Source organism: Plectropomus leopardus, chromosome 12 (genome assembly GCF_008729295.1).
Source record: "Plectropomus leopardus isolate mb chromosome 12, YSFRI_Pleo_2.0, whole genome shotgun sequence".
Taxonomy (NCBI): domain Eukaryota; kingdom Metazoa; phylum Chordata; class Actinopteri; order Perciformes; family Serranidae; genus Plectropomus; species Plectropomus leopardus.
This window is the reverse complement of record NC_056474.1, coordinates 16,014,637-16,132,333: the sequence shown is the minus strand read 5'-3', so window position 1 is coordinate 16,132,333 and position 117,697 is coordinate 16,014,637. Positions and strand designations below refer to the sequence as shown.

The window sequence follows — 117,697 nt, the reverse complement described above, 5'->3', positions numbered from 1 at the left end:
GTTTCAATCATTTTTTTGTCCAACGTACCCCCACACAATGACAGAAACTGGACATTTCAACCATTTCTCCATTCCATTTGTTGGATTTGCTTGTTAGTTTTCACATAATTTTGACCACATAACATTGCTATGAAGGATTTAACCAAATTGTTCGATGGGAAACCTACTAAACTAACTAACCTACAGAAGAGGGACAAAGTGTGCGCACATCGAGGCAAAAATAATAATTAACTGCAAGGCACAAATACTACACATGGCTGGGCTCCAATTGAATAGTTTGTTCTCCTTTTCTCTAGAAATTAACTACTTAATTGAAGCCCAACAGGTAGATAGATAAGTATTTATTAGTCTGTGTGGAAATTCATCGTGTACCATACAGCAATTACCAGATAAATTAAGACCTATATAGCAGTGACAGCACAACAACAGCACCAAAAACAAAGATAAAAATCAGGCTGCCTTGCATTATCATATACTGCTTCTCAACATATCATTACAGTGCCCTACATATCATACATACATCATATTAAAATGCTCATATACACTAAATAGGGGATGTGAAAGCCCTCCAGTACTCGCCTAATGGGAATTGTATGATAAGTTTAAAGAAAAGGCTGGCAGTAGTCTATAAACATATTTTGTTATTGTCAACAAATCCAAGGAAAACACTAAACCAAACAATGTGTTCATCCGCTTTTCAATACTTCCTGACTTCCTGTTTGTGGATCTCAGCCTCAAGCCCATTGTTTCCTGCTGAAGACGTTAATCTTTAAAGGGAAACTCTCCACTCAGGAGTCACAGGTCATTGTCGTCATATTCTGCAATCTCACTGGACAAACTGACAGAAGTGGGGCATGTCCGAATTTAAGTCAAGAATAGCAAGTCCAGGGTCAAGTCCAAGTTTTAAACTTTGAGTTTCAAGTGTGAAACAAGTCATTAAGTGCTCTTTAAGAAATGTAGTGCCATTTTAACAACAGAGTAATAATTGATTCAGTATATTATGTTTACAAGTATCATAAATTCATTATAAAATGTATCTGTTAAAAAAGGTTTGTTAAAAAACAATAGTGACAGAACTTAACCATATTAAGTCTTTCATAGCATTTATCACCGTTAACCAGTATCACAACAGAATTATTATTTTTTTTTCTATGTTGTATCAAGTATTTCCAAGTCAAAAGGCTCAAGTCCTAGTGAAGTCACAAGTCACAGGTGTTAAAGGCCAAGTTGAGCTGCAAGTCATTTTTGATTTGGTCAAATCGTGGCTAAAGTCATCAAATTGTTTGACTTAAATCCTCACCTCTGCACATTGACATTCATTTATTTATCTTATGCAGTGAAAAATACTAGTCAGTGGAACAAAAAGTTAAAATGGTCTCCACAAAGGAGCAATAGAAGAGGACTAATATGTCTGTCTACTCTGAATTGTCTAAGTTTGCACATAAAATACAGAAAACAGTGTGCAAACTCACATACAGTGCCTGTAGTTAGGTCTCTGTGACAGTGAATAAATATACTTAAGATCACAGCCACTAATCCTATTTTCTCCTAAACACAAAAATGTGGATATATCTTTATTTTTTTTTAATCAAAACACAATTTCAACATCATTCATATTAGCTAAGTACCCTGGGGTAACTGCAGAGCAACCCCCTAAGGTGCACGTACCCTGTCTGAGAAGCATTAATTTATTACGTCAGCAGATTTGTGAAATTGGGTGAAACTATCAGGTGGAAGAAAAGGTGAAGAATACTGTACTACACTGTTTGCCAACAGTGTCACTCAGGAAATTGTGTGAGATGACCCGACCCCTCCCCCTTCCACCTCCGGTAGACAAACATGCACAGCACTGATAACTCAATTCATTTCCTCATAATCTCACGACGAAATGTTCCTGGAAACTACGCCACAGACTCGTTTTTTACGTTTGGAAGAACATGTACAGTTTCAGGACTCATCTGTAAAAAGCTATGTGTCCTGACAACAATGCTTCAACACTGATCCTTATATGACTCTGAAATGCACTTCACTCTAATAACAGAAGCGCAACAAAGCGTCATCAGTGTAACCGACCACATTCCCATCAGAGGGATTATTGACTGTCCTGATAACATCAGCACTGCACTGAATGAACACATAGTGCTATCGATCATGTTGTTGTTGTGGATGCCGTGTGTGTGTGTGTGTGTGTATGTGACTGTCTGCAGTCATGGACAATTACACTTTTCACAGTAATGGGTAGCCCTGGAAGGCCGGAACCGGACAGACATATTTGGGCAAATATTGACTGGTATCAGTGCTGCTCCGCCACACCTCTCTCCCTGACACAGTGTGGCTGTCAACATGTGACTGCTAAAGTAATTCATTCAAGTCCTGCCACCGGTGGTGCTACAGCATCCAGAAATTCCACAAAATATTCTTGAATCGAAATATGTTGAGACATTTTTGGACAATAGGTGTAAAGGATGATAATGGTGTTATTTTATCTTTTTAATCGTGATCAAAAAATACACTAAAAGAATTCAAAAAAGGATTCATCCTGATAACAAATATAAAACAAGTATATAACAAGTATGCTCCATTGTTGTCCACTATTAAAAAACACTATTGCAGTCTTAGGCACGACGCAGAGTGAAGTGCCTGGATACGTCCAGTTCCTGACTGATTGAGCTGCAATTGAAGCCATCGTAAAATACTACTCCTAACACACAGCTGTGACAATATTACTGTGTCAATTAACCGTTGTTTCAAAATGGCAGGTTTTGTTGTGGATTTTGAGTTCCTAAGCGCTGTTTCAAAATCCATAGCCAGACTGTTCTCTGCGCACCAGGTCTGAAAACAGCAAACAGACAACACAGTTTGTTTATTGGTCCCACTTTTATTTCATTGAGTCAACTTTCTAGGGTATCCTCTTCCTCTATCCTGTCCATCCCTTTCACCCTCTTCTTAGCCCACCCAGTAAATCAAAATTCACAAGAAAATCTGATGGTTGATTGACAAAGTAATTCTTTTGTAATGTGGCCACAGCATGAAATTGATATCAAACTCTAAAAATCCAAAAACGCTTTGGCTATGTTTTAGTTGGATATAGTACAACTAAAAAAAATTTCAATAAATTGTGAACGACAATAATTCAAAGATAAAAAGAAATGGATGTATCCTTTAAATTCTAATGTAAGACATCTGACTGGAACATCTACAACAGCTCTCTGATGAGACGACTTAAGTTCAATCATCATTTGGCAAATTCCAGGGTCAGAGGTTAGTTGACTGAGCGGCGGAGCTGTAGATGTACCCTTCGTGGCTCTGTGTCCTGACCTAGCAGATGGGCTGGGATTGCAGGCCATGCTGGGGTCAACACAAACATGTTGTAGATGCCTCCCCAGTGAAAAGTATGTAACCACACAGAAAGACTGGATGGAAAAACAAGCATGACAGACATATACACATCTGTGTACGAAACAAACAAAACGCTAAAGCAGACAACAGTAACTGTTAAGTGCCACTGCACTGTTATCTCCCACATACACTAACGCACAGCTCGCAGCAACACTCAGCTCGAGGTTCAAATTGAGCATGTGCAGTGAGGACAAAGAGCTTTGATCTGATTCCACTTTGGCCCCGTCCTGAGTGGACGTCCATTAATATTCCTCCTCCAGTTACATAAGCCAGCCATACAGTATAATATGCCATTATGCTGCCCCAAGGGAGATGGAAAGATATACAGTGCTGTTGAAAGCAGCCGTAGCTTTCAGTGATTTTTCTTAGTGCTCTACATCTAATGCAGATTGGTTTCCACTGACAAGGATAACTGGTGATTCCCTCCATTCTATCTATGGCAGTCAGTAGCAACTGGATTAAGAAATACACCACTCAGAAAATGATCATTCGTATATCAATTACTCACCCACTGTTACGTTAAATCCATGAGGAAAACGTTGTTTTCCTCGCATGTCTTGTCTATAAAATGTAGATACATTTTGGCAATTTATGTCTTCGTGGGTGGGTTAACAACTTAATCTTAGAGTCAGATATTTGTCTTCGTTGCCAGGCAGTAATGCTGATTTTATACTATAAATTACTGTGCTTAACCATAAAAAAGGTGTTGACGTCTGCTATATATATTTTAGCCTATTGAACTGTGCACCAGTAAACAGCTTTCATAGAAAATGATGAGGGCCTGCCTTCAAATCTGTATCCGGTTTTCTTCTTTATACATCCATGCTCATGGCAAATGGGATAGCTGAGCTAGTGTAACCACCTGACCATTTGAGGTATTGGCCATGTGAACGATTCATATATTAATAGAATATCATTGAACTGTGTTATATAAAGTTGAAGGTATGTTTGGAATGACAGGAACCTTAAATGTGGTTTTCAAAATAATATATGAATATAGTAATTTTATTTTAATATATACGCACAATGGATGTTAATTCAGTCGTATTTTGATAAGAGGTTGCCTTCCTACCAAACAGCAACTTCAGGGACTGAAAAATGAAGCCACCACAGCAGTGCCAAAAACTGCAATTCCTCTAATGGCCACTTGAAGCTGTCTCCAAAACAGACTCAATCCCCCTAGACCCCCCATATTAACATCAGAAATAAACATAGCCATTTTTTAACATTCATGATAACTATACAGGGGGTGAATGTTTTTAGAATTCGCTCATTTACATTTTATTAAAGCTCAAAGTTACGCAGAATTAAGGTCGGGCCACTTTGAGTGACAGACTGTCTGCCAATAGATTCTTCAGCTTCTCAGCCAGACCCACCCCTCTCTCCTCCACAGTGCCAGCCTGTCACCCAAATATGGTCACTTATGGTGATGGCTGTAATGCCAAACTCAAGGCTTCAAAACAGGAGTCCACAAACTAACAGGTGATGTCATGATGTCCATAATTTTCTTTGCTCACTTATAATTTTAGCATTTGCCTTTGTTTCACCCTCTAAATAAGCTAATACACTGTTTTTATTACCGACAGGACAAAACTACAAAAACAGGACCTTGGTTGTAATAAACCAGAATGTCCCTTTAAGAATCTCTGCTGACTTGTTGAGTGTAGCTGCAGTAAAAGCAGACAGTTCAATGGGGTACAAACAGGCAGCAATGCTGTGTCGTGATTCAATTTTAAACACAAAGACACATACAATGTGGCAGATAAAACCCAGAGATGTTTGGTTAAAGCATGCAGTAGACCTTTTGAATTGTATGAGCCCTCACATAACACCCACACACCAAAGCACTCAGGGCCAATTGATGTAGACAGAGAGGGCAGGATGGTGGTGAGAAGAGTGACTGAGAGTGAAAGAGAGACAAAAAGACACAGAGAAAGGCATTGAGCATGCAGTAGATTAGTGTTGTTGCTGCCCTTGGGCAACAGAGCATGGAGGACAATTAGCGGCAGGAGAGAAATTCTGGCTCCACTACATCTCACATAAATACACAGTGCTCTATATTAAATCATTGCCACAGACACCTGGATGACTCAGGTGATCAGCTGAAGAGACAAAAAAACTGCACATGAGACAAAAAGGTTTGAAAATGATGACTAAACCTCTCCTGCGTGAGGCCTGCGCCCTGTTCTGCGGTTATATAACTTAAGTCCAGGCAAGTTAAATCTCATTGTCACTGGGGTCTCAGGCATTGCAAATCAGTCAGTCTGACCGAGGGAGCTGTAAACCGAATTTACCAAAAATTTGTCGTCTGAGTTTCAGTGTATTTATATATTGACAGTGCAGAAATTGAAAACTTAACTAAGTGTAACTGAGGAAAAAGGGGGTAAACTGCATCATGGTTTGTGGGAAAGTAGAGCAAAACTCTCTCGGTGTGCCCAACCTCCACCCATCCTCACTGAGTGTTGAATCCATCAAATGTTTTTATGTCCCAGTGCTGCAGCCGAGCTGCTCTGCACCCCCTAAGCTTCTATTGTCAATATCAAACCTACTGCCACTTACATAAGCACCCTCCTGTCATCCATCCTGCCATGCCAAATAGGTGCCAGGCTGTTCAGGTAGTCAGGGCATTGCACCCAATTGTCACCATGGAAACCAGATAATAGCCAATGAGGTTTACCCAGAGACAATGCAAGGGTCTGCAGGGGGGAAGATACAGAGTGGGTGAGATTGAGGCCATCACTGTCTGATACTGATACATTTCAATATGTGCAACTGTGTGTGTGTGTGTGTGTGTGTGTGTGTATTTCTGAGTGTTAGTATATATAACAGGAGAATATCTGAAAGCAGTAGTTTATCATATCAAAGCAACAGTTACTGTGGTAATGTCAAAACATTTTTTAGTTCTTGTTCAGTATGAAAAACACTCAGAGATGAACATTTGATTTTATTTTTTATGCTTCAGTGCACAACAAATTGAGATTAAAGTTTTATTTTGGAAACACTTCCTTATAAAAACAATCTCACCACAAAACTACATACTTGATGTGCTCAGGGCCCTGACACACTGAGCCAACGGTCATTCATTGGTCGATGTCAGGATGTCAGTAGGCGTCTGTCAACTTTGTTTTGGCAGTGTGTCCCACACCATTGGCCCCCATCAGCCATCGGTGGCTTTTTTTTTTTTCCTTGGGAGATTCAACATGTTAATTTGGAGACAGCGAAGCCCATTTGTGAATGAAATACCTCTGACTGGCAGTTAAGCTCAGCATACAAGAAGAGCTGTTGGAAACACAGTAATGATTTGCTAAAAACAATCAGCACTGTTTGTTGGTCTCGAACGGTGGTCTGCAGCTCTGCAGGCATCTAGTCTAGGAGACATGCCATGTTCGGATCGACCCCTTGCTCCTCCCCAGGTCCAACTTCTCATCCAATTGCGGTCACCTCAGGTCCCATCTAATTCAAGAAAACCAAGATTGCTGCGGCCAAAATGCCAAACTTTAGGCTTCAAAGCAGGAGTCCATAAACCAATGTGTGATTGCTAAGGGAGACTGTGTGACACGATCAAAAGCTACAGCACTTACTAAGTAGATCTTGTGGTCTAGCTAAAGAAAAGTGAAACAAACTACAACGTTACTCCGGCAGAAAATCGTAGAAGGAAAGATGAGCCATCTGAAAAATCACACACCTTTTTTTCCAAGTCTTAAAAATAGGCTGTAATTAGATCTCAGTGGAGAATTAAAAATAAATGATTTCTACTTTATCAATGTGGTCCCCCCTCCAGTCACCAGCCTCGCTGCCTGTCTGCATGCCTGGCTCGCTCTCTCGCTCTCCTTCAAGTCTAAATTTAAGCAGCAGAGAGCTCAGGACCAGAATCGTCTCATGTTTCCTCTACAAATAACACGCAGGGGTGGGCTTCTTCTATGTATGTGCATGTGCCCACACCGCGTTCTTGACAGGTGTGTAACACACTGCATATCTCCATTAGCAGCTTTTGTCTGGAATCTAAAGCAGACATGGGACGGACGCAGACAACCCCAACAGAAGTGGAGACTCTGACTGACATATTAATAGACTTTAACACCGACTTTACATGCAGGCCGGTGCTGCCGTTATGTACCGTGTCTAGACATGCCAGTTTGTCTTGCAAATTGCGTAACACTGGCAGTCTTGTGCTGCACCACAGAGCCAGAGGCTGTTGAATCTTTCTGATTTACAGGCAGACAGAACAGTTAAGGACACTGGGATGTGAAATTGGTTTATAAAAGATAAAAGTTTCCATTATGAACTGTGCTGGAACAGAAGCTGATAGTAGCAGCTTTGGAGAATTATGACAGACAGAAACATGAGTCATGGTTAACATGACAATAGATCATCCCATAGCAAATCACAATTAAACTGACTGTATAAACAATAAAAACATAAGAATATACAGAAATCAATGTTTATGTTGTTTATGTTTATGTAAGGGTAACCTGATTGACAACAGGGACACTATAAAAGAGGAGACTTCAAGCAAAAGATTGATTGATGGTGCCCTGTATTTTGGAGGTTAGCTTTTCTGTATCTGTTGTGACATGAAGAGATAAGTGGCGGGGAACGGGCCAAGGTCAGTTTGGGTAGTCTATGCATTTTCATACACGTAGATGACTAGTTGTCAGAAACACTGGGCTTATAGGATGGTTCCACAACCTGGTTTTCAACTCCTAAACTGCCAGCAATTGATCAGTAGATCTTGACAACAGATACTTTGGGCAGAGCAATCCTTGAGCAGCAGTATTAGACGCAGGCAGCAGCATTTTTGATACTCTGAGCCACTACTGTGGTATTTAGGAGCTAGAAAGTACACATATAGTGAGTGGGAGGGGAAACTGGATGGGTCAAACAAACTCCGGACTTTCACCTGAGAGACTACTGTTTAAGTCAGGTGTAAAACCAAAAGTAAGCTGAATTATTTTGTTAAAAACACAGTGTGCTAGTATGTGATGCATAGTATTCTAGTGATGCATTATGTTACAAACATACTTATTTTAATTCAAACCATGATGTTTTTGTCTAAACCCTTACACTCAACATGTGCCAGAATCTACATTCCCTTTGAAAATATTAGTTTATTTTTTTTAATTTAATAGCTTTTGTTTCATTGGTAATTTCTTTTATGTGGCCAGTTCTCCCCATGATTAGACAACGTTTTTGCCTATTTAAATGTTGTAAAAAGTCTGTACAAGTGAATACGTACAGACAAAAATTGGTTGCCAATTTCTGAAAATGGTTGGCAATTTCATCCTGGCAACTATTACTGCCAAGCTGTGTTCTTATTTGAATTTACAGGATATTTAACCCGATATAAATCGCCTTTCATGACAGAGAATGATATCTGGGTTTCTGCAGATCTTTAGAAATTCTTACAAGGCATTATTTTCTTAATATAAAGTAAGGCCAAAATTGGTATAAAGTCTTAAATGAATATTTGAAAAGTCTTAAAAATGAAAAGATATGGAGAGTAGGGTTCTATGAATTGTTGTTTTCTGACAGAAAACTCCATGGCCTGAAACAGGTACAAGGCAAAGCGTATGAGGCACGCTGTAATTTATGAAAAAGTTTTTCAAACTTGGCACGATGGGAATCAAGGCAGTGAAAACCAACATGCAGAGTGACCCAATCCCCAGTTAACGGCATGTATTTCCCCTGATTTGTTCTCACCTTGTCTCAGGCGGGAGACAGAGTTTTATGTTATGATAAACATTTGGGTAAAGGTGGTGCCAAACTTAAGTAATTGATAATGGTTCATGTTTGGCATTAAATTTAATTCTGAGTGGCATTTAAAAAGTCTCAAAACTTAAATTTTGCTGTAGAAAACCTGTGATATAGATCATGATAAAAAAGTACATAGTGGTTTATTCTAACAAATTAAAAGTTATAACAGTAAAAAGTAATTTGGAGCAATAGAGTTTTTAAAGTTTAAAAGTTTTTGTTTGTATGTTAGGGTGGAAAAGTTCAAATTTCGGAGGTCATTATCTCAGTATAAAACTAACTTATAAATGTCAGAGTTAATATATTCCTAAGAATTCCTTGAATTCTTAGAAATATAATGTATAATATACGTTATATTAACGTATTATATTACGTTAATATAAGACAGGAAGTCTTCTTTTATATCATCCTCATCTTGTGTTGTGGCGACCTCGGTGGCTGGTGATTTTGTGTCTTCCAGTACCTCTTTCTCCAGAGCTGCATCCTCTGGGCTAAGCTCTTCTCCTTTGGTCATTACAAGCACAAAATACTCAAAGCCTTCTCCATAACTGTAATTTTTGATGGACCAGTTGTACTCAGTGCGAGCATAGAGGCGTTTCCTGAAGAAGGGTTGGGCGAAGGTCACAGAGACAAACCGTCCTCCAGGCTTCAGGCAGCGGCTAATCTGGGAGAAGAATAAAGAAAGAGGAGAGGAAGAGTGTTAGAAGATGTTACCGCCAATATTGACCCACTGTAATTCCCACCATGAACACCAGCAAACAAGGAAACTAAAAAAATGAAAGGTCATGAGTCAGTGACAGCGCTCCAGGAGCCAGACTTCGGTGTAAATTCTACTGCAGTCAATGGGGCCAGCACAGCAAATAACACTATAACCCATCATATTTTAGTTGTTTTAAATTTGATGGAATTATCCTTCCACCAGATTAAAAGACACATTATGTTATGCTTATTTATGCTGTCCATGTAAATATGCATGTTCATTTTATTGGTCTCCAAACAGATCATGGTCCTGTCCAGCAGCTGCCTTTCAAGCCCCTGTTTGGTCCAACATAGTGTTAAATCAAAAGGCAGGATAACGAACACCCACATAGGCATGGGTGCAGTGGAGAAGTCGTAGTTGGTGAGGTGGGTGTACTACTATTTAGATGGGTAGGTTACTAAGGAGGAAGTTATATACTCTCTTTGTATTGCAATGGTTTTTTGGCTGATAGGTGGGTATACTGTAAATACCAGAAAAAGAGGTCGGTATACTTTATATACCTGCGTATACCCTCCACTACACCACTGCTTGGGCGGTATAACGGTAAAACAAGTGTATTTAGAAATCCCGAAGGTATGTTTTTTATACATACAGGTGCTCCTCTTTCTATCAAACACAGCACGCACCACCAAAGCTCCAAAAGTCTCACCAAAAGTCAGCACCAAAAGCTCTACTGGTGGAACAAGCTGCTAAGCTGAAAGACACCGCGACATGCAGTGGTGGAGGGATACGTTGCAGGACTGTAAACAACCAGTGGCCATCAACAGCAGAAAGAGACCACACCTAACTTGGTGAAATAAAAATTTAATTTGGACCAAACTGGAGCTGGTAATTGTTGGAACTGTGGACTTACTATTTAGATTACTAGCAAGAGTAACCAAACTGGTTTGGCTGAATTTTATTATGTTTCTGTCAAGTTTGAATGAAATTTGTTTTATGATGAGTTAACAAGGAAATTAAGCCTTGTCAGTCCTCTGTGATCAAGAGAAAGTTGAACTCAAAAGGTTTTCATTTGGATCTCTCTGTTTAATAAGGAAAATAGGTGTAACAAAATTACTTTTCTTATGATTTTGTGGGTTTCTTTTGTGTATTTGTTAGTCTAAAAAAAGCTAAATGTAAGGCGCAAGTATATACAGTCATATACAGAATATCTCAGTGAAATTTCAGGAAGGTATAGAGGTATAATATATCACATACTGCCCAAGCCTACACATATTAACATGAAAAATGTCAGTAAGCATCACATAATGTGTGTTTTTTGATCTGGTGAAAGGACTTTTTTGTCAAAGTAGAAACAACCAAGATATGATGGGTTATACTATGATTTGCCATGCTGGCCCCATTGACTCCAATAGAACTGACACCAAAGCCTGGCTCCTGGGAGGCTGTCACTGACTCATCACCTTTCCTTTCCTTATTTCCTTATTTATTATTATTTATATGCTTCATAACTGAATATAAAAAGCAAACGATGCATCAGCAGTAAAGGTTTTAGGCATTTTAGGCAAGGCAGTGCTGCAGGAGAATCAGTCACTTTAAGTTATATCAAAATCGGAGTCACAGAAAACCCTGTGACTACTTGTTGTTTGATGGATAAATGAACACTTCTGTCAGTTACCAAATTCCCCAAAATCGGCATCCTTCCAGTCAGGCACATGACATTGCATCGCTGTGAGCCAAAGCAAATGTTAAGCACCAAGCTTTTCAGTCCACAGAGCCTGGCTGCTAAGCCATGCAGTCTGATAACGCAGTGTGACAGCATGAAAACTGTGAGGGTCCCTCCATATGAATAATTGTTGTTCTGGGTCCATCAACACTCCAGTGTGTTGATCCTTCGTGTGAGCTGCATGTGTGCATCAGGACACAATAAGCTTCAGAGGACTGCAGAGCTCGGGCAAACGAGTACACACACGTGTGCCCACACACACACACACACACACACACACACACAAACACAAACACAGAGTGTAAAAACTGATACAAACACAAACACACAGAGACACTTTTAGTTTGGCTAAGGCAGGGAGTTTCTCCAGAGACAGAAGTGTGTGTGGGAGTGAAGGGACAGAATCTGCAGAGCAGTGAGTAGAAAACTTTTTGTATTTCATACATCAAATACATAAACTGGGTCAACATATTGTCCTGATGATGCATTGCTTGAGAATAAATGCAGACATACAGCAGATTTCATTTCCAGGCAGTGCGCATTAGCAGACAGACAGAAGATGACACCTCAGATTATCACGTTCAGATGAAATGACTACACCGTGGTATGACTAACCGCGGATGGCAATGCAATGACTTCCAACATTTCAGGAGAGGTGAGTTAACGCTAACGAAGCTCCTAGCATTGGCAAATATTCGGCACCTGTTCACTTCAATGCAAGCTAAGAGGCGAATAAAATATTTGCTTCTGGTGGCAAAGTCAATTTGAATCCTCAAATCACATGGAGGTCAACTTTGAAGAAATGTGACCCATGAAGTCACAGCCGTAACCAATAGCAAAACAGTAAGAGTGGAGGAGACATTTACCGTTGCTTTGTCCTACCAGCCAACAGTGTACGATACTGGCCATGAAAAAAACAACCTGCCCCTGATGCAAGATGCTGCGTGGCTGGCAGTAAGGTAGGAGACGTGTGTGGAACATAAGACAATGAAAAAAAGGATGTCGGCCAGCAATTAACGCGATTAAAAAAAGTAATGCATTATTTATGCACCTTAATCACATTGCGATAAACGTGTTAACCCTGATAGCCCCAAATAAAATCATTCAAAACAATGTATCCTGTTGTTAAATTGATCCAGTTCATTCATTCAGTGCTGTTAGCCTACACTGCATAAATAACTGCATCATCACTGGCAAAAGTCAATATGCACACAGTGACGCTTGCAGGAGCTTAACGCCACTAAAATGGATTCTGTGTAGCACATAAAACCCCCTTACACACGATGCGTTTTTTTTCATGCCTCATTTATTTCGGCCATCACTTCAGACTTGCAAAACACTGAATTTGTCCCACTTTTTCTAGTTCTTGTATAATTATGGAACATTTAAAACCATTTAAAATGGCATAAGTTAAACTCGCTTACAACTGCACTTTCTCCATGACAACCGAGCAAACTCCATGCACTGATGAAGACATGTATGATACTGTTGAAAGCTCTACAAATAGCTTGTCGGTGAATCTTAAGTTTGGACGTTTCTGTGTAAATTAAAATATTATATGAGCCATCAACACTGTGTTCCAAGGGATCAGTCAACTAAATATAAACATGTAAAAACTGCTCTACAGCCATCATTTATGAAATATCCATGAAGCTTTAATGCCATACAATGGAGGTACAGTATATGAATGTATAGTGAGAACCTCTGTATGGTCTCTGTGGATGGCTCGGCTTTGAAGGCAGAGGAACCGGCGTTGTGCTCACGTGTGGCTGTCATGAAACCTGGGATGGTAATGTCATGCAGCCAGGACAGAGTAGTTGTGGTCTGTACATTAAAGCTGTGGAGGAGCACAGTGGCTCCCCCTCTTTATGCTGTCCTGGGGTCTCTGGAGAGAGAAGTCGCTCTGAGACGAGCACGTGTATCCTGCTCTTCTCACATGATTCATCTCCACCAGCAGGCAGCCTGAACATGAATTATTCACACTCTCCACTGTGACATGGAGGAAAAGCGAGAGGGAGGGTGGAAGGGTCGTTGAATATGGGATGAAATTAATAATATAATACACAGCAATGGGAGGAAAAAGGGTCGGGTGATCTAGATTAGGGTGGACTTGACAAAAACAAGGCAGAGAGAGTCAAAAGAATATAGAATTGAAGCAATGACAGCCACAAAAAATGTAGTGGATTACTTTTTTTTGTAAACTTTGATTGTACTTTTCAAGCTGGTCCAGATCTCTGAAGTGCTCCAAGGACATCGCATAGACTTCTAAACATGCTTATGCCCATATGGGCTGAATCAAACGTGAAAAGCGGGATATTTTGCAACAAAAATGTGGGAGTTTACACTGAACACTGTTAGTCAGTCCACATCACTGGAAGTCTCTCCAAAGAAACTATGAAAAAGGTGAGCATATCTTTCTCTTTTCTCTTAAAACAATATTTCAGGCAACCTCTAGCAACCTGTGCGCCCCGCATAGGCAGAGTCCTTGTCATTGGCCCAGGTTCAAATCCAACCTGTGGCCCTTTGCTACATGGTGTCCCTACTCTCTCCCTCTTTCCTGTAAGCTTTCCAATTGGCCTTCATCGACCCTCGTCAGCTTTCTGTTTTGGCATAATGAAGCGGCGGCAGCAACGGCCGAGCCCGTCGGTGAATGAAGTCACTCATATTGGCAGTTCAGCTCAGCACACAAGAAGTGAAATGGAAGTGAGGAATGTAAAAAAAAGGGCTAAATTGAAGAGCGCATGAGATCAAAATAATCTTGTTATATGAAGTAAAGTAAGGTCTTTAGCCATTGAGCCCTTTAGCACAAACATTTCCAGGTGGTTTGTGTTTTTGCCCACTGGCGCACATTAAATATGCTTTGTTATTTCATCATTGGATTGTGTTGTTAATGTGCTAACTGACTAACTAGTGTCAAGACGGTCTTGCAGTTTCCCTATTTGAATGACGATTACAGACGACTGCCGTCTGCTTTTATGGAAAGGTATTTCCTCTCCCGCAGGCGCAGAATTTAAGTGCTGGTCAACTGCTGGTTTGGTGTGTTTATATGCCAATTTTTAGCCAAGACGTGGCAACATGAGGCAACGCAGCAGGGTCCACTAGTTCTACGATCTGGGTTTGGTGTGTCTTTGACTTTGAGCTGCACAGTCATTAAAGGTCAAAAAAAAAGGTCAAAAAATAGTCTTGAGTTAAAACAGTCGTATATCGAAGTGTGTTACACAGTGAGGTTTTAGCAATACAATATAGCACTGAGCATGGGACACGATCAATGAGACTTGAGTTATACTGCACAAGTTGTGTGAGAGTTTGTAAACAGATGTTTTGATATAGTTTTACTATTGTTGAGCACAGCCCCCATCTACTTTCATTCATTATTCATTCATCATTCTGTTTTTGGATTCTTCGATTACTGTGGAGCCATGCATTTTCTTCACAAATTCAACATAGCACTAGGTGAGTGATTGATATACTTTTTTTTTGTTGAAGTTTCCTTTATAAATACACAGTTTCCTCAGAAGGCCACCTTTTATGTCAGATTGCTTGAACTATATAAAAACAAGGTCAAAGTACAGAACAGGTTATACCCTCAGGAGGTTTTGCTGATTGAGTAAACCAGAGCGGATGTTAACAGAGTGCATCATCCTGACGTCACCCCTTCAGCCATTATTCATGACACTGAGATGTATGGGTGCAGGCTGTGTACCTGTGCAGTGTAACTCCAGAGCCTTATGTCACTGATGACTGGAAGCCTGACACTGCAACCCCAGACAACACTGAACTACTGAACTATAGCAAACAGCTCGGCCATAACCGTGACTGCTTGTACGTAAGGTCGGCAGTCGATTATGATGTGTTTTAGACCATTTTAGACAAACTGACACACATCATATTATTCCCATTCCACATTGTGTGATTGCAGGCTACATTACTGACCGAAATTCTCACACTCAGCATGGGCACGCATGTATGCATTTAACAGGAAATCCTTATGAAAAGGAGGATGATTCATTGAGTGTGGTGAGTCATATTTATACACACTCTGTATGTATATCAGCACGCGCAGTACAACAGCAGCTCTGGCACTATGTAAATCATCCACCCACACATCAGAGTGGTGGAATTACTATGATAAAGGATCAACATTGGCAGGTCTGTTTAGATGTGATGTTTTGCTCTGAATGCTACAAATAAACAACCACTTACAGAAAAGATAAGAGGTCATTTTTTTCAGGATGTGCAGATAAACTGTAATTCATATGATGTAAATGAAAAAGCACAGTGTCTAACGTAGAGTCTGAATCAACAGCTGGAGGAGGGCTCACTCACTGTTACACCCAAACAATGGAGTAAGGAAATAGCATCCCAAAACACTGAGTCAGTTTTTCAACATCCACTCTCGACATCTGTAAGCTGATCCTATGTGGGCCACAGGGCTTCTCCAAGACAGAGGAAACCACTCTGTTAGCACCATCCTCACACACTCACAGTCTACTGAAACCATTCCTCAAATCACACACTCCACGAGCACACAAGATTCTCTCACACACACACACAGCATCGTGGCCTCTGCTCAATTATTCAGTGTGTTGGCGGAGGCTTGTGTCTAAGTGACCTGACCTGTCTTGAGTGTATGGCAACAAGCAGGTAATATGAGATCTGGAGTTCAGATCCCATCTGCCATTTTAAGTTGTTTAACATTATTGTAATATCAATCATTCTATTGTGCATGAATCACACTGATACTACTGATCCCAGCTTAGCCCTGTCACCAAAAATAACTGCATTGTAAATGTCTGTGGATGAAGGATATGTTGCATTTGTACATTTCAAGAACATATCTGAAGTGACATAGTTCTGTTGTGACAACTGTTTCAGACCAGTGATTTATTCAACCATCTTTTGCCAACAAAAGCGGGTATTTTTTTATGACATGTCGGGCATTTCCAACTGTGTTTGTGGCAACCAGACCTGGTTTATTCAACTAAACACTGGGATATTTCAAGCCATATTTCTGGCAACCAAACCAGGTATTTTTCAACTGGAAGTCCAGATATTTCCAACCGAGTTGTGGTGACAAAGTCTGGTATCTTCGTTGGTTTCAAGACGTTAGGACAATCAAACTTTGTTTGTTGCAACCAAACCAGGTATTTTAAGCCAAAATATGATGTTTTCCAAACACTAACCAAGCTGTTTTTTTGCATAAACCTAACCACATGTTAAAAAAGTGCTGTCACAACATAAAATTAACAACATAACTGCTATATCTGAAGTGTACAAATGTAACTTATCCTTGGTTTACAGAAACGTACAATGCAAACATTTATTCTGCCGATTGGGTTGTCTAGCTGATATATCTTGTCTCTTTTTCTATATGTTTCTCCAGGTGGCAATCAACTCTTTAGTGTTCTATCAAAACATTGTCTATGTTTTTCACAACCACGCTATTAAGAATTAGCTTGGCAGACATAACCAAGACAGTCTTCGCATTGAGAGAAACCAATAAACTTCACTAAACCTTTGAAATATTAACTTTGTATATGTCAGTCCTAGTCTCAGCCTGACCTTTAGGAATTAGTCCACGAGAAGACAAGTTGTCGATCCAAGGAGAGTGACATTTCTTCTACTCTGTAGGCTCTCTTTCTCCCGGTGTGTGTCCTCAGTTTCTCCTATTCATTGCTTAGTCTTCCTGTCCTCAGTGGGCCGCAATAATACTCATCCTCTTTTATCTCTATTCTCACCTCAGTGAGTTCAGTTTCGCCCAAAGATACTGTACATGAGATAACTGATAAATCTGATGGTGATCAGATGAGGACAGGGTGGCAGGTGGTCACATCTTATTTTTGATATCACTCTGCAGGACCTTCAGGTTATGTAATCTGGGTTCATCTGAGATTGAAAAAGGATGTTTGTGGGTCCTGAGGCAATAAGTGCACACAGTGTCATTCTCTTTGATTCTCCTGCATCATATGGTAAAGATAATATGTGAGAAAAATGACTGAAAGTATTAGATGGCTCATTTATATATTTTTTTGTTGATTTTTGTGCTCTGAATTGACTTTTGCGTCACTATTTAAAAAAAAAATCTGATCTCAAACCCTATTTTAATCTTTTAAAGGGTATACTCTGAAGGATTTTCATTAAAAAAAACAATGAATAGACTCATGTGTGAAGGTTAATGTACCTGCCGAGACCATTTGTCCTGTATTTTCTTCTTTTTTTACTATGTCATGGACAGTGCGCAGGTGAGGTCGCGACATTATTAGAATATAGTGACCAGGCAGGCGGCACGCATCCAAGAGGAAGCTACAAAAATTGTAGACACAGCGTAAAAAAATAAAAAAATATAGCAAGGTGAATTGCCAAGCAGACAAAGATGGAGTTGACTTTTACTTTCGCTGGCGGTACTGTTTACAAACACTAGCTGGCAATTCCTGCATTACACCTTTAACTGGCAGTAAACAAAAGGTTACAAAAAACACAAATACGCAGTAAACTTTACAAAAAATTAAAACAAAACTATTGCATAAAATAAAACCTTCTACCAGGATCAGACTGCAAGATATAAGCACAATAATCGCCTAAATCCTTTGGACATCTCAGAATGCCTTGACATTTTCTTCTTCATACTTTGATCCATACAGTACAGGTGAGGACAACAGTCTTATGTGCACAACTGTAAACATGACAAAGTAAAAAAGGGATGATGTTATTGGTGACAGGGTTCTCACTCATTTTCACTGATAATATTTCCAAACTTTTCCATGACATTACAGGGACTCATAATATTTTATTTTCTGAGCCCACTTGCCTGGCATTTTTCAAACATATCAGATTCAAACTTTATTCAACATAATTCCAGCTAGCTGGCATACAGGATGGGAGAGAAGAACCCAGAGAGAAAATGATGAAATATACGCAATGGTAAACAAAACGCCGAACATTGAGGCATATTAGAGCTACAATATATTGAGAGAAACAGAAAACTAATGATTATTTAATTAATTATTTAATTTTACATTAGGTTGAAGGTTATCCACCGAAAATTATTGTGACAATTTCTTTACATGTAACAAAATTCAATGACTTTTCCAAAACTTTAAATTATTTCGACTAATTCCATAACTTTGACAGCCCTGGAAAATGTGACTTTGAAATTCCATGAATGTGATGTTAACAAGTGGGACACTGTCGTTGGTCCAAGTCAACCCCTTTTCCGATTGCCAAGCCATGAAGGACAGCAAGCTATGACTGCTCAGGGTCCAACATGTAGTCTGCTATGCTTCTCAATCACATCACAATAAGTTTGTAACTTTATGATCACCTAATATGACAAGGTGAACATCTAAAAAGACAAAATCTTATCCGGCATTAAAATTCCTTCATCCAAAACATGGAAGAATCCAAAACACTGTTGCTTGCCTACTGAAAAGTTATTATTGTTTTGTTATTGTTTGTCGATTTTGAACCGATGATGGAGGCTGCAGTGTGGGAGATGATTAGTGAGAGGCATGAAGAGGTGGATCCTCCGTGTACATTTATGTGTGAGTGTGTGTGTGTGTATGTGCACCCACTTAACTGTGGGTGAGGCAGAGCTGATCAGTAGGTAGAGACAACAACAGCGTGCTATCTCCGGTCAGCAGACTTGCACGGACCACAGCCTACTGTCTCCTTTAGAGATACTGTACACCCCCGCACACAAAACAGAAGCACACAAATGCATGCACACACACATCTACACACTTGTGCATGGCCATGCAGCACTTAAACGTGCACAAAGGAACACATACTTGAACTGGGGCAGAGAGAAAAGGGAGGAGGAGGTGTACTTTTTTATTTAGGTCATATTTTAATATCATATTTTGTCATTTGCCTCCCATTTTCTCTGTGGTTGTTTACTGGTCTCATGTAGCTCCGCAGACCCCCTCACTGCAGGCCCCCCTCCCCTCCCTGTAGGAATGTGCATTTGAAATCAACCGCTTCGCTTCCTTTCCATTTCACCTCACCCGTAGCCCGCAGCCAGGCATGTGGATGGCAAAAACGTGTAAACGTCTTGAGGAAACAGAAAGAACGAAGAGGGAGTGGGTGAGAGGCGAATAAAGGAGGGGTGGTGAGAGAATAAAGATGGGAGGGAGATGGAGGGGTGAGAGAATGAGGTCTCAACACTGGTCTCTCCTGACAAAGCAGATCTGCTCTTCTGCTCTCCCCTCCAGGGGTGCAACAGCCTGCTTTGCTTCCTTCATCCCTCCGTCCCTTGTTTTATCCCTCCCTTTCTCTTCTTCTTTCTCAGAGCTCCTGCCTTTAAGAGCCAAATGTGCAAACACTATAATCTGCCCATCTGCCCTAAAGACGCAAGTAGAAATGTGCTTGTGTGTGTGTAACATGTTTTAAGAGGGACTGAAATAAACATAAAAAAAAGAACACTGAAATGTATCATTTATTGTTAATAGCAGTTGTCTCTTAGACTTGGTGTTCCATATGCACCAGAGCAAAACGTGCATAATTGTGATCACACATATTCATTTATGCAGACACATAATCCCACGTGAAGAATTACAGTTCTTGGCACAGTGATGGATAACAGGGAAAATGTGCTGGAATCCCTTTCTCCACCCTTCAACTCCCTTCCTCCTGCCTTCTGCCCACCCACCTTTCCTCCCCCGAATTTCCTCTCTGCTACCCTCCTGTCCTCCCCTCTCCTCACCCAGCTCACACCCCATCACATCCACCCACCCACTGCACAGATAAATTATACATCAGAGACCTCCTCTCCTTTTCTCTCCTCAACATCTATCCACCCTTGCCTCGCTAGGACAGAATGGCTTCTTGTGCACGAGTGAACATTATAAAAAAAGATTTCCAGGCTTCTTGAATATCTGTTCTGATATAAATCAGGTTGTGTGGGCTTGTGGAGGCTTAGGCAACTGTAGGAAGACAACAACATCCTGCCTTTCAAGTAGGCACATCCCTCCCTCTCTCACACCTCCCGTTGTCATGGAGACAAAAGTTTAGCGCTGGTCACGGTAACGTATGTAGGTCAGGACGGGACACCTCTCAAAACAAAAACACCAGGCAGCAGCACAGTGGAGCTTGTGCCTTCGTTAGATGGGAAAGAGTGCCAGAAAGTTTGGATAACGAGCAGCACTGATATGAGAAAAACAGCTCAAAACAACACAAAACTACGCTGAATGTTTTTCCAGTGGAAATAAACATCAACATTTCACTGGGATTTTGTTTTCAGTCTGCAGACAATTGTGTGTCAGAAAAGCCTTTCTCTGCAGCCTAATTAGTAGGTTAACTTTAGGTGAAAGCAGCAGCTCAGTGAAGACGAGGAATTACTATTTTTTGACATTAAATGCAGCTCTGAACTGGGTCACTGCTGATCTGTTTACAAAGCACTTCTTTAAACATGAGGAAAGCTTTGGTCATTTCCTTTCAAATGAGGGAAACTCTTGTCTTCAGGCAAATTTTGAGCCGCATGCTGTGAGATGTAATGTTTGTGTGTGTGTCGTGTGTCCCTGCCAGTGCGCAGACCCCGTCTAAACGATCAGCGTCTTTCGCATTCAGCTACCACACTCTCCCCTCATGGCAATCCGGCACACCGAGCTAAAATTAAAACCTCCCTTTCTTCCCTTTACATCAAAAATAACCGTCTCTGGCTTTTATCTCTGCTTTCTTCTTTATCTCTCCCACTCCCTCTCACAGCCTCCTCACCCTTTCTGCCTTCCCATTCCATTGGGGACCAGAGAGGAGGTTTGCTTTAATTACTGAACTACTTTTCACACCGGCGGAGAAAGACAGACACACACTTCAGACACCCACACCCGCCCACTGTCATGCTCCCATGCTCCCAGCATCCTGGCACTGCTTTGAATGCCTCCCAAGCCTCTCTGTTTGTGCGTGTGTGTGCGTGCATGTGTGTGCGCGCGCATGTGTGCGTGCGCGCATGTGTGTGTGCATTCTGCTGTGGTGTGTTGTATTTTGTAAAAAAACTTTCCATGGTCACTACTTTACAGCAGTCACAGATACAAAGCATTTCACTGCGAATAAATATGCTAAATTAATTAAGCAATGTTTGCTATTCCTGGCGCAGTATGATGAAAAAATGATGCAGACTTGGTGAAAAACTTTGTGCTAGATGGGAAGGCACAGAGTCAGCGAATGTGTAATTAATAAACTCATCTGCCTTTCAGAACAGTTCAAAACATAGTAAAAACTCAGAGGAATATGAGCCGCAGAGAAAGTGGAGCAAAACGTGAGCGGCTGGTACAGTGACACGTTTGGCTTCGAAGCAGGAAGAGCAAAAGGAGGGAGGGTGTTCCCCTCTCTTTGGCTCGCTCCCTTTTGCCCACTCTGTGCCTGCGTTTCCTCAGTCTCTAAATCTGATGCCACCTTTTTAAGCCCAGGACACTTATTGCACTTATCAAGCCCTCGCTTGCACTTATATGTAATTATCCATTAAGTTCTTGTGGGTAGATTTGCATCAGCAGCGGCTGGGCTATTAGTTTCTTGTAGCCATACTCTTTGCAGCTCACAACTTACACCGCAGTGAATGCTTTGCTATTTTGTATGATGACTTTTGAGCCACAAACTGCCACCGCATATTTAACTCCCTGGACAGTAATGTACAAGTCAATCTACACAGACAGACATTGTGGACAGATCAAGGGCCAAAAGAGAAACAACTAGTTCAATAAAGTCGTAGCATGGCGAGCCAGAGATAAAGTGTTTGGCAGCAGCTGAAGACGGAGGAAGACACAGTAAGAGAAGCAGAGAAGGAGGGCGGCAGAAGCAAAATGGGCCAGTGTGTCTGGCTGCTGAAGGGGTCTCCCACGGGACGGGGAAGGGGGGACAGGACAGCCCGATGGAGGTTCCAGCAGCACACTAACACAGTCCAGTCCATTCAGTAGGCCAGTAGCACGGGGAAGCCACTAAAACTGAAACCAACGAAACTGACACCTGAACCACCTCAAGACTTTGAAAGCAGCTCTCAGGAGGATATTTGGGAATGTTAGCTCAGTTACTGTCACTTAAACTCTCTTTTTCAGCTACGTCACATGTCTATAAATACTGCAAGAAACACCAGAACTCACTTTTTATTCTAAAACTCACCCCTATGTGAGCAAAGTATTTGATCTGTAATCATCTGTCTAAACTACAAGTTATATGTGTATAAGCCCAACAGGCTGCTGGCTTTGTACTTCATTCCTTAAAGGGACAGTTCACCCAAAAATTGAAATACATATTGTTCCTCTTACCTCTATTGCTATTTATCGTCTAGATTGTTTAGGGTGGGTTGCTGGGTGTTGGAGATGTCTTGCTGCCTTCTCTCCAATATAATGGAACAGATGGCACTCGGCTTGTGGTGCTCAAAGCACCAAAAATAGATATAAAAAACAGCAATGTTGTCGAGAAATCATGACCTGGTTTCTCAAGACAATCCACAGACCTTGTTGCAAGCAGTTTCATGTAGGAATCCCTGCACAGACACAAGCTTGGATCTACTGCTAGCTCATCTAGCACCACTGGGCTAGATAATTTTACAGCTCAGCCGAGGAGGATGGCATTAATGTTTGACCATCACAGTGTGACGAGCGGGAGCCTCTGGTCCATGAGTAGGTGCTGCCTTCCTTTTGCGAGGTGATATGCTTGGCGGCTGTAGTTCAGTAGAAATAAAATAGTTCCTAATTAAACTGCTCACAACAAGCCGAGAGCCGTCTAGTTCCATTATATTGGAGAGAAGGCAGACATTTACGGCCGATATTTCAAACACCCAAAAACTCACACCAAAACCATCAAGATTGATAAATAGCACTGCAGATAAGAGGTACAATATGTTTTGTTATTTTTGGGTTGAACTGTCCCTTTAAATGACTGAATTGTGCCTGAGAATCATTACAGATGTACTAAGGAAGAAAGAAGCTGTTTACGCTCCAGGATGCCGTTACTGTAATGTCAAAAAAATGCACATGCGGTGGGATGAAGCAGCACGGTCCCCATGTTTACACAACATCGCAGACTGTCACGATTGTTGGGATTGGGCACCAAAGTCACGGATAGTTACGTTTAGGCAAAAGAGGCACATGGTAGGGTGTAGGAAACACAAACACACACATTCAAACAGGAAGCAAACTCCAAACTCCTGCAAAAAAGAGGTTGTTTTGGGGAACCATCCACCTGAAGGGGCGCTCTTGCGCTCCCTATATCACATGGTTACTAGCAGTGTTATTACCTGACACTGTCCTTTAGCATTTCAGGCGCATGCAACCAGTGTCATCCTGCAGCATTGTCAATACTGTCCGTGTATGTTGCATGTGTTGCATGGTGCTATTAAGCTGTCTGCTTCTGTCCGACCGTGTTATCACGTGTCTTGCTGGCGTCACACACTCATATGCCCAATGCACTGAAAGAGCGGCAATATTTGACGAGTTTGGAATGAGAATGGGTTGGAAAGCACTATCGACAGAGCCGAGACTATCTGGCAACAGGAACTGGCTCCTGGGCCTCTGGAAGTTCATGTGTTGAAAGCGGGCTACATGATGATTAAGACTCCTCGAGTGTTGCATTAAAAATATGTGCTCTAGTGACCCGTCTGTATTAGCCAATTATATGTTACGTGGTTTAAAAAAAAAAAGTATCAGCCATTGTTCCTGGCCTTGAAACCTAGAGAGACTCTTACCCCACAGGTCTCAACCCACTGGAAATCTCTCAGTGACTCATCCTACAATAAAGCAAAAGTGGGTCTCCTTTGCTTTCTCTCGCTGGCTGGGCTCCTCAAAAAGAAAAAAAAAAATCTAGCATGCTATCATTATGGAGAGGCACATTTACTCCCTAGTGCAGCAAGTAAATTGTCTTTACCTTTCTCAGTTTCTCTCTGCGGAGAGGAGAGGAGGAGCAAAGGTTCACTCTGGCCCGCTGAGGGAAACCAATTCATTTGAGGTGGTGCTTGTCAGAGAAATAACAGTAACAGGTCAATTTATCATGACCAGCCAGAGGACACAGGTACATTTACTCTGTCCTTGACTGGTTCACATACAGTACTGGTTTCTTTTCAAGCTCCACAGAGCTCAATATGAATGGAAAAAAAATGTTTTTCCACTATCAGTGTGTTTGCTGTATGCAAGTTGTGCTGAATAACAGTAACTAATTTATTGAGTGGCTGATGAAAGAATGAGAGGTAGAAAACAGTTCTGTTCAGCACAGGACTGCTCTAATCGTAAGCGGGCCAGTTTAGATAACAACATGAATATATCTATATCTATATATCTAATCCACCTATGTCTTGTAGCAATAGCCCATTTGCCATCAGGTTGCCATGGTTCCCCAGCACCTGACACAGATGTTATTGACCCAGGCACCATCCGAGCTGGCATGACTGTTGTATGCATGTTATCTTGCATGCCTGAGGTCAGCGAGTATCATGAGGGGCCTTGCTCAAGGGCCCTTACTGGATATTTCAACACCCTGACCGAGATTCAAACCTCAGCCTCCCGTACCAAAGTCAGTTTTGTTGCCACTGAGCACAAGAGCAATAGAGTCCGGGGTTTACTACACCAGGCAGGACCCCAAGTCCAGGCTGTGCAAAGACGCCCCTGAGACAGTCCAGCACATAACGCGGGGTGTAAGATGCAGGCAGGCAAGCATACATTAAGCCTAATAACCAAGTGGCTGGCATCATGTACAGAAACACCTGTGCTGAGTATGGGCTAGAAGTCTAAGCTCCAACTGGAAGACACCTCCAAAGGTGGTGGAGAATGAAAGGGCCAAGATGCTGTGGGACTTCCAGATCCAGACTGACAAAGTGGTGATGGCTAACCAACCAGACATTGCAGTGGTTGATAAAGAGCAGAAGAAAGCACTAGTGATTTATGTAGCAATCCAGAGCGATAGCAACATCAGAAAGAGGAAGATTGCAGTCCCTAGGAACAGCTAAGATACTGCACAGGACCCTAACATTCCCAGTAGAGGACCTGTGCTTGAAGGAAGAAACTGCCCAAAGGGCTTCATCTAATTTATTCTTGAATTTTGGTTGCAAGAAAGCAAGTCGACTCATCTATTTGTGTGGTATTGATTTACACAACATATAACTGCAGCTTAGTTGATTGTTCCTAAGTCGAAACTTGATGCTTCACCACACCTCTTCCATGTTCTCACAACTTCTGTCCCCAGATTTAGCTGCAGAGTGAGTACTCCCCCTTCTCACGTTGCTCTTCACTACAGGCAGCTGCGCTCATGAAGGAAACCGCATGGAGAAGGAGAGGCTTTGCCTGGTCAGGCTCCAATATAATATTATCTTCAGCCTTAGAAGAGGTGAATTTACAGCCCACAGTAAGTTCAGACAATACAGTCTCTGGCTTCTGTTTGATATATAGAGTCGGCAAAAACGTTGAACAATTCCGATCGTTAACGTAATAAGCTTTACTATGTTATGTGGATGTTACCCCAAACTTCCAAACTTGCAATCTCCAATCAGAAAAGGGGGACATATAGTATAGTTGAATATTCCTATTGAACCCAAATCAGATTCGACTGACGTAATTTTGAGTTGGGTTCGTTCCTGTACACCCTTGACTAAATTTTCAGTTGTTGCAACCTTCGGTCATGTGGACAACTTGTGTATGTTATTCCTCAAACCCACACTGTTTGGTGCAAGTTTTTGCCCCTTCATCTTGGTGTACAGTCACCTTAAACTGGACTATTATAAGACTGGGAGATGTTAAAAACAGGATTAAGGACTCTTTGACTACTGAATGCACTTGTCTGGCTACTGGATTCAAACAATTTTAGTTGTTCGGTGCAAATTGTTTGATTAATTTAAATATTCTGTTTTTTGTTTGTAAAAATCTTTATGCTGTTTGTTTTTAACTTATTGTTGCTGTGTTCTTAGTCTGTTTGTTCTTATGTGAAATTCGTCATGCTATGTCTTGGCCAGAACTCTGTTGAAAAGGAGATTTTAAATCTCAGTGGGACTATTCCTGCATAAACAGAGATTTTATTGATAAAAATTAAAACTTGCCAACATCAGATTTGTTTATGAGCCCAGTTATGCCATCAGGCTAATTTCTTAGAGCTTGAGTCTTAAGAAAAGTCCCATATATTAGAGATGGGGTTTCTCGAGGCCATCAGCTGTGTATATTGGCATAACATGACAGAAGGAGCAAATTAGTGTCAAAGGCTGTGAGCTTTCTATTGGTCAGCATGGAGTCCTTTTTGCATTTCCGTTTTTCACAGGTTTAAAAGTTTCTGCTGAGTTTACTCAAAATTTGACTAACCTTTTGATAAAAAATAATACAGACGGATTTCACAGCTCATGAGTGTGAACTGATTTTAATGTTGCATTCAACTGAATAGAGAGCAGTGATTGTCTCGAACGAGGGAGGAACTAGACCTAAAACCTTACTATAATACAGTCGCACTGATGTGAAGTACACATGGTTTGTATCAAATGTGCTGACCAGAGTCTAGGTCTCTCAGTCCAAGAAATGTGAATTCAGCTGCTGAAATACAGTCACATGAGAGAGTATGTACCTGAGCTCCCAGCCTGTATATACAGTGAGCCTTTTGCCCCCTCTCTGGGCATCACCGCAATTATCGTCCAACTCTGTGCTGATCTGTGCAATAAGAGAGCACTCTTTTTCTTTCCAGTTACACTGCCAAAATTATAAACCAACTCTTGCTCTTTACACAAAACCAGGCCGAGACTCATTAAATACTACATCATAAAACTGTTCTTTAACTGTGCTTCTACTGTCTCATTATACAGTGAGTGTTCGAGCCTTCGCAGTCAGAGCTGCAGACTCAGGGGAACGAGTGATGGGTTCGAGCCCAGTGTAGTGTGACTGTACTGTATGTGAGCGAGGGAGAGGAGGAACTGGATCCACATTAAAGCAGAGGTAGTAAAGCAGAAAATGCTAGCTGAGAGTGCAGACTAGAAGATATAGAGCAAGTGTAAATGCTGGGCTTGACTGACAGTGATTCTGTTGCACTGTTTAGAGCAGTACAGCTTATTAAATCATCATTATTATTATTGGCGCACAGTTATGTGTAATTCTCAAGAGACCCCCATCCAACCAGAGTAATTAAAGACACCTGTGTGATAGTGCAAGGGCATTTAACATTATATATTAAGTATTTACTTCTAGCTTGTCCAAATGAAGGATGTGGATATCTACACCATATCAGGCCAAAACACACTGACTTACAAGCCATTGAAAGTAGCCATAAAAAAAAGCACTTCCAATGCAACAGCCAACAAAACCATTTAATAAATAAAACAATTAAAAGGTGCTCTCCGTCAACAAAGCTGTTGCAGCGAGATGTACTGGACCAGGCATCTGGCCAATGAGGGAGAGTTCGCTCCGAGGCAAATAACATTTTAGTGGAAGGTGGAAGGCTCCTAAGGAGACTTGGCTCCATTCAGACACCTCACACTGATGGCTCTGCCAAACCAACTGTACAGTAGTCTGTACAGCTGCTGTTCAACCACACCTTGATGTCATTAAAGATGCCTGATTGTTATCAATATCATGCCAAAATGAGTAGACGGATGGATGACATTGGTGAGGCACTGAGCAGGGCGAAGTGGGATGCCCACACTGATTGACTGGCTGGCTGTTGGAGTTCTGAGGTGTTTTCCTTCCACCTGGTCAGACTGGACTCCCACAGTGAGTATAGAGTAGCAGTCATCGAGGAGTTGACGTTGAAGTGACTGGAGTGGGACTGAGTCACCAGCAATGAAGCTTTAATCCAAATTTAACAGCCAGAGGAATTCCCTGACTGTTGTACTTTAGCATACAGACTGACACTGCATGATGACAAAGAACTAATAATTAAAGCTGCGAGCAGGGATGAACGAAACCTCACACATACCCGCATGCTGAGGACCGGCGGTGGAATGCCAGTCAACATGGCTGTGCATTTCTATGACCATTGGACACAGCACACACATGACTTTGACATTCTTTCCAGTGAGGTGCTGGATATGCAAACATTGCACCACTTCCTGTGTCCACTACATGGCGCTAGAGAGTACTGGCTAAACATGCATCATAACGCTACACATTACGTCGAATGAAGTTTGTTATACAAGGTCTACTTTCTGTAGTCAGTAGGGTGGTGAAAGACTTTCACAGTAAAATAACTGTCCCAGAAAATATCACGGGTGTCACAGTATCACGGTATGCTGGTATTTCAGAATTATCATCATTTACAATGACCCTTTAAAAGTTGAAAAAAAGTCACAAAACGCCACACTATAGCATGTGGAAAAAATGGTCGAAAAATTCATAGTTCCAAATGTAAAAAAAAAAAAGTCGGGTGTGCACCCCATATGCCTAAGGCTGTTGCAGTGGCCCAGGTTCGAGTCCCGCTTGCGTGCTTTGCTGTATGTCATATCCCCTTCTTTCCTCCTACTTTCCTGTCTCTCTATTTAACTACACTATAAATAAAAGGGAAATGCCCTAAAAAATAATCTTAAAAAAAAAACGTTTTGAAAAAGTCATCATTCCAATGAAACTTATGGTACAGCATTTTGAAGAAGTTTATAGTGTAGAATTTCAAAATAACGTTCCAAAAAGTCAACATTTAAAAGGAGTTAACCATTTCAAACCTAGGCAAAGTGGCTTGATTTCTTAAAAAAAAAAACATAAGAAGATGGCAATAAGCAATATAAGAATAAATGCCCCAGAAATTAAGAAAGTAATTATTTAAAAATAACTGTAACTATATAATTATAAGGACTATGAATATATCTTCCTTCCAAGCTTTTTTTTAAAACTCTAAATCTAGTAAATGTTTGCAGTTTCTGGGACAGTTCCTGTCTAGTTAGTCATTTCCTCATGTTTTTGGAAGAAATCAGACCAATTTGCTTCAGGTTCAAGGGGTTAACGCAGAAGGATTTATTTAGATCAACAAAAGTTTTATTACTATAATTAAAACCATGTTTTTAAAAACAACAGTATGTGTAAAAAAAATAACTAAATAAGGGTAAGATTCTCTGTCCAGTCACACTTTTCTAAATACATTAGATAAGCAAATGCACATAGTATAACTATCAATTTTCATACCAAAGTATAGCTTGAAACCAGCATACCTCTGCAACCCTGTACAGGCATAAATACACTATATTACCAAAAGTATTCGCTCACCCATTCAAATGATCAGAATCAGGTGTCCTAATCACTTGGCCTGGCCACAGGTGTATAAAATCAAGCACTCAGGCATGCAGACTGTGAAACAAGACATTTGTGAAAGAATGGGCCGCTCTCAGGAGCTCAGTGAATTCCAGCGTGGAACTGTCATAGGATGCCACCTGTGCAACAAATCCAGTCGTGAAATTTCCTCGCTCCTAAATATTCCACAGTCAACTGTCAGCTCTATTATAACAAAATGGAAGCGTTTGGGAACAACAGCAACTCAGCCACGAAGTGGTAGGCCATGTAAAGTGACGGAGAGGGGTCAGCGGATGCTGAAGCGCATAGTGCAAAGAGGTCGCCGACTTTCTGCACAGTCAATTGCTACAGAGCTACAAACTTCATGTGACCTTCAGATTAGCCCAAGTACAGTACGCAGAGAGCTTCATGGAATGGGTTTCCATGGCCGAGCAGCTGCAGCCAAGCCACACATCACCAAGTGCAATGCAAAGCGTCGGATGCAATGGTGTAAAGCACGCCGCCACTGGCCTCTAGAGCAGTGGAGACACGTTCTCTGGAGTGATGAATCACGCTTTTCCATCTGGCAATCTGATGGACGAGTCTGGGTTTGGAGGTTGCCAGGAGAACGGTACATTTCAGACTGCATTGTGCCGACTGTGAAATTTGGTGGAGGAGGAATTATGGTGTGGGGTTGTTTTTCAGGAGCTGGGCTTGGCCCTTTAGTTCCAGTGAAAGGAACTTTGAATGCTTCAGGATACCAAAACATTTTGGACAATTCCATGCTCCCAACCTTGTGGGAACAGTTTGGAGCGGGCCCCTTCCTCTTTCAACATGACTGTGAACCAGTGCACAAAGCAAGGTCCATAAAGACATGGATGACAGAGTCTGGTGTGGATGAACTTGACTGGCCTGCACAGAGTCCTGACCTGAACCCGATAGAACACCTTTGGGATGAATTAGAGCGGAGACTGAGAGCCAGGCCTTCTCGACCAACATCAGTGTGTGACCTCACCAATGCGCTTTTGGAAGAATGGTCAAAAATTCCTATAAACACTCTCCTCAACCTTGTGGACAGTCTTCCCAGAAGAGTTGAAGCTGTAATAGCTGCAAAAGGTGGACCGACATCATATTGAACTCTATGGGTTAGGAATGGGATGGCACTTCAGTTCATAGTATGAGTAAAGGCAGGTGAGCGAATACTTTTGGTAATATAGTGTATATCTCAGCATTCCCTATGTTGTTTAGAGATCAAAAACAAGAACCCACTGACCTAAATTGCCTTAACTTTATATTCAGCATCAGTTTAGATTGTAATGTGTCTGCTTATTATCAATCAGGCATGAATCGGGTTCATCAACAGTGTTGTGGGTAAACCTGAAAGGCACTTGACACTGAAGCTGTATCGGAGGCCTAAACGCACATTTGGATTTGTTTGCATCACTGTGACAATTTGTTTGTTGTTGGATTTTAAAAACTTTTTTCTGTGCTTTCTCTCCACAGCTGTGCTATTGTTACAGACAGATCAGAATTCCAGCTATATTACTAACTTTTACAAAGTTGTAACTTTGTAAAATCTCAGTCCTCCCGAGAAAAATAAGAATTAACTGTGATATGCCTCAAGCAACTGGAGACTTTTCCTTCAGTCACTTCCCTTTACTTGTGAAGAGCATCTCTGTACTTCAGGAGATCAATATGATCATGTGTGGCATGCTAAAATCATAATTAACTATAACATCTAATGGTTAGTTGCAATGCATTCATTATAGTTAATAGCCTGAAAACATAAAAAGGCAACAGTTTATTGAATGGAATTTAAAGGAGCACTGTGTAGGATTTAGTGGCAACTAGCTGTAAGGATTGCAGAATGCATCCAGCTGAAACTTCTCCAATGGGCCAAACATGAAGTCTCGCTTAGATTGCTTTCGGTGTTCATTGTTCAGGGTTTTCACCAGGAGCAAAATTACCCGTAGAGGTCTCCTTCTCTCCAAAACAAACAAACCCTGTCAAAAAACTGAATATAGTAGTTTCATGTTGAAAGAAAAAATCTGTGTTTCTATGATGCTATTCAGCTTTTCACGGAGGGGCTGCTAGTCCAGCACCTGCCAATGTGCACCCATCATTTTTCTCTGATCTGTTCAGGAGGTTTTTGCAAGGAACTGACATGTTAGTAGATGTCTCTCCAAAAACAAACAGACCCAGTTATTTAAACCCTATAAAACAATAAATCAAGCAGTTTCATGTTAAAAACCTCTGTTCTTCAGAGACAGAGGGGCTGCTAACTATGGTGGCAAATGCAAAAAAGGAATGTCCCTATCCAGGACCACTGTTTAGTTTGTCCATTCTGGGCTACTGTAGAAACATGGTGGTACAACATGGCAATTTCTGTATATAAACAGCTTCTTCTAAGGTAATAAAAACGCAGTGCTTGTTATTTTCAGGTGATTATACACTAGAATAAACATACTTTATACTGTATTTCATTTCTGACAATATATCCACCTAAATGCTACACACTGGAGCATTAAAATCAGATTCTGATGCATGTTGTCAGATATGCCTTTAGTATAGTTGACTATATATTTTCACTGTTGCATGTTAGCCTGATTTCTATGGACAGTAATGACAAACAACATCAAGCGTGCTTTTCCCAGAGCTAATCCCAAAGGGGACTGAACAAATCCCTTTGCATCTTGTCACCGGCATCAAAGCTTGAGAGAGTAACACTGCACATCAAAGCCTGGAACAACTCGGAAAAAAGAAAAAAAAAAAAAATCATCAACAGTCGACAAACTGAGTGCTTAAAAATGCCTCGAAAAATAAAGTAAATCTCATTCCTCTTTTTACCATTTCTGGCCCATCTAGTGAATAACCACAACAAACAATTTAATGCTCACTGCTGTGAGCTGCTTTCTCCAACCTTAAAATGTCACAACCACTTCAACAGACACTCAGTAGTGCCCTTACTTGCAATAAGTACTGGTGAACTGTTGCTATTATTCTGGAGCTATTTTTGTGGCAGCAGTCGATCCCTCAGGCAGAATATGCAGCTTGTAGACTGCTACAGCAGCAAACTTATCACGTGCCCCAAACCAGGTCGGCTGGAGCAAGAGTGGGGTGGGCTGAAGCTCGCCCACATAGGTCCCCTCATATCCTTTAGTGCTGCAAAAGAAAATGAAACTTTTCATCCAATGCAATCTTCAGTGCATGGTTCTAATACAATCTGAATAACATTTTATAGAATTTCGTGCCGATGACTCATTTGACATGCATCATTTTACATGATAGTGCATTAAAACATTTTGGTAGTAGCAGGAGCTGATACCACCTCAGCAGCAGGCATAACACGGTCGCTCCATCACTCTCTCGCACCTTCTGTTTGTTTGTGCTCTGCTTATCTGTCACTTTTTTTTCTGCAGTCCCTCTGTCAGTCTCTCCATCTCCCTCCATCTGATCGAGGACCGGATGAGCAACTTGGATTCAAGAAGCTGTGATTGTTTTGTGAAAATTCAACGTGGCCCTGGGCTGTTGTTTTTCATAATTAAGTACTGGAGCAACAATCTGGCTACAAGCAAAACCCACAACAGACAGGCACCCTCATACTGTTCCAGAAACATTCCTCATGTACATATCCATACTGTACTGGTCAGAGCAAACTGACCACATACAGACGTCCCAAAGTGGAGTCACTATAGAGCATCATAACCGCTCTGTATATGTAAGACAGCACAACAACCCCCCCCCAACACAACCCGCTCTCTCTCCCCTTACACGTGAGCAGCTCTGCCGTTATCTCTTTCTTCCCGTCTATTTCTAAATTTGAAGCGACATAAAAGCCAAGTCCATTTTTTGCTGTTTCTGTATAATTGCATCATTTGGCAAGTGGTACAGTTATTTCAAGCCTTTGGATATCTCTGTACACAACGGAGAGGCACAGAGGGACATCAAATTGAAGATTTCATAGGATGGGAGTGAGGAGGGGGGGCATATCACAGATTACAGATGGATCTATGGTCTGAAAGTAGGTCAGCATATAAATTATATATTTTTTTTGGGCAAATGTCAGGTGAACACAATGCTTTATATTCTAACACAATTAATAGAGATTTAGGAACATTAAAAGTTCAGTTGTCAGGATTCACTCATCTTTTGAATAGAGGGAGGCTGATAGGATTTGAATGTTTAAAATACTCTGTCAAAGTAAATTCAAGTTGCATGAGCGTACACATCGGTTAATAACACAATAAGAATTTCTCAGTGAATTTAAAAATGCATATTTAAAAGGTTGAAATCAAACCCACAGTTTCATCTCAATTTCGGTAAACAGCAGGCGTACTAAACAAACTTTCCCTTTCCCGAACACCTTTCGCCTGGCGATAGCACGATGGGATGCACTGCACTGTCACCTAGTTTCCATGGTAACCTGTTGCTATGGAAACAGGCCCTGGAACAGACTCGGGAGTCGGGTGGTGGAGATTTTGTTGCCGGAGAGTCAGAGGGAGGTGAGGATACAGAATAAGAGGGAGAGGAGAGAGAAAACAAAATGGATAGAAAGTAAAGTGAAGGAGCTCAAATACAAGTACTAACGCAACTTGCTAGTCTCACGAACTTCAGTTCACTTTATACTACATCTTCAGACCAGGGTTGGCTGATTTATTACTGTATTAAGTTTGGGATTTTTTGGGATTCGAGTGTTTGGTAGTAAACATGATCCCACATTGGAGAATAGGAGGCAGCAGCTTCATTGACATTCATCTCACTCGTCTGTTGGCCTTGTACAGCAAACATTATATAACCCCTGTGATGGCTGGCACTACAGCAAACACGCAGTTACACTCTTTCTCTTCCTGTTTTACTGTTCTTAGTGTTGTGAGGAACAATTTGAATTTTAGACATTCAAATGGGAGGACATTTTAAACCCTCCCTGTTTGTTGTGAAAGACATACAAGGCTGAGGGAGACTTTCAGGTATTAGTATTAAGTGTTTGTGTTATGCATGTAGTGCTGATGATTTAAAGGGAAACTTCTGTATATTTCAACCTGGACCCTATTTTCCCATGATTTTGTATCTAAATGACTGACGGGAACAACAGTTTTTAAATCTGGTCCACTATTGAGTGCTGCAGTCGGCAGTGTCAAATTTGGTTGCAATGTCATCACTAGGGGCATTCGTGCACCCTCAATTTACATCCATCAATCACTAAACCGACCAGACTAATGTATACAGTAATTTTATCATCACAAAACACACTGAATTCAAAGCTTAAAGAAAAAACACAAAACTCATTAAAGCCATCTGAGTTTATCTTCCCACTCTTTCAACAGTCACTAAGTTTGGTTTGGATGAAACCCTTAATTCAATCAGTTAGATTCGAAAATATTTTGGCCGTAAACGCAATAAAATAACTGTTTGTTTATATTGAATCTGGTGGGTTTGTTGATGGTGATTTTGGGGCTGTCTCTTGATAAACAAAAAGGATCTTAGTCTTTGACAAAAAGGTCTATCTCTGTGGAGATCCTTTCCATAAAGTTGTCAAACACTTAAACTTTTAGTGGATATACACTGACGTTGCCAAATGACCCTCGCTGTTACAGTGCCGCCTGTCCTGCATACTGGATCAATGTCCAAAACTGCTGTCTCCATTTAGTCACTTTGACTTAAAAACATGGAAAAACAGCATCCAAGGTAAAAAAACAAAAAAAAACAAAAAAAAAAAAAAGTTACCCCTTAGGATCAACAGAAGAAATAAAAATGACAGTCTGTGTGCATGTACTTGAGTGCATGTTTTGATGTGTGTGAATCAAGTGTCAATTCACTGCAGGAAGTTATATGAATCACCTTTACAAGATAACAGCCGATGGCCATGTAGCAAACACACTCAATCTCAAATAATATGAGTAAAGAGAGGGAAGTGGCAAACAGCTTAATTTGTTTGCCACTGAGAAAATAACAAGGATGCAGCGCTGGCTGCCGGCAGGTAAATCCAAGACAAACAAACTCATTTGCAGATGTCCTCATGAAAGGCAGTTTCCCAGAAATTACAGACCGACCAGTGTTTGGACTACATTCGATTTCCCGTAACGTCTTCTTGCGCACTCCCCACCCCCTCCTCATCTCCATCTAGCTCTCTAATCTCTCCCTGGCTGAAGTTGGACTGCAGCCTGCTGGGTTAGTCTATTTAACTGCTGTCACATAGAGAGCCTTGGAGCATGTTGTGTACTACAGTCAGTGACAGACAATATGGGCAGCAACTGGCAGGGAGCACCATAGGACAGATGGATACACACACACACACACACACACACACACACACACACACACACACACAATCTCAGATGCACTCATTCACACAGTGTGAGGCTTATTCACTCAATCGCTCTGACAAACCGCACCAGAGACTTCAGTCCGACCTTCCACATTATGGCTGTTACACAAACACAAGTGTGTGGACTATAAACAAAGCTGATAGCAAAGATGTGCAAACAGGAAGTGAGTTTGTGAGTGAACTTAATACACACCAAAAAAAAGGATGCAAATCCCCCTTGGCCTTTTTCGGGGTTTCCCACACATTCATGTATTTGCAGTGGGTCGCCACAAATAGATTTTCGAGCACTACTGAAATATATTGTGCGGTTAATCATTGCAGCAGAACACCAGGTGCAGTGAAAGTGAAATTTAACTGTTCATTGAGCTGGGTCTAAACGTTTGCAAAATGTCCATCTTTTCCTTTAAAGTAACTGCTAGATTTTACTAATTTTAATAACTTTGCTAACCTCATTTGTCACAGATTACTCCCCATACTGGAGGTCTTGAGTTTTAACCAATAAACTGATGATCTTAACATACTAATGCAGCTCAAAAGTTTACTTGTGTATTGAGTATTGCACAGCCAAGCCTATCTCACATTGTACCAGCTCAGAGGAAAAGTCTGACAGATCGTAATTCTGCACTAATGGACTACACAATCTGTGCTGTTTCTATTACATCAAACTAATCACAATCTTTTTGGTGCCAAGCCCAAGATGTATTAAGTGTGCCCTTGTGAGACAGTGGAACTCGTTTTAGTGAAGAGATGAGAGTTAGTAAGTCCCTGAAAAATAAAACGCCAAGTAAAATAATAAAAGCCACTGTGTATGTTGCTACCTCATACGTTGTTGTTTCACACAGCAGAAAAACTAAGTGTGGAGATAGGTTACAATTTCAAGTAGTAAGAGGGACTTTGAAAGAGATTGGTGGCCAATAACAGATTTCATACCCAAACCCTTAATCTTCTGAGCCAGACTACAGCAGACATATTCATATGTGATGCTAGAGAGCAGGAAGTATCAGTTAAAAATGAGAAGAAAGCTAGCATTACCAGAATGTTTTCTATATTTTTCTTACAATAACAACAATAACAATAACAAAAAAGGTTTAATGGTGAATTTGTTAACATCAGAGCTTAGTAAAACAGAAAATTTCACTGTATGGAAATCAAATGCCCCTCAGATAAAAACATTTTTAAGATTAGTTCTTGTATCTGTTACTTTACTTTACAATGACATGTTTCCTCACACCTCTTAATTAAGATACACATTTCAGACTGGAGATACATGTTTTGTATCACAACATCCAAAGATAAACGCTGACCGGAGCAAAAGAACCAACAGTCACAGTTGCTTCAGGTATTCCTGTTTTCTGTGGATGACTGGATCAAACGTTTGCAATGACTTCAGTCTGACGGAGCTGAAGGAGGCGATTTAATTAACTGACTGGAGTATTACTCAACTCCACTTCTGTCCAATGATGGAACAAAACCATAACAACCCCCTGAAACAGCATCCAGAAGCTCAATATTAAACATCTTTAGGATCTGTTGTAAGAAAAATGACGTCTATGCAACTATATATCTTGTCTATATGTAAGCTTATGCTGATGATCTATATTTGTGATGGCAGCATGATTTCACATTTGTATCTGCATCTTAAGTCTGGCAATTATTTTGAAGGAAAAGATTATCTTCATTAACTTGTGAGGAGGTCATAAAGGTGATGTTATTTTATGAGGTCCAAATGTAAGTCAGCCATCTGTAAGATCAGAACATGCAGTAACTTTTAGAGTTAATGAGGCCTTGAAATAGAATAAAGCGTGCAATTTAACACTTAATATCCAAGTTCATTTAATGGCAAATACAGTTACATCAGTTTCTCTTGCTAAGATTTGTTAAAGCTATTTATACCAGAGTAATGGCATTAGACATTAGGACATTTCCTGGACTTGATTTAAATATTTCTTCATTGCTTCAGTCTTGGCACACAGCAACCATGATGACATTTTTTCACATATACACAATATTGTGTGTGTGTGTGTGTGTGTGTGTGTGTGTGTGTGTGTGTGAAGTGCAGTGTCTGCCAAAAAGCCTGCTGACAGCTGCTGGCAGTCACTGTGTTGTGGATGCATAAGTCACTGTCACAGCATCACGCTTCTACCAGCATGAGAGGTGTCACTTAAATAAATGTATAATTATCTGGAGGTTGTTGAAAAGCAGTTTAGTGCGACGCCTGACTCAAAGAGAATTTCGACAGAGACTTTTCAGCATAAAAGAAACTCTGTCTACACATCTGGAGCTGTTACACTGGAGGGCAAAGAGTTACATCTCTGTTGTGTGTGTGCCCAAAACATGCATTTTTTTATGCGTGTCCATGCCAGCGTGTGTATGCATCTGTGTGCATGTATTAAGCACTAGCGGCCAGATGTTCAGCAGCGGGATCCCTGCACATCTGGCAGCATGCACTGGCCTGGAGTGGAGAGGGTATCTAGCATGCAGAAATGATGGGAGGGATGGGAGAAAAAGATGGAAAAGGGGGAGTTAAGATTAAAGACAAAGGGTGGGGGCAGACAGCTTGAGAAGATGAAAATATGATGGATTTAGCTTAAAAAAATAGATGAAAATATAGTGGAAAAGGTTGCATGCGCACAAATATCCTAAAAAAATCCTATTTTGATGCAAAGAAGCAAAATGAACATGCAGGTGTTCTACTTTTTCATATTTTAAAGTGATTAACAACATGTTGGTGCTGGTTAATCAGAGTATTCACGTCTGCATGTAAATGGGACTGCTGGTGGAATATTCATTTTCATTTGGCACATAAACAGCTTAGTAGGAATATTATAAAATATAAAAAATTGACTATTTGGTGCCATAAACAGACTCACTGAGAGTTTGTGGGAGGTGAGTAAAGAAGTTGAAAACAATAATACTCCTCTGCTCAAGTCGCAGGCCTCCTGAAGTCTTGTAATTTTCCTTTTATTCCAATAAAGAGAAACAACCTTGAAAATGTAGTCAATAAAGTAGCTATGTAGATGCGCAAAAGACCTATAAGCTCTCAAAGCACCTGTTTTTCAGGACGTGATGGCTGCATCCCGTAGTAAACAATGTTCAACTTTTGGAAGGCAGCAATGTATCTCGCACACCACATGTGCACAGCTTTACATCTGCCCCACAGATGACATTTTTGACCTAATACACACTTAAACACATAAACAACGTCTAGTTGAACATTAGCGCTGAACTCTAGTTATTAGGCTTTTATACGTTGCTGGTTATGGTCCCTTTCACAACTTCAGGGACAACATGTCTCCACGCCCCTGCAAAATTGGTAAAGAGAGACACATACTCTCTCCTTGTATACACACTAATACAAAAGAACAATACATAAACAGCTTCCTGTTTGGTCAAGATACAGCAAAAGTAAAAATAACATCTTGCATACGATTCGGCCTTGTCTTTTACTCTACCAGTTCTGTCACATTATTGTCCAGCAGATAAAATTTTGAAATCAACGGTATTTGCATATTCATAGAGTCTTAATTTTGAGATGAAACATTATAAACCGAAAGCCTGTTTAAAAGATGTAGGCATTTACCAAGCAAGATGCCATCACTTTGCATTATGGGAAGTGTAGAATTCAGATGTTTTGGACCCTTATTAGGAATTAAAAATCAGGATCACTTGGCCTCTGCTGCTTCACTTTTGACCACTGTTTATCTTCCTCTTTATCCTTTTCTCTTTTTTCTCATTCACTTCATGCTATCACTAATAATTTGTTTAAGTATCCCTTTACATATCAAAAAAGTCTATACTGAACAAAATGAAAGAGATCCTGGAACCTTGAAGCTAAATCTTAATCAAAATGAACTCCACCTCCTCAATCACACAAAAGGCTACAGGAAATGTCAAGAAAAACAACTTACTTGTAAAACTGATAATATGTAATACAAGGAAAACTACAGACTACTTTAAAATCTGTACAAAGTCATATGTAGCTGGTGTAACATCTAACAACTTAGAGCTCAGACTCTGCGGGAGCTCTCGCCAAGGTTTCTTCAAAGCGGCACCAAAAGGACTTCACAGCTGACAATTGGTGAGTGACACGATCTGTTTGTACCTGCAGCAAATGGGTCTATTTCTGGCCAGAGGGTCAAGACACAAGAGTCCAAATCAGCAATCTCCTCCTGCTTCAACCATTCCTGTAAGCAGCGAATAGCCGCTACCTTAGCCGTCTGCTCTGAGGAGGTCATTTTGGTCACTTGAGATAGAACCAACATTACGTTTTGTGGATCTCTGCCAGCAGAGAAAAATCTGTTTCTTTCGCGTCTTCTGTGTGTGTATCTGCTGTGGGACTGGAGTGTGGGCAGATAGAAGATCATAAGGATGAGCCATCGACCCAGGCCGAGTTTCGGTGGACAGAGAAAGGTTCAGCAGAGAGGAGAGAGGGAAGACAGAGTGCAGCAGAGGAGAGAAAGGGACCCAAATGCAGGCTTGATAGACTTGCTGTGTGGAAGAAGGACGTTTTCACAGTTGGTTAGGTTCCATCTACCCAGAAACACCTCACACTCACATGCATGAACACATGCCAATGCACAGAAGCACCAACCCATGGATGATTTCTCCTACATGCACAACCATTGCATATTGGATTCCCCAGATATGTAAACATAGATATAATGTGCTGGGAAAAAAATTGTGCCGGTTGCACAAAACACCTTAAAGAAGTATTTCACTGTGGGAATGTTTTTTTTTTCTTTTCATGAAACTAGGCTGTCTATGTAATACAAAAAAGCAAATGCTTTTGAAACTGGCACTTTTGAGAAAAAAGGGCTGTGGCATTTTCTTTTGCTCAACAGGTAGAAAATCTACAACTACCAGAATGTACTGCATCAGACCAATAAACACTCCCACTGGTATGTGGCATGTAAAGTTTTTTTTTTTTTTTTTTTTTTTTAAACACAGCCCAACCAATAGGCCATTGCTAGTGGAGCAGAGCTGTGTACACTGCTCTACAGCAGACGAGAATGCCTTTCAGTTGTTTTTTTTTTTTTTTTTACTGGTGTGTAACATTCAACATCATGGCAACACCAGAAAAATCTGTTAGTAGACATAAGAAAACAGCATGGAGGCCAGTGAAAATGTTACTGTGGTTTCTTCTTTTTTTATATCTCTTACCTATTCAGTCTCTCTACTAGGTGCAGACAAATTTGGAACAATGTTTAAGTGCTGCATAGGCGAAGGTGGACTGTGTTTTGTGTCAGCACGTCATTGCATCTCACTGGTAAAGGCGATAAAATTAGCGCAATTATCCAGGTGTTTTATTTCCATCACAGCTGATCAGCGCCCTTGCCAATAAATACCAGTCATTTGACACTGGCGTAAGTCAATTTTTACCTTTTCCATGAAATACAAAATCCAAAAGTAAGTGGCTGTTTATGGGATTTTCGCACAAAGGGAAAGGGGCTTTGAGGTATTTTGTACAACCAGCCACAGACTCATGGTTGACCCCATTATGTGAGAGCAATGTTTTGTTCCATGCTGGATGAGATAGTTTTCTCTGACTTCCCCCGATGCTGTCCATATCCACTCTGGAGTTATAGCACTCTCACGAGCATAAGCCTGCATATTTGCACGATTCGTTTATCTTTTAATATGCAATGCCTGACAGAATACATACTCCATAACGTGTAGTTAGAGACAAACATGACTATGACGGGGGTGTCGACTGGAATAAATGCAAAACAGACCCAACCTCCTAAATCTCGTCAACTGGAATGATCACTTTCAACAGGAAAACTAAAACAGTAAACGCAAAGCACTGAGCCTCCTTTTCCTCCATCCCTCCCTCCTCTCTGACTTTGAAAAGCCTTAATGAGAGAACAGTGTCTGTATCGATTCTCCTGCATTCTAACGCTCTGTGATCGAAGAACAAAAGAGAGGAAAGATACGGACGGAGGCAGAGAGGGAGAGGGAGAGTGCATCCTATCCAAGAAGCTTCCAGACTCTGCAGCCAACTGAGGAAGAGTGCACCCTGTATAAATAATACAAAGTGTTTCTCTCACTGCCTGGCTGTAAAGTATAAGCATATGTATGTACAGTAAATAGAAATGTCTAAGGCATTCTGTCATTGCACTCATTTGTACATGTTTACAGTATGTGTGTCACTGTTTCTAAAATGCATTAAACTCAAGAATTATAATGAAGGAATACTGTGGAAGGGCAAAACAAACAACAGAAATGCAACACCAAAAGTAATCCTAGTACCTGCACTTATTTGCCCCATTTCTGTCAGTATTAGCAGTCTACAAAACTAAAGGGAACAGCATCAAAAATGTGCTGGACCGCAGGAAGACAGCAACTGCATTAATCGGAACAGCATACGATCTACTGTCGTAGCACTACAATAATTAGCACCCTTGGGAAGCATAAAATGTTAAAGTTCAACATTTTAGGAAATATGCTTATTTGCTCTATGGGAGCATTAGATGAGAGGTCAATACATCTCAAGAATAATAAGACTAAAGCCGGTTAGTTTGGCTAAGCATAAAGACTGAAAACAGGTGGAAACAGCTAGCCTGAATATCTCCAAGGGAAACAAAATTTAAGTTCCAGCACCTCTAAAGCTCACTAATTGATGGAAAGCTGATGTAGATGAAGAAGAGTTCGAGGACATCAAAAAATCTCTCAACACTGGCATTTAGGGCCTGTTAAAAAGGTTGACTAGATCAAATGGGACATGACAACATCTGCCTCCATGTTCTGATGTTTTATTTTTGGAGCTGGACCCTTCATTAGGAGCGCAACTGGAATATACAATTTGGTTATTCATTGCACTACTTTCTTAGGGCGCAGAGAGTACTCTGGGCACAGACGGAGCAGCAGGAACAGTGGTAGTGAAACTTAACTGTTGAGTTGGGTCTAAAAGTTTGCATTCATTTGCTTCTGCAGCAGCTGCACCTATCATCCATTGATGACAGATTGATCATTCACCCCGAGACTCAAACTGCTGCAGAGGGAATAAAAGAACTTATGACGAAATCTGCCCACAGTGTGTTCACGGACCCACAAAAACCCTCAGAATTTAGAGATGGGATACAGAATAATACAAGGCGACAAACACGTACAAAAAAATATGGTTTGGTATAGTGAGAATGCAACTTGAGCAAAGCTACCGAACAAACAGAAAAAAAAGAGACAGAGCTTTAACAACATTGACTGTCGAATCAGGTTGTAACACTATCTACTGTCATATACATAAGTGTCAAATAACTTCCAGTTTAATATCAAAAAATACATTTAGGGCATGGCATGTTGATGAGGGGATACTTAAACTCATGACTGTGGAGGTACGTCGAACAAAAAAGACAGAGAACCACTGCAGTATACAGACTGACTAACAATGATAAAGTTAAAAAAAAGCTGAGAAATATAAAAACATCCCAGCTCACACAGTCACACTTACAGAGACTCCTGGGAGATTTTTCTGGTCTACTAACCTTCTTCAAGGGGTGTACTCCACTTTACTTCACTGTAGCATAAATTGAGTTTACACAATATGGATTTTCCCCCTTTTTACTCCCTACTAGGTTGTGCTTGTCCTTTCTTACTTGTACAAACAAAAAAAGCACTGTAAATGATCAAAAACTGACAAGATAAATTGACAGCGTAAAGCCACTAATACAGCCTCGTTTTTTACCAAGTGTAAGGGTCTGTCTTTTCAGGGACCACACCTCCGCTGAGCTACACTTTCTCTCCTCATTATCCTCCCCTCTATCTCTTTTCCTGTCCCTTGTCTCTAGTCTTCCTCATCTCTCTCTCCTATATTATCTTATTCCAATTAATGATCTTCCTCCTTTAGGCATCCGTTGTTTCCATAGGAACTGTGCTCTGTAGTCGATACCAGTCGTCAAGGCAACGATGACCTGGGAAGGACACTGTGTGTCTGTGTGTGTGCGTGTGAATGCGCATACACGTTTACTTGATTTGGGCTGGCCCCTTGCAGTAGTGCAGGTATGTTTAGTGTGATTATAACTCTGACAGACATATTCAAAGTTTTCTATACTTCATGTTTTGTTTCAGTTTATGTCGTAGGAAAAAAAACTTTTGTTTCATTTAAAAACATATTGGAAAAGCCTGTGCAGCTACTAACCTTACTGTCCCCTTCATATCCACTACTGCATCTATTAGGGGTGTAACAATCCACCTTTTTCAATTGATGTATCACTGATCAATTATACAATTTGATCAATGCAAAGCAAAAAACATCCATCTATCTTTAGGATACTGCTTTATTTTGAAATTCTGTGTCACTGTCAAGCAGCAGGAGGCAGATAATGGAAAGCAGCATATAGGATAAGGATAATGTTATTTGCGATTCGATACGATGCGATACGACACGACACAACACAGCACGGCATGACACCACATGAGACAACTTAACTGTCAGTTTACACAAAAGTTAGACATACAATTAAAGTAGACATACAATTACACAAGCAGTGCATACCATAGAAGCACAAGAAACAGTCATGACCATGGAACACATCAAAAAATATCCCCAAATTCAGATCTTAATTAGAGGCACACTGATTTGGGTTTAGCAACAGGATAAACCGAACAAACTTTTCAGCCTGTTCGGTTTAAATGGAGGGGCTATGAATCTGCTGTTGGAGGGCAGAACTTGATATTTACTCAAGCATAAATTGGCAGTGTAGAAATATTTTATACAAATAAGGGTCAATATTCAGAGCACATGCCTTACATAAACAATGATGTTTCAAAATAAAAGACAACGCTCCTGCTTGGCCGGGCATCTCATGTCGCTAACTTCTCGCAGCAACATTGGCTTCTCTGTTTTAACAATGTAAAGCTGAACAACATGCATACATCCAAAATGTGCTGTGCCATTCTGTCAAGAAAAGTAGTGACTTAAACAGTCACTACTACAGTCATGGCGAGTGAGAAAAAGTATAAATAACATGTTATTTGTTAAGCTATAAGTAGAGGCTAATTTTTAACTTATAATAAATGACTAGCAAAAATCTACTTTTTTGTCTGTGAACATTGACAGATAATACTAAACTTAACTTTATGCTCATGTTAAATGCTGTTGTTAATCCATGTCCAATGGCTCTGGGGAGAAGTTAGCCAGTTAGCCCTGAAGTTCTGGCAAAAAGATCATGGCCTAAGCACTACAGGTAAGAGGGAAACGTGCATTTTTGATGTTGGGTTGAACTGTCCTCTAAAATGAAAACATTTCTTCCAGAAAGGGCTCTCTGACAGACAGCCCTGAAAACTAACTTATTCTGTTTGCTGTTTGATGCATGTTAGTAGAGTCAATTTAAAGTAAACTTTACTGCACTTAACCGGTTACAACCATTACCACTATTTATGTAATGTTTTTATCTTTTATGGCCAAAAGCAAATATGAAAAGGGGTGGCTTCTTCTTCTGTACTAAATTATGTTAAATGATCAGATGATATCATCTCATATCAATTGCAGGCCCCTGAATCAAATCAAATTGAAAATCGTAGCAGATTTTCAGAAACCAGCAGATATCATTGTCAGAGGAATCAATATAATATTGTATTGAGATGATCTACATCCCCCAGTGTGTATTATGCTCTCCGTCTTCTCTCGTCTTTACACATTCCCCCTCAGTATTGTACACATACACGTACCATCACATCCTAAATCTCCCTCTGCGTTTTGCCTGCTCACACACATACAAATACACACTGAAGGCAGTCCATATAGATTATAATCTCTGTCCTGAGTACAGATTTTATTGTGCATTGTGAATAGAGGGGGAAAAAAATCACAGTGTTTCCCACAGTAATACTGCAATCAGCAGCATCGTACCAATAACAACCCAAACTGCGTGTGTTCAAAGTGTGTGCACGAGATCATGAGTATTAATGCATGAGATGTGTGCATTAAAGCATGCAGTCAGATTTAGTCATGACTCATGTTTTACACAGTTGCATCTGCCAACCCATGTCAGCACATTACAGGACACGTTATATCCGTGCGGACAGTCCTGTAAACTTGAAACAGCCTTTGTGTGTGAGGTTGAGTGAGCGAGGGGGAGGGAGAGTGTCGGTGTGTGTGTGTGTGTGTGTGTGTGTGTGTATGTGTGTGTGTGTGTGTGTGTGTCAAAGGGAACAGAGGGATTGCGTCTGGCTCCGGGGGCTTCCCTATTCACAGCTGGGACAAACCTTAACGTTGGATTAACAAAAGAATCCGCAGATAGAGAAAGCAAGCAGGAGGTGAAAAGTGCAGAGAGGGCATCGGATTAAACTGGAACAGAAGACAAGAGGGAAGATGTAGAAAACACGTTTAGAGGGGAGGAAGTATTGACTGTGAGGGCTTGCAACAAATACATCTAATGATCCTCAGACCACACTGTAGCTGTGTTTGACTCTCTAATTTATTTTACCCTTTAAAAAATTCTTCTTTAAAAAGAGGGAAAAGAAATTTTCTAATTTACAAATGCCCCAAATATAAAAAAGCAGCAAACTGTATGAAGCTAATGAATTTAATTTTTTGGTCCTACTGGAAGAAAACCAACATACAATGATGATAAAAGTAAAAACTGATTATGGCATTAAAAAAAAATACCATATAATGCACGCATGTGTTGTGTTGATGGTGGTGTTGTAGTGTGTTTGTGTGTGTGTGGGAGAGACCATCTGTCAATGGCCAGTGGTGAGTGTATGTATGACTGAGCACGTGTAGAGAATCATGCCTGAGCCGTGTGAAAATCTCTGGAGAGCCAGGGGGGTCTCGGCATCAGTGCATCCCCTGACACACACATACACAAAAAACACATGTAAGGACACAGGTAGATGCAGGTATGTGCTTATACATGCACACATGCACACACAGATATTTTTGCAATCCCACACTCAATTGTGTGGACAGCCAAGCACCACAAGAAGCAAACATGCACTTGGGAAATAAATAAATATAAATATGCTCTGCAAGCAAACACAACTGCACTCGCACGCCCGTCTTTGATCCCATCCTCACATCTCTACACATGCGCAAGCAGAACTGCAATCACCCACGCTCCCTCTCCCTCACGTGTGCTCCACTGCTCTACTTTCCTTCTGCTGGAGCCGGAGAGGACAGGGCTCATTGGGCCAGCACACACGCATACACTCACACACACACACACAAACCATGGGAGGTATGCACAAAAAATGATGCAGAAATACTAAAAAAAAAAAAAAAAAAGCGTGCATGTACCGCAGTAAGCACATATGCAAACATAAACCTGCAAAGCAACCTGCAGGTATGCAAACCCAAGCACACAAACACATATATTCATTTGGGGATGCACAGGCATAAAAAATACAACACGTATATGTACATATGTGCAAAAAAGACAAAGGAGGAAAGGGCTCGTAAGGCTTGTAGATAAACACAAACAACCACTCATGAGTGGTGATGTAAAGAATAAGTGTCAGCTGCTATCAACATTAATCAGGACTTTACTGACAAACTCACTCCATAAATTAGGCTGCTAGGACTTATTGCTTCTTCTTTGTTTAAGTATTATAAACCTACAGAATCCAAACTGAGAGGCATAGGAGAGTTGAAGGGGAATGCAGATGATAAACATCACTTGAGGTCAAGATACTGTGTGAGCTTTAAGGCACTTAAGGTACTTTAAAAGCCTTGGCATCTGACTGCTGCAGTTTGCACCAAAATTTGCTCTCCTTAGAGTCATAACTCACATCTATTAATATAATGACATATTTACCTGGATAAACATCCATAACTCCACTACTTATATCTTCAGAACAGAAACTTATGACATGTTAAGTTTTCTTCAGTATCAAAATATTCAGGTGATAGCTGTCTGTACATCCATGGGCATGATGCAAAAAGCAACTGCTAATAGTCCAGCAAACTTTTAATGGTGCCAAACTGCGTGTCGGACCATCCCTGCACCATTGTTACTTTAAACTGGCTGATACAGCAGTGAGGCTGTTAACAGTCAATTTTAGCTTATCACAGATACACCAATCAGCCAAAACTGAAAAACAACTGACAGATGAAGCGGTTAACTTTTATCATCTATTAACAACGCAGTGTTCTGGGAAATTTTGGGTCCTCGAATTCACGTGAATTCCACTTGACAAGCACCGCCTACCCAAACATTACTGCAGACCATGTAACGCCCCCTCATGGCAACAGCAATCCCAGATGGTAATAGTGCCCCCCACCAAACCACATATATGTATATGATATGTATGTTGTTATGTAGCAGATAGGTTAAAGCTTTACATTCCAACAAAGCTTTCACTCCACTTCTCTGGCTGGAAACACAGCAATGTCTCAGTGAAAACCAATTGCCTTTAATTGCACTATTCCAGCAGGAATGCAGTGATGTCTTGGTAAAAAAAAAAAAAAAAAAAAAACATATTTGTGGACTTATCCTGTGGCAACAAAGCACTGGGTCCCTTTAAAAACAGACACATTTGGTGGCTATAAAGCCGATGGAAATGCAACTTGACTCTCTAAAACACAATCAGTTATGTTATTTGTTGGTCTGGAACAGTATGCTCTAAAGTGGATCTCATGTCATCCTCCATGCCCTCCACATCACTGTGACAAAGTCAGCTCTCATACTACATCACAGTATAAACACTGATTTGATGCATATGAAATGTAAAGATGTAATGTATTCATAGTTTGCAGAAACACATAATGCCAACTGGGCTGTCAGACCTTTATGTCCATGCTTTGTAAGTATAAAAGTCCCACAGGAAAAGGACTCAGAGTCCAATTTTAAATTATGAATTTGGCTTTCTGCCTAAATCCAGACTGAACTGAATCTATGTTAATAATGTCAGGTTTTAAGTTAAGCCTACAAATTGTCTCTTTTTAAGCTTCACCTTTTACAAGAACAAGGAATGGGGTGAGGCAGAAAAGGGAGAGTGTGAAAAACGAGAGGAGAGAGACAATAAAGTGGATTGGTGTAATCCACTTTATCCTGGCACAAAAGGTTCCAACAGCAATGAAAACCTACAGGCATCAAGACAGATAGAAAGACGGACACACACACACACACACACACACACACTTAGTGTTATTTGGACATTACAAGAATATTTTTCAAGAACTCAGAAAAAAGACGAGAGCTTATATGTGTGCTTGACTGTTATGATGTTAGCTATTTGTGTGTGTCCTAATATGAATGTTCCCCTGGGGTCGTCTTCCCGGCAGGCGTCCAAGCTTCCCGGTAATGGAGCAGAGGAGAACTCTCCACAGCAGGAGCCAGGGACAACCAATCAATGTCAATGAACGTCTCTCACTCCCTGCATTAAGCCAGCTCAGGATGATGTCATGACATGAGCCTTCCTGCCATGATGGGTGGGTAGGTACACAGTGTTTTCCGATACATTAGCCCAGTGGAGGTGGGGATTCCTCTGGATTGTGGGGTTGTATGATTCTATCTCAAACCTCTCGCACACTTAAACGATGCTGCAGTGAAAAAGCACTTTGGCTAAAATGTGCCCGAAGTGAGCACAACAATCTTAGGAATTAGCTAAACTGAGAACTAATCTAACATTTCATTCTGAGAGAAAGACAAGTCATATACAATTTAAAGAATCAGAAAGACAGTAATCTAATCACTAAATATCTCATTTTGTAAATTCTTCCCCTTTTTACTGTTTTTTACTGTCTTAAAAACACACTCAAAAAGATCTATTCTTAGTTTTCAAAAAGTTAACATTTCTGAGAAAAACGACAAGTGGTCTGCACAAACATCATGAACTATATTTACTGACACTTTGCAGAATTACCAAACTTGTAAACTTGGCTAAAATTTGCGACCTTGCATTATCAACAATCTCCACTTCAATGTCCTTCAGAAAAAAAATGAACAGACACCAGGGACACTGTTCTTCAGCTGACTCTGCACTTTGACCATCCATCAGTGAGGGAAGAAAAAATACAAAAACACCACGAAAAAATCAACAGAGTATCATGTAATAGGGTAAGTTTGGCATTTTTCAATCTGAATCCTACTTTCCCATCTTTTTGTATCTAAGTGACCATGAAATCAACAATTTTGAAACTGGTCCAGTAATACCAGGAAAGCCCTGGAAATGTTATTGTCAGATGCAGATTTCCTTTAAATATAAAGTAATTCCAGCATATATAGAGACAGAATATTTCCACATCTAATTGGGTGAATTAAAGGTTTATTGCCACTAAATCAAAGCTAGTGATTGAGTGAGAGCAGCAGCGGCGAAACAGGCGGCAATGTAACTACTCAGGGCAATATGCACTGACAATTTGAGATCACTGTTTTTTCCCCAATGTTCCAATAATAACCGACTCTGGTTTGGTAGAAATTAACCCTTAATTCACCTAGTTAAATGTCAAACATATGCTGGCTTTAAACGTGTTAAAATTCCTTTTTTTTAAAAAAATGGGGTTAGGGTCTGGTGGGTTTCGTGATGGTGATTTCAGGGTGATTTCAGATTAAACTTAAAAGATCTTAAGCTACTCTTTAACAAAAAGGTCTTTTTCTGTCAGATCTTTTACATAATTTTGTCAGAGATTTAGAATAACAATCTGAGCCTGTGAGTGGCAAAAATAAGCACTTTCAGTGTAAGTAAAAAGCAGTGCAAACATGCTCTGAGTGGTTACATTGCAGCCTGTCTCACTTAAGTTTTGTGTCATTTAGACACAAAAATGTGGGGAAAACAGGGTCCAGGTTGAAAATTACTAAACTTACCCTTTAAATCACAAATTTATATTTACTTCTTTAAACAGAACTTTAAAACATTTTGACCTCTTTGAACAAGCCCAAGGACTTGTCTTTGCCTTTTTAAACAGGACTAAAGGTTAGCAATTAAAAGTGTTAGTCTGAGATGATATCCAACAAAAGAGTCTCCATAGCAACAGTAAGAGTGATTCACAGAGCATGTCAGGCTGCGAAATAAATTTCACACCTCAGTGCACCACGGCATCTACTGTAAGATTCTGTGTGTGCACGTTAGCAACAAAAATAAAACTGTTTGTCGGTGCACCTATTGTGCCACAATTCTATGTACAGTCTGTCCTTGATAGGCGCCAGCAATGACTGCGCGAGGAGGTCTTTTTCTGCATTTTCTGTTGCATTTCATGATCTTAACACGCTCAAACATGTATTTGCACACGATCTTTTGATGTGAAGAGGTACTGAATGTTGATTGTCACCATATAGCTTATGTTATTACCTCAACATGATTGCTTTTGTTGGCAAACACTCTCAAAGCATGATTTTAGATTAAAATGCGCTCCACTCTTTTTCCCTCCCCTTCCCTCTTTCTTTCTCCCTCTCCTTTGCTACCTTCTTTCCATCGGTCTCACACTGGCGCACTGCTCATTAGCTTTCTGTCAGTCTCAGTTTCTGTCTCCTTTTCCCCCTCTTTTTCCTCTTTCTCATGTGCTGTCATGCAGTCCCCCCCTCTTTCCTCACTCTCCTCCTTCCTTGTGTGTGAATTCAGCTAAAGAATCTTCAGGGATCTCCTCCCTTTTTATCACCCAGGCCATTTTCCTGCTTCTTCAGTTTCTTCCTCTCCTTCTCGCCTTTCTATCTCTCATCTTTCTCCATCTGTCCCCTTTTTTTCCATTTAGTGAGAATGTTTTTTTTTTTGTTTTTTGATATGAAATGAAAGTAGGCTCTGAACCCGCCTCCCACATTCCTGCAAAACACACACAAACACACATAAACTGAAATCGTGACTGCTGCGCCGTGCCCGTATGAGCCACAGTGAGGGAGAAAAAATACACCAGTGCGGAGAGCTATCAACTTCTCATGATTACACACACAGCCCGGTATTTGCACATACAGAGATGCACAACGCACGGAGTGCAGCAGAGAGAAAACATGAACACAATCACAAGTTACCGTCTCCACGCAGTCCTGAGCATGGAGCAGGTGAGAGAAAGGAAAGTGGAAATGATGGGAAAACAGAGTGAAAGGCTGAGGTGAGAAGAAGAGATGGTGCGAAGAGAGGCAGGTGATGATGACTGAGAAGGAACTCAACTCTTTTATTGTAATGGCTTTCAAACGGGAGCTGCTTCGTGAGTTCAGCTTCACTTCATTTGAATGGAAGTCAAATCCTCCCATCTGTCCCCCAAACACACTCACTGATCCTTTTTTAATACTTCCTTCTGTTAGAGGAAAACACCCAGGACACTGTCTACTTCTCTCTCTCTCTCTGTGTGTGTGTGTGTGTGTGTGTGTGTGTGTGTGTGTGTGTGTGTGTGTCAGTCACTGTCCTTAAAACTTGGCCCATATACAGCAGAGTATATGCCTTTGTTTACTCCTAGAGTCAAGCTTGTCCCTGGTAAAGCTTGTAGCATTATAAACCTGAGTTGATTTGAGGTGATCGAAAGATCCTTTAAATACTTCCGTCTGATAACATTTTTCAGGCCTCCTCTTCTGTCGGTGATGACCTCTATAAAAGCATGCAATGCACTGTTCTGATGTCTGTTTTAAAGGGTCATCTATTTGACACAGTGCTGTTTAAATTTAGGTAATCAAATTTCCCAAAACATTTAACTGCTTAAAAAATGGGTGAGTACTTGCCATCTTCCTAGATCTATATTTTTTAAACAGAAAACACGTTTTTTTTATGGTGATATTTACTGTAAATGACATACAACATAGCCAACACCAAGTAGGTTAATATTAGTGATGGTCATTTACCAGGAACTTTCATCTGCCTGAGGAACACCCTCCACCCAGCTCCCATCTTATTTAGACTTGGCTAGCTGGTTTGTGTACAATACACAGAGCTGATCGTACACAGGTAAGACGCCATGTGTCACAAACTGTGGTAAAAACCCCACCTGAGATGCAAATTCGAATTGCACTGTATACATGTTCAAAGTATGCTCCTAAAACCTGAATAACACCAGCATATCCCACATCTTAATCAGAAATATTTTTAAAAAAAAATTAAAGGCCTAATTCAGTAATCCTGAGTATGATGTTTAAAAGACCCGTGTCAAAATCAGAAAATTGTCCTATAAGGAATAATAGTGGAATATTAGTGTGTGTATGTGTAAACATAGTCACTGATTTTTTACACCCTGTTTGTGACAGTTAATAAAACTGCATGTCAAAAACAAACAAACAGCAGATTCAACATCCCTGCACTGTCATTGCAGCCAGGGACTGACTGTTACGGAGAAACGTGTAGCAGCACTGCTGTGAAAAATCAGCAACAAAAACTTTGAACCCACAATGTCCACAATCTGACAAGTTCCAGCAGGACCATGATCCGAAGTGGGGGAGAAATTAACATATTCACCAACCAAGATTACATGTTCCCCTGATGTTAGCATGTAACACTTGCAGTAGCGTGCCTGGAGCAGCTGTTCATATAAAGAAATCCACCTCACGCTCATGTCTGTTTGTCCCGAAGTTAGAAAAAAACTACAAAAATACAAAGTATTCAGAACGGTCTCAAATTTGAGGTTTTTGCTCATAGGTATTACTTTTACATAAGTTTACCTTATTGGCTGAAACTTTGGCCACATTTAATATGACCATCAGACATTGGAGCATTATACACATGAGAAAAAAAATAAGAAAAAACATGAATTGGCCCCTTTAATGCAAAATCCAAAATATTAGCATAAACTCTATGCTGGCAGCCTACTCACTGCAACATTTCAGTGGAATATCCAACTGAAAAACAACATAATATTGTCATTCATGTATAATTTAAAACTATCAGGTAAAAAGGCCAGCAGTGTTCTTCCAGATTAAATTTGCATTAACATTAGCTACACTTAGTCCTCTCTGTCTGCTTCCATTAAAATGATTCACGAAATCTGACCTTTCCCACCGCTGCATTTACTGTAATTATATATTCAGTCTGTGTATTGTGCCGAAACTACACCTGCAATTACAAACTAAACTTTGAATTACAACTCATTTAGCAGTGCTCCAAATGCGGCAGTCAGTGCATCATAAGTAGTTCTTCCCCATTCAGAGCTCGGGAGTCACCTACTTCACTTGATAACAGCGTTCTCTTGTCTTACTGTGTCAAGGTCAAGCATGGCTAATGGCCAAAACATTGTCATTGTCACATTGACACAGTAGTGGTTAGTGCTGCAGCCAGCAGCTGAAGGGCACTCGACGTCATGTAAGTCAACTGATGGGCTGCGGAGATGGAGTGGAATTGTAAAGTGCCGCTATTACCGATTTCACTGTCAGGGAGAAATCATTTATAGATAAACTGTTGCTGTGGCAAAGCAGTCAAATCATCATCGGTGAGTAAAGACTCTTGTAGCTTGTATAATACAGACTGGCAGCGGAGAGATAAAATCTGAATAATATATTTCAAGTAGCCTTCATCAACAAGGAGCAGGACCCCCACTGATACAGTTTCTTATCCCTCCAAAAGACACTCTCTGTATGCATTACATTAGCACACATCTTGGACTGTTATCCCTGTAAACTGTATATATATTTTGTTATACTGTGATTTTTTTTCTTTTTTACATTCCCTGATTATTATTTTTGCCCTTAATATGTTTATTGTATGTTTACTAAGTTTACCAAACACCAAAGCAAAGTAAGTGAAAACCTACTTGGTGATGCATCTTATTAGGAGCAAAAACATTGTTTTTAACCAGATGATCCCAAAAACTGTTTAGAAGATCCACTGTATGTCCAGAAAGCAACACTTAACCGACATGGTGAAAAACAGAAGGTATTAGGTCTTAGCTTCACGCACATCTTCAACCCAGCAGCACAGAAGATCCACACAATCAACCCCACCATTGGTGTCACCAATTCAGTATTTGACCAAAATTCTCCCCTTCTGCTCCTGACTTATGACACTGAATAATAATCAGAAAAGTGTTTTTGTAGAACATAATATATCCTTTTAGACATTTGTGTGGCACTTTGTGATCAGTGGTGTATGAATTCTTGAGTTATGGCCCAAAACAGTAAAACTGACCTTGAGGTTAGACCACCAAAATCTTATTACTTAAAATTTGTCACAAATGTCTACTTGGACTCACTGATGAAAAATTTCCCTTGAGGCATTCCTGTGGTATCGTGTTCACAAGAATGGGATAGATTGACGGACAACCCAAAAACGTAAAGCGTCATGACAAGGTTGTCGCAGGCAGCGAGGCATAAAATCTGCCACAGCTGAGATGCTGATCTACCTACATTACCAAAATAATAGTATTTGAGGGTTGTAATTTTGTGTTTGGCAACGGCAGTAAAAGTTTGGCATCTCTTTTTCAGTAAGCAAACAAACACACCTGTTTTGCACCAAGCTAGCTTTGTTTCTTGAACAACACAATTCAGGACACTTGCAACTGTGATACTATTGAGCAAACCAGCCGCGTTTCCAACAGTTTTGATCAGAACCATGGTAAGCAAGGACGTTTCATCAACTAGGAGCGTTGCACAAAGCACTACGTTAGTAAACATTTGTAGCAAGATGGCTGATTGCATTTGTTAACTGAAACCTTTGTGCTGTTATTACAGATATTTGTTTTTATCCAAAAATGAGACCAGTATGCTCGAGGCTTTCTAGAGCTGCCCCTTGAAAGTAAAAGATTCAAGATCCCTCACAGTCTACCCCCTAAAATGCTCTTAACTGTTCAAAATCAGGTGCTAGAACTGGAATGGGACCAGTTCCATGTTGGTGGAAAAAGGATAATAGCTACAGAACACAACAGAACACTTACGATAAAACTCCCAGCGTATGTTTTGTCGAAAAATGTTATCAATTTTGGCTAAATTTTCTCATAAAATTTGTGATCCAAATTCAAGAAATATTCAACCCTTGTCAGGATTCACAAATTTTTAACAATACCTCTGTGAGTGCTTGGTGCAGGAAACAGGCAGTGTGCAGCGACAGCTTCCAAGGTGACTTCTCTTCCACCATGAGGGCATCCACCGTGGCTTTCTCTAGGATGACATCGAAAGACGCATCGGGGAAGGAGAGCTGGCGTATGTCCATCTGATGCCAGGTCATACCCGGGCAGTCACTGTGCCTGGCGCTCATTGTACTGATGCACACAGAGGAGTAGTCTATGTTGGTGATGGAGTGATAGCCGGCACTGTACATGTCGCCGCTCATGCTGCTGTTCCCACAACCTGAAGGAAAGGGAAAGAACAGAGGAGGAAAAGTGAAGATGAGACATGCTGTGAGAGGAAAGAAGGTCAAAGAGAGGAATAACAGAAAGACTGAAACTAATATGTGTCTGATGACTCAAATCCCCAATATGTTTTTCAGGATGAGTATACCATGGTGTGATCAATAGAACAATGACAAACTGTATGATTAAACAGCAAGTTCCTATCATGGTAGCAAACACACACACACACACACACACACACACACACACACACACAGTATCTATTTAATTGAGCTGCTGTTCAGTCATGAGCACAGATGGAAACCTCTGTCTCTAGATGACCACACGGGGTTCATATAAAATGCATTCAGGTGGGACCAAACTATCCTCACATGACCTCAGAATGCACGAAATCCATCACAAGCAAAAAGGTTGCAACTTGTCGCCTGTCACTGCGTGACATGTTGTTGAAAGCCTATGAGGGGCGTGAAAGAGGACACAAGAAAAGTGAAGACTGTCTCTCATGAAGCAAGGCAAAGAAGAATAAAAACAACTGAATGCAGCATCTCACCTTTTGGGTCAGATGACTCATAGATTGTGTAGATGGAGGAGGAGGAGGATGAGTGGGTGGAGAAGACAGGCAAAAGAAAAAAGGGAGAAGGAAGCAGTAGGAGGAGGACATGGTGGATACATATATCTTGATGCACACATTTCAGTAAAGGTGAAGTTTGTGTGTGTTAGCCTTAGAAACACTTCTATTATCTCGCACTTAAAGTTGCGTGCTTGTGCCTGCACATCTGTGTTTAAGGGCATCCGTCTTGGAAGCGGGTGAAGAGTGTGATAGGAGGAGCTGTGACTTCCGGCAGCACGTTGGCACTGACACCTCTGCTGCAAACGTGTGGCTGGCGCTTGTTATCACCTGACTGCTTCAACTAATTACCAGCTTCCAAAAGATCCTTGTGTGTGTGCGAGCGTGTAAGACTGATTCAGTTAGCAGCCTCACACACTCAATAACACATTTGTGCAGTCTGTAGAAATGCTGTACACTCATAGTAAGCATGTATGTCTATCACACATATGGACAGAACAAAAATTTAAATGCAACACTTTTTTGCCACAGGTTCAAGTTTAAAACTTGAAAAAAAACTTTTTTTATGCACTCACTAGATATATCTATCTCAAATTTGTTTGCAAAAACTTGCTTGTTATTCATTCATACTGCCAACTAGCTGGATACGCTTATCAGACCACGCACACAGGTGTTTTGCAAAATGTCAAGGCTGCACCCCTTTTTGGGGGATAGAAAACTAAATATCCAATAGATGTTTTTGCAGTTTGATATTTAGCCTTTCTAACAGCTGATGCAACAGGTTTGCAAAAATGGGGAATTTCTGCACAAACCATCAGAAACAGTCTCAGGAAACTCATCTACATACACAGTCCTAAGCAGGGTCTTGACCTCAAAGTCCTGCTATCTGGCGACTTCACACAGGCATTGATGATGAGTGGGCCACCACTCCTCAGGCCAAAATCAACAACCTGGTCAAATCTCTCTGAAGGACATGTGTCCCACTGCATCGGGCAAACACCAGATACTGACTTATCCTTTGAGGTATCTGTGACCAAAAATGAATTTCTGTTGTGCTTGTCATGTAAAATCCTTCTTTCAAGATAAAACTGCTAATTTTAGAGTGGTGTTTGTTGTGACTATCGGGAGTAAAAATGGTGCAGTTCAATCAGCATCTGGATGTGCCACACCTGTCGGATGGATAATGACGAGAAAGGAAAAGTGCTCAATAGCATGGATTTTAACGAATTTGTGACCAAATTTTGAGAGAAATATATCTTTGTGTGCATGAAAAGGTCTTAGATCTATAACTTAAATCTTGGAAACATGTGAGCAAACATAAAAGGACTGCATTTAAATTTTTGTTCAACAACTGAAAGCTGATAGGAGCTATAAAAGCAGAATTAAAGCTAAAAGGAGCAACACCTGCCACAGATGCATTAAAGAAGGACAGCAGAGCAACCCTGTGCTGTGTTGCTTATGCACAATTTTTTTTATGTGTGTGTGTGTTCCAAGTATCAGAGGGCTGGAGCCATGCCGTGCCTTGATGGCTATCCCCGTGACGCTGGCTTCAAAACAAGGGAGGAAATATGTCAGCACTGCTTGTCACACTGAAATCGTTGAGCGCTTTCTTTATGGATGGCTGGAATATGAGAAAAAGTGCCGGGGGTTGAATTACACAGGCTCAACAGGTTATTTTAGATAACTTTAATCTTACTTTAGTGTGCCAAAAGCGAGCAGCAGCTTTGGAAAATACATTTTGTACGAAGGAGAGACAACATGACAAACAAGATGTGATTTATAGGAACGCTGGAGATTCTTTCCATCTCAAAAAAGGTCAGAGAAACACCATGAAAACTGGTGACATCATCCTTTATGGAAGCAAGGAATATCGGTTCACGTTCACTATTCAGTTTATAGTGAAAATGAGGGTCTGTGGCTTCTTTTAATGCCCACGTTTGGTGCTCTCCAGAGTGGGTTAAATCCCTCCTGCCCTCTGCTCTCAAATCCCCAGGTATGCCACACATTGTTTCAGAAGGGTTCCCCCCGCTGACCCAGCTATGTGTGTGCATGTGTGTGTGTTTTCTTTTTCCATGTGCTCAGCTCTGAGGAAGGGGTGTCACATGACAGCTCATTCCTAGGGGTTGTCACGACAATTATAGTTGCCAGGCTGTCATCAAGGACACTACTCTCATTTTGGGTCTGTGACATCAGCTGGTGCCCTCTGCAACCTCTGACCTTCACACACAAACACACACACAAGGTCACCTACTCACCTGCACACAAACACTGCCAAAAAAGAAATCTCACAGCATGTGCTGCATGCATGTCAGTCCGTGTGTGTGTGTATGGGGAGATCCTAGAGTGCATGTATTACACGTGTTCATGTGACAAAGGTTTATTCAGGATACCAGGCCAGTCTGGAGCCTGGAGTCTGTTTTTCCTCCAGCTGGAAGCGAGGACGCTAAAACCTCCTGATAACGCATCCTAACTGGATTATCTAGAGCAGCAGAGAGGGAGACTAAAGTTAGAGGTATCATATCACCTCGTTCTGCTGGCTGTGTGAGTGTGCATGTGTGTGTGTGTGATGGAAAATTTGAGTCCCGGTCTTAAAAAGCATCATACCACTCATAACAAATCTGCAAAAACAAACTGTGGTGAACATCCGTCATCCGTATGTGACATGTCTGAGCTGTTTGTTAGTTTGTGCATTTGTTATGTTATGTCTGTGTGTCCATTTGTACAGGAAATTCATGAACAAACATGCTTTTTTTTTTAAATAGGAGGAGACGAAAACCAGCTGCTAGCACATAGAGAGGAATGTTGGCCAAACATGGAGGTGTTTCCTTCCTGCAGACTCAGATACAAGCGGTCCAACAATGGAATCAGATTGCATGACTGACCTGATAAACCCTTTGATATTCAAGAAAAGGCTTGACATGTGATTCTCACAGGAAAGAGGTAATCCACTGGAATAACCCAGTATTCCTCTGCTGCTTGTTGTATTACCAAACACCAGGGGAAAAGGCCAGCTGCATTTTCCTAAATTACACTACTGAAGGTCCAGTGTGTAGGATTTAGGAAGATATATTGGCAGAATTTAGATTTAATATAATAAGAATGTTTGCTTAATGTATAATCGCACTGAAACTGAAAATTGTTGTGCTTTGATTACCTTAGAATGAGCTGTTTATATGTACGTGTGGAGTGGATCCTTTTCTATGGAGATCGCCATGTTGCACCACCACGTTTGTACAGCTGCCCAGAACAGACAAACCAAACAGCGGCTCGAGATAGGGCCATTTGCACTTTCTCTTCGGCCATCATAGTTCCAGAAATACAACAAATGTTTAATGTGAAACTGCCCTATACAATGTTTTTATCAGTTTAAATCACCGGGTCAGTTTGTTTTGGAGAGGAGACCTCTATGGAAAATTTGACCCTCAGGAAAAATCTCCTAAATGTCTGAATCTTAAGTTAGCTGAGAAAAAAGGTGTGCATACATTAGCTAGTGCTGGACTAGTGGCCTGTCTCTGACACGAGGAAGAGACCACTATACATAATTTGGCCCCTGGTTTAAAATCTTCTGAGCATTAAACACTGTAGGAATTCTAAATGGGAGAAGTTTCAGCTGATTGCACTCTACAATCCTCAACGCTAGATGTCACCAAATCCCCCTAAACCTTACACAGGGTTTCATACACATTCATCTATTTGTTGCGGCCTGCCACGATCAAAACATCTGCCGCCATGCATTGATTTAAATTTTTTGGAGCTGGACCATTCATTAGGAGCGCTATTGAAATATGTAGACCAGTCTGCACACTCTCAGAGCTCAGAGCGTAATCTGGGCACAGACGGAGTGGCAGAACATGAGAGCAGAGACAGTAAAAAGTCATCAGTAATTGCACTGGGTCTGAGTTTGCATTCACTCGCTTCTGCAGCAGCACTTCTACTTATCCACTGATCTGATCAGCTCTTACCGGACCGACTGCTCAATTGTCCAAACAGCAACTCAAACTCCTCAAACTGCTGCTGAGGAAAAATAACGTATGAAAAGTTCCACCTGTGCTGCTTTCACAGACCTGCAAAAATGTCCGAATTTAGAGAGAGTACATAGAATGATAAAAAAAAAGGGACGCACACACAAGGGATGCACACACACAAGGGAAAAAAGTTTGCTGACCCCGTACCTACATGTCATCAGCTACTGCTAAACACAGATTCTAACAACTACACACTGTTCCTTTAAAAATACCATTTCTTCACCATAGGGAAGAGCTTAGCTAGCTGATCATTAAATCTATAACATCTATTTCACAATAACATGAAAATAGACATGATTATATTGCAAACAGCAGATCTCCTACGAGAAAAAGTTGCAAAAGTGAAACTGACACCTGTTGATGTCTCTGGGATTTTCCACAAGGAACAACCCCATTCAACACTTTGCTTCAGTAAATCATCAAGCTGGCTGGGTGCTCACCTCATTTATAGCACAAGAGTGTGGGATAGTATTACAGCAGAGTGCACATTGGTGAATGTAAACCCAGAACTACTTTAATGATTGCATAAAATGTTTGCATAAGCTTCTTTTCCATGAAGAACGTGCTGCTCTGTCAGAATATCTGAATTTCTGTGAATATTTGGTCAAAAATGTGTTCAAAATGGCACAATCACAACATAATCAGGGATGCAACACCAAAAATGTCAACTGAGATTTAAAGTCAACCACCTTGACTCTTACACAACATGAACTGCTGGAGATTTGACCTCTGGGCTATCAGATGACCTCCGTCCACATAAACAGCAACTCTCCAGAGTCCATCTATGGTCAGGAGGGGAGGTGGGTGGGGAACCCCTGCAAGTGAGCCAGCGGTGTGAAATATCAAAGCTGCTATCTCTGAGGTGAGACGAGCACAGCAGTGGAAACTCCATGATGTCAGAGGCATGCAGGGCACTCACTCACGTCGCAGACTGGTTTAGACACATTAAGGATGGAGAGCGTGGCCATTGCTGATGAAAGGTGATGGTCGCATGTGCTCTAGCAACAACACAAAGTCCCACCACCCCCTCACACCCTGCAGGCTCCGGGCTAGCCCGAGGTAAACTGATGCTACGGTGACACTTCACAAAGTTCAGCTGTGACTACTGTAAATGTCAACATATGAAAAAAAAAGCCAAAATAGATTGTGTGTTTTTCAGTGTGCACACATATTTATCACATGGCTCCATGTATGTGTACGCTTACAGCCCTGGTATTAAAGCCCAGACATTAAACCTTAAGTAGGATTACTTATATTTAACTAAAATGAAGAATTTTCCACTCTGTACACAGACATGAGGCTAAATGTTAGTGCAGTTTTGTTCGATTGTGAGGAATGTGTGATTAAGTTTGACTGTGACTGCTCGTGTCAGGTTATCAGAGGCCTGCACGTGTGTCTGTGTTTGTGTGTGTGTGTGTGAGTGTGTGTGTACGCACCGTGACAAAGATGAAAGCAGACAGTGTCACACTGGGCCTTGTTTTAACCAATTATCTCTTGTTATCTTCCCTCTAAGTTAGGGTCCACTGTGATCTGATTAATTAAGCATAAGTGTTTGTATGACAAGCATTTGTTGACATTTACACGCAATCACAGACACACTCAGACGCACACTCACGTGTCTTTAATTTATTTGACCTATATGGACTCTTAAAGGAAAACTCCAGCCCCCAAATAATATTTTTTATGTCAATTACTCACCCTGTGTTATGTTGAAGAAAACTTTGTTTTTCTTGAATGCCTCCATGGTGAATGAATACTCCAAAACTGGAGAAAATTATTGATGAATTAAAGTCACAGGGGTCCAATGGATATTCACACAGGAGATCGGTATTTAAGACCAATACACATATATATAGGTTATGACATAACATGACTAAAAATAACGTGAATGAAACATTCATACATTTCCTCGTCCATAAATATGATTTCTGCCTCGGTCACTTAAAAACAGACTACAATAGATTTCTTCGTGACATCATCAAAGTCCGTCTTTTGTTGCTGTTTTGATTGAGTAACGGCAGAAATTAATACTTTAGGTGAAAAACTTGTGACAAAATACTGATTACAGGTGAAATTTTTTGTCTTGTTTATTTATTCTGTTTCTATTGTCAGCTAAAAAAAAATTGATCGACTGTGACTTGGCTTTTTTGCTCGACCTTTTTGGATTCTGCATTCACTGGAAGGCTTGCCAGTAAAATAAAGTTTTTTTTCCTGAATTCAACATAACACATGGTGAGTAACTGATATACAAATAATAATTCAGGGGTTGAAGTATTACTTTAAGGCTGGCTTATGAAGCAAAGTAGTTCAATCAACATATCATCTGACCACCAGGCAAAAGTATACAAATATATGCAACTGAACAAAAAGTATAGTCGCTCCGAACAACCACAGGGTTTTAAAGAGAGTGGTGACATGCGATGAACTGTGAAAATAAAGACAGTTCTGACAGTCGCACCTTGAAGGCATACGAGGCTGTTGCACTTCGGCTGAGTTTCCGATTAAAAATGCACAATTATCCAAGAGTTGTGCTGACAGAAACAGCCTCACAGCTTGTTCGGCATCACACTGAGACGGAGGAGCAACAGTGGAGAAGATTCAGGAAGGAAGGAGGGGAGGTGGAAAAGAATGGAGGAAGGTAAGACACCAGAGGAGAGAAAGGACACAAGGAGTAATAAAAAATTAAGGAACAGGTGTAAAAGAGAAGTCATGGAAGGGGAGAGTGAAAGCAAAAGAGGCCAAAATAAATTGAAAAAGCAATGAAAAAAGGAATATTTTCTGTCACTACAAAAAGCATGACGAACTAAAGCAAGACAAGGGCGAAAAATGGGGAGATGAGGAAGAAAAGGCGGGAAAAGAAACACAACTGTCTTTATATTACATAATGTAAATACATCAACAGCTGGTATCCATTTACAGCCATGAAGGGATATCTAAACACATACATGGCTGTGTGTTTGAGCATGTACAAGCTGATCTGAACACAGCCTCATCTTAACAACTTCACCAGATACACATATTTTTATTTCCATGTTTTTTCAAGCAGTTTCAGATGCTCCGGAGAAGTTGCATCAGCATCGGGGCCAGATGAAATTTGTTCAAAAGCTCGGCTCTTCCAGCAAGTTCTCCTCACAAGTCTCTTCTTCCCTCCACTCACAAAAGCAACCTCAGTTACGTAACCGGGTATACGAGTTAATTAGTGACTGAATAATTAAGCGTGTGCCCGTGACAGTGTGACTGTTTGATGGAGTGTGAGCACCGTGTGTGTGTGAGTGATGGAGGACTTTTGGAAGGACTCCATTGTATGAATCTGCCTCTCCGCTGTGGCACAGAGCCTAAAGTTTCTCTTGGATCCAAAAACACCAACAGGCACCAGGAACGGAGGCTTAGTAAATGGCAACGAGAGGAGAGCCATCTTTTCTCTGTTTTTAGCCAGGACTAACAGTTATTGCAAGTCGCCCACCTCCCTCTTCATATCACTATTTATGCCTTGCTACCCTCCCTGCCAGAATTTATACAATGCCACCAGTCAAGCATTTGCAGCACGTAAAAATGTTTGAACATTGGACGCCTGAGTACTTTACACTTCACCGTCTGCTTAAAACAAAACAGTCAACTGTGGAGGCTGCAGCACCACTGTCTGCATTTTAAGCCCTCTCTGTCCTTAGCCGGGTCAAACGGATGAAAAAAAGTCTGATGATCAAGAGCAATGGATGGAGCACTAACATGACGGGTGGGCAGCTGTCAGACAAAGTGGGGGAGATGAGAGCAACAGGGGTGACTAAGAGTCGGAGTGAACAAGAGACAGAGAGAGAGTGTGTGTGGTGGAGAGCCCAAATGATGCAATTTGATCTTGCTGTGTAACTGAAGAACTATTGGACACACACACACACACACACACACACACACACACACGCACACAGGTCGGGTCCTTGTAAAAGATAATGTTGTGACCTGTTATACTTCCAGAAACAACAACAAAGTGATCAGCCCTTAAAATAATGGAACAGTGAAGCTATATTAGTCTCTGTTGTGTCCGTCTCTCTCTCTCTCTCTCCCTCTCTCCCAGTTTCCATCCCACTGAAGTGGCTCCGCAAAACTCTCATGAGATCCATCAACACCCCAGACAGCATATCAAAGTACAATAGCCATCAAATCATGACATCCTTTGTCACAAATACAGATGGGTGACAAATTAAAATCTCTTGATCTCTTCTGCAAGAATGAACACCATTGTTCTCTCCTTATCTCAGCTGGTGTTTGAGTGACTATACTGGATGATGACTGCTCCAAATAGTGTTGTAGTCAAGACCATACTAACCAAGACCAAGACTCAACTGTGACCAGAGTGTGCCGAGACCGAGACAAGATGAAGACTTTAAGGGGCCGAGACCCTTATCGGTAACAAAAAAGCAAACTACAAATGACTTACATGATTGTCTGGGTTTGAAAAATGAAGTTTTACATGCAATAACAGTAATTATGTTAGAAAAATAAATTTGTTGTGTGACCGCTCTTGAAAAAATCTGGAGTCCGCTATTTCCGAAACTGAGACCGAGTCAAAATGTGTTTGATTCCAAAACGAGACTGAGTCCCTCTTAAAGTGGTCTCAAGACCAAGACGGATCTCGAATACTTGAACAGCTCCAAAAAAATAAAAATTCAAAAGTTTCAATCTGGAGACTGATTAGGCCACATCATAAGATTCACATCATTTTCAAATTTATTGAACATTTTAATCAATCCTTACTGAGTTGCAAAGTGGAAGTCACTGAGATTATGTAATTATCCGTTTATGTTATGGTCATTAGTTTAAATTATTTTGGCTTTGTTTCTGAAAAATCTATTTTTTTAAGTCAGTTTGGCATAAAAGATGGCAACTGGCAGCCAGATGAAGTGAATAAAAATGCTTCATTGTTTCAGTTGAGAAAAAACAAGTGCTTTGAATTTGCTAAATTCATCCAAAACAGATGCAGAATCTGAATGTGAATCAATTTCATTTGCAGATTTTAGAATCAGTTTTTCATGAAAGAGTAATCTTTAGGCCCGTGACATGGCTTTTTATCAAATAACCAGATGTTTTCTAACACAGTTGCTCATTGTAGGTACTAGTGATTCAACTATAAGCCTTGAAAGGGCTCCAGCTATCAGTTTCTTAGTCTGGCTCACAGGATTTAGACTGGGGATTTAAGCCTGTCACTGGATCCCTGATAGTTACAGTTTTTAAAATCACTGTTGCTAAATGAAACTGGTTTTGCATGACCAGACCTACCCTACCTCCATAATTATTTTTAGCACTGTGCATGAAACAACAACAACAACAGCCTCTTGAGAAAACAACCTACACACTTTAACATCTTTAATGTTTCATGTGGTGTTTTCTTTTGCAGATTTAGCCATTAATTCTTCCCATGGAAATGTTCCATCAAAACAAGTTCCCCATAAAGACACTATTTCACGAGAGCACTGCTGCTGCATCCTGGGTTTAACGCCGCCAGAGTCGATTGTGATTGGTTTAAAGAAATACAATCACGAATTTTGTCCCTTAGTGTGGAATTATGATGGGTTTAGCCAGACCTTTCTTAAGTGCTGGCACATAGGTCTGGCTATGTGTGACTACCTTTCTCCTAACATTGTCTGCTTGGAAAACGAATGGTACACTTAATTAATTAATTAGTCTCTTTCTACACTAACATTACTACAGTAAGTCAGATCTCTCACTGTGCCATACCTTACATGTTGAAAATTATGAACACCTTGCTCATCTCATCACAGGCTCTGACACAGGATTCCCAACTGTATGATAAATTTGGTTCACATTATGAAAATATATCAGTATTTCCCCCAAGACCAAACGCAATAACAGTTCTTTCAATTAGTTTCAATAACCAGAGTGTGACGTCTTGTCACTGCAGTGGAAACATCGATATCGTCAGAGCCTTTTGTCAGGTTATACTACCTACATGATTTACAGTGAAGTGGAGAAGCCTGTCCAGGGCTGTTTGCTTGCACAGTTGTGTTAACAGCTGTGTCTGTCAACAGCCTTTCCCTCTCACTCCCCTTGATATTCATTATAGCCACACTGAGTCAGTTGCAGAGGCACCAATATTTATTTTTCCGTCAGGCTATTCTAGCAAGAAACTATGTGCGTGTGTGCGTGTCTCTGTGTAACTACGCACTGTACTGTTTGTTCTCTTTGACTGGCACTGTTTTGATGTCAGTCAGTCAGTGGTGTCGCAGCAGAGAGGAAGGTCATGATTCAGCAAGAAAATGTGAGTGTAAATGTGTGTGCGTGCAACCAGGTTTACAGGAATCATTTTTCTGCTCTTTTTAATCTGTTATTAGTCTACCTTACCTACACACAGAAACAACTACAGCTGAGTAAAACTGTTATTCCCCCCTCCAAACATCCCACTACCATACCGTATGTAACTATAAGAGACATGACACACAGACACATCACTGGCACTGTCAGGTACTTCCTTTGTAAGTGCACGCAATCAGGATTCAATGCAGACTGCCTCAGCAGGAAAACAGCATAACAGCACAGATTAGGCAAAGTCAGGGAGATAAAGTGTGCGAAATAAGACTCGGGAGGTACAGACACAAGCTGACAAAGATTAATCAGAGATTTTATGACAGCACACGATAGATGTTGCAATGGCATTTAACTACCCAAAAAAACTGCAGATTTCAGCCTTTTCTTCTAAATTCAGTGTGAGGTAAGATTTAGATTTAAAGAAACAGTATGTAAGAATTAAGAGGATATAGTGATGAGGATTGCAGATTGCAACCAGATGAAACTTCTTCTGGTTAGAATTGCTTCAGTTAGTGGTTCAGGAGGTTTTTACCAGCAGCTGAATTATCTGCAGACATCTCTTCCTCTCCAAAGCAAATGGACCAAATAATTAAAACTGGTAAAAACACAAAATAGAAGTTTCACATCACGAATCTGTGTCTCTCTGATGCTGTTTGTCATGTCGGAGCCCAACACCTGCTAACTTGTGTTCACCTTATTTCTAATCCAGGTGTTCAGGAGGTTCTTACAGGGAGCCAAATTATCTGCAGAGGTCTCCTCCACACGAATATTAGATGCACAAGGTGATTTAAAATGGTAAAAACACAGTTTAAAGCAGTTTCACATTCAAATCAGTGTTTCTCTAATGCAGTTTGGAATGTTGTAGACTGGCCACTAGCCAAACACTCCTATATGTGCTTAAATTTATCTATGATTACTCAAGATCAAGACGTTCAGGAGTTTTTTACTGGGAGCTGAATTATTGGCAGAGGGCTCTTCCTCTTCAAAACAAACAGACCAGGTGAAAGATCAGGTAAAATCACTGAATACAGCAGTTTTATGTAAAAAAAAAAAAAAAAAAAAAAAAAAGAAGCTCTCGGCACAGAGGGCCTGCTAAATATACAGTGGCTGACACAAAAATGCGTAAACATGAATGGCCTTTTCTCAAGTCAGTGTTTGGTTTGTCTGTTCTGAGCTACTGTAGAAACATGGCGGTGCGACATGGTAGACTCCTTTAATGAGGATCCACTCCCTATATAGATATACATTTTTTAGGTGAGTATACACAAAAGAAAACAGACTGATTATATTATATTTACTTTCTGCCAATATGCCCCCCCCCAAAAAAATTCTACACACTGAACCTTTAAATGAGGCCAAAACTTGGAGAAGTCTTAACGTCCCAGTGAGTGTAATGTTGATGGATAGTCTGACACATGCTGGGAACGAGAACAAAAATACACAAATAAATACACACGCATAGAGACATGTATTATTGTGTAGAGGGGGAAGAGAGGGTAACAGCAGTGTAGGCATTTTCAATTAGCCACCTACCAAGACCACGTCTGTGACAAAATGAAATGGCCAAAAAAGCACAGGTATTCTCAAGTTTTTAACACACACACACACACTCATTATGAGCACTCCTCTACCTGCCCCTGCACCCTTTACACACACACACACACACACACACACACACACAATCACTTAAAACACACATGCATGCAGGGGCTCAAACTCGACTGGTTAATTTTCTGCCTGGTTGGCAGGCGAGTTTGTCAGTTCAAGGTGTCTGCGTCTATATGTAAATGGCTCTGGTGCCTGACCTTGGTGTGATTATGCATATGGATCAGGTTTTACAGACGAGGACCGGCCCAGTGTGGGAGCTTTATGGCTGACCAAGCATATTGATCCCCACAGGAGGAAATGGCATGTCTCTCTGCAGTGTCATTGTGTCATGGTCTAATCTAAATCGGAGGTAGGAATACAGCTTGCTGCTGGAAATTCAGGGCTCCGAGCCTGCAGCTCACTCTGAAACACTTTCAGCCACTTAAATCGTTCAGTGGTAGTTTTAGTTTGCATAGGCTTGATCATAATAGCACCACTGCCACTCTGTATGTACAGTATGTGCTGCATGCAATCATTAAATTGCTTTAGTTTTGTAAGTTTAAAAGGAGATGACTGCAGTAGGGTAGGGCTGAAAGATTTAAGGTATGTCATTTTGAATTTTGTCACTGTGGAGCCATGAACACAAATCCAAACTTCCAAATGTTCTCAAAAACATGGATCACATGGCGTTCATTGTGGGTGGGGTGAAAATTCGATTCTCAGATGCAGCACAATTTCTCCTTTAAAGATTATGTCTCAATGTAGAAAAGTCAAAAACTGTAAATTTAAAACCAAATTCTGGACATTATGATTGCCTGTAACAGTTTTGTAAGACCAGACTGTACGTTCCTTAGAGCTGTGGATGGTGAAAGAGTTCCTTCAATGAGGACATCTTAAGCTGTGAAGAACGTTTTATGTTAAACTGTAAACTGACGACTCTATTAAATGCCATCTTTCTTTTTTATATACAGTAGTGTGGCAGTGCATAAACTTAGTCGTTAAATGACATTTGTTGATAGCCCAATAACCCATTAACATCTGTTCCAGCTAGCTAAACAGCTAAACCGGCTGTCTGCCTCTGCATTAAAATAGTGCACGGGTTGACAATTTATGATTCACATCATAATAATCGTAGACATACACCAGGTGAAACAAACTAAAAATACAATGGTAGCTGTGTGCCCAGCATTTAGTCTAAAAAAAAAAAAAAAAAAAAAGTTAAAGAGTTCAAAACTTGCAGACTTTTCGGCTTCCTACAGGTGCTGCAAAATAGTTACTGTAGTTTGTACCGACATGATAGTGTGGTTTGCCGTCTGCTTTCGGGCCACCAGTGAGCAGCTGACAGCAGTGAAGTCGCTAATGAAGAGTGAGTCAGCCTCTGAGACAGGCTGGTGGATGAAGATGGTGATTAATGCTGCATGCTTCATCCCCTCCTCTGGTGTGCTGCTACATGCAATATGCCAATGCCTCATCTCTACTCTCCATCTCTCACTCACACACACACACACACACACACACACTTTGATGTTCCAGCTGCTTGTCTGATACTTCATAAGGAAGCTGTAAGAAATGAAGACAGAACTGAATCAGTGATAAATAACAGTCATCTTTGTAAGCGTGCAAGGGTATAAAGGAAGGTCGTGCTGCAAGCATCTGCTGCCCAAATGACTGAAGTGGACCGGGGTGGACTGTATAAGCTGAGATACACACATCCACACACACACACACACACACACACACACACACACGACAGTCTGCTCTCACTGAATCATGACAACTTCCTGTTTAGCAGGAACTTGGTGTTCTTCGTCCTTGAGAAAAGCAAGAAACAAGAAGTGGAGGAGGTGAGAAGGAGGACATGCGGAGAAGTCAGACTGTTTGTGTTTGTATGTGTGTGTGTGAGACACACAAGTTATGTGGTCGGTATCTCCCAACAGGTTCCCTTTAAACACTATCCAATCTCCACCTGTCTGTGACCTTTCACTGGTACTCCCTGTAACTGCTCAAGTCAGAGACCAACGCTGTGATGTCACTCAGTCAGCCAAGAGGAAGTGCTTATATGGTCATGGGGACAGGAACCACAGAGGAGCTGTGCAGTGTCACTGTGTTAATATCTGTGCCGCTCCGAGGCTACCTGCGGTGCAAAGAGTGCTGCTGAAACTCTCGACAGCTCTTTCCAGGCTGCAGGGGATTGAGAGAGAGGTATGAATGGCACTCAATTTGGTGGAAACGGGAGGGCGAGGGATGTGAATGGCTGGGGCTATGAATGAGGATAAGAGCAGAGGAATTTAGTGGGTGGGGTAGGGAGTGAAAGGGAAGAGATGCGGAAGAAGAGCAGGCTGAGATAGACGGGTGTGAAAAGGAGTAATTGGCAAGTGCGACAATAAAGAGGAGAGAAGAGAGGCTGGAATTAAGCGGGTGGTATGACGTATTCAGAGTCTTTCTCTAACTCTCTCTTCTGTCTGCTGCTTTCTCCATTAGGCTTCTCTGCTGCAGCGTCGACTCCAACTGCATACTTGATGAAAGAGGTCCCACAGGTCCCAAGTCTCAACACACACACACACTCCGTTTGATAAGGCAGTGCCAGGCTAAGTGCGGAGTCTGGCACCAATCCTGAACTCACTGCTACCACTGACTCACACACAGACACACTCATACACACACACACACACAAGACAGAATGTTACAAGAAGGGGTTCCTCCACTGTTTTCAGCTTCAAAATACTTGTTTACTGAAGACGCAGTGAAGAAAATAACCGCAATATACCAACTAAAATACAAAAAAAAATTAAAAATCTATGAGCACACAAACATAAGACATACAGCCAACTAAACAGAAGTGATGCAACACCACACATACAAAGTATATAGTACGTAGCTGGCCTGACGTAAATGATATTGTTCAGTTGCAGAGCCGCAGCAGCAGTTTCGGATCCACAGTACAAAGCGTGACATTGTGCACCACCTAGAGGCCAAAAAGGTAACAACAGCATTTTTAGTTGCTAAACTAAATGTTTTACTAAATGTTATAAAAACTACAAAAATACGATACAAACTAGCGTTGCAATAGTACATGATTTTCATGGCATGATAACCGTCTCAGACAACATCGCAGTTTCACAATATTACAGAATTATAATAAGCATCAGTTACAAAGAGTCTTGAAGGAATAAAACAGAAGGTTTTTCGTTTGGTTGAACAAACTTTTGATTATTTTAATTGAAGCTTGAAACCATTTTTTTTAAATTAGTAAGTATGTGTTAACAGTCTCTCATTTGAAATTAACCAAAAGAAATAACTTTTAAAAAGCTACAATTTCCCATTCAGTTGCATTTTTTCTTTTTTTGTTTTTAAGGTAAATTTACAGGGGTGGGGGGTATCCCCCTAATTTGACAGAGAAGATATTAGCATGAAAGAGGAGAGAGAAGGGATGACATGCAGTAACAGTCTGCAGGTTGGAGTCATACCCACAGCTTTTTGTCCATGGGGCACCTGCTCTACTGGGTTCCCAAAGTTGCATTTTTTTCAATACCTTAGACAAGCAAATGTACACTGTATTATAACTGTCAATTTTTACACCATGCCATACCCTAAAACTGGTATACGACTGCAACCCTAAAACAAACAACGTATTTGATGTGCCTGTTATGTTTGCTAAATGACTTTAACTGGTACTTTGGCACTAGCAATAGCTAGATGTAGTAGCTAAGCTCTAACTAGCTAGCCACCTAAATGCAGTTGGTAACTTGGCGACCTTGACACTAGATTTAGCAAATTTTCAAACCCCTTGCCAATTGTATTTCTAAAAAGTGACAAATTTAGCGAATTAACTTTGACCATCAGGGAAAAAACAATATTCAAATATATTATACTGTTAATTATTCCCATACATGCTGCTTAGAATAATCCCAGTCCGTGGCTACTCTGCAAACATTGTGTGGTCGCTCCCACTTTTTCTTCCCCGTGGCAGTCAGCCGATTTGGGGCAGGCAGGAGAACACCGTTCGCCACAGGGGTGGAAGGTCAACTGTAGTGAGTTTCTTTGATATCGCCAATGCTCTCACTCTGGAACTTTCTTTGGATTGGACTTTTTCAAAGAGCAAAAAAGTGGTGCATAAGCACCATAGGTCTCATGCCATTCAAATGTTTTGAAAATCTCTCGCTGCAACTGATACGACCATGATGCAAATGAGTGTGCAATGGCGTCACCAATATGCAAATAAGCATATGACTTCATCTGGCAAATTTTTGCCATTCTCAAAGGGGGAAACAGTCATCACAACACAGGACTAGTTTGAAACACTGAACAAATCTGAGATGTGGGCCACAATTTTAAAGCCTGGGACTGGCTATGAACATGTGACACACACACTGAAAAATGCCCCAGAATAGAAGATGATGCTTGGAGACAAAAATGATGTCTAATGTTCAAAGTGGCAGGCCTTGGAAGCTGCTAAGTGCCCATAGCCATTATCCTTTTACTCTAACTTAACAGGAGCAACATTAAGGTTCTACAGAGCTTCTCTCTCTCTCTCTTTTTTTTTTTTAAAAAGTCTTTATAGTCATACAACTGGAGCACCAAATCATCTGGGAACATTCCAAAATTGTCTCTCCCCATCAATCTTATTCACCCCGCCCCTCACCCCCATTGAGCTATAGCTGGGAAATGCATTAGGAACAAGATTAAGACCTTAAAAAAATGAGAAGAGTGGGAGGCAGAGACAGAGAGGGGGCAGTTCTCAGAAAGATGGGCGAATATAATGCTTGGCGAGGGTAAAGTCTGCTGCCAAAAAGTAGTTACATCATCGCAGGTCAGCGAGGCAAAGTGTAATCATGATAGAGATGAGATGATGAGGGGATGAGAGAGAGAGAGAGAGAGAGGGAGGAGGAAAAAGAGGGAGGAGAGGACGGGCAGACCAGATGTCGGCTCCTGAAGATGAAAAAGAGCTAGACCGACTGTAGAGGCTACATGCTTACAAAAACATGTCTTACGAGGTTCTAAAGGGAGTTATTTGCACATGTATGTAAGAAAATGACACAAAAGTAAGTGAATGCAGTGTACATGCACAGAAAACATGCAATTAAACACAAACAACAGATCAACTTATGCTGAAAAATAAAGACCCAGACTATAGTGTGTCAAGCATCAATTGCTCAGACAGCTGAGAACATCAGGCTTCTCAGTAGAGCAGCGGGGCATCTTCTTCCCCTCCTCCATCCCCTCTTTCTCCCTCCACCTCTCTCCAATGTATATTATGTAACCTGAGCTACAGACTCCAGAGAAGAGGAGGTTGCCAGGGATAAAAAGCAAAAAGACGGTGTGCCAAAGGTAGAGACGCAAAGACAGATAGGTGTAGACAGCCATAGAAACAGACCAGAACAGAGAGCATGCACACAACGAAGAAAGAGACAGAGATGTGAGGCCAGTTGCCATGAGTCGTGAGGAGCCTCTTATAAGAAAAAACAAATGAGGGAGCAACAAAGAAAGAGACAGAGTCAAAGGAAAGACTCAAAAGGCAGTTTAAGGAAGAAGAACTGGGATTAAGAATGGGTGACAGGAGATATTTTCATAATACTTAAGTAAGGAAGCAAAGGAAAATAATACAGAGGAGACTATACAGATGAGAAGAAATGGGAGGAGGGGAGTGAAAGAAGAGGAAAATAAGGTAAATCAAAGTGACGTAGTAGATATGTCAGGGTTTTAAAAATGTAACTGTGCATAGTGTAAAAACCAGGGAGACTTGTCATGAAACAGTCATGGCTCGAGCACTTTCACACTGCTGCAGCATACTGTGGCAGGAACCACATTTGTCATCTGAGCATAAATCACAGCCCAGCAGGAAAATTGGACTTTGAACTAAGAGCCATGTTTTGTTACAGGGACTGTGGAAACCTCATCGACAGGGACACAAGTGTGGACACACAGCCAGCCGAAAGAGAGAGACAGCATGCGTTGCAAAGCTGCAGTCTCAAACCACTTTGGGTGTGTGTTGTGGGCGACATAGTTTAATTATTGTGTGTGTGTGTGTGTGTGTGTGTGTGTGTGTGTGTGTGTGTGTGTGTGTGTGTGTGTGTGTGTGTGTGTGTGTGTGTGGATTTAATCTGCATGGGAACACGAGGTCTGGAAAGACTCCCAACAGTGGGATTTGAGAAAATCTGCAGCTCAACTCTCTTTTCTCCCAATCTTTCCTCCTTCCTGTCCTTCTTTTAACTCCCTTTCATGAACCCATAACAGGTACACTGACTGTTTGCTTAACCCATCCTGGATGTTCTCAGAGTTTAGCATCTTTGTCCTGCTCTTCAAGGGATTTGGGGAGGTGTACACTCCAGCAAGAGACTGCTATGTTTTGTCAAACACATCAGTTAGTCCTCATATTAAAAGCCTTGTCTCTTGTAAAAAAAAAAACAACAAAAAAAACAGGACAAAAGCTAAGGAGTCAAATCTGGTTATGTTAGAATGAAATAACACCATTTTTTAATTTAGTTTTATGTCTTCTACACAGACTATTAATGACATATTGAAGATCCCCTCCACAAGATCCTTCTGTAAATTTGGACAGCTGGAAATACTGGAAGGGCAGATGGACACAGCATTTTCAACCAACTCATAACACTAATGCTTGCTTAATTAACCAGCTCTAAGAGATAAAATCTGCCAGCAGTTGTCATTTCAGACAGACAAATTGAAGGTCACCAGTAGGGGTGGGACAAAATATTAATATTACTACAGCAATGCCAAATATTGATGTTTTTATTAAAACAGATTTAAGCGCTTTAAACAGATTCCTCTACCAATTTGAATTACAAAAGTCACTACTTCATAACTCTTTCTGGTGGAGCCTATAAAATGTATGACGGTAAAATGAACAAATGTTAACTCAAACTTTGTTTCGAGCTGGCAAGGTGACTTTGCCACAAACCAGCAATTGTGAAAACAGGTGACGTGCCTTATTTTTTAAAACCAGCCGCGGTGATTGGACCAGCTGAGCTGCACGTGACACCAACAGAGTTCACCATACCACAACCTTTTCCTGCAACGTTCTGAAATGGTTTTGTCTCATTGTGAATCTTTTTTCTTAACTCGGCGTAAGTTTGCGATTGACACCACAATTTAGTGACAAAATACATAACTGCTGATTTTTGCCTTTTAAGGGTTTTTTTTTTCTCCTTTAGTGACACTCTGAGTTATTGTAGATTACTGTCTTGCAATTTCTAACGCATTGCAGAATTGCTGTATCGTACCGTGAGTTACTTTGTAATTCCCACTAGAAGCCTGCTTTTGTAAACCTCTGTCTGAATCTAAGGACTGCTTTTTAGAAATTGCCACAAATTTTCGAGTGTTAAATCTGCCATCATTGTAACCTGCATATGTGTATTGCCTGAAGGGAAAGCTTGACAGTCACAGCAGCAGTAGCTAAGGCGGGCAGGGCTATGCCAACACTCAGCTGCATGCCAAAGCTTTATGAAGTCCTTCATCTCCCGTCTGTATCAACACAGTGATCACATAGCAGCGCACAGCATATGATATAGCTATGGTCAACAAAGGCTCTCCCACTCATTAAGCTCACACACAGAAACAACACCTTCTTATTACAGCCCACCAGCAAAATTAATGCATAACAATGTGTTTTTAAATAAATATTGTCTTGGGGAGTAGGTCGCCATGGCAACAGGCAGAGGAACTGACTCTGCAATGGTGGTTTGGGTTCGTCTCTTGGCACTCCCACAGACTCCAACACGATTTAATACTGTAGGGACGGGAGGGATTGTCTTGATTAAGTGTGTTGCATTTAACAGAGCACTGGACGCAAACCTCATGGGCTCGTCTCAGTTGACTAACCAAAACTGTTTCACTCTCCTCCTTTCTTTCTCTTTCTTTGATTTATATGTTCAGGGATGGCATGAAGCATGCAAGGCCTCTGTGCTCAGGTTAAGTGAACAGAGCATTACACACCGTGGCAGACCATCTGCTCTTTGATTCCCTGTACAGTCTAATATAGGCCGTACACACACACACACAGTTGTTTGTTATGCTCTAATGGCATTAGTTAATCTAAGCACCACTGGACGTGATAATCCTCCATCCAAACGTGAGACTTCTCCTCAAAATACCTTTTCACTCACCACTGCATCACTATCCTTCAGTATAATCCTGCTCAAATTCAGCCAAAGAAAAACATGCAAGTCAGTAGAGAGCACAGCTTTTTATTGCTTCTATTTGCAGTTAAAGGGGAACCATTATTCTCAGGTTCATACTTGTATTTTGGGTTTCTGCAAGAACATGTTTACATACTTTAGTATTCAAAAAACACATTATTTTCCCCATACTGCCTGTGCTGGAACACCTGTATTCACCCTCTGTCTGAGACGCTCCGTCTTTTTCAGCATCCCCTAAAATCCTGAGATTTTTGCTCACAGGTATTATTTTTACATTTATTTACTTAATTTTTTGAAACTTTGGCAATGTTTAATAGAAACATATGATATAACAGGAAATAAGTTAAAGCATAATAGATCCCTTTTATTCCTTTTGCGAGACAGCTGAATAAAAGAGGAAATAAATGACACATAAAAGAGAAGGTCCAATGCAATATGATCATGACAAGCAGAGGAGCCTGTGGGCATCATTCTCTGACCCCTTCGATTAATATGTTCCACTCTAAAAGGGAAATGTCAATACATCTAGCTCCAGTTGCTAACTTTTGTTTATGTGTTGTCTGCTTCTCTCTGACATCTAATAACGGAGATCAGGAGAGTCAAAAATATTTTACATTAAAACTATGCAATTAATTATTATCCTTGTTCGCTTTTCCCCCCTCGATTAATATATTACTTCTACTGCTGCTACTACTAATAATAATAATAAACTTTCATATTTTATATTTCTAAAGCACTTTTCAAAATACAATTAAGCTAGGATTTAAATATTTCAGGACTAGAAAATAAAATCAGGCAAATTAGGTAATCTAGCAAGTAAATGAAATAAAACAACAAATAAATTTTAAAATAAGTAAATAAGAGATGATGAAAAAAAAGTAGTGCTATACAATATTTTCTCAAAAATCAACTAAAAAATCAACTGAGAGATGGTTTAGCACTAAGTCATACTGCCAAATTCAATTATTGTGTTATTTCAAAATAAATCATATTAAACAAAAGCCAATATTGTATGTTTTCTGTTTTAAAAAATAATGGTATGTTAATAGTGCATGGCATCACCAAGAGAAGAGGACTTTCCGGCCAATTGAAGTCAGTGATGTGCAGTGATGGAACTGAGGGGACAGGTGGCTTTCTGCGAGCGGCAGGCAGCTCTGAGTGGTTTCCACCATTAATCAGTTCAATCTCTCTCACTCACATACCTCATCTCTTCCTCTATGTACTCTTTAACTTATCTCACTGAACATTCTCATTTGCTTTCTGGTCAGTTCATCCGAGCACTGACACCCACAGTGATATACAAAGACAATGCAGAGAAGAAGCAATTGCCCTGACAGAAAAGCATCAGAGGGATCTATATTAGTGTCATTACTACTTATTCATAATCTATTATCCAGCATTACAAGGGTGCACAGGTCAGTGTACAGCTGCATTTACATGGAGCCCTCTTTCCGTTAATAATAAGCTCAATCATTGCGTAATGACTCATGAAGAAATACTAAATGGGTCATTCTGAGGGATATACATTCATTTATATTGGGTAAAGAAAAATATGTTTGATCATTTACACTAAATGCTACTTCTGAGTACCTTCTACTTTGTTGTTTTTTGTTATTCTGTGCATACAGACCAACAGGTTTTGACCTGCAGGAGTAATACAACAGTTTCCTCAATAGAGCAATGCCAAGTACCTGACGCTGCACAAACTTTATAGAAAAAAAAAAAAAGAGTACTGACGATGGAAATTGTAACATGGACAGTGTAATGCATTACTGTGACCACATTATATTGGTCCGTAATGCAGTAATGTAACTCTATGAAGTCTGTTTGACCTTTGCCATGTCTGACACTTTGATTATTTTCACCTATTAGAATCTGCCAAGCATGCATCATCACTAAAGTAATATACCCTGTTGCATACAACATAGCCCCAAAATACAAACAGAACTTGGTCAAAGGTTGGATGTGTTTTACTCAGCAGGTTTTATATTCCTCTGTTACTCAGCATATCACTATGGTGATGTAGAATAAATGTTCATATGAGTTTCTATTGTATTTACATATTATGTTCATCCTGCTGTATCTGAGTAGGGACATCTGTTCCGAGTTAACTTACTTCCCCGAGTTCAGTCAACAAATGACAACACTGCGTCACACCACGCAAGAAACTCTGCAAAGGCAAAGGTGATGAAAATTAAACAAATCTAAGAAACAGAGGAGTAACGCAGTGAAGAAAGCCTCAGAGGATCAACAAAATCAGGAAAGAAATGAGTCTAAATCAGCACAACCCTGATATTGATGTTGAGAAGCTGTTGCATCACTGCATCAGTTTTTAGTAAACAACCACCTGAGGAGTCACCAGGATGTACAATATGAAATGCTGTGAAGGCCAAAAAAGATGAGCCAGGAAATATCTGCTGTCAATCCACACAAACCTCAGAGGAATGAGAACATTAAACAGCGCATCAGAATATCCGAAAAGCTCTCCCAGACAAAGATTACTGAAGTTTATTAATAACTGGCTTCCCTAAAAATTGTGAAACAATAATGTAAGCTTAATTCTAAGTGGATAAAACTTTTCTTTTTATCCAGAATTGTACATCTAGTGTGTCTTTCAGACAAGGGAGAGTGCAAAGACAAATGGAGAGTTACATAAGAATATCACGACCAAGCCGAACTAACTCTGTTATGCATGCAATATAAGAAGTGAGATAGAGAGAAAAGATGTACAGAGAGTCAGGAAATAAAGCAAAGATCAAGAGTAGCAGTGAGTTGGATCGACAAACGAAGCGATGAGACGGACAGAGAATTAGCAACAGACAAACAGAGGCTCCATGAGATATGTGTGTTACGAAGGCACAAAGAGAGATGGGTCAAAAGTAGTAATAAGTTGATGGATAGTTAAACACAACTTTGACTGGGAGGCGGAGTGACAAACAGGCAGATTGCTCCACAGACGCAGACTGAGGGGGGAGCAGACAGACATGTAGGCTGACATGAAGATGCAGAGGTGGAGGTGCGGGTCTGTTGGTCTGTGCCTGCAGCATTACAAGCAGTATTATGTAAGAGTGCCGGGGACCGTCTCGCACAGAGCCAGCGCGCTCCTAAAAATCCGATTGGACACACACGCACACACAGAGAAAAAAAGAGAAAAAAAACAGTGTATTTAACGACTAAGCTGCAGTAATGGTCTTACAGGAGAGGATGACGAGGGGATCTGCAGACATGTGTGGAAGATACTGCAATGCAAGAAAGATAACAGAAGAGGTGGAAGGAAGGAGACAGAGGACAGGGTGGTGTCATCACATTGCCACAATGAACGTGGTAGTTGAGACTTGTAATCTATGTGCCATACTGCATACGGTAATAATTCTGAGGGAGGGGTGTTTGATTATTGGGTTTCACACTGTTATTTACTATAATAAATTATGTCACTAGTAGATTTCCTATCCAATTCTCTCACTCTTTTTTCAACTCAGTTTTGGGCTCAACCTTGTCTGGGTCCACTGATTCATCTGGCATTACGACATGAAACAGTGTTTTTTCAGTTAACAATCCAGGTATCCATTGAGCTGGGGTGCTAACAGTAAGCCAACCAGCGCCACAGGCAGAACTAACTCCGTTGTCAGGCTGTTGTAAAGTGTTATCAAGTGGTGTGCTGAAACAAATGAGAAGAAATAATAACAATTGCTGGTGATTGCTATAGACAGTAATGACGCTGTTATTCAACATGGATGTATAAAGAAATCTGGATACAGTTCTGGAGGCGGGGCCCCGTCCATTCCTATGAAAATTTCTTAGTGGCACATGTAGCCAAAAAAAGTAGACTCCCCGGATGTAAAGGTTACTGCATCTTTCACCTCTTAGGCCCACTGAATGGCTCACCAGAGACTTGGCTAGCTAAGTGACTAGCTTTCTCTGGTAGAGTGGCTAACTTCCAGTTTAGCCCTCCTCTAACTTGAATGGGAATAAAAATCATTAGGTTCGCTTTTGAAAGTCGGAGAACCTCAGTCGACTGAGACTGCTTCAAGTTGAGCAGTTGTTCTTTTTTCTGTGCAGTGTATTTCTAGGGACGTTTTGTTCCCGAGATTTTGCTGCAGAATGAGCGCTCTTGATTTTCTCACTATTCTTTGCAGCTGTGGACATGCAGGCTGCAGCATGGGTGGAGAGAGAGACAGCACCGTAAGGTGAAAAAGTGATGAGATTACAGCTCACAGCAAGTTAATATGATACAGTCTTTGGCTTTTGTTGATAAGAGAATTTATTTGTAGAATGAAATAAGAACACAGAGTAAGTCTCCACCATTTATGTGTCTCTGATGGTGGACTGAAAGACGTGGTTACAGTCTTAACATCTCAATAATCTGTCTGTTAATTCAGAGACACTAGCATCACTGAGCCTGCTGCTGCAGATCCTCACTCTATTAAGGATTCACTCACAGACCCCGAAATATACAGCAACACCACATCTCGTCACAGGTGACTGAAGTGTATAACTCTACATCACCACAGCAGGCTTGCAGCAACACTGCGTCACTGCAGAGGGCTCAACGCATTGGGACATCAATGACGCACACACAGTTCTATTACCTAGCTGACAGGGCTTTCCCTGCTCAGAGCTATGTGATGATAGCTTAATGACGCCATTGAGACTCTGAACACAGTGCCTATAGCTGTCTCTCTGATGAGCAACTCTATCAAAGGCTCCTCTTTTTCTTTCACAAGCACAAAAACCTTCAGGTGATAGTACTGCATCTGTACAACCTTTTAGCAAACAGTACAATCAAATGCATATGTGTGAGTATGTTTGGTCGTGTGTGTGTGTGTGTGTGTGTGTGTGTGTTGAGGGGAATGAACATACTTCTGTGCCTATATGATGTCAGTCTCCCTGCAACATAGAAAGTGATGCTGACACTGCAGAGGCTGTTTAATGTCTCGCCTGGAGTAGACGCTTCAAAACTGTGTCTGAGTTGTCAGAAATTCAGCTGTAACAGGGAGTTATGTTGTGCTATATGCACGTGCAACCATGACCATATTTGAATATGGCTAAGCAATTAGATTCTAGTGCATCCTCATTTTGTCCAAGTGCCTAATCTTGAGTCACCAATTATATTTATGGGAAAAACAAAACAAATGCAAAGATAAATACTACTCGACATTTCATAAGTGAGGCATCAGAGCTTAATCTAATATTATAGAAACATTTTATGCTACATCACTCATGGTATGGTAGCAGGACCATATGTGCTCCCTGCATCAAACACATCTGTAATGTTCATTTAGTCATTTGTTAAGCCCTATATGAGAACAATGACATCGGGTTATTCTCCTAAAGCTTTATCATTCGTTACAGAGAGTCAAAGCCGTTGTCTTAATATCTTACATGTTGATTTTGCAGGACAGAGCCTGTCGCTGTAATCACAGATTTAAGTGTACAAGGTCGCAGAGAAGTGACTTTTTGTGCTGCGACATACAGCTGTTGTCACAGCAAGGGAGGCTTGTCTCTTGGTATTCATGACAAAAGAGCAGTGCGACTCTGAATACACTCAGATGACCCTTTTTTGAGGTCGACATAATGTCTTTGTGAGAAATGCACAGCGAGCTCCAGGATGACACTTCAGCTCTTGAGAGGCGACTTTGGCTGCAGATGCACCTCTCAGCAGCCACTCTTCCTTCCTACTCCTCCTCCTCTCTGCCGGGGGGGAGGGGGAGCACAGAGGGGACAGGGAGGAAGGGAGGAGAAGAGGTGAGAGAGAGGGGAGGGAAGCAGCAAGGGTAATGTGATGCAGTGCAGACAGAGGAGGCTGTGTGAATGCCAATCACCAATATGTTCCCCAGCCTCTACAAACAAACACACACACACACACACACATGCACACACATGCACACACACACACGCACACACACACACATGCACACACAGTTTTGTTAAAAATTGTGCATGTAACATAAAACCAAGGCATTTCCAAGAATATTTTCCTACTGTCTCATGAAAACTGAGGTTAAGGTAGTTTATTCACAAATACCATACAGATGTAACTCAATTTGCCAGTTCTAAAAGGGTATCATGTTTGGTTGCTGACGTGAGAAGGTGGACTCTCAAACACTGGCAAACCCACAGCAACACATCCTCTGACACTTCAACAAACACATCTGCAGGCACTCAAGCCGGGCTGCAATCTGGTTGGGCAGAAATGATGCTGTGTACTGTACTGTGTGCTGGGGCTTTAAAGTAGAAACAGACAACTTTTCAACTTTTCCCCCTAGTGTTTCCAAGTGGTACTATTAGAAAGCTGGATTCCAGCAGCTTCTCGGTTTGCGTCAGTTTTACTATGGCATTTTTCAGACTGTAGAATTTAGGTGTACTACCAAAATTGTCACTAAATACAGTCACTTTGCATTTGACTGCAAGCAGACCACCAGGCTTCAGTAACGGTCTAATACAGGGAGATTTTTAGTATTTTACCTTATGAAAGAATAAGGGCTGTCCTTAGGCATAGTGAAGATTCATATATTAAGATCTAGAGCCCTTTCCTAAATTATTTACCACCTGCACTCAAACGAACTCTGTTACAAGGTCCAGACCGTTCAGAGTAGAAGCAAACTATACCTAATGCCACATTTAGGTATAGTATAGTATAGACTTAGTATAGACTTTGAAACTGCTATGATTTAACTAAACTGTCCTGTTATGCACGTCTGAGTAAGTGCCTTCACATATTTCACCATTATCTCCAATACGTGACACCAAAGCTTTATAATGGCATCCTGATCCCTCTCTGAGTAAGTCACTTACTTCTCTAAATCATTCCAGGTTTATAACTTCCACTTAACCCATTTTAAATTTCCAACATGCTAGCTAACAACAACAGCACTTGTAAAAAAAAAACCAAAAAAACTAATTGTATGCAGCACACATGTAATCAAATCAAGTAGCCAGTCTGACTCATTGGGTAGCTCTATAATTTGCAATCAGTGTAGGGGTGACTAACAACCTCTCCCCTTCCAATGGCCATATTATTACTGTAAATGAATGAGTCAGGAGTGTGTGCGTGTGCGTGTGTGTGCTTGTGTGTCTGTATGTGTGTGGTGTGTGTGGTCACTCACACAGTCTGCCTGCACAAGCCCATGCTACCTGTGAGTACCCCCCCCCCCCCCCCCCACTGCGACATCAGAAAACCTGTGACACAGAGACACACAGAGATACACACAAGCGCACTCCCTCTGTGCTCTGTTTATCAGGGCCAGGCCCATCGATCATCCCAGCCTGGTTGCCCGGGTAACCCCGTTATTATTCAAAGCACGGAGCACCAGCTTGCAGAGAAAGCTGTGCAAATGTGTGCATGCGCGCGTGTGTGTGTGTGTGTTAGGTAGTGGAGGTTCCCATTGGCTCATAGGCAAAGCAGCCACTGGTCCAAGCATCCTCCTTCCCAGCATCCTCCCTGATCTGCATACCTATGAGGATGGACATTACACTACACACACACACACACACACACACACACACACACACACACACACACACACAGGATGATTGCTCTAAAAGGACACAGCAATTGATGCGAGGTTATCGCTCAAATAAAATTCCACATTCTCCTCATTTCCATCACCCCCCCCCACTGTGGTTTTCATTCAGCATCCTTCCACCATTTTTCTCCCCTGCTTTGCTGCATTTCATTCAGCTTGCACCCCTATCTGCTCGCTCCCTCTCTTATTTTTCATTCACATTCTGCGGCTCTGAGGCTCATTCATAAACAGCACCACTCCTTACAGCGGCAAAAAAGTAGGAAGGAGGAGGGGGGGACGAGAGGGCGGGTTGGAGGGAGGGAGGGGTTGCCCCTACTGACTTACTGACTGCTGCATGGTGAGGGCTCCCTGAAAACTGAAAACAGCCAATCGGGATGCTGAGAAGAGGGGAGGGTACGGGAGGAGAGAGAAAAGAGGGGGAGAGGATGGGGGTGTAAGAATCCATCTGCTTTAAAGTAAGACCTCCTCCACCTCCTCTGTTCCTCTTTATGTCATTCATTCATTCACTCAACCCACCCTCCATTCACACAACACACCTCATCTGCTGCAGTTTTGTATCTGCTGCAGATGTTTCTGCACATCAAAGACAGACAGTGCAGATATGTGCAGAACTTTGTGTCCAGGGACAGTATATAAATGTGTGTGTGTGTGGCTTTCCTCTGACTGAAGCCAAAGGACACTGCAGACTAAACAACCTCTGCTGCTTTCGTTGGTGGAGCAGCTCCATTTATCTCTGCATTACCTTGTTTAATCCCAAAACACGATATAACCACTGGGCATGGAAAAAATAGATAACGCCTATTTTTTCATCCTTTCATACCTTCCTGGAATTTCACCGGGGTATATGGTATATGATGGTATCAGTGCACTGGCACTGCTGACTTGCAAGTTTGTGATGCTCTGCAAGCTGTTTTGCCATCTTCAGCCCTCTCAATAAACAATACACTCATACGATGTCAACAAAAGGTAATATTCTTTTCACACCCATTTTGCTTATTAAACAGATAATGAAAGTTAAAAATGTTACCAGGTTAGAGCAGCCACATTGACGGCAGCGCTGCTCAGCTGCGGGACATCTAGAGAAACAGAGTCTCACTGAGTTTGTCTGCATGCACATGTGGTTTTCAGCCAAAAAAAGACAGTAAAAATGGTCTCCTGATATTATATTACAAATTTATTTTGTTTTGCTCAAATTTTACTGTTTCGGTTTTAAAATAAAAGCCTTCTGACAATTTTTCTGTTGACAGGATCGCTTCAGTTGTTGAAACACGGCATATCACTGTGAAACATTTGCAGGGCCGTGTTGTTGTCAATGCAGTAGCTTGCACAGCTTCATTAATGAGTGAGTATGTGCTTTTAATTGTGGAAATACAGCAGTTATTACAGTAGGCAGCTCTGCAGCAGCGCAGCAAAAACCAGTGCTGCAAATATGAACATACACTGCTCATGCACGCAGTGTGGCCCGGGCATAACCCCCACGGCATGTGATGTGCACTGCATGCAAAACATCCTCAATACAGCCTCTCCAGTATTAAGTTAATAGAAAGACGATGGTCCATATCATTGACGGTATTAAAAATCTCACCGTCTGAACTTCTAAATACACTGTTATATCGTAATACCGCCAGTGCCTAATTACTACCTCATTGCTGCTGGTCATAATTACCCAACATGCAAATCCTTCAGTACCATCAATGCATAACTGCGACATCAGTCTTATTAAAACATAAACTTATCAGAGCCTCGGAGACCATGCAGTCCCTTCAGAATTAGGCCACTGTTAAATACATTAAACCACATTACTCCTTAAATGCCACTGGGAATAAGCTGGATGACAACTGCCAGCACAAACTGGGGCAGTGACAGGGGAGGACAGAGCTGATACAAGCCTATCTGATCAGGCGTGCTCCGCCTCCAGCCGCCACAGGAAGGAAGGGCTGCAATCAATAGAAGGAAGGGCAAGCGCGAAATGGCTGAGGCCTGTCTCTTGGTTCTTTATTCCTCTGAAAGGTGCCTGTTCTTTGCAGTAAGTGCGAGGAGGAGGTGTGTGCATGCATGTGCTTGCCTGTGGGGAGAGTGAGAGACATGAGAGATAGAAGGGGATAATAGAGGGGAGGATAAGTGGAAAATGGATGGAGAAGTACAGAGATGAAGGAGGAGAGGGGTGAGGGAAAAAGCAGGAGAGATGCCAATAAGGAAAAAAGAAGGAAAGGTCACATGGAAAAATGTGGAAACTCGAGTTTAGAAATGAGGTACGAACTTCCCATGAGCAGCAGCATATCTGATATCAGCTGGATCTTCTGACAGCTGCTGAGAAATAACTCCTTACTTCAAATCTCTCTCACTCTCCCCCCATGCTCTGTGTTGCCAGTGACTTTCCATCCAATCAGCAATTCGTGCCAGTGTGTGTGCGTGTGCACGTGTGTGCATTCCTAACACTGCGGAGAAAAGGGATGTGAGAGGACTGTCACCTCAGATCTCCCTGTTAACACTGAAATACAAGCCTCCTGCTCAGCCTATATGTTCCACCAGTTTGAAGACTACTGCATACAAACAAATAGTACACTTTTTTCACAGGGTTCTCACACATTTTCAGGGATACAATTTCAAACCTTTTCCATGACTTTTCAAGGATTCATAATGATTTCTTTCTTCTTTTCCCACTTGCCCGGCTGTTTTTAAACATACCAGATTCCATTTCTATTCAAACGTGAATTCAGATAGCTGGCATACATGGAGGGAGAGACAAATGCGGGGAGAAAATGAAGGAATGCATGACAGTAAACAAAATTTGACACATCAAAGCAAATTATAACTACGTTATGTCGACAGCTACAGAAATTAAATTTGCTGTTCTCGGAAGGTTGTTCGCTGAAGACTTTATGACTTTTCCAGGTCTGGAAAAAGTGACATTCCCTGCCTTCTCCAGGTTTTCCATGACCATGGGAATCCTTTCTTATGTACATGGTTTATCTTCTACCCTGTGCACACACAAGTACACAAACATAAAAGCATAAGTTAAGAGGATTTTATGTTTTCTCAGCAGCAAAGTTACATCTACATTAATAATTATGTATATTACATATCAAACACATCTAATACTGGAATATTATACTACAGAATATAAGAAAGATCAAATAGCAACACTGGCTGACAGCTACTCAAGAAGTGCTCAAGTCTCTACTGGGATGCCAATTTCTGAATGAGCCATAGCTCAACATAATAGCCCACCAACAGTTATTTGGACTCTCCTGTGAAAAGTGCAGCTCCCACAGATCTCAACACTGTTGTAAACACCTCCGCTCCTGCTATATATAGCCGGACTGACTCCGGGCACACAAGTGGACGTCTTTGATACCAAATACTGACAAGCAGGCAAAGAGGAGGGCAGGGGAGGTATAAGTGAAGCAATGGTTGACAGGGAAAAAAGAGAGGAGAGAACGTGAGGAGGTGATAGGAGCGTGTGACAGAGGTGAAGGGAAAAGAGAAGAGGAAGGAATGAATGAGCATGATGGGCCGTGTAAGAGGCAGAGAGGGTGACGGAGGGAAGAGTTTGCATTGTTGCTAGCATGCGGTAATGTTCTTTATAAAAGGCATAATGTCATTGTAGTCAAGGCACTGGGCCATACATAGTTACACAGCAGCTGACTGAACAGTCATGGTCTTTCACTATTCCTTTGCCAATAAACACCACTTGCATCAGCCTCAGGAGCTGCAGCAACCCACAAAGTGGCAGGACAATGATGTCAGTGGGTGAGCTAAATAGAGGCAGCAATGAAGGACATTTAGGGAGGGTAAAACATACCCTATAAGTCTATAACATGTACAATGGGGCTGCACTTAAAAGGATTTTCATTATAACTTAATCTGCTGATTACAATGTCCCAAAACCTGGAAAGTTAGCATTTTTGCACACTTGGTTCCCTCATCTCAGAGCTAGTGGGTTCTTGAATGGGTTTTTGGTAAGATGTCTGAAATAAGGTCTTTGGTTAACACCAGCTTTTTTTTCAACATTTTTTTCTACGACATAAAATATGTCAGTAAATACCCGACTTGTAAAATTTGAAGCCTTTATGCGTTTTAATAAAGGCGGTTGCCAACAAGTGGCTAAATGACTCCAAACTCCACTCCAAACATGGTTTTATAGCCTTGTTATGGCGGCGCAATAAATCATACAGCCATTGTTCATTTATAGCCTAACGTTAGCTTTTTACTTCTGGCAATAGCATTTACCCTTTAAAAATCATAAAAGTAGTGTTTATTTGTGAAGATTATTTTGTTTAACAGAACCTGAAAGTATCATAAACATTTGTTTGCTGCAATCTTATTGGCTTTTTGTGAGGGAACCACAGCGATGCTAACTTCTGGTTTGGCCAACAAAACTGCAATCCCTGCATCACTCGATACTGATCAATTGTATGCATTATTTTTTTAAAACAGTGATAGTGGACAATGCCCATAAGAGATGCAAAACTTTGCTCATACGTCATCTGCTGAAGAAGACATGAGATGCAGCTGAAAGCTCTGGAAAAAGCTAGCAAGAGGGCACTGCGCAAGATTTTTGTATTTATCTTCAAGCTACTATTACTATAAAATACAAGAAGCAGCAGCATCTTCACATTTGAAAGTCTGGTACTGGCAAATGTTTGACATTTTTGCTTGAATAATGACTGAAACAAATTATCATATTTATCATAATTATTGCTGCATATTCATTTTCTGTTAATTGACTGAACAATAATTGACTAATTGTTTCAGCTTAAATGTGCAGCATAAAATATAAAATGCATACATTCAAACATACAAAGAAAGACTACAAAACACAAAACCAGCAGGCAGCATTTAAACAGCCATTCATATGCAGGCTAAAAGTCTCACCTATGCAGCAAACCTATAACTTTACTCAACCAAGGGACAGTTCACCCCAAATTCAAAAACACACCGTTTACCTCTTGCCTGCAGCACTGTAAAATCTATAAAGTTGGAAACCAACTGCCTTGGAAAAAAGTAAATATAATTATTAATCTTAATTTATATTTACTTTATATCTTATTGTTATGATTCTTCAAAATTTACCTGTATTTACTTCATTTTGTGAAGTTGTTACAACTTAAAGAAGACAAGTGGAATTACCTACAAAAATGAAGACTAATAGCTATACCTACTTACAATTACCAAGGCAATTAGTTTCCTAGATTTTTTCAAGTAAAATTAATATGTGAGATTTTACAGTGAGTGCTAATTATCTATCTAGCTGGTTTTGGTGTGAGTTGCACAGTGTTCAAAGCACCAAAAACTTAAGATAATGACCCAGTTACTCAAAATTCACAGACCATGTTGTCTGCAGTTTCATGTAGTTTCACTTTCTTTCTACCAAACTACATCTGCCAACTATATCATCACAAAGAGGGAGGCTGAGAGAATATAGTTTCTACACGAAACTGCTCACAAACAAGGTCTGTGGATTATCTTGAGTGTACTGAATGTATTTTTTGGTGCTTTGAGCACCATAAGCCGAGTGCCATCTAGTTCTATTATATTCAAGAGAAGTCAGACATATACAGTTGATATCTCCAACACTCAGCAACTCTCACAAAAACAATCTAGACTGATAAATAGCACTATGAGTAAGAGGAAAAATATGTATTTTTGATTTGGAGCTGAACTGTACCTTTAACAAAGCCTACAGATATTGCCATCAGTTGTTAATTAAAGAAAAAAAAACTGGACATACATAGACTGTACAGAGCATTATTTATGTGTATGTGTCTTGTTCTGAGAAAGACTGAGTAGTTATTCACCCGAATAACCAATTGTTTGTTAAGGACTTCAGATGCTGAAATGTCAGCACTGATGCTATAACTCACCTACACACGAGTAGCCCTGTGGTCCATGATAGGTAGGTGTTTTAAGTCTGACTGTGCTGGTTTTGCATCATACCCCTCTACCTGGTGACCTGATGTTAACATATAGAGAACATGGTAGGAAGATAGTCCCTGGATACCACCTCACACATATCTCAGCCCCACTCACTGCTGGAGAGCAGAGCCATTACATCATCACCCCTCGCCTTCGGGAACAAGGAGCGCTGACCACTGGGAGATGTGGGGTCATTACATCACTGGCAGCAGCCCGGAGCAAACCATAAAAGAAGGAGCCGTGGCTCTGTGGCAGGCAGGAACTGGACCGTGTGTGAGCTGATCATCACTAATGCTGGGTAATGTTGCTAACAGACACACAGGTCAGGTGGAGGGTCAGGGACTGCTTGACGCAATGCAATGCTGTGACACACACCACCCCAGGCCTTTAGTCAGCCCAGCCAGTAATGAGCATTGTTATGTCACATTAAGAGACCGTATGAGACGCACAGTGCTTTAATAATAATAATCCATTATTATCAATGCTGGAGTTTACGTTCCATTTGAATACTGGAGTGTGCCTGTGGCTTTTCAGTTTCACACAGTCCTGTTTCATAATCATCGGCTGATTGATAAGCCATCACCCTACAGTATTTATGTAAATTACCAACACAAGTAGTATATTTCTACTTCTGGTTTTCTGTATCATTATTCCAAGAAATGTTACTGAGCTCTAAATAAGCAACTTTCTGCATCATTTTAAAGCAGAAACAACACTGACCTCGTGTCATTGTGTGGTTGAAGTGGGTGTGTGAGTGGGCAGAGCAGCCTATAAACAGGATATGCTATTATGAACGATTTCACCACCTTGTTAATCACAAGGGACCAGAGGATCAATACTGTATCTAATAAAAAAAAAACATGGTTACCAAGGTTTCACACAGTCCTGTTTCATAATCATCGGCTGATTGATAAGCCATCACCCTACAGTATTTATGTAAATTACCAACACAAGTAGTATATTTCTACTTCTGGTTTTCTGTATCATTATTCCAAGAAATGTTACTGAGCTCTAAATAAGCAACTTTCTGCATCATTTTAAAGCAGAAACAACACTGACCTCGTGTCATTGTGTGGTTGAAGTGGGTGTGTGAGTGGGCAGAGCAGCCTATAAACAGGATATGCTATTATGAACGATTTCACCACCTTGTTAATCACGAGGGACCAGAGGATCAATACTGTATCTAATAAAAAAAAAAACATGGTTACCAAGTGTTTTTATATATATATATATATATATATATATATATATATATATATATATATATATATATATATATATTTATATAGATAGAGAGAGAGAGAGAGAGAGAGAGAGAGAGAGAGAGAGAGAGAGAGAGAGAGCGTAAATGCAGGTATGAAAAAAATTAAAACTGTGATAGAACAAGTTTGAGGGCCTCCCACTAGTTTTACATATTGTTATGTAGTATTTTTCACATATTTTTTATATTTTTTTTTACACACTTTCCATACTTAAAACATTATACATATTGTATCATCTAAACATTTGACATATTAGTGTAAACATTGGAGCATAATACACATATATTGTTGTTATATATTACATACTTCTTATTTTCAAACTTCTTATTTCTACCTTCTTATAATTTTCTATGCTTTTCATCAGAGTGACTGTAAAAAATTAAAATTTCCCCCTGGGGATCAAATACATATCTGATTTCTGATTGATGAATGACAGAAACACTGATGGCCAGTCAAAATCATTCGAATTTACAGGGTGCCACAGCTGAAGCTTGGTGCCACTGTTAACAAAAATATTGTTCAATAGCGTGGATGCTGACATCGTTATCGGTATCATTATCGTTTGTGGACAGCCCTTGGTAGACAAGATGAGAGTGGCTACAATTCTGCAGAAAAGAGACAATTATGTTTTCAGACAAATTTAAGGTCACAAATAGAAAAACATTTTTGCTAAAAAAAAAAAAAAAGCCCCCAAAAAAGATATATTTAAGGCAATTATTAGTTATTAATATAACTAATAATTGCCTAAAATAGTTGGGCACTGTAGTTTTTATAACTCATTGGGGACTATTTTTCCTGTACAGCTTTCATGCACTGGCAAGTTTTTAGCAGCTTTATGATGTATGTGGGACTGTGTCGAAATAAACTGTAATGCCCACAGATTGTTTAGATAGGTTGTTTACTTGTACTTTGACCGGGGTGCTGTAGAACCTCCTACAGAGGTAATACATGCCCTGTTGTTTGCTGTTGTCAGTCAGTGTTTTGTATGTGCAACTGTGTGGCCCAATTATGTTTTTTCGGACAACAAAGAATATGCTATATTTGGCTTTGGATACAGGAGCAACACTTTTAATCCATTGTTGGTTTTGGTCAGGTGATTTGTTGAGCACATGGTAAGCTTGCCTAGGACACTAAATTGATCCAGCCCTGCTAACATTATCTAGTTTTATTTCATATAATTACAAATCAGTTGACACACAGGGGCAGGACTGTATGTCATTGTGGTCTAGATGCGAGGACTGATATTGCTGAGTAGGATTTCATGTCAAAGACAGAAGAATACAGAAAGGCAGAAGTGGGTTACTGAGGAGGTGGGGAGCAAAACCGGTGTGATGGTGCAGCCAGTCCCTCCAGATTTAGAAAATCAGGAGGAAAGAAGTGGGGTGGGGAGATAAACAGGTGCACAAAGGCTGAGAGAGCGTCAGCAAAATACATGTATGAAACTGTTCGCATAAACAGAGGATAAAGACTGAAACAGAGTAAGAAAATACATGAATAAATTTAGGAAGAAGAACGACATTAGCATCAGCATGCAGCAAAGTGCTCCTCATCTATGCATCCCTCCCTCCCTCAAATCTTTCTCTCTGTGCCATAAAGATTATCTTAATAGAAATGACCTCCATCTGAGACAGCTGAGTGGCCCAAACCTTATTAGTTTTTTACCTCCCTTCCATCTCCCTTCCCTTTATCCACTTATCACACGGGCAAACAGCACAGTGGCGCCTCAAGTCTTTCTTTACGTCTTCCCTTCTCTCTGCAAAATTATGCCCTGTTCTCCTTATAGTGATGGTAATTTATTGTGTCATTTTATACGAGACAATAGTCCCTCTGGATTTGCACAACTGACAAGTGAGAGTAGCAGGGAAATGTGTGCAACCGTGGCAGGCGTATTTGTCCAAGCGTGGCGATATCCAAGTGCTTTTAAGAGCTCTTCGTGTCTATACAACACGTGAGGCTTTGACACATCTTTACAGTAGGCTTCCCTATATAGCTGCTTATCAGTGCGTGTGAGCTGCTGAGGAAGACGGCAACACGTGCTGGTGACAGAAACGTGTGATTCTGTGATTTGGCGAGAGGAGAGCGATAGAGAGATAGAAAAAGAGATGCCCTCCAAGATGAGCGCTCTCAAGCGATATAATGGCTCTCCTTTGGGTTTAAATCAGCGTGCAGAAAGTGGTCTGCCCTAGTGTAGCCTGCTGCAGTGTAACGCAGGAGAGAAGCAAGAGAAGATATTTTATATATCAGACTCCAGAGTCCCTGAGCCCACTCACGCCTCTGCTGTAGGTGTGCCTGTGACGCACATTGAAAAAGTGAGGCTGCAGCATACTATCCGTGTCTGTCTGTCTGTCAATGTTCTCACCTAGAAATGTGCAAGTTCTTTAAACAAGCAGGGCTCCAGAGCATCATCTACCAAATTAAAAAAGATCTCCAGGTATAATAAAATTGTCTGTGTACTGGCGCTGCAGTCTTGCAGAAATTAGACAGCAGCAGAGCACAGGGAGGTTTTTTTCAGGTAAAGAATACCCAACTTCTGACAACCTCGTCAGTCCCCCTCCCCTTTAAACACACACACACACACACACACACACACACACTGACACAAATTCAACAAACCCCCTGACACACACAAACACACACACACCGACTCCACCGGGCATGCATAAACAAGGCTCGGAAAGAAACAGACCACCATAGCCCTCTATGCTTCTGTGGAGGTATAACAGTCACAACAAAAGACTTCAAAGCTGGCATCTTAATGTACATACATGTGCATATAACTCATCCTAATGATCAGCAAGGAAACACATTTAACAGTCTAAAATCTGTCCTTTTAAAAGATGCAACTTATTTTATGTTGTCAGGAGGGAACACATCAAATCGAACAGCTTCGCCTTTGTGTTCTGATCACGATTACATAGATAAAACAATCAAAATAAGAACCACTGTAACACACAGGTCCATAACATCACACTCACAGTAGAAGGCACTTGACTAATAACAATTTAACACACAAATGATGTACGGATACAATCTTACTCTGGCTTGAAATAAAAACCAAACCAAGAAGAAACCACTGAAGATGCAAATAGTGACAATGCCTCCACCAGCTCCACTTCACATACAGGTCTACTCTATGTTCAGCAGCCACAACACTGTGTTCATGCTTCGAATGTTTTTGTTGCATGTTTGACAGAGCTGCAGGGCCATTTAAAATCAGGTACTGCAGGTGGAGATCAGCGCAAGAGAACTGGCTACATTTTTAGGAGAACAGTGACATCATGTGGAGGTATGTGGAAATTTCACTCCAAAGCCCAGGGGATTCAACTTTCTTGCAAGCAATTAAGCGTTGTTTCTACGGCAAACTCGACTCTTCTATGTGTCATTCACAGAGCAAATACAGTGTGTTTTGTGTGACTTTGCTAAAGAAAAAGCACTCAATACAAAGCTCATGGGATTTTGTCCTGGACAGGACTCCCTGGGAAGGTTCGTAACCATTTTAGCACATAGATTCTATTGAATATCTATTTAATTCTATTGAAGTGTAAACAGGCTCAACCTACTACTCACAGTACGCTGAGCAAAGATGTTATGCTAAGTGGGGGACAATAACAATGTACATTTTTACTCAAGTACTGCACTTTAGTACAGTTTTTGAGTATCTGTACTTTAGTTTTTTTTCTTTCTGTCTGTCTTTCGTTTTTTTGGAAATGTAATACTTTGACTCTACTACATTTAAAAGACAAATACTGTACTTTTGACTCCACTACATTTCTATGAAGGCTCTCTTGTTACATTTGCTTTGAAGTGAGCGGATGATGTCTTTTTTTCCCTTTTCTAAAATGCAAAAGGTCATAAATTGTGAACATGCAGTTCAGCATGTGGTTTGTTTGTGAAGTGGTGCTCCCGTACCTCTACCTCGCGCATGTGCTACTCTTGAGATGAAGAATGATTCCTATATTTTAAATGTTTGCTCTGTTTACCACACACAAACTACCTCACGGCATGTTGAGGTATGTCAAATTTGCCTTATTCCAGATGAATATTTTAAACAAAGTTGTCTGTGCTTGTAGTAGTTGCAGTGTTTGTGCTATTTTTGGTCAAATTACTTTTTATGGATTTATCAACAAAGTTGTCGCACACTGTTAGAAGTATTTTTACACTGCGTTTTCACTTAAGCTGTCCAGTAAAAAATCTCTAAATGATGAAGAGCAGGGATGAGCATCAAACTTTACTACCGACTAACAAAAATGTTCAATGGCATGTCAGATTTGTTTTAACGGATAGTTCCTAATTTTAATTATAATTTTGCTAATTATAGACTGTTTTTTATTTAATCCTCTTTGAGGTTACTGCACAGCTGCTGGTGTTGGACAACATTTAAAAACTTAGGCTTCTCTTATTAAATGAAATGTGTTTTGAAAAAAATGTTTTCAGGTCACAGGCATCTGGAAAAAGGATTGTTTTGACAGTGGTAGAGACAGTAGCTCCACTGGGTAGTGTCTACTTGGTAAATTTGATAATATTTTATGCAACAGATGTCTGCACACCCAGATGATATTATATTAACACTTTATATATATACACACACACATATATATATATATATATATATATACACACAAATGGCTGACGCTTTTGGGTGCCTTTAACACCAGAAATTATAGGAAGAGGGAAGAAAGGGAGGAGGTTGGACTTGCAAAGAGTCCCCAGCTTGATTCAAACTGAAAGACCCCTAGTTTACAGCAAAAGTAGTGACATTATGTCCAGGGCGATGCTGAATCATAACACTTAGTGTCCAATACAGTCAGAATAACATAAAACTACTTACCAAGTATCAGAATAGAGTCTTCTTTCTGGACATGTTTTTCCAGAAGGTGCTTGAATTTAGAAACGCTGCCCAGCCAGTCATAACACTGCTCCGTCTTGTATCTTTCATCCCAGTAGTCAACGTCTTTGTACCTGGAGTTGTCATCGGGGAGGTCCATATTCTCTGTGCAATGTAAATGTGACAAAATAAAAATATTATCCATTTCAGGAAAAAAAACACTTTTAACTGCCTTGATAGTGGCTGTAATCTGTAATTGTACCAGCCTTGATCCAGGAGCCATCGTGTGTGTGTGTGTGTGTGTGTGTGTGTGTGTGTCCTATGGGCAATTCTGACGCTTGTTTTTTTGCTATTTTTGTTAATTTACCATCTTCGAAATAAAGATCTAACTATGTTTTATGTACTTTATTGTGGTTTCAGCGTCTTGTGTTTAAGTCTGTGTGTTCTTCATTTCAACTAGCTGCAAAAAAAGAAATGACTCTTCCTTTCATAAATATTAAAAATTGTAACATTCCTCTGGTTTTTCTCCGTCTCTCATTGACTGCACTGACTGTTAGCTTACCGTTAACTGCAACGTTAGCTGTATTGCTACACCTGTAGCTAGCTTTTCCTCTGGCAGCTCTTTGGGTAGCTTGAAATCACATTTCCGTGTCATTACCATCATTTCTTCATCTGAAATATCACTTGGAGCTAAACCCTCTCTCTGGTGGCTTCGTATCTTTTTTTATTCTCCGTTACAAACACCTGGTTTCAACCGCTGCCCAGTTAGCTTAACGTCTGAAGTGAGCGTTAATGTAAAGTGAATTTAGTGGTAAGTTAGTGGAGGCTGGCACAAGCGTTAGCCATTTAAACGTGGTATGAATTCAACACAAATTGATAGAAAAATACACTGAAATTGTGTTGTGTTTAAAGTGTGTTGTGTTAAGAACTGACTTTCCGATGGAGGTCAGGGCGCATGCGCGCATGAGTGTAACTTGGATCCATCAGTGCACTAGAATAAAGGGCTCTGGTAGCCGCTAGCCAGCTGTAGCAACCAGTTTAATCATATACATAAACAAACGTTATTATTCAGTTCCTTACAGAATGAGAGTTGAAGTACATGCTATTCTCTGGCTACTTACCAATTCCTCGCTAAGTCCGGCAGCTCCTCAAAACGCCGGTTTGTGAATCCACGTGTTCTCCCCACCCAGCGTCCACAGCATTAAAGCTGCAGTGCACCAAACAGACAGAACACGTGAGCAGGACTATCCTACTGTAGACCCTGCAGACGAGTAAACAACAGCAGAAATCTCAACGAGGCACTAAAGTGAGTCCCGATGTAAAAGATCAGAGTCCTGGGAGGAATTATTAGTTTGACAAGAGACACATTTGCTTGTTTTTGTTGGTGAATAAGCGGAGAAGGCGGAGCACTATGATTTAACTCTTACGTACCCTGCACGTGTGCTGCTTTCAAATACTGCTTGTAAAATCTCTCAAAACTCCTAGGTGCATTCATCAGACCCTTGGTGAGATACAATGCTGTAAATTTAGTTTTCTAATGGCTTTTCTATTAATTAAAAAACAATAATTTAAAAGAATAATGAAACTTTTTTTTGTTTGTTTTTTAGTTAGTTGGCTGTATTTTATGGTCAACTAATATAACCATTTTTAATGCATCAAAACATGTGCCAGATAAGGAAAAATGTGCATCGGGCATGATAGTGCTGAAGCAATGTGTCGATTTATTCAGTTGTCACAGAGAAAATTAATTGATATTAAAAATGTTTTGAGAATCAATTAAGAATATAGGTATTTTCCCAACCAGATATGCAGCACCATCTCTGTAAGATTTTTGTTTTGTTTTTTTTTTTTTGGTTAAATGCACATCTGTTGGACATCAATAAGAAGACACTTTTTTGTAGACATTTTACAGTTAAGCTGATTAAAGCATCATTAGAATAATGATATTACAAATAAGGCTATATTTTATTATCTACAAAAATGTTAAAAATTTTCACAAAAATGTCTATGCAGCAAAACATATGACAAATAAGGAAAAAATGTGCATAGGTATGATAATTGGTGCTGAAGTAATGTCGCGATTTATTCAGTAGGTGGAGAGAAATGAATTGATGTTGAAAATGTTGAGAATCAATTAAGCATGTAAGGTGACAAACAATAATCAGACAATTAACTTAATATCTATCTATCCACTGTATATGCATCCTTGTATGTATGTATATGTGTATATAATTTTGGAAATGTTTTTAAAGTTTTAAATTAAGTTGCTTACTGCATTCTTTCCATGTGTTTGAAAGAATTCAAGCCAATATGCTGAAGTTTCAAAGGGTTCAACAAATCAAACTAAATTCATGAAATGTGGAGATTACATAGCACAAAGAAATAACATATTACGGTGCAGACTTGGACAAAATGTTGTTGTTAGATAAGGCCTACTTTTAGCATATTTCTTTGTTTGTCATGTCATAAAATGATGTAGCACCTTATGCAACCACACAGTAATGAGACAGCCAGAATTCAGTATAGTTTTAGTCATTTGAGCAGTTTGAGAAGCATTTCGCTGGTGAATATCCCAGCTGCAAGAGTGAGCACAATGAACAGCACGGTCAGGCCACGACGCAGCACCAGCTGTCTGTCCAGCCGAGACCGTGGCACTGCAGCACCGGCTGTCTCTCCATCACAGGCCGGACTGAGCTCCTGCAGGTCTGAGTTGCACTCCTCGTAGCTCAGGATGCTGGATGATATAATGGTGACCTGGCACTCTCTCTGAGCAGTGTGGGCATGTCCTGATCAGAGAGGGAGAGACGTGGAGTTAGTTGTTTATTCTATGCACAGTATGCATGCTTCTGGAGGACATGTAACAAAAAGGAACTGAGCAGTTACTTACTTTTGTTTTCCCACGCCAGCACATCTTTCTTTTCTGTTGGCTGGACTCCTGCCCTCAACATCGCCTGCTCACACACAATTATGACAGCTGTTTGTAATGCATATCAAAAAATATATAATGTGCATCTACAGGGACACTGACTATTATACTGCAGCTACTTAAAAATTACAGTTACAGGATAATTTGGTGTCATCCAGTGTCATTTCCTACTTGAGACTGTAGAGGGCAGAAAAGACTGTGAAGTGTACGTAAGGGAACACACACTGCTGAAAATCCCTTATTGTGCATAGTACAATACAATATTAGCAATTTTGAACCTGTAAAACCGAAGTTAGGGTCCAAACCTTGCTCTGAATTGTAAAAGGTCATAATGCAATAATCCCTTTTGACTGCTTCCCACCCCAGAGGCTTGATTTCTCCTGCCTTGCTTCATTAAAAAAAAAAGAAAAGAAAAGAAAAAATAGACTCTGCTTGTCTAATATGAATCTAAGCTATAAAATGCACACCACAGTGTAGTTCTTCATATGGCACAAGTCACTGTAAAACACTAAAAATCTTCATAGTTTTCTGTCATTTCATGCAGTTTCAAGGTGTGGCCACTCACCTCTTCAGCAGCCTTTCTCCAATTTAATTTACACAAGAAAGTGATAAAGAATGTGGACTGTAGAGTGACACAAACAAAAAGCCCCAACCACAGTCCTGCAACAGAAAGAAAAAACACTCAAACAAGACTTTCAAATGACATGCCAACGTCAATAGCTCCTCTGTCCTCACCTAGGATGCCCATTTTGGCAGCAAACATCAGGGACACTCCAATAGGAAGGCCGATGCAGTAATATCCCACCAAGTTACAGATTGCCCCGATCCGCGGCTGCCCTACTCCTCGTATAATGCCCCCTGTCACAGCCTGCACACATCAAAAACAGATATCAGGCTCTCTTTCTGCTGCGCTAACTTTCACATGATTATAATTTCTCCTGATAATAACAACTCGCTCACCGCCATGGCATCAGCAGGATAGAAGAACCCAAATATGATCATGACATCAGCAACCCGCTGAACAATTTCTCTGAGAAATGCAAAGAAAGATTTACATTAGTAGATATGCAACACATAATTTATGCAAAGACAGGGATAATTTCACCCTTTCGTGCTTTTTTGATGTCTTAACTACCTTAATTTGGCCGTGGTTTAGTATGTTCTGTCTAACAAATAGCCAATTCTTTATACATTTTGGGCTTTTTTGGAAAATCTTATCACTGACTGAGTTATACAATCTCAAGTTACAGTAACATCAGAGATTTTGAAAGTAAATGTATGAATACAAGAATACACTTCAGTAATTCATACTCACTTTTCTGTTGTAAAGATGTAACCAATTACATTCTTAGACGATCCAAGAATAATTCCAACAAAGCACGAGACTGCAACTGGATTGAATATTGGAAGAACACAGATGCCAGTGATAGTATAAACAAATGTGACAGTGTTAAATAAAGTTTTTTATATTATTATTAATATGAGTAGAATCAGTGTGAGTGCCTTTTATACTGCGTTAGTCCACCTCAGTGACTCAGTGAGGTACTGGCATTTCTTGATGTTGCATAATTAACTGTGAGTTTACTGTCGATGGAGAGTGGTCTGCATGGATATATTTTTTCTTACATGTACAGATGACGGAGACCTTGCCAAATGCAATGGCCTCTTCAATGTTCCCAGCACCAAGAGCATTCCCAACCCGCACGCTGGCAGCTACTCCTAATCCCATTGGGAACTATGGTGTAGAAAAAGATACAAAATATTATTTGCATTTTAAAAAGGAACTATTTTAAACTGCAAATATGACAGTTCTTTATCAGAGACATGGACAGAGCTGGACATTATAAACATTCACGGCTCAGCTTAAACCTCAGTGGGTCCAGGAAGATATTTTTTCCCATTTTTTCCCAGCTGTATTCACTATTTTTTAAGCCATATGAATACTTAAATTTCTATGCATCATCTGGGGAAAAAACACCAACTGCATTAGGGAAAAAAAATCTGTCTTTGATGTTCTGAGACCGTCAGACAACAAACATTGAAGATGACTAATTTTCACTCCTGACCCCTAAAAAGAAGCAAAAAGTGTCTCATGTTATCATATTTAATTTAGAAAACATAGGTTTGGAGCAGCATTAGTATTAGAGAAGTAATTAACTATTGCTCAGTTGATTTACCAGACCAGTTAGAGAGACTAGTATAGGAAAACTAAAAAAGAATTTGCGGTCTTGATTACATAAAAACAAACAACATCTGCATTACCATGAATGTAATAGTGACCAACTGATGCACAACTGACTGAGCTCCCAGTTCAACCTCACTGATCACACCAGCCAACAGTCCTCCGATTTCAAAAGTCCACCACTCCAGACAGAGCATAAGCATGCTGGGAACAGCCACCCGGGTGAACAGACCCCATTCCTGCAGACAGTCCAGGGACCAACCTAGAGGACAGAGTTTAACAAGTCAATACTATCAGCACAGGATTAAAAATGATCAATCTGATCAGAACTTAAAATTTCTCAAATAAATAAAACAGAAAACTCACCAGACCATGTTGCCTTGTGTAAATCTTTCCAGTAGATGTAAATGAACAACGTCAGAGCCAAAGCTAACTGTGAGACAGCATTTGCTGCTGCAGATCCACTGTAGTTCAAAAGAATTTAAACAACTCAATCAACAAAAAAAAAAGAAGTTGGCGTTGTACATTTCTGCATAGATGAACCATGGATATGTTACATTTGCACATTATGTACGTTTCAACAACGCTGTCATCAACATACTATTGAGTTTAGGCATAAAAACCACCTAGTTATGGTTAGGAAAAGATCATGTTTGAGCTTAAAATACCTAGTTTTACAGTATACCACCTCGGCAGGAAAAGCAGAATGTCTTGGTAAAAACAATTACTTTTTGTGGGACTATCCCTGCTGAGGGGTTGCTACAAACAGCCATGCTTGCAGTCTAAAAAGCCACTGAAAACACAGCAGTGACTCGCTAAAACACCACTACTTTTGTTTATTTGTTATCAACTTAACAGGTGTCTACTTATGAAACGTGTAAATGTACCGTTTTCGTGGTTCACCAAAACATGCAATGCCAACATTATCTGCTAGTGACTAGGCTGAGATTACGACACACTTCAAATTAAACAGGAGGCTCACTGACGCTCATAACCTTTAATAAGTGAAACCTGACTATAAATGAAAGGCTGACACATAATTTAAAATATTTCTGCTTGACCTATATTTTACAATATACACCACTAGCTTATCAACCTCTTTTTCTAGTTTGTTATGATGGAGGTTACACTTACACAACTCCCATGTCCATCACAAAGAGCAGTATGTAGTTGGTAACTGCATTGAGGACATTTGCAATGACTCCAGTTACCACCTGAGGCCAGATGATACCCTGCCAATTAAAGTACAACATGATCTCAGTGCTGACATTAATAGCAGATCTTTAGCCGTCCGTGTGTGCGTGTGGACGTGCACCGCACCTGGTTCTGTAGATACCTCCCCTGCAGCTGGTACATGAACGCAGCCTGCAGACAGGACAGAGAATAGGAGTCAATAAAACTTACAAATGGGAATTTAGGACAGGTGCTGCATCTAAGTGTTGACCAAACTTACTGGCAGAGAAGGCATGAAGATCTTGACATACAGCTGGGAGAGTCTGAGGGCAAACATACAAAAATGTGTTTAATATGTGAGACTTAGAAAAAAAATACACATATGTAAAACAACAGTGTTGTAAAGGTTACTTTTATTTCAGCATAAAAAAAAAACTCAAAAAGCAAAAGGTTCATTGTGTGGCCATAAAGTGAGAGTATATAACTTTTTAAGGAATAAATAAAACATTCTTATATATTGGAGGTTAAATTGATAAGCATTAAAACACTGTTGTTTCAGTCCTCTCAGATGTTTTGCATTTTTAGTCGGTCATATATTGCCACTATTTTATGGTGGCAAATGTCAGCCAGCTCCAGACAGGCATTTTAATTTTCTGACTTAATAATTCTTCTCTGCTCATATTACTTTTAATTGAAACTCATAAGAGAGAGTGTGTATTTTTTTCTGCTGATGTCTGAGTTCATTATAGCTGAACTTTTTTCCACATGACACATGGTTGTCATGCTACTGAAACCACATCGAGCAGGAGTAAGATGCAGAAGCTAATTTTGCTAACATACACTGACTGTATAAAGAGGAAACTGCTTGCTAATGCATTTACCATATCAATAGGTTTAAATCTTGTTGTCTATGTTTTATTTACAGCTTGTTTTGTGGCCATAAAGTGCGAAAATAGTTGAAAGCTCAAGCTAAAGTGGTTGACAGCAGGATTGGATGGAAGCTTAACTGCAGCAGTGTGGGAGAAATGGGGGGCCTTGTTTTTATATCAGGTCTTCCTGGCATGTTCAGGTCATGTAATCATGCTGCTGTTAACATGTTGTGTTACATGTTTTTTGTTGGGGAATGAATGCTGACCGTGCAACCTCTGGGCTCTGTCTGACAGCGAGTAGCATGGGCTCTGTGTTAATGAGGATAGCCCAGCAGGGGAAACAGGCCAGGAGCAGGATCAAAACTCCTCTCTGAAGGATGACTCCCACACGCTTTAGGTTTCCACTCCCATACGTCTACATGACAAAGAACACAAATCAGACGTGTGCACATGAATGCTGTGAGAAAGTAGCCGCCTGCCACACCCAGAGAGAATCTCAGAAACACAATCCAAAATAACGCTGTGGACAAGACAGTAATGGGTCGGGCTTTGAATGGAAAAGTGAGAACACTGAACATGATTGTACCTGAGATATGAGGGTATCACAGGCTGAAGCCAAACCGGTTCCAACTGAAACACCAGTCACGTTGATGATCTGCATCCAAAACACACACACACACACACACACACAAAACATAAAACAACCTAAGAGACACAAAATGACTACACAGAGACACAAAACTACTACAAAGAGGCAAAACAACCAAAAAGAGACACAAAATTACCCCAGCCCCCCATAAAATTACCTCTAGGAGACACAAAGACAGAAAATACAAAATGATCCAAAAATGCATAGAACTTACATACTTCACAAATTACCTATAATACACACAAAATATCTAAAAAATGTGCAAAGCAGCCAAAAAGAGGCACATAATGACAACAACAAAAAAGAGGCAAAATTACCACAAAGTCGATGTGTGTGTTTCCAGTCCTATGCAGGAGAGATCAGGGGGCCTTTTAAATGTCTGTGCGCAGGGGCCCATTTTCTCATAATCCACTTATGACTTGAGGTTTTAATTTAATGCTTCTTCATATTTTTTACCCCCGACATTTTTAGGTAGTTACTTGTAGTGACCAGTAAACATATGATTTTAAAAACATATCATAAGAATATGAAATAAAATGCACTGTTATACCATAGGCTAAATTAAACCACCATATAGTATAAAAACTACAACATTAGTTTACATGTTTCTGTTTAGATAAAAAAAAATATCTAAAAGAGTAACATAATAAAAATAAATAATAAAAAAGTGGATCACAAAACACAGAAAGGTGACTAAAAAAGGCTGAAAGCAAAGCTGTTGCGAGTTGTTTTCTCACCGCTATTGCCAACGCCACACTTGCAAACTCGTTCTCACCGAGATGACCACAGAACACTGCGCTGACAAAATTGATGAGAAAGATCATCAATTGTGAAATGAACTGAAATACAAGGGGAAAAAAAAACACATTTAATTTAATCATAGAGAAATTGGGTTTGTGTAAGTATTCATTTAATTGATGGTTAAATACATCTGCAAAACTTTGCACATCAAAAAATGTTCCATTCATTGGACAGTAAACAGGGAATTTAAAAAGCCAGTAAAAACTCTCTCAAATATAATTTACAAAATGCATAATACATGTGGATAAAATGGGAAAACATCTGTTCAATGTTTTACCGGTGTGGAGGTAAAAACTGACACAAAAACTGGAATAACCTAAATTACCAGAACCACAATAAACACAACACAAAACAAATAAATCCACAAGAAATAAAGCACATTTTTTCTTGTGTCTCTATCTCATGTTTACCACAGGTCCCGCTAGTTTCACGAGTTGAACCGTTTCCCTTTTGCATTCCACTGGGATCCAGTTCTTGATGCATTTCAGCAACTTTGCACAGGAAGTACATAAAGCCACTTTGGAAATAACAGTAGAAACTGCTTTACTCTGACTGTTCATCCCATTTATCTTGATAAATTTTAGTCCTAAATCTTCCATGTCTAAATAAGACTGAAGACTGGGCAGGTTAAATATTTTGTGCCCCTTTTAGCTGTGATGCCGAGCTGGATATACCTGTCAGGTGGGACGGCCCAGTATGCTCTCCAGCCACTCAGTTAAAGCAGTTACACTCAATATGAGTGGCTGTGGTAATATGGCTTAGCCTGGACCTCAGTAGGAGGTCCTTTTGCTATTTTTTTTTCTTTTTTCAGGAAAATGATCTTTTTTTTTAATGTTTTTTTTTTAATGTACTCTACACTGATCTTTTTTTTCTTTCTTTCCAGGAATTAACTATGAATTGTGATGTTGAAAACATTAGAGTGAAATGAATGTGAATAGAATGACAGCATGTTTTGTTTTTCTTGTTTCAAATGTCACACTGATGACCAAGGGTTGGAACCACTGCACATAAAATACCAAATGTAAGCTATATATGTTAATTAAATCAAGCTCCACCAAGACCAGCAAAACAGTTATATGTTTCTTTAACACGGATGCATCCATATTAATGAGCTATTAATCTAATGTGCAGACACAAGGCCCATTTCTTTGCATGATTAGTGCTTTTACCTGAAGTATATTTTGTTGTTCTGTACTGATAGATAAGCAAGGTTTTGAAAGCAGGACTTTTAATGGAGTATTTTCATGTTGTATTGGAACTTGTACTTAAATAAAAAGTTGGAATACTTTTTCCATTTCTGACTTTTTGGACATAATTTGTAAGAAAATAGATTTAACATATTTAACATGAAACACATTGTATATATTCTTAATGTATTCTTCCTTATGTGTATCTCTTGTTCATTGTAGCATTGCACACACATTTATATTTTTAACTTACATACTAGTTTAATACATTGTATTGTAACATAGGGCACAATGAAATATTTTACACACTTTACACACTCAGCACATGATCCATATTGTAATTTAAATATTCACACATTAGTGCTAATTGTCTGTTACTGTATTTGTTCAATAAAGTATTTCAGATTCTTAAAAACCTAGAGATTGTTTAAAAAAACACAACATTCACTGCAAAGGTGAGAAATGTCATGTATTTTCCTGCAGATGGTAGTATCACACTGCTGTTTTCAAATGGCTTTTCTTCCTCTGTAATGTTCATTACCACTATCAGAAGCACGTCCCATTTCATTATCTGATGTTGAAAAGTCGTCTGCAGCTAATGAATTTGGCTCACAGTGGCAATCAATCGCACCACAAAACCTGTGCCATCTATCACTGGAAGCACAGTGGTGTGGACATTAAGTGCCCGTTCATCTTCACTGACAAGAGTTGCGTTTTTTTCCTGTGTCACCTCAGTGGCTCTCACACTGTTGCGCTGCCTCCCTGTGAGACTCATCTTCTCTGTGAAGAGCTCACAGAGGGAAGTTCAGTGCATCAAGTGCCATTCTATCAACTTAATGCACATCCCACCACTTCACATTCACTGAACTGTAATCAGCTGTAATAAACTTGGCCAGTGAGAGCTGTCTTGTCTGCAGGCTCTTTAACTTTATTTTCAATCCGATATTATGTAGAAATAACCAGTTATCTCCAAAAATTTAGAGCACTTAAGAGTCTCTTCTTCCATTTCTAACCACGTCAAAGGCACACTGCAGTTGTTCATTAAATATAATGTTGAGGATGATTTGGTGGCACAGTGCGCTAAAACAGGATGTGCTCATCAGTAAAGCATTGGAGTCCACTGTTTTCTGTACTTTTTCTGTACTTTTTGTGTACCTTTTTTTTTCACTACACACAAAAATTGTGGTTTCTAAGCGGTTCTTTGACGTGGGTTTAGGTTTAGGTTGTTTTTTTTTTTTACAAAAAGAAGTAGAAATTGTCTGAAGCCATCGCCATAAATGTGAATATTTTGAGGTTTCTTTTCTCCTCTGAATATCTGGGCTGTAGGCTAAACAAGACGTCATCTTGGGCTTTGTGAAACACTCACTGACATTTTTCTCTGTTTTCTGACGTTTTATAGACTTAACAACTCATTGATTAATCAAGAAAATAATCAACATATTAATCAACTGGAAAATAATTAGTTGAAGCCCTTTTTAAATCAAATGTAACCCTTTAACACTTGGCTTGACATTAGTTTACATATACAGGCAGTGAGCAACTTGGGAAGGAATGTCCAGCAAATAGCAAAAAAAAAAAAAAAAAATAGTGGAAGTTGACAAGAAAATGATATGAAAATTCACTGGGTAAGATGATATGATATTATAAAAAATGGGAAAATTATATGGATGAGTCTTATCATTATATATTACATTTTTTTCCTTTTTAAAAATTTAATTTTTAGAACTTTCTCAAGGTCATTTTCTTTGTTTATTTTTGTTTTTTACTTTCACAAAAGCTATGTGGGTGTTTTTTTTCTCACCTGAACCCAATGACTAACCTGAGAAATATGAGCTATTTGAAAAATATTCTGCACATACTCTCCAGCTGGGGTCTGATAACAGCCTATACTGTACACTGTAGGTTTGACGCTGCATCATAATTATGTAACCCTCAGCTCGCTGGCAACAGTTAAGGTACAGTAATGTGACTGGAGCCATAAAACATTTCCAAGATTTTCATTCCACACGTGTCTGCAGGAGAAAAAAATAAATATATATATATTTGATTTTGGATAGGATGCGGACACCGTGGATCCGACTGGAGATGCGGAGAATAATTTGCCACAGATTCCTCTGCATAGTGGAGGCACTATCACAGACCACGTGAGAGGAATATTCAATGACGGTCCCCGACAGACCGGTTCATCTCTGCTGGCACTCCTCTGCTGCTGACATGGACTCTTGGACTCTGTGTTTTCTCAGCTTCCCACGAACGGACGCGGAGGGAGGGCGACACTCTGTCTGAATGTAACCTTTCATCTTTTGCCTCTTCTTTTTCTGTTTCTTTTTTTTTTTCTTTTTTTGGTTTTTCTTCTCTCCTCCACAAGTCAAACACTCAGAGGTGGGGGGGATGGCTTGGCCGTGCATCAGCAGAGTGTGCTGCCTGGCTCGCTTCTGGAACCAGTTCGACAAATCGGACCTCTCCGTGCCGCTCACCATCCAGAACTACTCGGACATCGCGGAGCAGGAGGTGCGGTCCGTCACCAAACAGGTCTCCGCCTCGGAGCGCGCGCACGGGAATAACTATTCGACCCCGGACCCGCGTGCCGCCGGCGATCCTCATGCGCCCAAAGATGGCACGGCAGGGACCCGAGGGTCTTTCAGGGCGCGCAAAGAGCCCAGCTACAAGCCCCGGGAGGACTACCACCCGCCCGGAGTACCTTTCCCCAGTGTCACCCAGTACAAGCAGGATTTCAAACCCTGGCCCATTCCCAGGAAGGAGAATTTCCCGTGGATTAGTAACGGGGGCAGCAGGGCAGACGGTGTTTCGGACAGCCCGGTGAACAGTTACCACAGCCAGGCACCGCCGGGGGACAGAGAGGAGCGGGGCAGGGGGCAGAGGTGGGGAGAGCAGCAGGTGATGGAGGGGAGCAAAACCAGCTCCTACAGGTAGGACATGCCATCCTCTGTAACACTGACACTGAAATTACAGCCCGCGGGCCAAATCTGGGTGCTGGGTGCCCACCCCCCGACCATTTTCTTATTCACAATAAAAACAGAGCGATTCACACTGGGAATTGTTTTTGCACTTTAAGTAGGTTATACATAAGGTGCCAGAGAGCATAAAACAGCATCAAAATATTGCTTGTTTATAAAAAAAAAAGGTGCTAGTGGAGGATCCCCCACACCCCCTGACAGAGGTCCTAACTGAGCCCCTAATGTCCTGAAATCCTAGAAATGTCCTAAAAGTCTAGAAACGACCTAAAATCCAAAAATTGTCAAAAAACATCCTAAAAATCTAGAAACGTCTTAAAATCCCACAAATGTCCTAAAAATCCTACAAGCATCATAAAATCCAAGAAATGTCCTAAAATCTAAGAGATGGTATTAAATCCTAGAGATGTCCTCAATCCTAGAAATGTCCTGAAATCCTAGGAATGTTCTAAAATCCTAGAAATGTCTTCATATTGCAGAAATTACGTAAAATCCAAGAAATGTCTCAAATTCTAGAAATGTCCTAAAAACCTAGAAATGACCCAAAAACCTAAAAATGACCCAAAAACCTAAAAATGTTCTAAAATCCTACAAACATCGTAAAATCCAAGAAATGTACTAAGATTTGTGAAACATCCTAAAATCTTAGAAACATGTATGGGGGTGCTGCGACTGGCCCCTGGCATTTGCAGAAGTGGCCATCAAGTAAAGCAAGTTGAGTATACCTGCTCTATTACCTGTTTCAGCACCTGTCGCTGTCCACTGCATCTGACTGCTGAAGCAGTCAGGATGGGCATAGCGTGTGTGTGTGTGTGTGTGTGTGTGTGTGTGTGTGTGTGTGTGTGTGTGTGTGCGTGTGCAGGAGTGATTTTGCTCCATGTGGTAAATGTGGGGAGGCTAACTGTCCAAAGAGAGTAACAGAGACAGAAATAATCAGGGCTACATCTAAGAAAAGAAATAGGCCTGAGCAAGTGTATGGTGTGAGGCAGGAAGCCAAGGAGGAATTTTGCTTTTGTAACAATCAGGGGAAGTTTTGGCTTAGCAAATAAATGTACTGCTGGAGCAGCAAGGACATTTAAGAAAAATGGCATAAACCAAGTGAGCCTTCTTTTACTTCTTTTAAGGAATCGTTCTTGGCAAAAGTTGCATCATACGATCACATCTCTGTCAGTTGTAAGAAAGGGACTGAGAAATATGTGGATATATGGAGAGACTACTTGGACTACATGGCTAATGTGGAAAGATCTTGATGTAAATTGCACACTATGCACATATTACTGACACACACTCTTTGTGTGTCTGAAAACTAATCAGCTGCTTGCTAATTATATTAGATCATGGTGCATATCAATGTTTTAGAGTTATTTTTGTCTCATTATTATTATAATTACTATTACTACTATTATTGTTTATTCATTTACTTTTTTCTATACATATAGGAGTCATTTGTGACATTTTTATGTAAAAAAAAAGTTAAATAAAATGCTAATTACCAGAAAACTGACAAAATTGCAGGTAAAAAAAGGGACTTAGGAGGAGTTAAGTTTCTGGAGAAGTTGTGCAGCAGCAGTTGAGAGAAGCTTTTTGGCTCCATCAACCACCTGGAAAATAGAGAATTTATGGCAGAGTGGGTGGGAGGGAGTTATCATTATTTTATTTACTAAGTGGAGACTTAAGTTTAAATCCAGTAATGTAAGTTGACTGTACTGCAACATATTGTATGCCAACCACCATTAAAAACTACAGGAAAAGAAGAAGGAGAAGTCATGAAAACTGCGGGATGGTGCTGATGTCTGCTTTGATGCTTAATTAGATGTGTTTTAATAGTTCATTGACTTCCAGGGTCGACCCAGCAAGCTTGCATGGAGATAGGGGTCATCAATAATTCTCTTACACATTTCATATTCATATAAGAGAGAGCTAAAGTATGAATATTTGATTTTTTTGGGGGGGGGGATTTTATTTTAGGTTATGTGGACTGGAAGTTTTAGAGCAGTGATTCACAGTTTCTTTTTTTTTTGTCTTATGATCCTTTAAAGAGAAGAAATGATATTTCTAGCACTTCTATGTTACATGACTTACAAGCCTTGGGACCAAAGAGTGATTTCAGATTTACTTATTTTAGTAGATTTTATTTGGTCCAGCCCCTTGGTAGATTTACATAAATAACTTATAGTAGGCCTAATTAAAGGAGTTTTCTGGTGTTTAAAGTTGCTTGGCACAAAGTTTCAAAAAGCACAGGCTGAGATATATGGACTTTTAGTCACAGTTCAAGTGCCTAAAACACTGCATCCTAAACATGCTGACATCTTGCATACTGCACCTCTCTGTCTTAAACCCAGTCCAAGACATCTGCAGGGTTTTAGTTTAAGTTAAGCACCCCCCATGACAATTAAACTGATCTTTCACATGTACACTCAGTAAAATGTGCTGACTGAATATAAACCAGGATTCTGTGGCTGTATTGACTATTAATTATTTATAATGTCTTCAAAAACATATTTCACTGCACTGTTTGGCTGTGTTATAAGAGTTTGTGAATGGAAAGTAGGTGCCACACTGTTTACTGTATTGTATAAACACAGGCTGAAAAAATGAGATCAAACTGTAAAGCTTGGTAGAGCTGATCAAATATAAGCCAAGATTCTGTTGTTGCGTTGCCTGTGTCTTGCCTCAAATGTTTTCAGAAACATATTTTAGTGTACTGTTTAACTGTATTGAAAGATCGTTTGCTCCATAGTGCTACTGAATGGGAAACTTGCATAACATCATCCACCAGCAGGAGGGGGTTTATTGTTTATTGCTAAAGGCATTTAAACACATTTTTTGTTAGAGTTAGTTAAATTCCAAATTCTAAATATTGACAGAAAGATTTTCATTTTTATTGTAAATGCATATTAGTTCCAAATATCGGTTATCGGTCTCATTAACTACTAATACTTGGTATCGATATCGGCCCTGAAAATCCAATATAGGTCAACCCCTAGTTGTAGGTTTATAGGTTTTTTACCACTTGAGCAACAATGAATGCCACAGTCCTTTTTCTTAGATATCTCTGGTCATTTAGCACCAATTTCAGAAGAATGTGCATCTTTTTTACAGCAAGCACAGCCCAGTTTCATGAAAATACCATCTTTCAGGCAGTGAAACACTAAAACAAGCCTGTAATGAGTCTCCATCAGCCACCTGATGCATGTCTCCTCCTCCAGGCAAGAGTACAGGCCGTGGACAGGGGCGAAACCAGCCAAAAGTGCGAGGAAAAATCCTCCAGCTCAATACTCCAGCCCTGGGACAGAGGCCACCCATGTCCCACGAGAGACCAGCTACCAGGCTGCCTACAGTGCGGAGGGCTACAGGTCCTTAGGGCTGCATCAGGGGGAGCACAATATCCCATCTGCTGCCTCCAACATACAACCTGCTACTGTCCCCCAGCCCGTCCCCACGGTCCTGCAAGCTGGCAGCTCACCCGTCCCCTCTAGCCTCCAGCAGAGCGTCCCGCCTGAGAGGACCGAGCTCAGTACATCCAAGGGAGAGGTAAGCAAAGACAGAAGTGTTGCCCAAATGGGGTACTTTCACAATCATTAGAGCTCAGAAAAAGAGCTCGCTGGAGGAGCTACAGGTTTAAATTGCAGCATGCTCCTCCTGAAAGTCATCTTCTCTCAGCTCCCTGGTGGCCTGTTGCTGTCGGGGCGTTTTGGAAAAGAGACACAGCATTCTGTCCCTAAGCAGCTCAAAGTGACCCAGCTGTTTAAAACAGGCCATGTACTGTGTTAGGTAACACTCTGCTGGTGCCACACTCATTACTTTGACCTGAATAGAGAAGGCTTGATGAGAACAAAAAAAGAGTAAATGCGTGCTTTTTTTCCAAATGTGGTCCATTTTGGCCAGAAAACAGAACAAATCTGTAGACAAATACATTGACGTCTGTCTAACAATTAGTCATTATTGTGATTTTATTTTAACATTTAGAGGGAAAATGTAAACTGATTTCGTTAAATATAAAAATGTTAATTTGTAGTTTGTATTTGCCGTCTAAATTATGAAGGGTCAAAGTTTTCATGGCCTAGAGACGCTGCTATAATACAGTACAATGAAAAATAGTAGAATAGATTATTAATACAGCGGCAACTTTTTGCCATGATATAATCAAGTAATGGAAATCAATGAAATCATGGTCCCTCTGTGTGTGTGTGTGTGCAATTTCTTTTAAAAAACAAAAGAAAAGAAAAGTGGGGAGTGGGGGTTGGGGCAATGAGCAACTTAGAAAGAAATGTTCCACAAATTGCAAGAAATTAGTGGATTTAGAGAATTATTTAAAATAAATACATAACTAAATGAAATAAAAGAGAAAAGCCAGGGGAAAATGATATTTATAGCTAATAATCATAATTACATATTTAAAATTAAACAACTTCAAAAAAGTGCTTTAAAAACGTAAATAATTTTACGTTTTTAAAGCACTTTTTTGAAGTTGTTTAATTTTAAATAAAAAAAAAATATATATATATATATATATATATATATATATATATATATATATATATATATATATATATATATATATATATATTTAACTAAACACTTGCTAATTTGTGGGTCATTTCTTATTTTTTTGTTTAGGAGATCTAACCCTTTCAAACCAGGGCAAATTGGCTTGATTTTTTTCAAAAACACGAGAAGAACACTATGAGCAACATTAGAAGAAATGACCCGAATATTATCATGAAATTAGTAAAAAAGTACAAGAAAATTACCTGAAAATCAGCACAAAAACAACCATAAAAACAAACAAATGTGTCATGAGCCTCTTTTGCGTCTGCGACACCAGCTTGTTGTCTAAACTCACCGGAGCAGCATGTTGCCACTGTTGTTTGGTTCTGTATAAAAGATGTAACTGCAGCATAAAGAGGGGACTTTGTAGCGGCCCTATAGCGCGATCTCTGTGTAAAAAGGGCTACAGATAAGATCTGAATATTGTATTAAGCTCCTTTAATATGGTCATGGATAAACTGGCAACAGCTGAAAAAATCACCCAAATATTCATACAACTTTACATTTTGTCCCAGATTGTGATTGAGACACACAGACAAAGATCCAGAAGCATAACAAACCACACAAGGCGAGAGGATTTGCTCAGGAAGCCGAGAACTCATCAGTTCTGTCAGGTTGTTCCAGATTATCGGATAAACTGGGTGAGGGGACACGTCCCTCTTTCCTCTCTCTGTCCCCTCCCTGGATGCTTTGACTCAGGTCAGCCGTTTTTTTGCGTGACAGTAAGCGAGACAGTTTTGGGGAATCTCCAGAGGTTTAGTGCCATCCCTCTTCCCCGCCCTCACCCCTCAGTGCCATCTGCCAGGGCTGTGGCTGGTCCGGGCTGGGCTGGGTCAGGCTGGTTTGTGTGTTTGCAAACTGTGCAGCGATAAATCTCCCACTGAAAGGTATCTGGGAAGGTAAAAAATGTATTTTTGTGAAAAAAAAGTTGTTTGCAGGACTGTAGCTACCACTGAGGACACCTAGGTCGTCTATTTGTTTTAGGAATCTGGGGGAAGTTTAAAGTCTGCTTTAGTGAATGTTTCGTAGGCAGATGCCAGTATTTTGTAGACTCAATATATTCAAAGTTTTTAGCTAATAAGTAATAAGGATTTATTATTTCCCAAAAGCTTTTATTTCCTGGCAATGTGCACAGCAAAATGCTCTTATTTGGCTAAATTCACATATTTAAAAGTGACCTATTCTGCTCATTTTTGGGTTCATACCTGAATTTTGGGTTCTACTGGAACATCTTCACATGCAATAATGTTTGAATCTGTTGAAATCAACTTTATTGTCCTTATAATGTCTGTGTTCAAACACTATTTTACAACCTCTGACCAAAAGCTCTGTTTTAACGCCTCTCTCTTTAAGCCTCCTCTCCCAAAAAAAGCTTAGTCTGCTCTGACTGGTCAGCGTTCAGCGTCTGCAGCGTCACAGCAGAGAAGTTACAGAGAATTGTGGCACTTTTTACAGTAAAAAAATAACCAATAAAAGCTTCTCAACACAGCAGGATCTGTATTAGCAGGAATATGACCTGAAATTGGGGAGAAATTAACAAAATTGGCAACCAATATTACAGGACTCCCTGACTTTGGCATGTAGCTACATGTAGCAGTGTGGGCTACATAATGTAAACACTTGGGAGTCGCATGTCTGGAGCAGATGACCATATTAAGAGATCTGTCACTAGCTATTGGAATATAAAATATGAAATAAAAATATCAGAAACAGAGTATTGGGGGGTTTTGCTCACAAGAATTACTTTAACATACATTTGCTTTATTATTTAAAACTTTAGCCACGTTTTTAATATGAACATCTAACATTGTAACATAATTTATATGACAGAAAAAAAGTAAAAGTATGATAGCTCCCCTTTAAAAAGTTATTGCATTATCTGAAAAAATGCATTGTCCCAGGGATTAAAACATGGCTGTTTATCTTTACTCATGAGAAGATTTTCAGAGGACACACAATCGTGTTGGGAAATTATGTTTACACATGGATTAAATGAATAAATCAAATGTGAAAATTCATGTAATTTAAAGAAAATTGAGATAATTTTTGGTGTTGGGTTGGGGTTTTCTTGATGAAGGGAGACTAATGACCTCCATATTTCTAGAATCCTAACTGCCGTCTGCTGTGTTTACCCTCAGGCCTGCAACTTCAGAGGTTTAGTAAATTAATGCATTAGGAAAATAACTGACAATTTGCATAATTTTTAGACTAATGACTGCTCTATTAAGCCTTCGTGTCCCTCAATATCCTGCGTGGCGGTGATGGAGGTCGAAGTGAGAGATGTCAATGGCGGGACACAGTCGCTATTAATAACAGTGGCCCAGTTGGAGTGAGAGTTCACGGCACATTAAGGAGGGATGTGCTGCTGGCAGTATGTGGGGCTGTGGGACTGAACACCACAGTCGATATTAACACACACACACACACACCACCTCAAGCACACACACATATGTGCGGTTTTCATGCATTTTCATCAGCTATACCAGAATCTGCCAGTGTGACACAAACCAGCCTGGCAGCAAATCAAGTTGATCTTAGATAATCCACCCCAGTCACCAACGGCCCACTCTCTGCCGACTCATTATTGACTCACCAGCCCCCTGCAGAGGTGTCTGACCAAGCATTACACATCCCACTCCAGTATGCATTACACTGGGTCACGGCTCTCCGCTGGTATTCGTCTTCGAGGGCATTCGGATTCAGTAAAATAAATGACTACACAAAACTGTGTTATCACCAGCAGGCCAGGCGTCCTCATGGAGCAGAACCGAGTGACTGTATTCTATTCATTAAAAGATTTAATGGTTAAGTCCCAAATAAGCTGCTGAAATCAGAATAAATCTGCTCTTGATGATAAAGAAGTTGGGCAGCCATGAAATTCTCATTATTGCTCAAATCAATCTGTCAAATTGTGCGCTCCCCCACCTATAACACATCAAATCCATCTCAACAGATAAAAGCCGTCTCTAATTTCATGACACCCAGCAGACAATTGACCGATTAGGACACGCTGATGCTTTGCAAGCGAGATGTGTTTTCTTGAACTCGCTGAACTCGCAAACCTAATTTAAAACATCCGAGAGGTTGGTGCGAGCTGTCGAATAGGAGAACGAACGTCTGTTAAACCTGGAGCCAGGCTTGTCCAACTTGTCGGGCTTAAATGAGTGCAGCGCTGAACTCGCCGCACTTTAGTGTGCGTGTTAGGAATCAGGCCTGGCAACTGCAACACAAGGCAAACAGATTTGCAAGGATGGGCTGTATAATCCGGTGTGTGTGTGTGTGTGTGTGTGTGTCAGGGATGAGCAAGACAAAACCGCTGAATAGGGAACACATTAAGCATGCAGAGTGGAAACTTCAGCAGGAAACTCTTGCTATGACAAATTCTTGGTTGTTGTATTATAGTCAGCTTAGAAGCAGCCGCTCCCCCGAGATTTAAGATTGTACTCAGAGCTCACGGTCAGCCAAGCTTAAATTCTGAATACAATGTATAACAGTGCTGTGTTTTCGTATGGCAGTAACACAGATGCACAGCAGAGGGATGGAAATGCTGCTCACAATGGCTTTAAACTGCAGAAAGAGGATAGAAAGCCTTCGGGGGACAATGCAGCCTAAAATTCACGTTCCAGTTACCTCTGTTTTCTTTCTTCTCTCTCTGTATCTAACCAGGGGCGGAGCCAGAAAAGGGTGGCACGGGCACCCTATGGAATCTGATCGACCCTCCCTCACCTGCCCAAACAACTAAAAACATTACAAAATACGTGAAACAAATTCAAAATGAGTCAAACAATTAAAAATGACACGGGTGTGGTTGTAGCCGTTTGTGTCAGTGTGGGGATCTTTGTCCTTAATATATGATGGAAGGGTGGAGGAGTGAATTTGACGTTAATTGCAGTTACAGTTACACAGAGAGAATACCATAACTAATAAGGCACGGCACGGTACGGCATGACAGAACACGACAAGACACCATAAGATAAAACACAATACGGTACGATAAGAGACTATTAAAAGTTAACA

The 117,697-nt window shown here is 40.5% G+C and overlaps 3 protein-coding genes across 5 annotated transcripts in view; 1 reads left to right on the top strand and 2 right to left on the bottom strand.

Annotated features, from left to right (window-relative positions):
- Positions 1 to 6,424: 6,424 nt before the first annotated feature.
- On the bottom strand, positions 6,425 to 97,688 carry ece2a (endothelin converting enzyme 2a). 3 transcript variants are annotated; one of them, XM_042496974.1, is made up of 4 exons: positions 97,489 to 97,688; positions 96,371 to 96,532; positions 55,896 to 56,179; positions 6,425 to 9,814 (listed from the first exon to the last, which is right to left on the bottom strand). In XM_042496974.1, exons 2-4 carry the CDS (start codon positions 96,525 to 96,527, stop codon positions 9,515 to 9,517), a joined length of 741 nt encoding a protein of 246 aa, XP_042352908.1. In that variant the 5' UTR covers positions 96,528 to 96,532; positions 97,489 to 97,688; the 3' UTR covers positions 6,425 to 9,514. The 3 variants fall into 3 exon arrangements, with proteins under 3 accessions (XP_042352908.1, XP_042352909.1, XP_042352910.1); XM_042496975.1 differs by lacking the exon at positions 97,489 to 97,688 and adding an exon at positions 97,301 to 97,327; XM_042496976.1 differs by lacking the exon at positions 97,489 to 97,688 and adding an exon at positions 96,930 to 97,002.
- Positions 97,689 to 98,899: 1,211 nt separating this feature from the next.
- LOC121951254 (multidrug and toxin extrusion protein 1-like) lies at positions 98,900 to 106,929 on the bottom strand. Its single transcript, XM_042497519.1, has 17 exons — positions 106,768 to 106,929; positions 105,378 to 105,611; positions 104,904 to 105,005; positions 104,104 to 104,172; positions 103,784 to 103,932; positions 102,929 to 102,971; positions 102,796 to 102,840; positions 102,610 to 102,707; positions 101,842 to 101,939; positions 101,556 to 101,737; positions 100,920 to 101,028; positions 100,609 to 100,684; positions 100,254 to 100,323; positions 100,029 to 100,161; positions 99,859 to 99,953; positions 99,255 to 99,318; positions 98,900 to 99,153 (listed from the first exon to the last, which is right to left on the bottom strand). Exons 1-17 carry the CDS (start codon positions 106,927 to 106,929, stop codon positions 98,900 to 98,902), a joined length of 1,983 nt encoding a protein of 660 aa, XP_042353453.1.
- A 1,585-nt stretch (positions 106,930 to 108,514) lies between these two features.
- map6d1 (MAP6 domain containing 1) overlaps positions 108,515 to 117,697 on the top strand; it is a 12,636-nt gene continuing 3,453 nt past the window's right edge. Inside the window, exons 1-2 of the mRNA XM_042498322.1 lie at positions 108,515 to 109,084; positions 112,339 to 112,663. Coding sequence (XP_042354256.1) covers positions 108,546 to 109,084; positions 112,339 to 112,663 — 864 coding nt within the window. The 5' untranslated portion in view covers positions 108,515 to 108,545. The remainder of the gene's footprint in view (positions 109,085 to 112,338; positions 112,664 to 117,697) is intronic.

Coding starts and splice junctions, on each gene's coding strand:
- ece2a (XM_042496974.1), bottom strand. CDS start 96,527: ATGGACCTCCCCGATGACAACTCCAGGTACAAAGACGTTGACTACTGG. Junction 56,180..96,370: donor AGACTCTATTCTGATACTTG/GTAAGTAGTTTT, acceptor CCTTTCCTTCAG/GTTGTGGGAACAGCAGCATG. Junction 9,815..55,895: donor TGCACCAAGCACTCACAGAG/GTATTGTTAAAA, acceptor TTCTTCTCCCAG/ATTAGCCGCTGCCTGAAGCC.
- LOC121951254 (XM_042497519.1), bottom strand. CDS start 106,929: ATGAGTCTCACAGGGAGGCAGCGCAACAGTGTGAGAGCCACTGAGGTG. Junction 102,972..103,783: donor CAGAGCCCAGAGGTTGCACG/GTCAGCATTCAT, acceptor GTTTGCCCTCAG/ACTCTCCCAGCTGTATGTCA. Junction 101,738..101,841: donor ACACAAGGCAACATGGTCTG/GTGAGTTTTCTG, acceptor TCTGTCCTCTAG/GTTGGTCCCTGGACTGTCTG.